Genomic DNA, 144,179 nt, shown 5'->3' on the forward strand with positions numbered 1-144,179 from the left:
TTCGGAGTTCCGATGAAATCTGAAGCTAGTGAGTTCCCAAAAGGTATCGTGCTATATGGAGGTGGGCATGTATATATAAGGCACATCATCCCCTCTCCGTTGGTCAATATGGGATGTTATAATCCATCCCCTTAAGGGCCCGACGTCCTCGTCGGCACACTCGCACCACACGGCAAAGTGGCTTTGATACCATTTTGTCACATCCTAGACCGGCTCTGCCGTAGCACAATATTATCCCTTTGGACCCCGACCACGCCCTCACGGTTTTGTTTCTGAGAACTCACACGAGAACTTCCTAGTGGATCACTTATCTTAGGAATGCTCTCGCCCGAACTCTCTTGACTTCGGAGTTCCAATGGAATCTGAAGCCAATGAGTTCCCAAAAGGTCTTGTGCTATATGGAGGTGAGCATGTACATATAAGGCACATCACTCCCTCTTCGTTGGTCGATGTGGGATGTTACATCTTTTCCTATACGACACCGCAGTCGGGGTCTACATTTCAATTCATAATAATAAATTATCATTATAAAAAATTAGACATATTCAAAACTTTAAGACATTCATTTACACCAAATAAAATAGACGAATAAAATTATATAAATAATAACATTGTGGTGTAGACCTTAAAAAAGAAAGAAACAAGAAGGTGATGTGTGATATCTTACCAGTGTAATAGTGTACTAGTACATCAGAAAGACAAAGGCTGCAATCAAATCATGTATACAATAATCATCTTGAATTTTCTAATGAAATTCTATTTTGTTTTTCATGTTATGACGATAAGAAAGGGACTTTTTTCTAATGCAAGACAAATACTTCTCTCTCTCTCTCTCTCTCTCAAAGTCGGCTTTCTTTCTTCTCAAATTCATCGTCAACAAATCGACATTCAAGGCCAGTCTCATTTTTTCGCTGCCAACGGCCTGCCCTTCTTTTACATCTCTTGGCCGATTTCTCAGTTGGGCTGTCTGCAATCTTTGATTTCACTTCACACAAGGATCTGTTGGGCAAATCGAAGAGTTTGATGTCTCTAATATTTTATAATTATTATCTAGCTAAGTTTCGGCGTGCCTCACTAAGAGATTGAAGAAGATTGAAATAAAGGCCAATCTATCAGTCTCATCATCTCTGCTATCAGCGAGTTCTTTTAATTATCCATCAAAATTAAATATTAAATAGGTTTGTATGTATTTGTATACGTATGTATGTAACGAGATGACCTATTGGTATGCTATCATCTCTTAATATTAGTATGTACGCTAAGAGATTGTATATATGCATGCTATTGGTATGCTATCATCTCTTAATATTTGTATGTACGTTAAAAAATTGTATATATGCATGCTATCAGTGAGTCTTTTTAATTATCATTTGACGGTTAAATAAAAAATAAATAATACACTTTTAGTGTTTTAATATTCACTCTTAATATTAACTTTAACTGTAATGACTTTAAATTTGTAATCAACAGATGACCGAGGTAACGAGACTCAAAAAATAGTGTACGTAAGGGATAAATAAAGCAAAATTGGTAAAACTATTGAGGGTATAAAGGTAAAACCACACGGGAGGCATTTCCTTCGTTCATGGAGGAGTATTCTCGTCAGAGCTGAGTCATACACAAAAGAAAACATAAAAACCAAAGATACAAGAGAAAGACCTCAAATGAAGCTTCAGCAATGGCGTTAATGGCAACCAGAACAAACCTCTTTAGGCTCCTCACTACAAAAGCACCGATTTTGGGATCTGGGTCTTCCTCTAATGGCCTCAAGAGACCCGTTCGGGCCGACCGGAGAGGTGGAGCCGTGTCAACTTCGTCGTATTCGACCTCTGCGGTGGCGCAGCAGCCTGAGTCCGGGACCATTGGGTCTAGGCCGCCGCACATGGGGCTGGAGATATTGGGTGTGAAAGATTACGAAGATTATAGAAGGTCTTTGTATGGTGAAATCACTCACAAGGCTTTGCTAGTTGATGCTGTTGGTACCCTTGTTGTTCCTTCCCAGCCAATGGCTCAGGTCCTCTCTCTCTCTATCTAACGCTTTACATGCACACAGCCGGCACATATCATTTCTTAATATTTGTATGTATGTAAATTGTAATGAACGTTTGGGTTTCTGGTTTATATATATATGAACTGAATTGTCTGGGTTTCTGGGTTTGTATATCAATGGATTGAAGCTTTTGGTTCTTGTGTCCTTTCTTATTTTTGTTTTTCTATTTTGTGTTTTGGGATAGTTCCATAAATGGTAAAAATCCATGAACATCCTGCTCATATTTCCATTTTGAGATTATATGTAGAGATAATGATGCATCTATTGAATTTCAGGGTTTTGTGTGAGAGAATTAGATTCCTGGGAATTTTCCTTTAAAAGTTATATTTTGGTTTTGGTTTGTAGCGTTTGCAGGTTTTGGGATTTCTTTTTTTTTTTTTTTTTTTTCTCTTTCTCTCTCTCTCTTATCTGTCTATATGGCTGCTGGCATATTGAATATTTTTCTGTTTGCATAGATATATAGGAAGATAGGTGAGAAATACGGAGTGGAGTACTCAGAGACGGAGATTTTGAACAGATACAGAAGAGCTTACGAGCAGCCTTGGGGAAGATCTCGTCTCAGGTCTCTTCCCATCTTGTTTTCAATGTTTCTATTTTCCCTTGTATACTGGGGTACATATGGTTTTCGATAATCCATTTGCTGTCGTTTGAAGTGTAAGTTTTATGTCTTTACTTTTTTTATTCACTGGCCTTTTATCGAAATTTACATCAATTTTTGCCTTTAATACCTATTATTTTGCATTTTGGAAGTTGTCTGGGAAGCTAATTCATAACCTCTGTGTTCTTAAGTTTATTGGTAGAGATTTGATGCTTCATGCAATCAACTTCACTTTGTTTCTCATAACCGAGTATTGACCGGGAAAGATCTAACAATCGGATGGTCTTGTGGTTCCTTGTATTTTGGAAATATATTGAGAGTCCCCTCAAGTCTAGCGTAGAATTTTCCCCCGTCTAGCCATTGTGTTTTCAATGGTAATCGGTCAAGTAGAAGTGAATCCTTTCTTTCTGTTTCTTTTCAGTGTCCCCCTTAATCTCAATTAGTTAATGCAGAAGTTTAGCAGTAATTCTGCCATGTTTGGAGTGAATTCTCTGATTTTCTCTTTTATCTTTAAAGTGAGCATTTTCTCTTTTTTCATTGTAGATATGTAAATGATGGGAGACCCTTCTGGCAATATATAGTCAGTTCTTCCACTGGCTGTTCCGATTCTCAGTACTTTGAAGAACTTTATAACTACTATACGACTGACAAGGTTGGGTGATTTTTAAGTACAATTTTCTGTATAGCAATATAGAGGTGTGAAGTGGGTTATAATATTTTTCTTTGTTTTCTCATAGGCTTGGCACCTCTGTGATCCTGATGCTGAGAAGGTGTTTGAAGCTCTGAGGAAAGCAGGTGTTAAAGTAGCTGTTGTATCAAATTTTGATACCCGATTAAGGCCTCTTTTACATGCTCTACATTGTGAACATTGGTTTGATGCAGTAGCAGTGTCAGCCGAAGTAAGTGAATTGCTTAGAAATTTTCTACAGTAAGTCTTTGCGTCGTTCTTTCTCTCTCTCTCTCTCACACACATACACACACACACACACACACAGAGGGACCACAGACAGACACATTCTAGGATCTTCTGCATTACGTACGGTTCTTGAATCAAGTGATTGGTTGTCCATATAATCCATCGTTCAGAAATTAAGAAGTTTAAGTCCAACAAAGTTGGTCTTTATTTTGTAGTAATAATAAAAAAAAGTGATACTGTACTTGTTGTTTAACTCCCACCCTCCCACACAAAAAGAGAATGCAAAAGCTAAATGGGATTTTCGGGAATTACATACAAAAAGATTTGAACTCTTTTTTCTTCTCCACATAATCCGTTGGTCTGATGAAAAATAACTCTCTTGTTGGTATCATTGTGTCACTGCTGATGTTATGATTATTACTTATTTGAACAGGTTGAAGCAGAGAAGCCAAATCCAACAATATTTCTTAAAGCTTGTGAATTATTGGGAGTAAAACCTGAGGATGCTGTGCATGTAGGTGATGATCGTAGGAATGATATATGGGGTGCTAGAGATGCAGGCTGTGATGCTTGGCTTTGGGGAAGTGATGTTCACTCCTTCAAGGAGGTATATCCCCGTCATGTCTTTGTATGCTAAGGAAATTTTAGGCAAGGGTATTATGCTGTATGATTTAGTCCCTAGATAACTTCATGGAAACATTTAATGGGCATATCGTGGTTGCTCCCAACGCAACCTTTGGATTAGGGAACTTTGCTCTAATTTTTGTGTTTCTCCCTACGGTGTATCATATGATATACAGAAGACTTGGAGTGCCGATCTAGCTATGTTGAGGTGGGTGGTTCCAGCATCTTGCATGGCATTTTTCTGAAAGAAACATAAGGTACTAGGAGGAGGGAAATAAGGGTATAGAGGTCCTGTGCAGATGTAGTGTGATGGCTGTTCTTCGGGGTGGTCGGTTTGAAAGCAAAAGAAGTATCTTTTTACAGCATTAGGGAGAAGGGAAGGAGTTTTTATGAGATAAAGTTCGATTGAAGTCATCCTTGTTGGCTCGGTTTCTTCGGAACTCTGGGGACGGACTAATTTTTTTAGGCATCTGTGCTGCTATTATTAATCAGGGTTGGTTCCATTATCTTGCCACAGTTCAAACGTCTTCGTGCTAACTGTTTGGCTACTTTAGTCAAGTTAGAATACTATCATTAAGAGAGCACCACCTGCAGGACGAATACATGCTTTGTCTGTCTCTAGCATTTGTGTATTGGTTCAACAACAACAACAACGACAACAAAGCCTATTCCACTAAGTGGGGTCGGCTATATGAATCCTATAATGCCATCGCGCTCGGTTTTGTGTCATGTCTTCCGTTAAACCCAAGTAGTCCAAGTCTTTTCCTAGAGTCTCTTTCCAAGTCTTCCTAGGTGTTCCTCTACCCCTTTAGCCCTGAGCCTCTATCTCGTAATCACATCTTCTAAACTTGCAAACCCGCTTAATTTATTATCTAAGAGCCTTGGAAATGTGTGTCAAACTTTCTTGGCGTTCATCGTCGTTGTCGATGTTGAAGTCCTTTTCACCCTTGCTTTTGACATTCTGTTTTTTTTTGCAATCATCGTCTACCATGTATTTTATGCGTATCTTTTCTAGTCATCCAAAAATTGCACGTTATTTCATTTGTGTAAACTAATTACTTATGTGCTGCTAATGCAGGTGGCTCAGAGGGTAGGGGTCCAGGTTTAACATGACGTCGTAGCGACCTGAATGATGCCCGCTCTGTACAGGTTTTTATTTAGCTTCTTCGATGCGGGGCGCTGTGTAATTAGGCTCTTGGTTTAATCTGTATAAGAGAGACGTGAAACCTAAGAGAATTATCATGCTGAAATGTCGATTTCGTACTAATTTAAGGTTAATGAAATGGTAAGTTACAGTTGCATCACATTCTGATAGTATAAGAGAATTATCACGTTCTGATAGTACTAGAGACCTCACACTGATTTCTGAAACTTACAGTACAAGAAACCTAGGCTTATACTTTCGATTGGAGCGCCTCTCGTTTGGCAGGCCTTGGCGGATGAACAGTCTGGGGCTGTGCGCACCCGCGCAGCCCCAGACCCGTCGAAGAAAATTACTGATGTGCTGCTAAATTGATTGTGAGAATTTTCGTTTCTCCTAGAGAGTCTGGGGTTTGTTTGGTTTTTCCGACTGAATGTTCCGTGAATTATTCACTTTCAGAGAGCAAAAATCATATTTTTATTTTATCAGGAAAGAAAAAGAAAATGAAAAAGATGTCATTTAATACTATGCTCTAGTGATATTCTTCTTCATTTGTAAGTGAGAGGTCTTAGGTTTGATTTTCGCCAACGGTGAATTTGAACCAGATTATTACTAGCCCACATCATATACCATCCCCTCCTCCTTCTTAGTATAAATAATATTGTTCGTTAACAAAAAAATAAAAATAAAAAAAACCGGAGTTTTGATGTTAAAAGTCAGAAAAGACGTGCTCATTTAAGCAATGAAGAATATTGATTAAGGTTTATAATCCCGGAATAGGATCCTCTCCTGAGCAAATATGCTCGGGATCCTCATGACCAACCAACAAGGGCCGTTGAATTTTGATCCAACGGCTACAATTATTATAACTTTTAGAGGGGCCCCCTATTTGTAGCCATTAGATCAAAATCCAACGGCCCTTGTTGGTTGGTCATGAGGATCCCGAGCATTTGCTCATAATGCCGCACCTTTGTGTATCCAATATCCCCCACCTGCCCAAGGTAAGACCGAGGAGTTCGAGTTGAAGTCAAGTTTGCTCCACCACATTCCAAAATACCATGGAAGTGGATCATGTAAGCCTTTTATGTATATTCCCATTTCTACCTAGAACGAGGACTTTTGGGAGCTCACTGACTTTGGGTTCCGTAGGAACTCTGAAGTTACTCCGAAGGTCGATCCATAGCACATAAAGCTTTTAACACAGGTTACTACTGGCTTACTATGCACTAAGACATTAAGGAATTAGTAAAAAAGTGCGACCGCCGCCAGGAGAGGATCCTATTCCTATAATCCCCGACTCCCCTTTAAATACCATCTAGCTATAGGTACTAGTATTTGTATTAAGAGTAATTTTTTGGTGTACTCAAACACAGTCACGTGGGCAAGTGGCATGTTACCGCAATGGTGAAAAGGCGTTGAGCCCTTACATGATGGCGTAGATTCAAACTTATCAAAAGCAAATCTAATATCTAATCTAACAAAATCTATCGTCTGAAGAAAATAAAAAATAAAATATAAAAACACGGTCATATAGTTTTATTATTCTACTTCATTGTAACAAATGAGTTAGCTTATTATTAATATACTTTATAAGTCGAACATATATGTATTCTATTGTTGACTTGCATTATAACACACGAGATAGTATACCACATAACTTGTGTTTTTTTGGTATCCATAAAAATTTCACGTGTTAAGAAGACTAGCCATTATTGACTATAGTACTATTTGCATATCTAATCAATTTCTCAATTATCACATTATTATAAGGAATATGCTTGGAAGGTAAAGTGATTAAGAGTATTTATTTATACACAGATAATGTTATGTCATGTTCCTTCTCTCCATACTGCTTGTACAAAACAAAATATATGAATACTTAAGAAAAGTTAAAAGTAATGGTGTTTAATTAAAGTGTTAACCATGTTATTTTGAAAGGAAAGGTTAAACATGATAATTAGTTAGAGTGTCACCAATCACGCTTTCTATTTTATAACAAAGTTTTAACAAAAATTATTTTAGGAGCTATTTAAAAAAGTTTTGCTCAAACCATAGAGTTATAACGACTATGAGTCAATAACTAGTCAATAAATTAAATATATATATATATATATATTTAAAATTGTTTTAGGCCTGATTTAACTAATGAATTATAGAGAGAATAGAGAGGATGCGGCAAGAAAAGAGAAAAAGAGAATTGGGTGAATTCTGAGGTGTGTTTTCTCAACCTCATTGTGATAGTAGTAGGGAAGGTTCTTTACCCCAATAGTATTACAACTCTAATAGTAGAATCCCATAAGAATTTCCTATGATTTACACAACCATATTACTAAACTATTAGGACTGCAACAAAAACAATATTAATTAGCATTAATTATAGAGAGCCACTAGAAGCTCCTTCCTTCCTATGTTTAGGAGATCCTAGATGAATTCCTATCTTAGGAGGTAAGCATGATTGGAGTTGATTTTTTTGAAATCTTCCCTAACTCTAGTTAGAAGCTCATTTAGAGAGCACGTTGAAGATGTTCTTTTGGTTTTTCTTAAATTGGGAAGGAAAAGACGTCTTGTACTAGACATCCTTTTTTCTATCATTGGAAGGAGTCTAATCGTCTACCTATTTTGATCCTAACTCATTACTCCACCTCAATCGCTAAGCTAACTGACCAAAATGACTTATGCATTTAACATCTTTCCACACAGAGAAACAGACTTCCATCTTTTTCAATAATTGATGAAATAATCAACCCTTACGGTGGATTATTACTTGGCTTTGGAAAGGGAGATTGGACAAGATTTGAGCGGGCTCATTTTGTTATTTTAGGTGCCAAAATGTCAACCAAACCACATCAAATTAGAAGCGATTTTCAGCACATCCATTTCCTTTCGTTGCACTCTTGTTTATTTCTAGCAATTTGGGTTGAATCGGTTAAAGGATAATCAAAAGAAAAATAAAGACAAGTATGCAAAAGAAGAAAAATGGCGTGCAAAATTACGAATTTCGTGTAGGCCAAGAGAGTAACTAGTTTCATCATAGACAAGCAAGATTGAATTTGAAACTTTCTAACATATTTCAAAAACCATATTTTTGCTTAATCCCTTTTAACATAACATTAATACAGGAAACAAAACAACCTCTGCTCACACCGAGTATACGCCCGCCCAAAGCTGTGACGCGGCATTCCACAAATCATAAAAATTGCCAAAACTGCAAGACCTCTACAAGTTGTTCCTAGAAAAAGCTCTAAAGTTTCAAACGGGGAGAAAAATACTCCCCTATCACCTGGTTTAACCAGATGAAGGTCCAGCTTGGTGTCTGCTCTTCTTGCAGTAACTCCCAAATCTTTGAGCAACCGCAGCATCGTATGATGTATCCCATACCTGAAAATTCAGTCATATTAAATTAGCAATCGTGATCCACCATAGAAAAACCGCCTTTCAAAATAGTGCAACAACGAACAAGATACAGAAAGATGGCTCACTTCCAGTTTCCCTTTTGAGCCTCCTATGGCCAGCAAAAAGGGGTTATCTTCTGCAAACGAAATAGAAAAGACGGCTCCCTGAAAATATTCAGAGCAGGGTCCAACAATCAATCTCACATTAAACAAAAGAAAAAGAAGAATAACTCGTTGCACTAGAATGATGAACTACAATCAATCACTTACTGCTTTAGGATTCCTGGATGAAATGCACGAAGGTTGGTTGTTTGACAAATCCCAAAGCTTTACCTGTAACAAATGATAGTGGAAACATTACAAAACATTCAAATCTGCCCAGTATACGAGTGTGCAGGTAGTGAGAAACCTTCATACCATTTTATCTGTGGATCCAGTTGCAAGAAGCTGGAAAACAAAAGGCACAGAGGTGAGATTACACAAACTCAGTGATAAAAAAAGTATGCCAAAGTAAGGAGAAAAAGAGAACCGTACATTAGGTGCTGCAGGGTTATATGAGATTGAGCAAACAGCTTTGTCGTGTGCATGAAGAGTAAAACTAGGTTTAGACTCAAAAGTAGGAGCAGATGTGGCAGCCCGAATATCAAACCCTTTGATTGTGCCATCTTCAAGGCTCACCTGGATGGATTTAAAAAATGTTGTGATTGATAAAGGATAATTCTTATAAAGCCAGAGAGCATCTGTATCCACACGTTAACAAATAACATGAATAGGGATTAACAAAAAGCAAATACTACGTGATTAAGTACGAAAAAAAGACTGTCTTAAGAGCCAAAGCGCACACCACAAATGAATGCTCAGTGTGTGGATCCCATGCTAAGCTTTCTACATCAGCTGTGACAGTCCACTTATACCCAGAATGTGATGGCACCCTCCCATCTTTCTGGAATGAATAACAAATGTAAATGCACAAGTCAAAAAAAATTTCAAACAAATAAGTTCCTTAGGTTCGCTTAAGTTCTAGGATAACAAATAAATGCCAACAGAGTAACATTTGTAAAACATTAAATACCAAGACTACTGTATGATCAAAAGAACCACTGAGAAGAACTTGAGGGGCAAAATGATTCCATGCAACTGCCTGAACCTGTAAAAATAGCATGGATAAGGTTAAATTTGAGTTTAAATGGCAAAAGTTGAAAGGAAAAGTCAGCTGAACTCCTTAAAATGAAGATCTCAAGATTGCGTTTGTTCTATAGCACACCATTGAAATTTTGATTTCAGGTGAAAGCATAGAAAATTCTTGCCTTGTCGGTATGGTGCTCCATGGTAATATTACATTTTTCGGTAACCACATCCCAAATCTTAACTTGTTTGTCAGCACTTGCACTAGCAAGTATATTTCTGTTTATAGAAGGAAAAAAACAACAGAGTTTATGGAACCTTCCACTGAAGCAACAACACGTAGTACAAAACTGTAGAAGAGTACAAACCTGTACTCCTTATTCCAAGCAAGACCGAGAACTGAATCTCTGTGACTGTCTTCTTTGTATTTGATTGATACCTAATACAATGCAAGTTTCAGGATTGGTAAAGAAAGTGAAAACGAGTTGCAGGATTATCAAAGCCGAAAGGGTGAAAGAATTGAGCATCAAACCTTCTTTCCTTTCTTTTTCTTCTTCTCAGCAATACCACCCAATATCACACATGGTTGTACTTCATCAATCTGAAAAACAGCAAAAATGTTTAGAAAATACAATAACATTTCCATCAATTACCCACATAAAACTTTGTAATGAGACTAGTGTCCATGAACTACATACGATGTCAAGATCCCATATCTCAATAGATGGTTCATCCATTAAACCAACAGCAATGAAATTCCCTGCCAACATATAAAATTATTGGACATCCGTTAAATATAATGGTAAAGCATAGCCAAAACTAATGATTGAAAAAAAAAAATATATATACAAGTTATGATAAAATTGCATCGCTATAAAGGAAAACAACTATTCACAATACACAAGATAATTGTCATTAAACTTCACTGTAAAAGAGAGCTCACTGTTGCAGAAATTTTGAGAGGAATAAATCTAATTTTAACACGATTGTACTTGCTATCAAAGAAAAAGACAAGTGAAAACAGAAATTAAGTAGAAGAAGATCTTACATTTTTTTTTAAAACAGAAGAAATTATAACTATAAATATAATTCACGTATATGAGTGACCTCCAGATGTTTCAACCAAAATGCATATGTAACACATGAATCGCACCTTTATCTCCACCTTTGAGAGGACAATCAAGCCATGCTGTGCAAAGGGGAAATGATGAAAGGATGACATCATGGTGAACAAAAACATCAGCTTCACCATCTTCTGATTCAACATACAGCCAAATCTGCTCATACATAATTCAATTACGGTCAGTGGAAAATAGACAAAGAAAAATGAAACAGATAACTTCAAAAACTATTACATGCCTCAAGCTGGCTGACTTCATCTTCATTGCGGGCACAAACTATGACTGCATCACTCGGACTAATGGTCATGTCATCACTGTCTTCAGAATCCTCATCCTTTGAGAAAATAAAAATGAAAATGAAAAACCAGGTTACTCTCCTAGCCTTTCAAAAGAAGGAAAGAAAGCAGAAAGAATGACATAATTGAGTAGTAAAAACTTACATCATCCTTCTCCTTCTTTAGATATGGATCCACATCGTTACTTGGGTAGTAAAGGTCCCCAACCCCACTACTAAATACATCAATGCCTGAGGGCAGATATAAGAAGATGCAATGTTAGCTATAAATCGTAATCAACACTCATGAGAGGAAGCATATGGTAAATTTAATCAAATTACAAGTAAGTAATTTCAACAATGCTCAAGTTCAACATTGCATAATACGTCCATTTTAACTGACATGGTAAAACCATATGTACTAACAAAACCTTCTAACTGTAAACTAAAGAAAAAGAAAATTTTACAGGTCTCACAAGGACTCAAGTTTATTGACCAAAAAAATAAAAAACGCTTTCAAGTTTAACTCTGAGCAACCGTTTGATTGACCATCCAACATGTCCACCTTAAGCAACACGGTAACTAAACCCCTCATATGCTCCAAAAATGAAATCAAGAAAATAAAGAACAAAGGGAAATACCATCATCCTCGTCGTCATAATGTTCCATGTCGAGTTCCCTCAATCCATCGGCTATGTCATCAAATTTGATCCCTGGCTCGGTAACTTTGGGAGCTCTTCCGAGTGCTTTTGCTACCTCTAATGCTTGGGAGACTTGATCACCCTGTTTGGGGTTTTCAACATCCATTTCTCCGTCATCGTCCTCGCTTTCAGCATCTCCACTGCAAAATCAGCATCCCATCAAAACCAAACAAGTCAGAGGTCGAAAATCAACACCCGAACCGAACACAGCTTCATGGTCCCAATCCACAAACACATTACACATACATTAAACTGAAAATTCAACCCTTTCCCACTTGCTTCAAGAAATAAACCGCCAACCCTCCACAAAGTTTTTCACTTTTCGGAGAAAAAAAAATTTACAACAATTATTTTTGGTTAAAACAAATTACCAAACCATTAGTTTCAAAGAAAGTGAACGCCATTGGCACAAAATTTGAACTTCCGCCAACAAATCAACAAGTTCAGAAGTTTCACCTTTTCTCCAAGGCGCCGGTTTTAATTAGCTCTTCGATTTCCTCTTTGGTGGGCGGGTCGGCGACGGAGGGGACTGGCTTCGAAACCCCTTTGGGCACCCAAGAAATTGCTGATATCATTTTTTCTTCTTCTTCTCAGAACTGGGTTGGATTTCGATCGCTGTGTTTTGGTGGAGGTTTTGGAGGTTTATGAAATTTGGCGGTGGAGCAAACTCTTTTCAGCTGCCTGGCATTCGACTATGTGAGAAGTAGGGTATGAATTCAAACTTCGTTTTTGTCACTTTTTTATGAGTTAATTCCACATACGCCCAATGATTTTTGGCGCTTATTTCACTTTGATCCTCAAAACTTTTTTTCATCCCGATTTTCTCCCTAAACATTTTAATCATATTCTAATTAAGTACATAGTAACGTTACTAATTTATAAGGGTAGTGCTACCCACACACTCATTTTTACTTCTCACACACCTCTCTTAATTTTTTGCTATTAAATCGAATGAATTGAAAAAGATCAATGAACAATAAATGGTGTGTTAATAGCACTACCCATTTATAATTAGACTAACCTTTCTATGTGCATTGATGCGTACGGAAAAAGTCTAATCATTGGCACAAGTGGCTTGTAACTTGGTATATTCAATTGGAAATTTGAGAGATTTCAATGGATTTTTATAGAGTCTAATTGATTTGTAGATATTTTATGTAAATTTTGATTCAATTCCCTCGAAATCTCATGAGAAGATGTGAGATTTGTTGATGTTTAAATTACACTACAAAATCTCTCAAACTCCCTCTAATTCCTCAACTTTTTCAAATTCTTTAAAATCAAATTCTAATTGAATACATCTGGAATGTTATAAACTTATTTAAAATTCTAATTGAATACACCCGGATTTTTAAGGATTTTAATAAACTATGTTAAAATCCTGATCGACTACACATTGAATTTTAGAAAATTACTTAAAATCATAATTAAATACCCCTAAATTCATTAAAAGAATTAAAATCCCTCAAAATCCTAATTGAATACAACCCTTAAATTGGTTAAGAATTTTTTTCTTTTATCGAAAAAAATTTATATACAAATTAATCACTTTTTTCCATTTACTCAAGTATCTTTTTCCAGTCACTCGTTTTTTCTTAATTTCCACTCTCAAATCTCAGTCGGTTAAAGTGAGTAGTGAGTCTGGATTGTAATTTTGCTCTAACTCTATCTTTGGCTTTAGAAATCCATAATGTGCCATTTCTCCCCCTATTTCTTCTTTTGTTTTCTACTGGTAACACTTTTCCCTTTTCTTTTCCTCCCACATTTTACTCTTAGAAGCGAAATTAAAATGATAAAAAATGGTAGAAGGTGTCTTGTACCTAAAAAAAGGAACAATGACACAAACCAAATCAAATAGTGTAAAGAAAAGAAAACAACCCCAATCGAAAATATATTAAACAACAAAGTCACAAGAAAAGCTAGCATATAAACAAAATAAAGTATGTTACCAATCAACGAAGATAGGTTCACATTTATTTGCAGTAAACATATCCTGGTGTGTTCCTATAACACGAATTGTAGCTACTGAATTTGTCATGGCACAAGTAATCCCAATGCGTTCGGAGTGTGATCGGACCCTATGGACTTCCACAATCGTTGCAAGGTTTAATGTAAGGGTTGTCATGGTGAAGTTTTAGGATTCGAGCCCTTACTTCCTTATGCACCCAAAAACCCAACAAACACTACTGGAACCTCTCTCGGCATTCCATTACACTCAACCATTCCGAGTTGTGACAATTAAGAGAATAGAGAAGTTTGAGCCCTTCATGCTTGGAATCCCACCCGCGGCACAATAAGATGGCATCATACATATACGTTGCTACTTGATGGCCCTTGGAGATTGCACTCTTAAGCCGCTTAATTCTGGCTTCTTCCTTATCGTATCGGAAGAAGTATCGTATCCTCACCTTGTAGAGGGCCTCGAGGTTGTGGCCAGTGGCGAAGCTATGTGAGGGTGACAAGTGACGACCGCCCTTCCCCTCGTTGGAAATCAAGCCTAGGAGCGGTGGTTCTGCCCATCTGGTCTCGTCAAAAGTGATGAAATTCTGTCTGGTTTTCGACCTTTTGGGTTTCCCTGCTCTATTGCAACACAGACTGATTGTGTGCTCTCTTATTTTCCAAAAAAACAAACAACCTACGCCAAAGAAAGGAGGAACGAAGATCTGCATTTTGCAGTTTCTAGAGACTGGAAATTAAGTTCTGGAACTTTGGTTTGGTTCTAATGAAGAAGAAGAGAAAGGAAGAAGAGAGATACCTTCTCTCTCTCCCATCCCACCCCACGTGACCTTTCATAATTACAATTTTTTTTTTTTAAATATTGGCCAATCAATTTGCACCACCTAACCTACTTTGTTTTATTTTTTAATTATTGTCTAATTAATTTGACCACTCTTTCAATATTTTTAAGCCACTTGTTTGACACTGTTATTTATCTTAAAATTCACTATAAATTTATACGAGCTTCAAAAAATAATTTGTAAAATATTACGAACTCGTAATTATTTTGTTCTTTCTCTTACCATCAAATTCAACAAAGTAATAAAGAAAATTTGTCAATATTTTTATATATTATATGTTTTATAATAAATGTTTTTTTTGGATATTATAAGCTATATAATAAATAAACAATTATTTATACGGTATATAATAAATTTATTCAAATTTGTCTAGGCCCTCGCCTAAGTATAAAGTCATGTCTATCACTCAATTAGAGCTTAGCATCTTTTAAAACTTTGCTAATTATACAGTTAAGTAATAGGATGATACAACGAGAAACGGTGCTAAATCATCCTTCAAATAATATTGTTGTTCAAACCCTCCTTTCGACTATTTTGAGTAGTCCAAATCCTCTTTTGAATATTTCGGTTAGTGCAAATTCTCCTACGGGTAGTTCAAATAATCTTCTTGCAAATCTTGGACTTAGACCTCGAATGAATGTTCAAATTTTTTCGGGACCCTAAATTTTTTAAATTTCACCCCTTCTCCCGAGAATTCTTGGCTTCGCCATTGGTTGCGGCATTGGATGCAGCGATGGTTGAAGTTTGAAACTTTGTCAGATGTGCCCCATGATCTAAGCGGGTTGATGGTCTCAAGGTTTGTAATATTGATGTGTTGGTAGATGCGAGGGTCTTCGGCTATTTCCTTAAACTTCTTCGAGGTCATCTTCATTAAAAAGAGGTTCCTTAACGAGAAGGCAGCAACGATGATGAGAATTTTGAGAAGAACATCATCAAAAATAGATTGCATGGAGGAAGATGTGGTGCGGCCTTTCTTTATCATTTTCAACTTATGTGTGTGTGTTTTTTTTTTTTTTTTTTTTTTTGTGGAGGGTGTAAATTGAACTTGTGGTTTTGTAATGAAAAAAAAAACCCACAAGACAACTTAATAGATGGATAATAAGGGTCATTCAAGCGGTGCAACTTCCCATCACAAAAAAGGTCATTCAAATGGTGCAACTTTCCATAACAAAAATATGTAATGATTCAATAATAAAACCATCCAATACCATTACAGAAGTAAATTAATGATAACCGCCCTCTGTATACAACGTATCCTCAATATATACACACACTAAATAAAACAAACCCCACTATTTTTGTAAAGTATTATTATTAAACATTGAGAAATTTATGAGTTGCATCTTACACATATTGAATGAAATGCACACCTTAAGTAGGCTAAGACAAGACATGAAGGTCATGTACACCACATCTACACCGTATGTAAATTTGCTAACTAGTTTGCTAACCAATTCATTTAGAAACAAAGCATGGAAGGCAAAATTTGATATCCAATTTGCACTTTTTTTTTATTTAACTAATATGAGGATGATGCATTTTCAAAGATATGAAATCCTAAAATAATGGTAAGTCTCATCCCTTTTGGCGCCTAGTCTTCAATAGAATCCCAAGGCCAACATGCTAATGGCAACTAGGTTTACAGTTGGAATTTTTTTTTATTTTTGACATGGTACAATACTGGGTATGTTCCAATTTGTGTTTCAGTTCAACTACATAAATTTCACAAAAATTTCCCTATGTGGGGCATACAATGTGCATATGTTGTGCAAGATGCTTGCATAAGGTGTGCATTTCTTACGCATGACATATTATGTACATATGCTATGCATATTATGTGCATTTAATGTTATGTGCATATAACTAGGATGCATAGTACGCATATTTATTATCATAAAATACTTAGTTAATACATTGCACAACAATAAATGTCGTATAATTCCATTATGGTTGATGTTGTTCCTTTCCCTTTGCTAATCGACCATAATCCTCAAAACCCTTATTGCGTTCCTCATCCATTTTGACCTTTTCCTCCCGAAAACGCTGGTATGACTCAATATGGGCCCAATGCTTCTGGAACAATTCAACATTCAAGAATGTGATCCTTTGCTTTGTTGGCTTCACCGCTGAGGTCCACAAACTCTTTTTTCTACCTTCATTACTTGTGGTTCTAATACTCGGTGATGTCCGTCTCATATTCGAGTCTCCCGCAAACCTGATCAATACTTTTTAGTGATGTCTCCCAGTCCACAAAGCTAAATGATGACGTAGGATTTGCCTTTGGAGACCCCAGAAGTGGAGGAGGTTCCATGTTGTACCCCCCGTGAAACTCCGAGTTAAAGCCCTTAGTTTCATGTGAGAACTTGGACATGTTTGTGTTGTCAATTATTTTGGCTATTTGAGAAGTCTAATTTTTTAGGGGGGGATTAATGGTTATTGCAATTATGTGTGAGAAACATATTTATACACAAGTCTACCATGATGAGGGATGAAATCAGTTGGGTAAAGGAGGGAATGTGTTAAAGGTGTTTATGTGGTGAAGATGTGATTCATGTGACCTTCAAAAGTTGTAAGAATCCCAACCATTATTGTTTTGTCCTCCAACTTGAACGATGTATCAAAATGTTGTTACTTCATTTCCAACATAAAGGTTAGTGTGTTATCAAATCTCACACCCTGCTACATCATGTTGTGCATGAGTTGGTCCAGGCATATCTAACTATTTTGTAATGGAGGGGACTATACATTCATAGTTTCAACAAAACATGGGTTCGAAACTTGGAGGTTTTTACATCTTTTTCATTTTTTTTCTTTCTAAACCCATTGTTATGTTTTTAACTCATCATCTAAATGACCTTTTGAAACCCAGAATCCAACACTTTATATATCCTAATAACAATATACAAGCGCAAGTCAAATCATATGGAGATGACAAATGTGCATGTCATGTGCATATCATGTACAATTTCTTTCATATTGAACCAAGACTTGTAATTCACAAACATTTTCAAACAAACACCCATTCCAGAACAAATTCACAAAAATTTGCAAGTTTTTTTGATCAATTATTTGCAAGTTCATAACAAAATTAACAAATATTGAGTATTTTGAAACAAATCCAAAAAGCCAAACCCACCTACACAACTCCATGAATCTTCAAACCCTAAATAAAAGTTAAAACACAAAACTCTAAGATTGAAACCCATAATCTAAAATAACAAAATCCATAAACAAACAAAGATTTCAAGAACACATTTTGAGCCCTCTCTTCCCCATCCCTCTTTTGTTCGACTTCCCATCTCTGCAAATCCAAAAAAACCTAATTGAACAAACAAGTAACTAGTTGCAGAAATGGAGACAATCACCGAGTTAGAGAGAGAAAGAGATGAGACAGAGATGAACCAAATGGTTGTGGAGGTATGGCTACCAAAGCTTCACTGGCCAGAAAGAATGGAACTTTCCGGCCAAAACGCAAAATCTATTACAAAATCACATCTTTAAGAATGGAATATTGATGCAAACGGGAAACTCTCACTTCGAACCTTCACTCTCAACTGCCTTCTCCTCGAAATTAGAGCTTAGAGATCAGAGCTCAACCTAGAAACCTAGAGCTCATAGAGCTCTCTCGGTATGTCTCTTTTCCAAATGACAAAAATGATGAAATGAGCTGAGAGTTTTTAGTATTTTTATGTGGGTATTTTAGTACTTTTAGTTTTGTGCATGGTGTGCATAGCTTGTGTATTATCGATTTGTCCTATTTTTATCCAAAAATTGAGAAATTATCCCATTTTGGATATTTCTGAATAAGAAACCACGTTTTGAGAAACCTATATCCGTAATTTAACGGCGTTGTCTTCCACACATCCAAAGCGCAAAGGCGGGAAAAAAAGCCAGTGCCCCCAAAAAGCAAAAACCCAAATGAGCTGTTGAAAACCGCCATAATTGTAGCAAATCGGCACCTAATTCTGCCGAGCCCGAGAGAAATGGAGAGAATACACACCACTGTGCGTGCTCGGCCGCTCTCAGCTGAAGACGCCAAGACCAGCCCTTGGCGCATTTCCGGCAACTCCATCGCCATCCCCAACCACTCCAAGTTCGAATTCGGTACCCACTCAACCTTCTCTCTCTCCTCTGCTTCTCTGCAATTTTCAATATCCTGGGTTAAATGCAATTTTCTCCTCCAATTTTCATAGATTTGTTTTGTTTGGCTTTACAGATCGAATTTTCGGTGAAGATTGTAAGACGTTCGAGGTCTATGAATCAAAAACCAAAAATATAGTCGCTGCCGCCGTTCGCGGCTTCAATGGTACCTTCAGTATTATCAATTTGAATAATGGCATATTTTTTATTTTTCACTTCAAAATTTAATTTTTCTTTTTTGATTATTCCTTTGTAGGAACTGTGTTTGCATATAGGCAAACTAACAGTGGGAAAACTCACACCATTCGAGGCTCGGCTACTGAGCCGGGGGTGATTCCCCTTGCAGTGCGCAATATGTTCGACATTATTCAAGAGGTACTTCGGTTGGATTGTCAAAAGTGTAATTTGGTACGAATTAGTGGTAACAATGTAAATTGTAAAGTAATAAATTTCTGAAATTTCCCTGATCAAATAAGGTGCTAGTTCTACGCTTAAAATGTTTGATGCAAACTTATACGATTACATATTACGTGCTCTAGAAATTGTCTTATCATTTCAGTTCTTGGCTTCAGAAAACTGTTGTGCACACTTTTGGTAATTTAATGTAATATAATTTACCACTTTTGATAACGTTAATTAAATTTTAGACACTTAGGTATTTAGCATACTTAGATCAATCAAACTGCGATGTGTTATTGTTTTGTAGCTGAGACATGTATCAAGTTATTGTTGGTGCCACTTTATTTTATATTTGGGAACCCTAAAGATGCAGATTAGTCCGTTGAAGGTAAGGGTGGCTGAATTGGTTTTACATTGTTCTAGACTCTGCAAATGGCTAAACTGAATAGGTTACATCTGATACATAGCTTAAGTTTCAGAATGCATGAACCCTAAATAGAGCACTTGAAGTCAATTATTCTTTAAGGTTTTCCAGTCATCTTGCTTCTTTATTTTTGATTCATGAATTTGTCTAAGCAAACTCAGTGTATGCACTTTCTCAAGTTATTTCTTGCTTTTAGGATGTACACCGGGAATTCCTTTTACGAATGTCTTATATGGAGATCTATAATGCGGACATAAACGATTTATGGGCTCCTGAGCATCAAAAGTTGCAAATTCATGAAAGTCTAGAGGTAGTGAAAATACCATATAGTTTAATTATTATGATAGTGTATAAGTACTTAAGAAACTGAAAGTTCTGTTTCCTTTTATGAATGCAGCATGAGATATATGTTGCTTCTCCAGAGCAAGTCCTTGACCTAATGGAGTTCGGAGAGTGTAATTACTTTTTACAGTCATATGTATTCATCTATTTTAAAGTACCATTCAATAGTTATCAAGTTCCCCTATCACTTTGGTACTTCTGTTTGGCATGCAATTAGGAAAGAATGTATGAACTGCATGTACTGTAGTTAATTTTCAAAATCATTCCGTCTCTCGGCCTTTTCTTTTCTTCGAATTCTTTCTCTCTGAACTTCTATCAATTCAATCTTTAGGCCTGTCATTGTATAAGTCTCATACCCTCACACACACACACACACAGAGCCACACATGTAGAGACACTCCTTAAAACACTGCACACTCAGTCCTTCCCTTTCACCTGAAAGAAAGGTGCTATGGGTTGTCCTAGTTTTGGTGTCCACTATCTATTAATATATCAGCCATTTGACAGCATTTTGAAGCTTTTATGTTTTAAAATTTCAGCTCATCGGCATATTGGAGAGGCAAATATGAATCTGTACAGTAGTAGGTCCCACACTATTTTTCGCATGGTATACTTTTACATCCTTACCGTTGTTGGTTGTCATCTAGGTTATACATCTTATGTGGCTAATGGCTATTATTATGCTTTATATAGATAATTGAAAGCCGAGATAACCATGGCGATGAAGATATTGATAATTCTTGTGATGTGGTCCGTGTTTCAGTTCTGGTGTGTTTCTGTCAAAATTAGTACCTTTCCTTTTTAGGAACTTTAACGAAAAGCTCCCGGTACTGTTCACTTTAACGAAAAACCACAGTTTTACACTAAAAAGTCAATCCTGGTACTATTCATTTTACCCTTTATTTTGTCTTTATGGTTAAAACTCAAAGTTTTTAAGCCCTTTTCATTAGTTTTCCTTTCTTTTTTCCTTCCCTCCTATTATGGATCGGATGTTTTCTTTTAATTTTCATAAATTGTTTCTAGAATTTAGTGGACCTAGCTGGTTGAGAACGTGCTGCAAACTGGTGCAGAAGGTGTTCGGCTCAAAGAGGGTTCTCGTATCAATAAAAGCCTTATGACTTTGGGAACTGTCATTAAAAAACTTAGTGAAGGTGCTGAGAGTCAAGGGTAGGTTCTGCATTTGTTGGATGTTAAGTGTATATCTCTATCAATGTTTTAAAAGGCTTGCCTCAGGGTGTCCTGTGAGGCTGGGCTTGAGGGTTGACGCCTCTGTTTTGAGGGAGTGGGCGGAAGGCGCCGCCGGAGCCGCCTCGGTGCACCTCAGGGGATTTTTTTTCTTTTGTTTTTTTTTTTTTAATACTCCCAAACGCAAATTTTGGGTAGGGTTTTAACTACCTCATACCTTTTCCTTGCACTATCATCTCTCTGCCTTGTTTTCTGATTTTTATTTTTTATATAAAGGATGTGTGTGCCATCTACGTGCATTGTTATATGTGTGCTTATTGTGCTTTTCATCCTCTATTTTATATATATAATATATGTATATATATATGTGTATATGTATTTATAATATATGTGTGTGCTCAGGGTGATTATTGATTAATAATCTTCTTCTTTTTTAATATAATATATGTGTATGCTCAGTGTATATATTAAAAAATTTAGGTCTCGTGAGGCTTCGCCTCACACCTAGGCTGGGCTATCCTTTGGGCGCCTTGCCCACGCCTCACGCTTTTAATACATTGATCTCTATACATAGATTGACCTCACTCAATATATGATGCAGGGGACATGTTCCATATCGAGATAGCAAACTGACGCCCATATTGCAACCTGCTTTGGGTGGAAATGCAAACACAGCTATAATATGCAACATCACACTTGCACAGGTAATGTTTCCTATAGTCCTTTTTTAGTGAGAAGCAAACTTTATTAATAATATTCCAAATACAAGGAACAAAGACTCGGTGCGCCTAGGTTCCGCTATCATCGTGATAATTTCATAGAAAAAATGAAACCAAACTATAGCTCTGTCATCTAAATAAAAAAAACTCTACTCATATAATTATTTTACGCCAAATGTTACTTTACGTATTCCCAACAATTCTTTCCTTCATCCCAATTTTTTTATTTCTGTCCAACAAAACTATCAAAATACAGTTCCACAGTATCCTTTCATTTCAACTCCAGAAGTCTTAAATATTTCACAAAGAATCTCTGAGGGTGGCTAAGGAATAATCCAACTAACCCCAGAAAACTGAACCAACCACCACGACATTCCTAAAACAGATGGCAATGGAAGGTCAAGTGAGTTTCAGATCTTCTCCTTTTTTGCACAAAAAGAATGCTAAATGACAGACATTGCTTGGAGGGTTTTAGTGGGGTCAGTTTCAGATAGTATGTATTTGTAACAATACGCATATGTGGATATGTATACTCAATACAGTTGTGGTGGAAATTGTTCCAGGAAGTTAGAGCAAGTTGGGTTATTTCAAAGGGTTTTTTTTTTTTTTGGTCAAGGAAAGGGGAGGAAAGGATTATTTCAAGGGGTTGTTTTGAGCTTCTAAGCACCAAGTTCGAGGCCTTAGGAAAGGGGAGGAAAGCCAAAGGTTTGTGGGGCTGTTTGGTGTTGGCAGTTTTTCGGAACATTTGGTTGGAGCGTAATAGAAGAGTTTTTAGGATTATAATGGAGTGGAGGTAGAAGAAATATGGGGTAGAGTAAGGTACTGGGCAGCCCTTTGGGCATCAGTTTCGAATGAGTTCAGGGATTATTCTCTTTCTCATATAGTGAGGGATATATTAGCAGCCGTAAAATGAATTTGGTTTAGCTTTAGTTACTTGTAAATAGATCTACTTGAGAGATCTTAGCTAGTTTTGCTAGATGGTGGATTTCTTATCCACTTTTTTGTAATTCATGTTATTGTTTTAATAAAATTTTATCGTTTCTTCTTAAAAAAAATGTATGTATGTCTGACAACTTCCTTTCTATGGTCGTTTCTTTGAATCTGTTTTCAGACCAATTGGTACGCATTTTGTGGGATGAATTTTGATTGCATATTTTCACTGCTTCAAGCAGTAACAGTGTAACTGAGGAAAAAAAAATGATATCATGGGCTACAGTACTTTCAATTTAGGTTTGAGAATGAATAAATTTTTTATTGGTAAAAAGGCATTGTGGGGTTGCATGTTTCTTGTGGTAATTTTGGTCGTTTAGATGGAGAGATATAGAAGGATCTTATGACAATTTTGAAGGAGTTGGTTTCACAAGGCTTTCGGACAAAGTTTTGTTTCTGGCTGCCCTTTGAGCATTCGCTTCCTTAGAGTTCAGGGGGAAATCTCTCTCTCTATTTGCTTTGTCTAGACTAAAAAGCGGCTGTACTCTAAAGGCTTTTATGTGTTTTCCCAGATGTTTCTGCTGGGTGTTTTCTATGTTTTAGCTTTCTAAGTTTGGTTTGTTTTCTGCGTTCTGGGTTAGATTTCTTGACCAACCTCCTTGTTGTTTTCTTTAATCTTAAAAAAATTGTTTCGTTACAAGAAAAATGGTCAAAGGGCAGTGTTGATGATTGACAACAAACTATTTAATGCATTAGTAGCTTTCACCTCTGTTGCGTTTGTGTACATTTCTGTAACTGGTGCAGTTGAATTTTTCTTTATAACTTTTCAGTATTACATTTGTGTGTTCTTGGTTTCTCATGCCTTTGTTTTATGTCAGGTTCATGCAGACGAGACTAAAAGCAGTCTCCAATTTGCAAGTCAGAGCATTACGTGTCACAAATTGTGCTCATGTCAATGAGGTTTTCGACTCACTTTATTTGTTGCAATCTTTCTTGGGTTAATTTTAAATGTTCCCTTTCAGATTCTCCCAAGTTTGTATCTGCTGGATGTAGGAATTGTTCTTTTATTTCTATCTGTTTTAATTGTTAGTATTTCAACGTATGTCCTTCCTTGCAGATTCTAACAGATGCTGCTCTTCTCAAGCGTCAAAAGAAAGAAATTGAGGAGCTTCAAGCCAAGCTGCAGGTTGATTTTTCTTTTATATTAATTTTCGCCATTCATGTATGATAATATTATACATATTGGTCGTCTACGTAAAATGAAGGAATTTAAACATTCCGCATGTTTCAGGAATCTCATTCAGAACATTGAGCAGAGGAAATCCTCACTCTGCGAAATACATTATTGCAGGTTTGGAAATATACACTTTATGTTTATTGTAAGTAGTTGAAAGCAAGTGTATTCTGGAATATACTTACTTTCTGTGCAGACTGAGTTAGAGAGGGAGCGTATAGCTTTGGAGTTGGAGGAGGAAAAGAAAGCCCAAGCTGAAAGAGAGAAGATGGTGCAACAGCAAGCTAAGAAAATTGAGAACCTGAGCTCAATGGTGTTGTATTCAAATAGAGATGAGAATTGTGATCGCTTGAAAAAGGTTTGCATCATGATTAATTAATTTTCATGACGGACTTCTTTATAATGAGTTGGTGTTTATATTTATTTATGTTGGTTTCATAATTTTATTGTTCTGAAAATGAGAAATAACTACTTCAAAGTTTGAAATTATATTATCTATAAACACAAAATATGTGCTTGATGTTATAATTTGTCGTTGCCAATGACATAAGATTTAGTTAATCTTCATATACAAAGAGAGGGGGATTAGGATTGGTAACCAAAAATAAATAAATAACCTTTATTATGTACATATGGCCCATGTTTGAAGGGAAATGCTGTGCAAAAGAAGCTAACAATTAAATACTATTGTTTAGAGGAACACAAGTCATGTTTTGTGGCGCATAATCTGGGAAATCTTGCAGCATATAAATAGCTAAATTAGGAGATTTCTGAATAGATTTCCATGTGTTGTAGTGGAACTGAGGTTATGTAACCTTTCTTTGACAAATTTGTTTTAGGCCCTTACCCCGACTAATGTTTGTTCGGGTACTGAGGGTGACAGTATCCCGACCATGTGTACATCTATAAGTTAACTTGTCCCTCCCTGTTTGTCTGTCTGCCTCTCGTTCTCCTTCTCTCTGGTTCTGTAAAGTTTTCCTGTTGGTTGCTGCAGGAGAAGCGGCGTGATACTTGGTGTCCAGGTAAACTTGGACTGGAGACGTTGGCAGAGGTCATACTTTATTCTCGCGAAGTGCTGTATATGGTTATTTATTCTCATTTTACATTTAATTACAAATACCAATTTTTAATACATGCATGAAAGATATATTCTTGCACATGTGACAAAATTTGTTTATTATTCAAATCAATGCAAAGCTTAGCTAAAAGATCTTCACCACCAATGTGCAATCATGGAAAATTCAATTTCCCCAAATAATACAGCCGCGAAAACTTCTTAATTTTGATTGGAAATATGTTTTGGTAAAGGAAAAGGAGATTACTATAGAAACAGAAAACTTCCTCTGTAAGTTTTCTGATTGTATTGAATCGAATAATCAGTTACACAGATGTGAATATATATAGCCTTAGCTGCCTTAGTCTAATTACAAGAATACCCTCAACTATCTTAACTAATTACAGTAACTAACATAACTGATTACATTTAGCTTTATCATACTACTTAACAGTAACTACAGTAGATGACTTGTCATTTGCCCTATTACACCCCCTCAAGCTAAAAGAGGAATCAGTGAGGATTCCAATTGGAAGCTTGGAACAGAGAAAAGAGAACCTGTTCTTGGACAAAGATTTGGTGTGAAGATCAGCCAATTGGTCTTCACTACAAACATATTGAACTTTGATGAGATTTGCAAGAACCAACTCTCGGATATAGTGATAGTCAATCTCAACATGCTTGGTTCGAGCATGAAAAATAGGATTAGAGGCTAAAGAGATTGCAGAAATATTATCACACCATAGGGTAGGTAGAGTAGGAAGAGGGAAATGAAGATCCTTGAGAATTTTGCAAACCCAAGTGAGTTCTGCTGCAGTATGAGCTAAAGAATGATATTCAGCTTCTGTAGAGGAACGAGCAACAGTGCTTTGTTTCTTTGCACTCCAGCTGATGAGATTAGGGCCAAGAAAAACACAATATCCACTGGTAGACCGCCTGTCAAAAGTGCAGCCAGCCCAATCAGCATCAGAGTAAGCTGAAAGGGCGAGGGTACCTTTAGTAAACCATAACCCATGAGACAGAGAACCTTTAAGAAATCTGAGAACCCTTTTTGCTGCTTGAAGGTGTTGTTCTCGTGGAGCATGCATAAACTGACAGATCCGATTAACAGCAAATGCAAGATCCGGGCGAGTCCAAGTGAGATATTGTAGTCCACCAACTATGGAACGATATTCAGTGGGATTGGATAAGAGAGGCCCACTGTGGTCCAGCTTTTGAGACCCGAGAGGAGTGCAACAAGGTTTGGCACCTTCCATATTTGTTTTCTTGAGGAGGTCAAGTAAGTACTTAGTTTGATGAAGAAAGAGGCCATTGGAAGACCTGTTAACTTCCAATCCCAAGAAATAGTGTAAAGGGCCAAGATCTTTCACTGGAAACAGATTACTAAGTTGCTGGATAAAATGTTGACAGAGTTGAGAATCAGGGCCAGTGACTAGGATATCATCCACATAAACAAGAACAATGACTTGTTGAGGACCAGGAAGGACAAACAAGGAAGCATCAGATTGGGATTGGTGAAACCCAAGAGTATGAAGGGCGTGAAACAACTTATCAAACCAAGCTCGAGGAGCTTGTTTAAGACCATATAAGGATTTCTTCAGCTTGCAAACAAAATGGGATGAATTGGAATCAATAAAACCTGGGGGCTGTTGCATGTAAACATCCTCCTTTAAGTCACCATGAAGAAAGGCATTGCTAATGTCTAACTGATTCAAGAACCAATTAAATTGGACAGCAAGTGCAAGAAGAATTCGAATGGTAACTGGTTTTGCAACAGGACTGAAGGTTTCTTGAAAATCAACCCCTTCTTGCTGATGAAATCCTTTTGCCACCAAGCGGGCTTTGTGTTTGTCAAGAGTGCCATCAGGATTTTTCTTAACCCGGAAAACCCATTTACAACCAACTACATTTTGAGAAGGATGAGGAGGAACAAGAGACCATGTTCCTGTGGAGATTAAAGCATTATATTCAGCTTGCATGGCAGCTCTCCAGTGAGCATGCTTTGATGCTTGCAGATAGGTACTAGGAACAAGGTCAAGATCAACAGGGAGTGGATGTTTGGTTGCTGAATAAGCCCGAGACATGTTTATTCCAGCCTTAGATCTTGTAATCATAGGATGTGTATTCACAGAAAGTGGTGGATGACTTGTCTGAAGAGGTACAAGAGAGGAATTACTGAGAGAGACAGAACTGGATGAACTAGAAGGATCCACTGACTGAGTGCATGAAGGAACTGCAGGGGGAGGTGGAGGTGGAGGGGCAGAAGGACATGATGAGTCTGAAGAGGTACTAGGTGTAGGAGAACTTGAGACATAGTGGCGGAAGTGAAGATCCAAGGATGGAGAATAGGCTGAAGAAGAAGTCTCTGAAGTTGAACTGTTACTCAGCAGGGACTTGAATGGATAAGAGTGTTCATCAAACACAACATGTCGAGAGATGTAGATCCTGTTGGTCACGGGATCAAGACACCTATAGCCTTTATGTTGGAGACTATACCCCAAAAACACACAACTTTTGCTTTTAGCATCCAGTTTGCTAGGAATGTAAGGCTTAAGCCAAGGATAACATTGACAGCCAAAAACTTTCAGTTTAGAGTAATCGGGATGTTGCTTGAAGAGAAGTTCCCAAGGAGACTGTGTAAGACCAGAAATAGGAAGCCTATTAATAAGATAGATGGCAGTGGAGAAGGCTTCAACCCAAAACACTTGAGGAACATGAGAGGCAACAAGTAATGTTCGAGCTGTCTCAACAAGATGGCGATGCTTCCTCTCTGCACAACCATTTTGTTCAGGAGTATGTGGACAACTAAATTGATGTAAGATGCCATGTGTTCGAAGAAAAGAAGCAAGGGAGTGACTGGTGAATTCACCCCCTGAATCTGAGCGCAGAATCTTGATTTTATTGCCACTGAAATTTTCTACATAGCTTTTGAAAGTAACAAATGTAGAAAATACATCAGATTTGGACTTCAATGGAAAAAACCAACTATATTTGCTAAAGTCATCAACAAGAAGTAGGTAATACTTGAAACCACTATTAGATGTAACAGAGGCAGGGCCCCATAGATCACAATGCAGAAGTTGGAGACTTTGAGTTGTTGATGAAGAAGCCACTCCAAAAGGAAGCTTGTGGTTCTTGGCAAGTGCACAGTCTGAGCAGAAAAAATCAACACTCTTCTTGCCTTGTAGGGCAAGATTATTAGTAGATATAACCCTTCGAAAAATGGAGGAGGAAGGATGGCCAAGGCGCTTGTGCCATAGTGTGACAGGTGCTTTGATGCTGAGAAGAGCTGAGGGAGATGAATGAAGACTGGTGGAACCTTGGAGAGGATAGAAACCATCCCTAACAGGGCCGTGCAAAAGCATCTTCCCCGAAATGCGATCCTTGACAGTGGATCCATAAGGGTCAAGAGTCAATGAACAGTTATTATCCTTAAGAAACTGATATGCAGATAGGAGATTGTGTTTCATAAAAGGAACATGCAAAACATTGCTCAGTTTAAAGGAATTATGGGGAGTGTGCAGAGATGAGGAACCAATGTGATGAATAGACAATCCTTTACCATCGCCAATGTAGACTTTGTCCTCTCCAGTGTAGGGAGTAGGAGAAGAAATATTGGCTACATCATTGGTGATGTGGGAAGTGGCACCAGAGTCAATTAACCAAGGCTGAGATGGTTTGACTGAATTGTGCGCACACATAGCAGCAAGTTTGGCTGGAGGGATTCGACCACAGATGTCCGGATTCATACGATCAAAACAGTCCAGTGCCTCATGACTTGTAGAACCACAGATCTGACACGGAACTTTGAAGGTGGAAGAACCTTGAAAGTGGCGAGATCCTTGATAATTGCGATTGCCACGATTTGGAGAAAAAGTACCACGAGAATTGTGAAAATTGCGACTGTTGCGATTAGAAGAGAAGGAACCTCGAGATGGCTTACCACGGTTGGAGTTAAACCTAGAAGCAGAGTGAAGAGGTTGATGTTGAGCAGCAAAGGCAGATGGAGTAGGAAGCAGGGGAGGTTGAGAGTGGACAGAAAAAGCTTGAAATGGCTCAGTAGCAGAAGAAGGAATAATAGGCCGACGACGAGCCATAGATAACTCTTTAGTGAGTAAAAGACCATGGAGCTCATCAAGGGAGGTAGAAGATAACCGCAACATAATGGAATCAATAAAGGATTCGAAATCATCAGGCAAGCCATGAAGTGTAGCAGCAATTAGGTCACGATCGGACACTGAGGCACCAGCAGCTTGCAAGGAATCAGCAATTTCCTTGATTTGTTGCAGATAATCAGAGATGGATTGAGAGCCTTTTTGAATGGACTGGAGCCGCGATCGCAATTGGTGAATATGAGCCTCCGAAACACCACCAAAGCGCTGTTCAAGCTTTACCCAGAGCTCGCGAGAAGAAGAAACACCAACTGTGAACGGAATGATTTCTTCGGAGAGGGTAGAATTAAGCCAAATCAAAAGATTTTGATCCTTTTCATACCAATCCTCAAAGGCAGGGTTCATCGAGCGATCTGGCAGGAAGGGCGAAGGACAGATCTCAGTGCCATCAATGATACCAAGAAGTTTGTAGCGGCGGAAAATGGGAGCAAACAGTGCTCGCCATGGCAGATAGTTAGATCGTTTCAGCTTGATCGGCACCATACTGCCAATGTTGTGAATCGTAAGAGAGGTATACGAGTTCAAAGGACTGGGATTAGAGGAAGAATTAGGGTTTTGGATCGAAGGAGAGATGATCGGAGAAGACGATCCAGTGGGTGGTGAGTCAAATTGAGCAGCCATATCTTGAAGAGATCAAGATTCAAGAGATCGAAGACAAAAAAGCAAAGAATCAGAGAGAAACGATCAAGAAACGATCGATTTGTCGAGCGGAAGAGAAGATCAGTGCTGGGAAGCAGAATGGCGTGATACCATATAGAAACAGAAAACTTCCTCTGTAAGTTTTCTGATTGTATTGAATCGAATAATCAGTTACACAGATGTGAATATATATAGCCTTAGCTGCCTTAGTCTAATTACAAGAATACCCTCAACTATCTTAACTAATTACAGTAACTAACATAACTGATTACATTTAGCTTTATCATACTACTTAACAGTAACTACAGTAGATGACTTGTCATTTGCCCTATTAATTACACTAAAGATTGGACAAGATGGGCCACTGAATCTAAGATCTAACCACCCTGATTCAAGTTTGAACATCTAACTACAGCAAAAACATCCTCATATGCATCATTGACACAGAAGATACTGAAGCCTAAAGTGATATTTCCTCCCCTCCAATCGCAGCATAATCTTCTAAAATTCTTTCATAGGAAAAGGGAGAAAGTGTTACCATCTAGAAAATTGATGGCATGGGATGGATATGACCCCAAATAGAGCTAAAAATTAGGATAAGGGAATCTGCATGCAATCTTAAGAAGATGGAACATTACATTTTGTGGAGTTGAGCCTTTTCCCCATATAAGTAGAATTTCAAATACTTCTGTGACATTCTTTAGTCAAAATAAGGTAATACTTTCATACATTGCTATGCATATTTTTCATCTGGATGGATTCCATTGTGCAAACTTGTTAAAGTTTTTTTTGTGTGACTGTTATATTGCCTAATTCTGATAAAGATGAGACACCGGCTGCTCAAAATACTTCTTGCGTGCTTTTGTTGTTTTTCTTGATGTGGTCCCTGAATTTTTCTAAACATATCTATCACATTGGTTGTGCTATAAGTTTCAGCTATTATTAATATTACTTTCCTGCTTTTCAGGTGCCACCCACCATCCAAACAAAGACATCTGCTGCAAACCCATGGGACTGAAGCCTTACATCGGACCACTTCTTCCTTTTGAAGAACTGATGCATGAGATTGAAGTTTCTGACAACGAGTTTTGCAAAGAAGACGAAGACAGTAAAAATATCACGTTGGAGGACTGTTGTCTTCCTGATCAGTGGGCTTTATTACATGTTACTAATAGGAGAAAAGTGCCACCCAGGACGAAAGGCTTACCCTTGGTTTGTACTGTTTCTATTACATTTTGCCATACTGAACTTTAGGCAACCCACATTTTTAATCTCCACTATCTGAACATTAGGCAACCCACAATTTTAATCTCCACTATCTGAACTTTAGGCAACCCACATTTTAATCACCATTATCTGACAGGACAATGAATTAGGAGATCTGCAAGCAGAATATGAAAATTTGCTTATCAAATTTGAAACTCAGGTTCCTATATATAATTGTTTTTCCTCCTCAATGCATCAGCAAATTTTTTTACATTCTATACTAATCTTTACCTCATTTAGAGAACTTCGAGTGAAATACAAATTGATTGCTTGACACGGAAGCTTGCTGAGGCTGATATGTTTTCTGGAGCATGTGTAATGATTACTCCAAGTCTTATCTCAATAAAGGTACCATTAATGGGGAAAATAACGTTAGTTTAAGAGAGCCAGATGCTATTCTTGTGATTAAGCGACTTCAAGAACACGTAGTTCTCCTGTTCTTTATTTTTTTTTAAACGATTTTTTTCTTTTTTAAAGCGATTTTTTTTTCTAGTCTCCTTAATTTTTAATCTTTATGCATGTTAAATTTCTGATAATTCAGTATCTTTTCAATTGTACTTTTTATTCGTTTTGACATTATTATCATTTAATGTCTGTCCTTACATGCAGATTAAGATGCTTGAAACAGTGAAGCCTTCAAGCCAGCAAAATTTACATAATGTAGTTGAGCTGGCAACCGAGCAAAACATTTGTGCTCGGGAGAAGTTTGACGAGGTAATCATAGTTTATGTTAGCCAGTTGTTCTATATAAGCCTGTAATAGATTTTATTCTGTGAGCAGCTTCATCAAATCGTTTAGAGAGCTACTCTTCTGGACGTTTTTAGGATGTTACTATGTTTAAACATTTACGTCAATAATTGCATTGACAGTCAATTGCACAGTTTTTTATTTTATTTTATTTTATATATTTTTAGAGCTAATCTGCTGCAAACTTAAGCTTCAAGCTTATCATCACCACCGACCTGCAATAACGAAAGAAGAAAAAGAAAGTCGTTCACAATACATGTTTCTTAAATGTGGGATTCAGTTTCTATAGAAATTTTTTTATCTAACTTTTCTATTTAGTTTATTTTAAGTAAAGTACTTAAAGCAGCTTTGATATCTCTCTCTCTCTCTCTCTCTCTCTCTCCCTCTCGCCACCACTCAATATGCCTTCATATGTGTATATACTACACACCTCTATGCGCCCTCATGTGTCAAGATGGACTAGCTACAGTTGAAGGACTATATATTGAAAGTATTTTAGGTAAAAGTGCCTTGTGTGTTCTCTCTTGTCAGGCTCACAAGAGCCTGTTTCAAAAAACTTAGCCTTTAAAAATAATCAAATCTTTTGAGCTTTCAGCACAGGGTATTACACATGAAGTCAAATTATTGTATCTGTTTTAAGTTACCGTTTATATATGCACAAGCCTGCCCACTTCCTGTTGTATGGTTTCTTGGTTAGAATGATTCTGAGAACTCATTTCTTTGTTTTAATTGTTTAAATCTGTTATTAAGATGTTCCTTATGTCTCATAATTTTAAAATTGGCATGTATTTTTAATGTACATAGCTCTATGAAGAGCTTCAAGTTGCACGTGAGGAGGCCAGGGTAGCTCGTGATCAACTTACTTGGAACGAATTTGTAACAAAAGTTGATGTATGATCTCCTTCTTTTGTGTTAATTCTTTGACGAGCATTATTATCTATTACTCAAAACTTTAATGGTGTTCGTACTATAGGGTTTGGTTGAATATACATGTTCTCTTTTCAAGTATATGCAGCTAATTTTCAATAGCTTCATCTAGGATGGAAGTTGTGACTTTGTGATCAAGCTTGCAAAGGAGGTCCAAGAATTAATATTGGAAGTTCGAAGCTCAGAAATAGCCATTGAAAGTGCATCTTCAGTTTTGGATGAGGTCTCCAAGAGTTTCTCTGTGCTATTCGATACGTTCCTAGTGAGTATTTTTGAAACATCATCTTATAATGACTTTTCTTATATTCTAATACTTGCCAAAAGAAATAGTTTGTAGATGTCTTAAGATGTTATTTATGAGTTATCTTGATTTATTTTCTGAAGCTGCTGTGGTCTTTATTCTATGAACACTATAATTCTTTCAGACCATCATATGGCCTGATTTCATTGTAACGCAGGATTTTCAAGACCTTAATGTGGGATTTTTCTTTGAAACAAAATAATTATCAGTGACCATGAGAAGTTAAACTCTTATACGATGCAGAAGGTTTCTGGACTTGAGAATGAAAGGTTAGCTCATAACTTTAATCATGTAAGAGATCCTGAAATCTTTTATTTCAGGACCACATTAAAAAACTGTATTAATATCTGGTAACAGTTTTTATACCATCAATCAGTTAATCTTCAGAACCAGATAGAAGAACTGAAACTGCAGATTCAAAATTCCGAGAACTCTTTCAGGGTAAGCTTTTATGTTGGCATTAATTACATTAAAAGCAATATTCTTACCATTATTAGTATCTTTAGTATCTGTGTTAGTAAGTCTTCTTCACTGATTATTATTTCAGGAACTTTTGGAACACCAGGATTTGGAAAAGGGAGAATATATTTCTCATATACAAGTTTTTGAAAAAGAAATATCAGGTTTATCATCCTGTTTTTTGGCCAAGGAAAAGGAAAATCTGCGCAAAGATGTTGAGAAAATAAGAATGAAGTTGAAAGAGACAGAGTTTAAGCTGAAGAATGCCATACAAGAGAAAACCAAACTAGAGGTTTGATACTATGTGCCTTTGGCTCTGGTCATTGATATCATAAAATCACAGGCTCTCACTTTCACCAACATATTCGCCTATTTGCAGGGTGAAAAAGTGTCTGCTGAACGAGAAATAAAACGATTGCACAGTCTGAACTCTCTTCTTGAACATGACATGAATACATGCAAGTCACTTGCTGGTAGAAGGCGTGATTCAGTTAATGATAAGGGTTTGAAGACATTGGGTCCTAAAAGAGCAAAAAACCTTGCCTTCAAACAGACGTTACAGGTGCTGACAATGATGTCTAGTTTCTGTTCCTTTACTATGCATCAAGTTTGTAATGCAATGCAAGTTATTTTATTTTTAAATGTCAATATGCTGAAGTGATGAGAGACTTCTACAAAAAGAAAATAATTGTCAATGCTGACGAGAGAATAACCCAATAGTTAATATTTTGTTGAGGTTTTAAAGGAAAATTTACATGAGTTTACTTGTTATGTTCTCTGGTCGTTAAGTTACTCTTCTTAAGCATTTGTAGTCTCGTTTAAATAAAATATACTGTGTAGCATCGTAGTTTTGTTTTGTATTCAATGATGATAACTCTATTTTTCGTTTTTTCTGTTTTTCAGGAAGAATACAAAAAGATGGAAGTTGATGTTTTTGAAATGGAGACAAAGATTAATGCTCTAGAAGAAGAGTTATCAGCTAGATACAGAGAAAAAGAAGATGCTATGTCCACCAACGAAGCTTTAGCATCTGAATTAGAAAACCTGTCCGAAAAACTGAGCACATCAAGCTTGGAACTCGAAGCATTGCAGGAAGAGCTTTTGGCCCTGGTAAGCTTGTCTTTGTGTCTCTTTCACACTATGTCTTTGTCTACCTTCGTTTGAAAGAATAAATGGCTAGTGTTCTTTATTGTGTGAATTTTTCTCATTGTCTTTGTTATCTTTGTGTATATCCAGAAGCAGAGGTTAGAAGAATCTACATTTGAGCAGCAAAAGATGGAAGGCTCCAATAAAATGTTGCACTGAAAAAAAGGAAGACTTGGCGATGGTAGCCTAATTTTGGGCAGTAATTATTACCTAGATTATAAAATAAAAACATCAATTTTTATTTGAGTTTCTGTGTGTAACTATGTTTCTTGGTGCATAGTTGCTCATTTGATTTGTATCTTTCATTGGCAGCAACTTACAAATTCCCTTTTGGAAATGGAGGAGGAAAGAGCAATACGGTCAGCTAAGGAGAAGGCTTCCATTGAAGCCATAGAAGAAAAATCAAAGTTATACAACATGGAGATTACATCATTATCAAGGGAAATGTCCGAGGTGGCGCTCATCTCCTCTCTTGTCTACACTCCGAAGAGTTTGCTTGCTATTCTTCAATATGGTTTCTACCCAAAACTTTGAATTCGAGAGAGAATTGAGTAAATTTGGCCTTTATGTTTCACTGTTCTCTCCACCCATAGAATTGACCTTGGATTACCCTCAGTTTGATTCTCTGCTGCTGAACTCCTTCGGTGAAGCTTTGGTTGTGGTAACACAAAAGATGTCTTCTTATCTAAATTGCTTGTTTAAACATATCAATTTTCTTTCTCCCATTTGGCTATTAGGAACGATATTTTGACCATATGGTCCAAGTATTCGCAACTATTGTGATTGGTCTCTTCTTGTTGCAGATGCATACAACTGTGATATAGAATGTGCAAAACCACATTATTTCTTACTTGATTATTGGTTGTGATTATGTTAAACTGTTAGGTGAGGAATGAGTTGGAGTCTTGTAGACAAGAATGCAAGTTCCTTATGGGAAGATTAACTTGTTGCGAGGAAACAGCTGGACAGAAGACATTCAGGTTTGTTTCAGTTTTTATTCCCCCCATTTTTCTCCACTTCACTTACGTCTTCTTAGATACCCTCTCTCTCCCTCTCTCCCTCTCTCTGCTACAGCAAAAGGTCTAGTGTTTTTGCAGCTCTCAATGCTTGAACTGAGCTGCTTGGCAGAAGTTTGGTAACAAAATTGTGGCTTTGCCACCGTTTCTCACCATCTTGGTCATTGTCTGGTCTTTGTCACAGATTTTCATGGCCCTTTTTCAGCAAACCTACTTCAATCCTTGAGCAGTTTAGCAAACTCTTCTTTTTATATTTTCAAGTTTCAGCTCACCCTTCTAATAGAAGATAAAGATGGTATATGTCTTCTAAGTTCTAATCTATACTTCGTGAATTGTATGCCTCAACTTTCAGAAACTAGTACACACACTTTATTATCGGATGGTTTCTTCTGCTGCTCTGTTGGGGTTGGGTGTTGTTACCTTGATATAGGTTGTTGCCCTATTCCCTTGAAACTCATGTTCCCCCTTTAAGGTTTGTTATTCCATTTATCCGGCAGGTTTAGGACAAAGTATCTGCTTGCCAAAATATTTCTGCTCTTCTGTGATTTTCTACCTTCAGAAAATGTTAAAAGAATGTCCAAAGATGGGATAGATTTGTTATACGTTTGTCTGGAGTCTGGATAGATTTGTAATACGTTTGTCTGGAGTCTGGACAATGTCACAAGTTAACAGGTAAATATAAAATTACTCTTTTCTTTTTTGCTGGATGTATTGGCACATCTTGAATCTGAATGTCATAGATTTGTAATACTTTTGTCTGGATGTATTAGAAGACCAAAACATTATATTTTGTTATGCTTCTGTTGCAGTGTGGAGAAGTCTTTTGGATTGATCAACTGAATAAGGACGATATTACAGATCATGTTCTGAGCAAACAGTCCCAAGAAGTGAGTTATTTGTTTTAGCTCAAAATATGGTTAGTACACATTTATCAGTGTTTGTTATGCACCTTTTTTAATTTTAAACCATTTAGATGTTGAGCTCAAACTTGGAGACATGCGGAATTCAGAAGGAGCTTAAATGTCTGAGTAAAGAAAGAGAAGGCTTGTTGATTCGACTAAAAGAGTTATCGGAACTTTCAAATGACAGCCAGGTAATATCTCCATTTCTGTTCTTTATGAGCCACTATATAATGTTCAGGAAAAAAAGTATAGTGGTTAGTAGCAAGGGAGAAACTAACATATACAACATCAACAACAACAAAGCCCTTTCCCACTAAGTGGGGTCGGCAAGGGAGAAACTAACATGTATTCCTGAAAATTTATTCAGTTTGTTTGATTCATTGGTTTTTGTCTGCAGAGTCTCAACAACCAGCTCTGGAAGGGGATAAACTAGTGACTCAGATCCAAGAGCAGCAGAAATTTGCAATTGAAGAAGAAAGTCTCAATAAACATTACAATGACTTGGTAGGTGACTGAAACGTTCTTTTTTCTCATCGGCACCTAATTGTTTGAGAGCCGTCTCATATAATGATGAACTTAATACCAGTTGTTGGAGGCTAAGTTTCAAGTCGAGGAACTGACAAGGAGAATATCAAGCATGGAGCTAAAGACTCACAAAGTAAGTGCTTCTATACTTGATTTATTCTGCAACATAGTTCTCATATTTGTAGTCATAAACATAAACAAAAGTTTACATCTGCAGTTTCAACAATTGGGTCTGGTTAACAGTTTAGATATTAAAATCCATTCACTCCAAATGATGTCAAGAAATCTCTTTTTTCGTGGTCCCTGTAATGAGAATCGTGAGATCCCAATTTTAAGGCGACTCTGTGGTGAAAGGGTGGTTAATTAAACACTCTGGTAAACCTTGTTAACAATTAAGGTCCAAATCAAAATTCTGTTAGTCTTCCGTTAGTAAAGGGGTTAAAATCATCGTTTTCAAACAAATAAGTTCATATGATGTACGAGTTGGGGATGGTTCGCATACTAGAGAGTCCGAGGACTTCAAGTTTGACGGCAATTAGGATTAATCACATATCTGTACCAGTTGCAAGTTCATATGCTTCATTCTTCAAACCTAATTTACAGCAGCATTATTCACATATGTAAAGATATGGAAAGACCCCAGCATCTACTCGTTCCTAAAGTAAATGGCATGGTTGATCTAACCTCCGCTGAATGGTAAATCCCTTTGATAATGGCAGCATGTACTAATTGTCGTGTACAATGTAGCCAAATAACATCATCCCAAAACCTCTTACTCTGTTGACTCTCTTCTATTTGATCATACTCTTGTGCGTAAACTTGTCAACCATCTTGTGTTTGTATCTTTGGACCTTCTTCAATATTCCTCGTCTTGCAAAACCCATTGCAAACTATGATTAGGGTGCTCATTTGGAAAGCGTTGTTAAAATGACTGAAAGTGATTTTGCGAAAATGTTTTTGGGTTCGAAAAGCACTACAAGAGCTTTTCTAAGTTTCACTTGCATCTTTATTAAGGATTGGTCTCAAATATTTTTTCCAAAAGCACTTCAAACGATTAGGGCTCAAGCCTCACAATTTGTGAAATTCTAATTTAAAAAATTAGCAAGTCACGAATTCTCTAGTCAGTGCACGACCTACTCTAACTCTTATGCTCGTGGCTTTTGAGTTACATCATTGTTTGAAATGATGATTTTAACCTCCATTTTTAATGGAAGGCTAACAGAATTTTGATTTGGACCTTAATAGCTAACGGTGTTTACCACAACAAATTTTCTAACAGAATTTTGATTCGGACCTTAATGGCTAATGGCGTTCACAAATTTTCATTACGCCATATTAAGAGTAGTCTCAACACAGGGACTGTAAAAAAAAATAATTGCAACCTAAAATATAAAAATGTAGTAGTAATTTTTCATGTGGAGTCGTCGAAAGGGAATTATTATTAGTACTCCAAAAACTCTATTTTGCACTCCAAACTTTCTATAATTAGAAAGAAAAATATATTTATGAGAAGCGTAGAATGAGATTCTTAAAGTGTTAATAATAGTTCTTTTATCGAAATTCACAAATCTAAAACCGCTGTCAGAAGTTGTATCCTTTCAAGAAAAGAAGTAATATTATCTTTCTTTGGTGAGTCCTTAATTTGGCCTACTATACTTTGAACAGGATCAAGTCGAAAACAGCGCAGACAAGGCAAAGCTTCGAACGAGGCTTCGAGGGGCACAAGCAAAGTTAGATGCCTTCAGAAGTAGTTACAAGGACGCTTTGGACGAGTCCGACCACATGAACAGAAAGTATGACGAGGCTACAGTCAAGCTAAAGGACCTGTTAGCTTCAAAAGGAGTAGAGGTCCTCAGCCTTAAGAAGCAGCTTTCTGCTGCAAAGGGGTCTCATGAACAAAAATAAATCCATAGAAAGTTTCTTATGGGTTGCTAATTATATTAGTGGCTTGTTTACTAATCCGTAATCAGAATGAGAGGAATTGAATTGAGGAGAAGTTGGAATTGGATTTCTATTGAAATTGTTTATTTAAATTTTCTAGAATCGAAGTAAAACAAAGTACCGATTCCCTTTAAATGTTTACTAATTCACTAGAAGCGGAATATAATTCAATATGATTACAAAAATACCCTTATTTAAATTTTATAAAATAAAATTGTATATAATAATTAATAAAAAAAAAAGTGAATATTTATTTACTTATATAAAAAATAACTCAACCCCAAACCCATCTTTTATTCCCAAAGAACCCACTCCTCACCGCCACCTCTTGCTATCTCAATCTATTCCATTATGATTTCAAGTTTATCTATTTCAAATCTTGGGCATCTGATGCAAATAAACTCCACTATAACTCCCTCATGGCCTCTCTCTCTTCCTCTTCTTTTCCCCCTCTCTCTCTCTCTCTCTCTCCCCCTCTCTCTCTCTCTAACCCAGTGCATTTGATTTCAAAATTTTCATGGGGAAACATAGAGATATGGCGGAGAGTGGGAGTAGTGGGTTTGGGTTGCGCTGCTGGGCATCAGTGGTTGCAGTGTTGGGGGAGGGAGTGGCATTGGACATTAGCGTTGGACGGGCATGTGGATCTTCTTTGTTAATGCAAAGGGTAGTGCTAGAATTTTAAAAATAAAGTGAGGATATCGTGGTAGAAAATTTGTATTCCGGATTCCCCACAGCAGGCGGAATTGAAATACAATATACCTCATATATCTCAGGACTCCAATTAGTCCAAAAGAAGGAATTGAATTCCAAAATTTTTATGGGTTCCACCACTTTTTCAATTCCTCGTAATTTAGTAAAAGTTGGAGTACTCCGTAATTGGAATTCAATTCCACATTTTGATTCTGATTACGGGTACGTAAACACGTCATAGATTTATCATTAATCAGTGCCTCTTGTGCTTTTTAAAGAATTTCTAGTTACTGTCGATGAATGTAGTATGGTGCCAACTATGGCTCTCAAAGTATGTACCATGATAGTTAGTGTCTAGTGCAAAATTATGAAATGAGTAGACATGGTGATGGTGTCGTGTTTGTTATGTTCGTGTCGTTTTTGTGATAGATTTGATATCTTAATGGACCGTATCTTGTCAAAGTCGTTAAAATAAACGGGTAATATAACCTGACTCGAACTCCACCCGTTAAATTAACAGGTAATATGACCCAACCTATTTTCCATTAAAGAAAATATATTTTACTTCAACAAATAATCAAATAAAAACATCATACTAAATTAGTATATACATATTATCACATCCCGGCCCAGGACAGATCACTTCTCGGGCCCGCTCCACCATCGTAGCACGATATTGCCTGCTTTGGGCTTACCATTCCCTCACGGTTTTGTTTTTGGGAACTCACGAGCAACTTCCCAGTGGGTCACCCATCATGGGATTGCTCTAGCCCTCTTCTCGCTTAACTTCGGAGTTCCTACGGAACCCGAAGCCAGTGAGCTCCCAAAAGGCCTCGTGCTAGGTGGGGATGAGAATATACATATAAGGATCATTCCCCTGGGCGATGTGGGATGTCACACATACTATATTATCACATAAATTTACTTCAAAATATAAAAATACATTTACCTTTTAAGTATTATATATCTCAAAATAAAAGCCTAATGAAATAACATTAGTACATTACTATAAAATATCAAACGTACATAGATATTCAAATTGCAAAATGAAGGAAGTTTATTTTTAAGGTTGCAGAGCCTTCTCAAAAGTCCGAACCCTGCCAATGGGTTGAATGAGGCTCAAAGCTTGCACATTATTTATTTTTACAGCAAAATCCTTCAATTTTCATCAATCACCAAGGAAAATGGAAATGATATTAGAAATTTAGCTTGATACATTGTCTTAAAGAATTAGATTGATGATGTTTTCAGTAAAACTTTTCACATTAGCACTCTCTTTCACATAAACTAAGCTTCATGGTTGTAGGAGTTTGCTGTATGAATTTATCTAGTGGAGATTTGAAGAAGTGCATTTCTTCTATTGGGATTTCGGCAAAGAGGACAACTGTGTTTTCAAGCAAAGAGGACAACTGTGAAGTTTTATTCATCAGTTTTGTCTGCGGAGGCAAAGAGGAAAGGGAAGAAGGAAACCTTGAGGCGTTTAGATGAGTTATGATTATTGATAAGTGTTTTTTTTTTTTTTTTTTCCAAAAAGGGAACAACAGTTGACAAGTTACGGTTATCCATATTTTTTTAAGATTGAGAAGGCTCACGGTGACATTTCAGCCTCTTCTGATCACAATAAAAGTTTAAGTGTAAAGATTAAAAAAGAAATTCCAAAGGAGAAAATAAAGCAAAGTTCAGGTTGGGCCTATCACTAAAATTCAGAAATGTTGCCTTAAACCCTAAACCCTAAACCTCTGATAAGTAGTTGTCTTCTCCAAATAGGAGTGTAAGGTGTAAACACTCTCCCTGCAAATACTCTCCATTTAAACCAAATATTCTGCTCGCATTTGTCTCTGAGAAACTGATAAACCGTGACTGCAAGCTACAAAAATGGTGAGGCCATATGCAGTGAAGGGAAAGAAGCGGAAGAAGAATGCAGATGTATACGACAGGGCAGAGGAAGAAGAAGTAGCAGTAGCAGCAGCAGCAGCAGCTGAACCAGAAGAACCAGAGGCAGAGGAAGCCGATAAGAAACGGATAAAAGGAAATGAATCAGAAGAAAAGGAGGGCAACCCAATTGAGCTCGAGGGTATTCCATTGGCCCCAGCAGAGATTAACCCCAAGAACGGACCTGGTGCTATCTTCATCCTTGAGAAAGCTTCTCTGGAAGTTGCCAAAGTTGGAAAGGTTTGATTTTTCTATGCTATTTGTATAATTTTATGTGTATATTTTTTTTTTTAATTTTGAACTGGTTTTTTTTTATATTTTTTATTGTAGACTTATCAGCTATTGAATTCTGACGACCACTCAAATTTCCTGAGGAAGAACAACAAGGATCCTGCTCTTTACAGGCCTGATATCGTTCATCAGGTTAGCAAACTCTGGCTAATTTCTGCTTCTCTATTGAATTTAATGAAACTTCTCTGCATGAACTTCTGCATTCACCTTTTGCTCTTGGTTTTTTAGTTTTATTTATTTGTAAAGAAGCATAAATTGAATTAATTTGCACTTGTGTGCTGCTATAGAAGTTTGATTTCAGCTCTACTATAAGTTAGAAAACAAATTAGGATCAACTCCAAACCGTACATAGCAGCTGTTTCAAAATTGAACTGGCATTATATTGCTGGCCATTACATGAAATGAAGGTGTGGCCGAACCGTATAAGTTCTATTGCTGGTCATTCTGGTTATGAGGAACCTTTTATACGAAGGTGTGGCAGCAGGGAAGATACACCACCATGGGATGTGGTTTCTCAAAGTGAATAAGGGTGTTTGATGATGGTAGGGACGTAATAGAAGGGTGTATGAAAGTTTGATGGAGGGGAAAAGGAATACTTGTGGCATAGAGTTCAATTTTGGCTTTGGAATTGTCAAGAGTTTAGGAGCAGTTATTTCTTTTCTGTATTTTGTGATGGGATAACTGCTGCTTCCTTGTGCTTTGTTCTGTTATTCTGGAAGCTTCTTTTTCTGTGTTTCTCGTTTTTTAGCTTGTTAGGAGCTCTTTAGTGTACTTGGCTTCTTGTCCTCTGTTTTGGCTTTGATTCCTTCGATCCATGATTCTCTTTCTTATAAGAAAAAAGAAAAAAGTAATTCTAGTTTCTTATGAAAAGTAAATGGAAAATGTGAAAGTGTACAGAAGTAATGAGATCCCAACTATTGTGGTCTGCAGGCTCTCCTTATGGTTTTAGATAGCCCAATTAATAAAGCTGGGAGGTTGCGAAACGTGTATGTGAGAACTGCAGCGGGTGTTCTTATTGAAGTTAAGCCGTATGTTCGTATCCCGAGGACATTTAAGCGGTTCTCTGGTGTGATGTGTAAGTTCATCTATTCCCCTATTCTTATGCAAAATAGCACTGTTATTTGCTTTTAGTGAAGGCCATTTGTCATTTTAATCCTGCCAACCATCTTGCAGTGCAGCTGCTACAAAAACTGAGTATATCTGCTGTTGGTAAGCGTGAGAAACTTATGCGTGTGATAAAGAACCCTGTGACACAGTATTTACCCGTCAACTCTCGTAAAATAGGTGAGTTTATTAATGACTAAAATCCAACCCTTATGCCACACTTTAGCCTTGACCTCACCAACCATTATGTCATCTATTTCGAAAACTGAAGACGTATTCTTGCATTCCAGGCTTCTCATACAGTTCGGAAAAATTGGTTAACATACAGAATTATGTTGCTAGTGCTGAAAACAGTACGGACTTTGTTTTTGTGGTATGCTCAGAACTATTGCTATGGCTTTATATTAGAATATTAACTGTTTGCACTTGTAGCTATTCTAATACTGTCTTTTCAGGTTGGTGCGATGGCTCACGGGAAAGTTGAGACAGACCATAATGAGGATTTCATTTCAGGTATGTCCTTCCTTTTCATCAGTATAATATTTAATTTTTCAGGCATATTTTTCTTCCCCTGTATCGGAGTTAATGGAACCCTTTGTTCAGTTTGACTACGAAGGTTAAAGAGCCACATTTAGGATTTGATCGAAGGATTTAAAATTATGACCAGAATTTGAACATAAAGATACTGCAGATACAATGTATTTGAACATTTGATTGACTAAATATGGCGTAAACTTTTGAATCATAGGTACATTGACATGTTCTAAGTCACCAATTTATTCTCGTTCATCCTGTATCCAAAAAAAATATATATCCATTACTAACATTTCATGCAAGAAATTTAACTATTTATCTAAAATTTGATGATTTGAGATCTCGCTTGAATTCAAGCACATGATTGTTCATTTAGTAGCTTGATGCTTGAATTTGAGCTTCCTGCTAAGAATGATTATCAAGCCAAGCCTGCTTAAGTTTACATGTTAAAACTCTCTTAAGCATTTGCGTGCAATTGATGTTTCTGTTAGGTGAAACGCGGATTATGTATGAAGTAATTGGTTTGTGAAAATCAGTATTATTGTTTGCATATTTCAATGCTTTGGTACGCAAAAGGTCTGTAATCTTCAACTTATCTAATTACTATAGTAATTCTCATGATCAATGTCGTTAGAGTGGAATACATGGGATCCTCTGGTTGACAAGTCTTGCTTCAAGTTTTTGAATAAACCCTAGACCTGAGCTAATTCTGTGAAGTGATACTAACACATGATATTTCAAAATTCTTGCAGTATGTGGTTATCCACTGAGCGCGGCATATTGTATCACAATGATTTGCCAGGCGTTGGCTGGAAAGTGGACTGTTTTGTGAACAATGTTTTAGTGAGAATCTCGATGGTTGCAAGCTCATTGGTTTTGAGGGTTCTTCAAAGTTTTGTGTATCCGGAGTTGTACGATGTCGGTCTATTACTTGGTCAAATTTTGTGAGGGTTGTGGTAGAAAATCTTATACTTTAATCTTTATATTAATTCATATTTGTCGATCATTCTATGACAAAGACCGTCCTTTTTTCCAAGGCAAAGGGCAAAACTCTCGTTGCAGCTTGGCATAATCGCGACTGTTGAGTCTTTTGAATGGAGCACTGATCGCATGAGAGCAGAGCATACTACCGTAGTCGCGACTGTGTCAGCTCTTCGGTTCAAACCATCTAGAGAACAAATTCTCTTGATCTGTAAAAACAAATCTCTACGGGTATCCAAGGCATCGACATTGTGCCACCAATTGTAATAATCCGATAGGCCCTCAATCATAGTACGATGGCATAATCCAAGCGGAATTCTGTTCAACTCGACCGGAAAACCAAAACAGAACTACTTCAAACTTGGACTAGTACAACACTAGGCTGCAGTAATACGAAAATACTCTACACCCCAGAAATATTAAAGCACAAGGTGATTGGATAAATGACCCAAAGAAAATAATTTCAAGGTGTCATTCAAGCACAAAGTAGAATAAAATAAACATCAACGAAAATCCCTTGGTATTCAAACAGAAACAATTAAACATTGACGAAAATCCCTTGGTATTCAAACAGAAACAATTAAACAAAACTGCTATTATCTCGTAATACAAAATGCCATCTGCTCTTAACATCCGTTCATCTAAGATTGATTAGAGCTAGCGGGACCTGCACCAAAACCACCAGCTCCGCGACCAAACCCAGGTCTTCCACCGGGCCCCTGAAAATACAAAGGCAACAAGAAAGATGAGTTAGGAGGTTTTCATATGATGCGCTTTAACACGGACACCTAACAAGGAAAAAACACAGATGCATACTATCTAAACCGACGCTTAACATGTCCACAGTACAAATCTCGATGGTATCAGATAAAAAATGGTTATAAAATTCCTGAGTATAAAATTTTCAGTTGACATAGAAGTGAAATTGACCCCCCTATCCGACAAATGGTAAAACACAAACAGAACCTGGGAGTTTAAATATGAAACAAATTATATGCAACAGAAAAATTACCCCAAAAGAAGGTCTATAATCAGCGGGAGCTCCACCCTTGTCCCCAAAGTCACCCCCAGGGGCACGAGGTCCTCCACGGTACCCATCCCTGTCACCACCGAATCTGCGTTCTCCATCAAAGCGAGATGGGCCACTGTTCACAACATCACCAAACCAAAAATTATATTCCAACCAAACAAAGCATTCAACAAATGGATCATAAAAGGAAGCACAAATCTGTCAGTCCATTGGCAGAATAAAAAACAAAGATATAAATGTGTTGTGATTCGGTTACAATTGACTTCTTCATAGTCCATTAACCAGGTCAACTCGTGAACTTACTAGTTCAACCAGGTCAAAAAAATATACTTCAATAGTCCATTAACCCTACTCGCATTTCATTCAATTCCCGTTTATTGCAGACACTCCAAACCCAATACAAGCAGTGTATCAATCTTGTCAATCAAACTAACAACATCCAATCCGAATTAAACAAACATAACAAATTATCAGCAATACAAAGAAAACCCAAATTTGTATAAGCTTTTAAGAATTAAAACAAACCGAACTTCATAAACAACGAGCAGTGCATCAAAACTTATCAATCAAACTAACAAATTCTGATACAAATTAAACAAACATAACAAATTATCAGCAATACAGAGGAAAACCAAATTTGTATAAGCATTTAGGAAATTAAAACAAACCGAACTTCATAAACAACGAGACGTGCATCAAATCTTGTCAATCAAACTAACAAATTCCGATACGAATTAAAGAAACATAACAAATTATCAGCAAAACAAAGAAACATAAAGTTGTATAAGAATTTAAGGATTAAAACAAGCCGAATAGCATAAAACAACAAGAAGAGCTTGAACAAAACGAATTACCGGGGGCGGTCACCGGATGGGCCCATGGGGCGGCCGGGAGGCTTGGCCTGCTTCTTCAGAGTAGCAGGAACAATCTCCGAAGGGAGATTGAGGTAAGTCCTCAAAAACTCGATACCGTCATTGGTGAGGTACCAGTAGTAGTGCATCCAAGCAAACGTCTCCCTCACATACTCCTTGGACTTGAAGCTCTGCATCAGCTTAATCACCTGCAGATTCGGCACATCGATATCCGGGTGCTTCGCCAAGTTATAGTCCTTCTTCGCGTAGCAAACTCCCTCTTGGAACAGGTACTTCGAGATCTCCCGGCGATTCTTCTCCGAAATGATCTGCAGATACGATACAAGAAATTTAACTTTCTCTTTTATTTTCAGTTTCTCGGGAAACAAACAGAAAATAAGGAGAGGGAAATGGAGGGAGAATTACCATGGTTGCGGTTGCGAAGAGGCGGCTGCGACTGAGGAAGAGGAAGAGACGGCGGCAAACAACTGATCTTTTACGAGGCTGCGCGCTGTGAAGTAAAACCCTAGAGAGAAGCAACTTTGTTTATAGGAGAGGAGAAGGCGGCATTCTCTCTCTTCTTGCGGGGTTCTAAATTACGTTTTCGACCTTCAAAATTAATTCTTGAATTATTCGCAGAAATGTTAAAGGCTAATTTGGTATTGAAGAATTTAAAAAAAAAAAATTGTTTTTGCTGTACTGTGATAATAAATAATTGTAAAATAAAGTTATTAAGTGTTTGGTAATCTATTTTTTTGTAAAAATACTTTTAACAAGAAAAAAAAAAAAAAAAAAACAGTGCCCGAGTGTTTAGTAAACTTTTATACGAAATTGCTATGGATATGTTAGAGCATCTTCAAAGGAGATGTCAAAATGCCCAAATTAGCAATAACAGTAAAAAAAGTGTGACATCCCACATCGCCCAGAGGTGTGATCCTTATATGTGTATTCTCATCTCTACCTAGCACGAGGCTTTTTGGGAGCTCACTGGCTTTGGGTTCCATGGGAACTCCGAAGTTAAGTGATTAGTGCGCGAGAGCATTCCCAGGATGGGTGACCCATCGGGAAGTTCTCGTGTGAGTTCCTAGAAATAAAACCGTGAAGGCGTGATCGGGGTCCAAAACGGACAATATCGTGCTACAGTGGAGCGGGCCCGGGAAGTGGTCCCTCCCGGGCCAGGATGTGACAATTTGGTATCAGAACCTAACCCTGGTTGCGAGTGTGCCGACAAGGACGTCGGGCCCCTAAGGGGGGTGGATTGTGACATCACACATCGCCCAGAGGTGTGATCCTTATATGTGTATTCCCACCTCTACCCAGCACAAGGCATTTTGGGAGCTCACTGACATCGGGTTCCATAGGAACTTCGAAGTTAAGCGAGTAGCGCGCGAGACAATATCGTGAGGGCGTGGTCGGGGCCCAAAGCGGACAATATAGTGGTACGGTGGTGGAGCGAGCCCGGGAAGTGGTTTCCCCCAAGCTGGGATGTGACAAAAAGACAACTACAATGTTTTCCAACGGAGAAGCTAAATATGATGTGGCAACATAGAATAGCAGCTCTCCCCCTTGATGTCAAATTTGAAAGCAGCTTTAAATATTTTTTAATTAAATTTTAAATGTTATTTTATTAATTTTTTTATCAGATCTGCAACTCTCCTTTCTCACTCAAATCAGAGAAGTGCCGCTCGTCCTTCTTCTTCCCTTTTCTCAAAATCAAACCCATAAACTAACCTCACGATCTCAACTTAAAACCCAAATGTAAGGCTTAATTTCGCACCGTTGTTCAAACAAGAGCTCTCAAATCCTCGCTACAATGCCTCAGCTACGATTTGAGGAAGATCGTCGCCGATGGATTGCAATCCCTAGGCTACAATTCCTCCAACTGCAAATCAAAATGGGAGAAGTCGTTGTCTTTCCTTGTCGGTAATTTAAAATCCCACAATTTCTCAACATCCAAACAAATTTTATAAAAAAATGAAATTAAAAGGTTAAAAAAATTTGGTTGTGGCCTTTGGATTTGAGGTGAGTTCGAGTATATCGATGTGATGGTAGAGGGCGACAGGTTGTTTGTAACAACCCGTTCCAAATTCTACGTTTTTATTTTATTTTAAAAGCGTGAATTTACGAAATTTCCCTAGAGGCAAGGATTTTGACTTCTGTTGATCATCGACTTGAGAGATGTGGGACTTATTCTTTTAGCATATCCTCGTAGTACTCATTGGTACGAATGTATAGGTGAAAACCGTTTGCGAGTCCGGATTATAACGATATACTTATGGACGTTTGAAATTGGTTATTTAAATATTTGAATTCCCACCTTCTGGGATTAGTGGACCAATTAAATTAAAGGGACAAAGAACCAATTAGAAGAGAGAAGTGAAGCTTGTAGCCAATCAGAAAGAAAGAAGAAAAGAAAAGAAAAAGAAAAAAAAAAAAAGGGGGGAAAGCTTCCCGTGCACCCATACCCGCACCACCGCGAGTCCATTTTCCAAGGCCGATTCCGGCCAACTCCGGTGGAGTTTTTCGATGCCACCACCACCATCTTGAAGCTCTCATTCCCCTCTACAAAACCCACCCAAGAACCACCTTGATTAACCATGGTATGTGGCGGTTTGAGGCCACGAAAGTTGACGAAAATCAATGGTGCTCCGGCCACCCTTTTCGATTTTCAGGCAAATCGGCAAAGTGATGGCCGATGCCACCACTTGGGCTTTGTAGCCCATCATCCCAGGAGCAAAACCCAACCAACCTTGACCCCGTTGGACCACCGTAGACGACGAATCGACGTCGGGAATTTTTAGGCACCCGCCGGCTTTGTGGGCAAAATTGACCATCTTCCGTCCACTTTTGGACTTCGTGGCAGGTATGAAAGTTGCTCCACTCACTGAGATCTTCATTTCTGTGAAGTTTGAGAATTTTTGGAAATAGTTGGATTTTCCGGCGAGTCGGGGCGGCCGACCGCCATCCGCGGCGGCGCGTACGGCAGCGTGTGGCCAGTGGGCCGCCAATGCTATTTTTAGGCTATGTCAAATGTCTTGAATTCAGTTTTGTCATTTGAATAACGTAGGTTGATAGTTGGAACCTAAATTCGTTACGATACGTTACTTGATAAAAATGTGAATCGACGATCCGACCGTTGGATCGTCACCAAAATTGGATACATTATAATACGTAATATTTAAAGATCATAGGAATTTATGGATCGGGAATCCGATTTACGGATCTTCCTGAATTGGATTTGTAAGTTAGTAAAATAAATGTTCACGGCCACTTGTTTTAGGCAATTGGCGGAGATCTGACCGTTGGATCGTAATGAAATTTTAATATGTTATTCTAGAAATATATTGTGGATCGTTGGGAGTTGCGGATTGGAAATCTGATATGCGGATCTTCTGGGTCAAGTTATACAGGGTTGTAAACCCTACCGTCGATCTTTGATCGACGGTTGACTTGTGGTCAATGGGTCCCAAACTATTTTAGAATGTCGTTGAGGTTGTGTTTTATGTGAATTACGTATTCTTCGGATAAGAGTTCTAAGATGTGATTTGATAATTGGTCACAGGGACCAATCATTCAGGACGCCTCGATGTGTGCGCTAGAGAATCATAGCGTGGACTCCAGGTAAGTGGATCTTTTCCTTTTTATCGTACATATTGTTGAGAGTTCTATCGACACTTTTAAATTGATTAGGTATATTACTTTCATATATAATTATTGTGAATGCTTGAAGTACTATATGAACTATGAATGGCTTGATCCCTGTTTAGGGTACGTAGGCAGTCTAACGAGACGTTAGATGCAGCCATAAAATATTTGAGACAAAAGCTTTGCTTGGGAAATTGAGTAATGCGAAGGAAATTGGTAAAGGCAAGTTTTAGTTTTATGAATTAGTTATCTAAATTAGTGTTAATTGGGTCGTCATGGATAATTATCCCTGAAAATAAGTAGTTTGGGAGTAGGGCGTTATTGATTGTATACTTCTCACTGTATTGTTTATAATTGAAAATGCTACGACATGGTTGAGTATTAGATTGCATCATGGTATATCCATATGTATATTACTTGCATATAATTATTGGGAATGCTTTCAAGTGCAAAGGTGAACTCAAGACACCCAGGTAAGTTCAGGTGAATTTATGGTATTAGTTGAATCGATTGAGTTATAGCATGACTACAGTTATGTGTTAGGCAACTTTGATATTATCGTACTGGTTGCCATGAGTTCCACATGTTATATTGAGATGCATTGAGAGCTCATAAACCTGCACCCCGGTGTTAGTGCTTCCGCCCGTGGCCAGGGCACAGTCCTTCACGTGATGTTCACCTCCCGCACCTTACGCTCACCTTGGATTCAAGGTAGGTGCACAGTCCTGTCGTACAGACCACTTTAGGTGGTTCCGACTCGTAGGTGACCCGCGATTATTCGCCTAGTCTTCACGTGATCGTAGCACTTGAGCGTATTTATTTACACTCAGTCCTGTCGTACAAACCACTTTAGGTGATTCCGACTCGTGTGCAGGTATACTTATTGAGCTATTGGCTAGCTAGGATTGATGAGATATGGATAAGTCGTACAGGTCACTATAGGTGACTCCGACTTATATGCTAGCCAGGATTGATGAGATATGGATAAGTCGTACAGGTCACTATAGGTGACTCCGACTTATATGCTAGCTATGATTGATGGATATGGATAAGTCGTACAGGTCACTATAGGTGACTCCGACTTATATGCTAGCCATGATTGATGGATATGGATAAGTCGTACAGGTCACTATAGGTGACTCCGACTTATATGCTAGCCATGATTGATGAGATATGGATAAGTCGTACAGATCACTATAGGTGACTCCGACTTATATGCTAGCCATGATTGATGAGATATGGATAAGTTGTACATGTCATTTTAGATGACTCTGACTGATATATCACTTTGTATTGATTAGTTCATTTGGCCTACTTATTAATGTATGGTGGAGTTGATGGCAAACCGTGGTTTTGGTCGTTTCTGAGTATGGTTTGGATATATGTATATATGTTGTATTGTTTTATGGAAAACGATACTGGTTTTACATTTAGGGGCATTACTTTTAGAGAGGTAATAACTTTGGGAAGCTTGGTTTTATTGCTTACTCACACCTTCTGTTTGGTGCCCTCCAGGTTTTAGCTGCTGAGTTTGTATCGACAAGAATCTGTGACGAATCTTAGTATTGATGGATATTTCTGAGGGTATGATTCTTACCCACACTATTGTACCTTACTTATGCTCTGACATCGCGTGTGAAATGGGTTCGCTCCCACTCGTAGCGCACTCTGGTACTTAGACACTTTTAGATTCAAATTTATTCACTTTTTATACACGATCACATTTTATGGCTTCGTCACCTTCCAGGTGTCGGCCAGCACAGCTCGATTCAGGGTCTAAGTGGACTTTCTGGGTCGGGGTGTGTCATTGTTGATGGAGAAGAGAAGTAGGTATACAAAGATTCAAAAAATAGAGAACGAAGATGATAGGAGAAGTCTAGAAAGAAGGGGCATAAAATAATAGTTTAATAAAATAAAAAGAAAAGAAAATAGTGTAATAAAATAATATTTAATTTGACATACCGGGTGAAGAGCAAAATTTTGAAAAATGTCAAAATGTCACATAGGCTGTCAAATTCAAATTTTATGTTCAAAATTTGACATCTCCTTTGGAGATACTCTTAAATGACTAAAAATATGGTATTGAATGTGATATAATAATTGCCAAATAGAGTAATGTAGGGGTAGATATTGTAATTTTGTAAAATACGTGGGGTATTTGCCATTTGAAAATTTTATTAAGGGGTGTGCTATCTATGCATCCTATTTTACTGCTCACACACCATTTGTTAATTTTTTTTTCCTTTGATGTTCTTCAATTCATTCGATCCGACGGTCGAAAATTAGAAGGGTGTGTGGACAACACACCCCTTTTATTAAATAGCCATTGTTCATTATACTTTGAAAAAAAGAAAAAGAAAACATTTTTGAAAAGCATGGTAAAGCCTGCTTTTGCTATTCTACTACCATTGACAGTAATTTAAAAAAAAAAACACTTTTTTTGTTCTACCAAACACATTTGATGTTCTAGATTTTTTAAGAAGCCAATTTTTTTTAAAGCACCATAACCCCAAACCAGCCTTTAGTCTTTTAGCCAATTTTCGTTACTACTTTCGTCTAAATTTCACTTTAAAAAAAAATGTGATAATTTGTTAAGCAACACAATCTAAGTTTAAAAGATGGTGATATCATATGCTTCACATGTGCGCAATTTAGGTGAAAACACTAATAAAATTGGCTAAAGGAGCAAATGCTCCATAGTAAATCAAATTCAACATAACTTGATTCACCTTTAGAGTCTCTCCAATGAGCTTTCTAAATGAGCTCCTAACTAGAAAATAAAGATGATTTAAAAAAATAAAAATAAAAATCAACCTCAATCATGCTCCCTATCCACCTCATGACTAGGAATTCATCTTAAGATATCCTAAATACATGGAGGGAGAAATGAGTTCGTAATGGTTCTCTATAATTAATTTAATATTATTTTAAATAAACAAATAATTTTTATTGAGTCATAGTCATTATGACTTTTTAAAGCATGTAGTATGGTTGAAGCAAAACTTTTTAGAGAGCTCTTAAAATAACCTTTTGACAATTTTAGCTAAAACTTTGTTACAAAATAGAGAGCATGATTGAAAATGCTCTAAGTATTTAGCCATTATGGAGAGGGTGAAGAAATCAAAGAAAAAAAAGGGGAAAAGTACTTAGATTTCATTAAGATGACAAAAATAGAAAAGTACCTGAATTACGATCAAATTGGATCCTTGGGCTCTGAATTACAATTTTGTGACGTTTGGTATGGAGCATTGGCCCTTTTAATAATTTCCATTAGTATTTTCTTCTAAAATGCTCACATTTAAAGCACATAATAATTTTTTAAATTGAGGTTGTTTTGCTTAAAATGTATGATCTCGTGCTTCTTAAATACGTAATTTAGAACATTAAATCAAATTTACGACAAAATGTCAGGACTTTTAATTTAGAGATCACAACTTCAATTTCAATTTGCCAAATCATTCAAAGATTATATCTCCTAATTTACTTCTTTATCATTCAAAGATTATATCTCCTAATTTACTTCTTTATTAAAAAGCAAGGCTCAAAAGTTGCATTTCATAAATCACAAGGTCGAAAATGTAATTTGGTAATTCGGTCGAAAATGTAATCTCAATCGTACATACTCATACCATATTTCCATCCGTATGTTTTACAACCGGATCTTTTTGACCCACCCACCAGAAAATCTATAACCCGTTACCGAAACGGCGAGACCGAGAGTGAGCTTTGAATCTCTCTGCTGCGCCTTCACTACCCAAAATCTCTAGTCTCCTCTCTCTCTCTCTCTCTCTCTCTCTCTCTCTCTCTCTCACTCCCCACCAGAATTAGCGGTCACCATGTCCTCTCTGCTGCTGGCTTTAGGTTCTGTTTGCTTACTGAGAAAATACTTGTTTACTATTTTTTAGCGTTTCCAATTAATTACGTTGATTTTAATTTATGAGTTGGTTCAAGTTTTCACATGTGGAAGTGGAATCTGTATATAATTTAGAGTAGTGGGCATTCTGGTGGAATATGAACTTTTTGATTTTTATGGGTCTAAATTTTCTGCATACCACAAATGCGATGTCCCAAATTCCTAATGCAGCAAGCTTGTATTTTTATGTGTTTTTCTTGCTTTTAATTTGTTGTGGTTGGTTCTTTTGATTGTTTGTAATTTCCTCATAATTCGTACCGGACAAATACAGAATTTGGATGGGTTGCTGTCATTACATAGTACTTACACAAATGCAAAATTTGGATGTTACAACAGCTCCAGGGCTTTGAAATCTCCAGCATTACAGGTCCTCTCTCAACCCATTATCCGAATTCATTTCAATAACTAAGTTTTGCCCGTTTTGTTTCATTTCGATTCATGCATATCCCAATCGACAGAAGAGATGTCAAATTGCAATTTTTATATCAACGTTTGGAGGCCTAGTCTGGTATCTGATATTGATCTCAGGCAATTTGCAATTGACATTGTCATTCTCAAGTAACAACCATCCTATTGTTGGATATGTCAATGCAGAAAAACTAGTTAGGAGCTTCAAATACAAATAGTCGTTGAACCTTTTCCTCTTAAGAAAATACAAATAGAATAAAAAATGAATTTCTTTTGATGTTGCTGATAGTTATTCGCGTCCGACATGTTTTATTACTTGGATTCGGTACATATACATGGTCGTATCAAAATTTGGGTGGGGTAAAGATGGATTCTGCTGAGAAGAATGGTCTGCATAGGTTGGCAACTATGTTGCATTGATACTTCAAATTTGGAGAAGGGTGAGTATCAGATACGTGCACCCCCACAATACCTCCCAATACGTAACGGATACTCAATTTGGAGTATCGTTGACTTTATTGTATTGTTGACTATGGGATACGGCTCGGATACGGTTAAGATACTCCCAAGATATGGTCATGGTACATAATCCAAGTTAGGAGTTTGGGTTGTAGTTTGTAAATTCAAGGTGTTTACTCTGTTAATGTTGAAAGATAAACATGTATCTTTCATTCTTTAGCGATATAATTTATATAGTGAATATGAACCTACGAAATATTATTCTAATTGTCGTATCCTTGCCGTATTGTATCTTTGTTTTATAGAGATTTACTGTATCACCGTACCGTATATAGCCACCTGCATCTGTATCCGTATTGGTGCAACATAGGTTGGCCGTGATAGGTTAAAAATTTTAAATAAAATATAAAATCCAATAATAAGAATCTGGTTGCTCTTACCATGTATATATTTTTTTCCTTCAATGTTATGCACATGTTACATTTCAAACTACAAACTGTAGAGTCATTGTGTGTTTACTTCTACAATTGCTAAGGTCAGCATCAGTTATCCTGGTTCCTTTGCATAGGCATGTTCTTTTTGTTTACCCATTGGTGGTTTGCGCATAATGTGGTTTTCTGTCTTTTGTCTCCTAATTCTTCCAAAATCGAGTGTCTCTATCTCTCAGTAAGATTTGAAATTTACATGTTCGAATGAATTTGCTCATGGTCAAAGGGACTGTCCACAATCTTAGTTCTTTGGGTTCCTATTATTGTAGGTTTTAATTATGCTCAAGTGATTCCTGTGATTGGGTTCATTTATGATCCTGAATTTTTGGTGGGCTTTTACTGTAGGGAGTTGTGGATGTAGGTCCTTTAGTTCCAGATAAAATAAGGTAAAAGGAAAGGAAATGAAGTTTTAAAATTATTAACACTTTATGCCACTTTCTTGAATGCTGAAAAATGAACACCGCCTGAGTGGTTGAGCCAATTACTTAGCTGAGTTGCGGTTTTTGTTTATCCAGGTCCAATTAATAAAAGCTGAATAATCAAGTTTTATTTTTTGATATTATCATTACATTTTCCAGCAACTAATCAGAATGGTTAAACCTGTTAATTTTTAGTTTATTGTTTCTATGGCCACTCAAATTCAGAAAGTGTTATTGCTTATGGTTTGTGGAATTCTCTTGTTTCTGTAATTGGTGAAGTTGACCGAACCTAAATTCTAGGATTGTGTTGATGGATTATTATGATCCAAGTGTTCAATAATCTTATGTCTAATTATATTTATAAGACTGCACATGTTTAGAAGTTAAGATTGATTAAGATTGAGCAAGTTTGGTTTAAACTTTTAACTTTTGGTGATTGTAGGTCATGGGCCTCTTAGAATGAGGTGATATCAATGGGTTGCCATTTTTTTTTACTCAATTCTGGTGATCTTTTACTCTAAGTAAAAATATAGTTTTCTCTAAAATCATTTGTTTTTAGATTTATTTTCCACATTCGTAACTCCTTTCTTGTGAACGGTAGGTATACTTCGAAGCTGCAAACAACAGTACAGTTGGGGTTATTTTTCCGGTGGATTATAGAAACTCTGTGGAACTTAGGAGGACTATTAACAGCAGGTAGAATGAAACCTCTACTTCTCATAACCACGTGTTCAGATCTATTTGCTTCCCAAGCTGATGACTACCGGCGAACATGAGAATTGAGACAAGAAGTGTTTTGTTTGATTCTTGTGAGCCAAGGAGAGCTCAAAATGTTTGCCCGGTTACAAGTGCCAATTACCATGATACATCTTAGCAACACAACTAAATTACCTCTCTTGAGTTATGCCCAGGCTATCCTTCCCATGCGATGTAATCTCAAATGTCTATACCATTCCATGAACTACAATGTGACACCTAGAATCACATCCCCTGAGAGAGATTTTAGTGCCAATTTTAATGTGGCACAATCCAACTGGTTGATTACCAAACTAAGCAGAGATGGAAAGGTTGGAGAAGCACGCCAAGTGTTTGATGAAATGCCTGACAAAGATGTGGTGACATGGACGACAGTGATCACAGGGTATATCAAGTGTGGGATGGTTGAGGAGGCTAGGAGGCTGTTTGACAGAGTGGATGCTAAGAAGAATGTGATTACGTGGACTGCGTTGGTTAGTGGGTATATAAGGCTGAAACGAATTAAGGAGGCAGAGAGGTTGTTTTATGAGATGCCGGAGAAGAATGTGGTTTCTTGGAACACCATGATTGATGGGTATGCACGGGATGGCCAGGTGGATAGGGCTTTGGACTTGTTTAAGAGGATGCCAGAGAGGAATGTGGTTTCGTGGAATACAGTTTTAACCGCTTTGGCACAGTGTGGCAGGATTGAAGAGGCAAGGTCACTTTTCAAACTGATGCCCGAAAGGGATATTATTTCCTGGACAGCAATGGTTGCGGGATTTTCAAGAAATGACATGATTGATGAAGCTCGAGAATTTTTTGAGAGGATGCCTAAAAGGAATGTGGTGTCGTGGAATGCAATGATTACGGGCTACACCCAGAGTTTGAGATTGGATGAGGCTCTTGAATTGTTTGAGAGGATGCCAGAGAGGGACATACCTTCATGGAATACAATGATCACTGGTTTTATTCATAATGGGGATTTAAAGAGGGCAGAGGAGTTGTTTGTGAAAATGCCACGGAAGAACGTCATCTCTTGGACTACAATGATCACAGGGTATGTACAAGATGGGGAAAATGAAAAAGCATTGATGACTTTTTCAAACATGCTGGCAGATAATGGAGTGAAACCTAATCAGGGAACTTTTGTGAGTGTGTTAAGTGCTTGTAGTAACTTAGCTAGTTTTAGTGAGGGACAACAAATACATCAGATGATAACTAAAACAGTCCATCAGGAATGTGCATTCTTGGTATCCGCACTCATAAACATGTATTCAAAATGTGGGGAGTTAGTCACTGCTAGGAAGATGTTTGAAGATGGATTGACCATTCATAGGGATGTGATCTCATGGAATGGTATGATCGCAGCCTATGCACATCATGGATGTGGCATTGAGGCGATTAACTTGTTTAATGAAATGCGGAAATTAGGATTCAAACCTGATGATGTTACCTTTGTGGGGCTGCTTTCTGCATGCAGTCATGCTGGTTTGGTGGAGGAGGGGATAAAATATTTTAATGAGCTTCTTACAGATGGGTCAATAGAAGTGAGGGAAGATCATTACACATGCTTGGTTGATCTCTGTGGTCGGGCAGGGAGGCTTAAGGAGGCTTTTGATGTCCTTAAGAAGCTGGGAACTAAGCTATCAGCATCTGTTTGGGGGGCTCTTGCTGCTGGATGCAATGTTCATGGTAACATAGATATCGGGAAGCTGGCTGCCGAGAAGCTTTTAGGGGAGGGGCCAGAGAATCCAGGCAGTTACTTGTTGTTGAGTAACATATATGCTTCATCTGGGAAATGGAGAGAAGCTGCAAAGATGAGAATGAAATTGAAAGAGAAGAGGTTGAAGAAGCAACCTGGGTGCAGTTGGATAGAAGTTGGAAATAAGGTGCATGTGTTTGTGGTTGGCGATGAGTCTCATTGTCAATATAAAGTTATATATTCTTTACTTAGCAATCTTCATGAAAGAATGAAGAAGATTGGGTATGTCCCGTACAATGACTTGATAGTAGATGATTGTTTTTCAGTAACATAAATTAATTTCTCAATTAGCAGACAGTTCAAAAGATACTATTTGAAAAGTGATGTGCAGATTTGATCAGATTGACAGTAGAGGAAGATTTGTTACTGTTGGGTACCCAACTTTTCTTGGGTCCAGGAGATTGGCAGTGGACGAATTGCAAAATGCTTATGGATAATGCACCAGAAGCAGTATTTTTCTTTTTTCTTGGGCAGGATAAAGCATTCAAACTCATCTTTGGCCATCAGATTGGGATTGGACTGGATTAAATGGAATCAAACCCCCCTCAAATAGCTTATTGATGGTTGGTTAAGTTGTTGAAGTTCAATGGTTGGGACACATTGTTTCATCAGTGGCCCCATATAATTAGATTCTGCCCTCATCTTTGAGCTTGCACCCTTCTACCCCTGCCGCCAATCTCTAGCAGCAACCGGAGGTCATCTCTGGCCATCCCAATACCGGCTGCAGCAAGACCATCTCATATCCTCTTATCTCCAGGTAAGTTATCTTGCTTACTTACTAAATTAATCAGCATTATAATTAAACAATAATGACAAAGTAATAGCCTATAGATTAAAGATGCTACTAAACTAGGTCTATATATATTGGCCTTCGATATTCTAGTCTAATGTAATCACCTTCTGTAAATCTAATGATGGTTTATGTTATTTTTCGTACAAGCTTTTAAATGTGTGATGAAGTGCAATTTCTGAGTCCGCTTGTGCCTCTGATTTCATTTAGCTAGAGTCCCTTGAGGTACACGGATTCGTGGAACAGATGTCTGACAAGCTTGATGCTCCACCTCCTGTGTTTGAATCACCGAAATACTTGACTCGCTGTAAGGATTGTGATAAGCTGTTTGGCTTGCTTGAGTCTCAACAAATTCAGTGTACTGTTTTCCCTTGGTTATGTGAGAACCATGTTTTTCTCAGAATGTCAGACACCGAAATGACAAAATAACTAGAAATAAGTGAAGTCAAATTCCCGTAGAGGGTTTGGATTTTGTTGTTGTTATTGACATATTTTTCATTGAGGCGGTTTAAAGGGTTTCTGTGTCTCGTTAATTGGTATATTCTACTTGCTGTCCTGTATTTGTTATGGCAATGAATGTTTATTCTTTTGTTCGAAAACATTACGTATGTCGTACTGGTTTGTTAAGTTATGTATCAATGATTGATGAACTCAATACATTGTTGATCGAATTCAAGGATGCTCATATTGGTTCAGAAAAGAAAACCGAAGTTTTGAGGGACCGCTATCCTATCAATTAGAAAGACTCTTAATTTTGAGGTTGAATAAGGCTTCAACATTGTGAATCTGAGATGTGCGGACGTGCACTCCGGGTTCAGAGTGGATACTATTTACTGAACGTGGGAACAATGTCTACTTTATACAAAACGACGTTCTACTTTAAACTAACCTAAATTACGATGATGGAGTGTCAAACTTTGTTGCATGGGCGAACAAATCTACTTAAATCACCGAGTCTGCAATGAGTAATTTGATTTAGGTATTCATGTCTATAGACCCTGATGTGGGTTTGATTCCCATAGATTTTCTCTCACTTATACTTTGGTTTCTATTCTCCGCTTATTCATCTTTTGTTTTGATTCCAGTCAAATGTAAAACTATTGATTCATTCTATATCATAGCGTTTCGATTTGGATTGAAAAAACAAAGAAATAAAGAAGAATAAAGTAAAACGGTCATATTCACAATATACTGAGATCAATAATACGGTATAAAGTAATTCCCGAGATCCAGTAGAAAAAGAATATAAACAAGCAAAATCATGAAAAACATGTAGTGTCATATTTTGGTTGGTTTAATTACAATGCAAGTAGTGGAATGCTTTGGTGTTTAACCTTTTCTTTTCAATCCATTACGTTTTGGGTCCAAACTTTCTCTTTTAAAAGGTTAAAATTGGAACTTTAGGTGTTGAAAACATTTTGCCCATACAAGAAGGAAAGGACAAAATCCTTGTTATGAACTCTTTCCGATTTCTTTGACTTGAGTTAACCTCAAATGGTGGGAGGGGATTGATTGGATTCTCAGATGCAAAGGCAACTGTAGCAGAAGAGAGATGGCAATGCAATGGGGCGTGACTGTTTGGATGGCAAAGATGGTGTGGTTGGCTCTCACCGGCTGGGTTTCGTCTTGCTTGGCCGTTGCCGATGAAGTCGCCGGCTCCCTTAGAACCGGAGATATTGGCCCTTTTCATGTCGGCTGAATAATTCTGCACCACTCCAAGCACCATAGCTCTCTGGTTTGTTCTCCTCCTCCTCCTCCTCCTCCATCTCTTCGTATCCGTAAATTTTGTTGGTTGCTTGATTTCCACACTACCCATTTGGGATAGCAAGGGAACCTATGTTTGTCAAGTTTTGTCTCGTTGTTTGGCGTGATGGGTTTGTTGGGTAATCTGGGTAATCAGTTTTTTCTGTTACAAACGATATTACTACTGTAAGCTATACTAAGGGGAAGGGGAAGGGGAGGGTTTGAACGCCGGACGCAGTGGGTTGAATAGGAAGGCCCTAATCACTAGAACAATCCACCATTTAAGTTTTAGTTATTTGATGAAATGCAAATAAACACGAACAAGAAATGCACGGGATGATTCTCAGTGTAATTACATGCATATAGACCGAACTTATACAATTGGAGAATCCCGGACTGTAATCCATTTAATGACTAGTTTTAAGAGGTACTTCACAAATTGGAGAAACCACACCCTAGGCAAGAACTCATGCTTATCCCATTTGGAGCCAGCCAATCCACTTTATGATCTGCTTAGGGCCTGATCATAAGATGTGTTGTTTAGGGTTTCCAAGAATGACAAACTCATGGCTTTAGGGTTGCTGTGAATGGTAAACAAGAAAATTACCTCAGTCACCTTTTTCCGGGACGAAATTTGAGGTTTTATGTGGATTGAATTGGATACAAACTGTAGAGTTTTGGTTGGAGAAGAAAGAAGGATTTGTAGAGTTTTGGTTAGATTTGCATCATTAAAAGTCTTAATAACTTCAGAAATTACTTGTTCTTCATTGGTTAAGTCAGGAAAGAATCAAATACCCGTGATTGTTTAGATTGTTTTACCTAAAGCTAAGAATCGAAATCAAACTCAATTCACAGAGTATGTTCAAATTGATTTATGGTGAGTTTCTTGTTGTCTTTAATAGATTACTAAGGGTGTTGTATCCTGCAGACATGATCTCTTTGGAAAGCAGGCTGTTTGTAAGTCTAGTGCCTGTACCCATATACAATAGAAATCCCAAGTACCTAGCTGCCATAGAAATTGAGATTGTAACTGGCCCTTGTTTCTTCTGTTTAGTGAGTCACAACGTGGGTAATGATGAGTTACACAATTAGGTAGCCATCAATTTTGTGTACATTAGCAACCTTATTTGAATCTTATCTACCTTTACCTTGACGATTTGCCCTTTTCTATAGCAACGTTACCATTTTTTTACGACATCAAAGGATGTTAAATAACTTTTTGAATGGTTTGATTGCAAGAGGATCATCAGAACGAAGAAGATAACCTTGATAATCTTTCCGAGCATAAGCCAGGTTGATCAAGATTTTGGGAATGGTTAATAAGGGCAAAGCATTTAGGACAGAGCCCGCAAGTTCATTTATTTTGTGCATGTTATGGTTGCACTTGAGTTCTTTTACATAACTTTACTTTAGTCTTGTGCTGGGCAAGCCTTATATTTTTGAACAATTTTGTTTCTCTTCCTGCTAGTTGTCTGTCTTTACAGAGTTCCTGCTCTACATACTTTGATATCAGCATTAAAATGATAATTGTTTTCTAATGAGATGGCAGATTTGTCATTGAATTTCTCGATCTCTGACAAGTGAACTTAAGAAATGAAACTATTGCAATGTTTTTATAGATTGTTTAAATTTTTATCTTGTAACTTTGAAACCAATGCATGCACTCTTTTTCCTCTTGAAGGGCACGATAATTAGTACATCAGAGCTGCGTCCTTCCCTGTCCTGTCGTACTAGGGAAAGGTCCTCGTCTATTTCCACAACTGTAGATATCGATATTTTGAGAATACACCTTAACAACCAAGGGTTAACGATGGCTCTGATGGGTGGTTCTCTAAATTGATAAAATCCTCAAAGTCACCGTGCCTGTTTGATTCACAAACCTAAAATTTCAACCAACCCAAGCTATCACCTTATTTTTGCACTCCAACACAACAAACAAACATGATGCACCAGAGAGGAATCTCGATTGAGATTTTTGCTAAGAATAGAAGCGAAAAATAGAATCAATATATTCTGAGCAATATTTGTAAGAGAGAATGTGTCTTGGAGCTATTTAGTATGTAACTTTCGTACCCTATACAACTTTATTTAGGGCAGGTTTTCGGCTCCAAATATTAATGTTGATGCAACCCGAATTTCTTGTTATTGGCTCGATTCAGCCTGTATTATATTTTACTGATAGATATAGCTTAGATACTTGATTAACTGATTTCAATTATGCCCCTTCACTTTCCTAATAATAAAGTTGAAATGATCCTGCTGTAACTGGGTCATTTGATCTTTCAATCTGTATAACAGCAACTCCATTTTTCCTGTACAAGTGCAGAAGACGGTGAAAGGGACGGGTGGATGCATGGCCTGGACATCCAGAGCTGCTAAGTTTATATTGTGAATACTGAGTAGATTATTTTTATCAATGGAATTGTGATCCGTTGTTTGATATTAAATACAAAATCATAGTTAGGATTTCCTTTGTACTTGAGAGTTGTATTGGGGTTTGTTCTTGGTACTGGAAAGTTGTAATTTTCTCATATTTTTTTTGGAAATCACTTGGATTGTTGGGTGCTATGCTTTAAAACCTTGTACAGAAAAATTTCCTAAGCTCAGACTCGGACCATAGTTTTATGCTAATTTGGTCCCTGGGCAACATTTTTCTTCCTTCTTGTTTTGTCCGGCCTTAAATTGTGGGACTTAATGGCTGCTTCATTAAAGTCGAGTCTTTTTTCCTTCTTCCCAGCATCTAATATGCAATGCCCAGATGATTGATGTGAGTTATCTTAGATGAATCTATCCACTTTAATTAGCCTTGCCCACCACTTACCCTTGTAATTTGGCCCCGTGGAGGCATGTTTAGGCCCTGGCCCTTGCCTTGCACGGACAGTTGGACCGTGGAAATGCTTTAAGCCCAAAACAGAAAGAAACACACGCATGATACCATTAACCACACAGTAGCATTTCCAGAACCCCAAACGCACAGGAGCGTACTTTTTCTCAGTTGAGTTCAAGTCTCTGAGACTGGTGTCGGTAGAGAGAGCGAGAGAGAGAGAGAGATGGACGTGGAGGTAGAGCCGGCGAATGGGGAAAGCAACGGGGAGATTCTGGGGCCTTGCTTGACCAGCCACATAGACGAAGGTAGCGCAGAGAGCCACAGATACTACCTCTCACGGAGGACGGTGCTGGAGATGCTGAGGGACAGAGGCTATTCTGTTCCCGCCTCCGAAATCGACCTCTCTCTCCAAGACTTCCGCTTCCTCCACGGTCCCACTCCCGATATCGAGCGCCTCCGCTTCTCCGCCACTCATTGCACCGACCCTTCTGACAGGGTAACCAATTCATGCTTTTTTTCCCTTATATTTGTTTTATTTTATTTACCGGAAAATTGAAGAGAATCAGAGAAAGAGGAATTTCTGGTACTTGTATTATGTGTCGGATATCGAAATCTTTGTACTTACGAATTTGGAAATTTTGAGGTTTTGGGTTTAAGATTTTAGCAATATGCGTCTTGTTCCACAAATTATATGGTATGTTTTTTTGGTGACTTATGAATTTTGTCCGTCTCTGTTTGTGAACACAATAAAAGCAAATGTTCATGCAAATCGTACTTTGCATGTCATATAAGTGCTTTATCCATTGACAGAGAATCAAAGAAACAAGACTTTCGGGTTCCGGGCAGTTTTCTTTTTCTTCATTCTTGCACTTGGATTAATTTCGTGTCAAGTTTCGAAATCTATACGTTTACGAATGTGGCAATTTTAAGGTTTGAGCTACCATTGGGTGTAGCAATATGTGTAGGATTGCAAATACGTCTCAGATTTTTTGTCTGTGGTCCTAAAAGAAGAAGCAAGTCTGATTCAGTGCTTGTGACTTCTTCCGTGCGATGACCTTTGTCTGCTTTTGATAAATCTCAATACAACCTATGCATGCATGCTTAGTTGTAACCAGATTCTTAGCAGGCCACCGATGGTGTAATTTCATTTCAAGATTACAGTAGATGATATAAGATTAAGGATTTTACAAAAGTCGTGTGAAAATAAAAGATGTGGGATTTTCCTTTGAAGGATATGAAATTACTTGATATTAGAATTGAGGGTTTACAACTAGTCAGAGGTTTACGATTAGACCTGTATAATGTGTTTTAGCATTGTTTTGTTTGCCAAGCAGTTCACGCACGTTGTTTGCAGTGTTTATTTCATATTTAGAAGCTTGTTTGATTTTGATGTCTGTATATCGTGTAGAAAAGTAATTTCTTTTTTCTTTTGGATGTTTGACCCCCCCGTAAACTTCAGAATCTTTTTTTTGGTATTCTTCTTCATGTTCTTCTGTCCCTATTTATGCTTTATCCCTAAACTGCTTGTTCATTTGGACAGATCTTCTGATTTGTCTTTAGAATTGCATCTTAAGCGATGGTTACGAGTTACAACTTCCCTGATTGACTTCATATGGACAAAGTCATATGGAGTTAATAGTTTTTCGTATTCTATAATGCTTCATGTGGATGTATTAGTGTACCGTCATGCTTTGGTATCAATCTGTAGTGTCATATTCTAATATAAATTAAGTGATGTGGCCAATTACATACTAGACATACCTCGGAACTGCTGGAGGGTCCTCCTTACAGCTTATAGGGGATGTGGAGGGAGAGTCCATGTTAGATACGTCATTAGTGATGTGCATGCAGACTTTATCCAGACCAGATATGACTGCTTAACCTCGGCTGCTTCCACACTTCCACTTACAATTTGGTCAATGTGATTTTCACCCACTTACCATCGAATTGAAATGTTAATTTTATGCATGGATGCTAGACAAAGGCATAAACAGTGGCACTGATATATTTGCTATGCTCTTCACTTGAAATTTGGTGTGTGTGATTGTAGTAATAACTTATGGGCAATTGGTATTTATGATTAGTTTTTGAATTGCAGATGCTGGTCATTTACTGTGGCCCAGGTATTGTGAAGGTTAATGTGATTCGTGGGCTACACTCTCAGATTGCTAATAAGGACACTTTGACGGGGCTCATATTAATTACCCAAAACCAAGTAACAAACCAAGCTCTAAAAACTCTGGAACTTTATCCGTTTAAAACTGAAATATTCCAGGTTTGTTTCCAAATGTCAATTATGTTTTGCATTTCATTCTTTTACACATAACAAGTCCTACAAGACGATTACATTTGACTACGTTTCTGATTTTCTAGACTAGCTTTATGGATGGATTATGATTGGAGAGGGCATTACTATTGATGAACTAATTGCTGTTTAAGCCTTTAAGAATCAAAATGCATTGATAAAGTTTCTTTATAATCTAGGCATAAAAAAATAGTGGGAAGTGCGATTTAGGGAGGTCAACTGCAAGTTCAGAAAAATTGAAATGTTATATATGCATTTTAAGGAAATTGAAAATACTGTAATGATGGACTTTGCAATGATGAAGTGCAAACAGAACCTTTTAGATTTTGACTCTGTGGATTGCTTTTTAATATGAATGTTTTTATTTTTGTATCCTTAAAGACCTCAATTAATTCCTTGGTTAATTTTTTATGAAGGTACTTCCAGTTGTGTTTTTGTTGGTTCTTTAGGTGCTTTCAGAAAGCATTTCACAATATGATTTTTTACAGCATTTATACTGAAACACTTACTGATAACTGTAAAGTGTTTCTTCCTAATAGTTTAATGGTTCGTTCACTTAGAAGTTCTTCTCACTCCTCTGATTTTCTATATCTTTCTTTGTTTGGCAGATTACCGACTTGCTTGTTAACATCACAAAGCATGTCTTGAAGCCAAAGCATCGGGTGCTGACAGACAAAGAGAAAGGAAAACTCCTAAAGAAGTACAACATAGAAGAAAAGCAGGTTACTTTATTAACTCAATTTAAGAAAAACCAGACTCTGATTTTCTTTCTCTGGAGATCCTTCATATTTTTCTTAATTACTGAATAATCTTGAATATATTTGAATTACTTATCTGACTTTGCTGTGGTATGCCCTCTGTCGTTTGAAATTTCTTCTGATATGGTGTTGGAAAAGAGTGTTACGAATTTTATGTGCGAGTGGTTGTCAGGGATCGTTTGGAGAGTGAATTGGGTTGGACCCCATTTATATGCTTTGTCATCAGTATTAAACCCATGTTATTGGAAGTGCTTTGGTATAATCATAAATGACTACATTGAAACTTTATTATATGTACGGACGAAAACTCACTACGTGTAAGGACATTCAAGCGCTCATTGTATTTTAATGGCCACATACTGAAGGAATTCCCTGATTTTATTGTTGCCCAATATGTGATTCTCTAATTTTTTTGCTCTATTTGGGAACTTCAGCTGAGATCACATATTGAAATTGCAACTGATAAGACTTTGTGCCTATAGACCTCTACTATGCAGAGCAAACGCAAAGAATGAACTGGCCTTATTGACCCCAATCTAGAAAACCCTGACTGTCCAACCTAGTGATTCATGGATCTCTCTTCTTTTGGTCCTATAGACATACGTCAGAGGTCTTTTGCCTATAATCCCTCTCTCTCTCTCTCTCTCACATTTACTGTTGGAGACTGTCCCAGTAAGAAGCGCCTCCATTTGTATTGGAAGTGCTTTGGTGTGTTCGTCTATCAAATGTTGCATTTTATTTTATTAAACCGTATATTACCATTACATTTCACGCAGATGGGTTGGCTTCTGATTGGTAACTAAACTCTAATGTTCGCGCTGTTTTAATTTCATCAACTGTTCTTCCTGCAGCTTCCCCGACTGTCACGAAAAGATGCAATTTCACGGTACTATGGACTTGAGAAGGGGCAGGTACTGAAAGTTACTTACACTGGTGATATTACCGAGTCTCATGTTACATACCGTTGCATCTGGTGATGCAGTCTTCTGGGTGCAGTTTCGAGGAATGGCACCTTTCTAGTTTCTAGTGTCTAGTTTATGTGATCTGGTGTATCTGCAAACCTTGATGAGTAAAATCCTTTTATTTTGTGTCCTGTTTGTGTTATGAAAAAGGTTCATTTCTCGTTTCGGCCTTAGCTAATGAACGGTTGATTCGTGATTCTGGTAGCTTTTAGCCTTTTACTGCTCTAATTCTTTGTTCTCTAGCGAGTTTTATTCAGTGACGGCTTGTTCGAGCGTTCTGTTATTTTTAAGTTATAAATGGTTTCGCGTACAGAGCACAGACGCTCGAACATCCGTCACTGAACAAAGCAATTGATTGTGTAGTGAATTCCTCAAATTGGGACTTACCAAGATCAATATGATATATGGTTTGTAAATTTATTGGCAGTCGATGGCATTTGTAGCTTGAAAAATGACAATTTCAAACATATTCAAAATATCATTTAAATAGACACAAATACCCTTAAGATTTAAACTTAATAAATTAAAAGACCAAAACCTTATTAGATGAAGAATTCTCACGACAAAATCTAAAACTGGTGCTTTCTCTTATACCAGTCTTTCTGCTGCTAGTAACCGAATGAGTTTTCCTTTGGAAATCCAGTAGTTGACAGGGAAGATGCAACAATACATCAAGCAGTGGTAAAGATAATCAGGAATAGATTAAGAAGTTGATGAAGGAGGCATTATACCAGAGTGATCAAATAAAAATAAATTGACTTTTACTTGTCTCAAATTTAAAGGATTGTACAACCAATATAAACAATAAAATGATAGAAAGAAAATTTTATTCGTTAAACTGTAAATTTAAAAGGGTTCTACAGAGTAGGATGAAGTTGAACGGGATTCTTACAAGTTTGCTTATAATGGTCATTTGAACCACATTTTGAACACTTTTGAGTTGATTTTTCTTCTCCATGTGATGGGATCCTTTTTTCTTTGCACCTACCATATATTCTGTGTAATTGTCATTTCACCCACATCATCAGTTACTATTCAATCTGTTTGATCACCAATTGGCCATATAGCTTATGCATACGCAATGATCAAGGAGTTTGTAGCATAATAATGAGAACACATAGGATAACATGAAATTTGTCGGTTTCTACATGTAGCACAAGCAAGTGAGCAAGGTTGGTCAACATCAAATTGCCTGCATGTGCAACTCTTTTTCTCTAAATTCACAACTTCAATATATGAAATGAGTAAGATGCGATGGGTGATACCTGCATATTCACACACACATACACACATATATATATATATATATATATATATATTACTCAAACAAAAGAAGAACTAAAGAACCCAAAAAAAAAAAAAAATCCGTATAAAAAACTACAAAAAGCAATTTGCGCAAAATTACGTTGAAGTTTACATTAGATATAGGATTTTTTTGTTTTATTTTGTTTTATTTTGTCAAACCCTTGTTTTTAACTTTAGTTTCTTACGTTGCAAACATATAGATATTTCCAAGAACTTGAGGACAAATCAAAATGTGCCAAAATTGAATAGACAAATTAAAATAAATTCTAGTTAAGTGAATGAAGTAAAATACCTGGAATGATAATCCTTGTTTGTTATTTTCTCGCACCAGCTTGTCTACCCAATTTGTCAAATGTGTATTCATTTTGGCTGCCTTGGTTTGACGCTCATAAAACCACTTATGGAGAATATTCATTCTTAAATACTCAAGAAATTGTGTGATAGGTAGTTTTCGAGCATCTCTAGTGATTGCATCGAGACATTCAGCAATATTTGTTGTCATGATGTTGTACGTCTTTCCATCAAAGTACGCATGAGTCCGTTTTTCATATCCAACTGAATTAAGATAATCACCCACCTTAGAGTCGACTTTATATATTTTTGTCATGAGACGATGAAATTTAGGAACTCTGTATGCCTTAGTAGCTGTAAAATATAGTTTATGTGCTCTCTCATGCTAAAAATTGTGCCTAATGTTTTGACTTATATGAATTATGCATGCACCATGATGGGCATTGGGAAAAAGAGTTGACAGAGTAGTCCAAATGCTTTCATGTTTATTAGAAACGAACACCAAGTCATCAATTTCGCCATTTGCTCCCGTACTTTTGTGAAAAACCAATTCCATGATGCGTCATTCTCTGAATCTCCAACTCCGAATGCTAGAGGATATATTTGTTTAAGGAAGTATTATTGGCACTCAAAAAATCTCATTCTATACTCCTCACAAGTGTATTTTTCTTTCTAAATATAGAAAGTTCGGAGTGTAGAATGAGAATTTTGAAGTGCCAATAACAATTCCCTTTATTTATTGTCGTCCATGGATGTGGCAACAAACAGATGCCAAGATATTTACCCTTTAAAAACATCCCATCAACCGCTATTACCAGCCTAATAGCACTTCTAAAACCTCTTATGTATGGTCCAAGTGAAATGAAACAATACAAAAAATGATTATTCTCATCCGTTTCAATATGTGTTATCGTACCTGGATTTTTGGCTTCTAACATAGCAAAATGAGATGGAAGTAACGTGTAAGATTCCTCTGGTAATCCCTTAACCAACTCTATTGCATGTTCCTTAGCTCTCCAAGCCTTCACATAACTTAGACTCACACCCATGTCCTTCCGCATATCTTCTATGATGTCACGTGGTCTATGTACTTGTAATACACCCTCGTACTTAAACTTTATGCATTGACCAATAAGAGAACTACTTTCTTGTCGATGATGACAATTGATAACGTCTAATGAGCATGAGTGCATATTAACATATTTCCTGACCTTGAAATATGATGATTTTCGTAATTTAGAAGCACATAGTTTCCACTTGCATTCATCGCCAACACAACCAACTCCAAACCTTTTTTTGTTTGATATCTTCACTTTGAATTCATAATTGTTCTTCATAGCATCAATACCCAACCTTTTTTTTTTAATTTTTAATTTTTAATTTTTTAATTTTGAAATCCTCTTTAGTCTCGTACAATTGACCTATAACTATATCTCCATCTAAATTGCATAGTTCCGCCATGTCTGATTCATGTACAATATTTTTACCCTTGTGAACATCTGATCGGTTAGAGTTGGGTTCATCGGATTGCACATTACTAGATATTTTTCTGAAATACAAGCAAAACAATAAGCAAAGAAGAAAGTGACATACACATTGAAAAAATTAATTTAATATTGTCTAGATTATTGATACAATTAATTGACAATTTGCATACTAAAATAAAAAAAAATAAAAACACAAAAAAAAAAAATATATATTTATATCGTAAAGTAAACCCTAAATTTTCTAAATGATCTAAATGAATTTCAATGACTGATTGGCAAATGGTTTAGCAATGTCAATCTTCCATTGACAAAAGAAACCTAATTTTTCTAATATATATTTTTGCACTTTCTAAGAACACAATCGTCTCTCTATTCATTACCAGTCAATGATAACCTTCAAAACAGAATTCGGACACGGACAACACCCTTAATAATGCAAAGGTGTGGAAAATTAAATATGAAGCACATATAGTCCAAAGGAAAATTGAGATAAATAACGTTACATAGATTGATAGCTCATTCTTCGATAAACATTCAATCGAAGGAAGAAACTACAAAAACAAAGAGGAGACGTAGACGACGAAAAATGCAAGAAGTTAACCATCTACACTCACCTTCGTTTCTCCACCAACAGTTGATGCCTTCACTAGGTCTCCACCATTTTTAGGTTTTTCCATGAGAAATCTTCATCTAATAGGGTTTTGGTTTTTTAATTTATTAGGTTTAAAGTTTAAGGATATTTGTGTCTGTTTAAGTGATATTTTTTGTTAAACAAAAGTGATATTTTGGATATATTTGTGTTATAAACTTCTTATTTAAATGTGATTGTGTAAATCTTATATTAGATTTGATTCTAGTTATTCTTCCCTATTAAGACTCGTATTCTTTGGAGAAGAATGATTTCTTCCTTACCTTATTACTACAAACACATATCTCTCTCTCTCTCTCTCTCTCTCTCTCTCCCTCTATCTCTCTTTATATTTTCTCTATGCTACCGGCTCCCTCTCCCCTGTCAGATAAATATAGGCCACAACACGTTATTAGCATGTTCCTACCACTGTGCTTAGGAATCTGACGTGGAAGTTTTCTGCATCAAACTAGTTCATCAATATCATCACGCAATCATGTTCTTTCAAAACAACGGTTTTTATCTAGACATTTTTGCATCCTTGATAGCCTGAATACTCACCATAATGCATGACCCAACTTTACGTTTTTCGAGTTTTAGATTCTACTTAAATTGTCTATGCATTATATCCATAATTGTTGAATTATGTGAAATTGATATTGCCATGAATTGCATCAATTATATTTCTATGAATTAAATTATTTAATTGAATATACATTGAATTAATTTGGAAATTTAAAAAAAAAAAAATTAGGGTTTGTCGAAATTCAAAACCTGAGCTCATATGAGCCTTCTTGAGCAGTGATGCACCAGAGAAAAACCCACAATGTTCCATCTGAGAAGACGATGCTGTTTTGGCATCGAACCCACGAACCCAGCTGCCGCTTGCAATCGGCCACAGCGTTACCACTGTCTCTCTGGGACATCACGACCTGCAGTCGTGTTTTTGGGACCCAACCATCATCGGAGACGATTGGTTTCTCAAAAAATTTGATAACCATTGGTGAATTTTTGAAGGATTCTTCGAATCTTCATGGTTTCTTAGACCCCCCCAACGTTGAAACTTAGGTTTCTGTCCAAAATTAGGGTTCCAATTGAACCCCCTTGCATTGCCGTGCTGTGACCGACTGAGGGAAGTCGCCTGAAACGACGTCAGAGATTTTTCCGGTTTGAATCCCACACCCAGTGCCGCTGGGGTGTTTTGGGTTTCTCGAACCGAGCCCTAGTGGGCCTCAGACCCTTTGGCCTGCATTGCACATCACCTTTTTTGGGCTGCTGGTTGTCTTTGCTACCATGGCCCAAATCTAACCAGCCCATTAGGCTGAACTGGACTCTCGGCCCGCAAATGACACTAGCCCAATTGGGCTTTAGTGTCCTTGTGTCCCCATCGTAGTTGAATCCAGCTCTCGTAGGGCTCATCGGGTTCCTTGCATCGAGCCGCATCTGCTCCCAGCTAGCAGCTGGTAATTCGGTGCATCTGGCCTGCGACGCATTGGATTGCATCCTTTGGGAACACCTGCGCTACAAAACAGCGAATCCGTGCCTCTTACGGTCCCTCTTTGTCTTGGGCCTATAGCCTAGCCGAGCCCAACCCAGCCCAATTCTTTGGCCTAAGCCACACAATCCTATTTACTTAGCCCACCCTGTGGGCTTTGGCCTATTATTTTGAACCCCCAAGTTTAAATGCCTATATTTTTTTAGGCCTTATGGGTTTTATAATTTTTCACCCACACTTTAATTTTCGGCCCAAAGTCCAAATAATTAATTCGATTCTAATTCTAGACCTGAAGATCTATTTGCATATTTTTGTATATATATATATATATTTATGCTTGTCAGCAGGAACATATGAACCTAAAGTTCATAATTCATTCGAAACTTGAAGTTTCTAAGAAACATGCTTTGTTTGAAAACCTAAAGTTTTCCTTAAAAACATCACCCATGAAAATCCAAAGTTTTTTCATGTAAATTTAAACCAATAAATGTCTATTAGAAACTGAATATTCTACTCCTATGTGAATGAATTGATTTTTTCTCCATTACACTAACCACATTCTTGTCCATTTATTTTGTGATAGGGACATATCGAATTTGAACAAACTCAACTTCACCACTTTAGAGTTCTCTGGAAGAAACTACCTCAAGTGGGTCCAAGATGTGAAGCTCCACCTCACTGCAAAGAATTTGTGTCCCGTCATCGAAGATGAGACAGATAACCTGATTAGTGAAGCTGAGAAAGCGTCTGCCATGATCTTTATTCGAAGACACATTCATGATGCATTGTAAACCGAGTACCTTGCTGAGGAAGATCCACAAGCACTTTGTGTTACTTTGGCTAATCGTTTTGATCACCAAAGGGACACCTTCTTGCCTGAAGCAAGACATGAATGGTAGCATCTGTGCTCTTAAGAATTTAAGTCTGTGAATGAATATAATTATGAAGTTTGTTGAAATCGATCACTTCTCAAGTTTTGTAACGAGAACTTGATCGAAGATCTCCTGGAGAAGACCTATTCGACCTTCTCTACTACTAATATTGTCCTGTAACAATAATATAGGGCTTATAAGTTCACTAAGTTTTCAGATTTGATCTATGTTTTGCCTTTCGCTGACCTTGTTTTTTGGTTTAAGTTTGAGCAATTTTCCTTTACGTTTGGATTATTTGTTGGTGATTTGTTTTTAGATATTAAGTTTTTAATTAATTACTACCCTTGAATACTTAAATTATTTTGAATGGATATTTGTTTTTAGAACTTTTATGCATGTGACCGATTCAAATTAATTTTTATTTCTAGGTATGACTAGTGGGAAAGTTAGTTATCTGGCAGATAATGCAACCACGCACATCATTTTACGTGAACGCATATATTTTACTAACTTCATACCTAAGAATGCACCTCTGACAACCCTCTCAGGACCATCCAACCTGATTGAATGACACGGTAAGGCATGTATACTGTTGTCTAATGGTACAATTTTGACCATTGATGAGGCACTCTATTCTCCACATTCCAGAAGAACGTTGTTGAGTTTCAAGGACATTAGAGATAATAATTACCATGCTGAAACCTATGTAGAAAAGAAAGTTGAATTTCTATGCATCACTTCCTACGAACATGGCCATAAGTGTATTCTAGAGAAGATGAAGTGTATCTTGAGTGGTCTGTATACTATGACTATACGCCATATAGAAAGCCACTATGTGGCTGACCCTACCTCCAGGACCGCGCACGAAATTACACTTTGGCATGATCGTTTGGGACACCCTAGACGAACAGTGATGCGCCATATCCTCAAATCATTACACGGGGCATTCACTAACCTGAAGTTTAGGTTCGATTCAAGTAATTGCATGTCAAACCTGCTCAATGGAAAAACTTATTATTAAGCCTTCTTATGACAAGATTTATTCAAATCCTTATATTTTTCTACAAATGATTCAGGGGGACATTTGTGGACTGATTCACCCTCATGGGAACCATTTAGATATTTTATGGTTTTGGTTGACACCTCTACACGTTGGTCACACGTGTGCTTGTTGTCCACAAGGAACGCTGCATTCTCCAAACTGTTGGCTTAGGTTATTAAGCTCAGGGCTCACCACGCTAATTATCCAATCAAATTTATTCGATTGGATAATGCAAATTTATTCAATTGGATACTGCTAGAGAATTCACATCTAAAACTTTTTTTGATGACTATTGCATGTCGGTTGGGGTTGAAGTTGAACATCCAGTACCTCATGTTCATACCCAGAACGGCCTAGCAGAGGTATTCATTAAGCACTTACAAATGATTACTCGATCGTTGGTTATACGTACCAAGCTCCTGATCACTGCTTGGGGCCATGCAATATTGCACACAGCCATGTTGGTCCGCCTAAGGCCTGTTGTGACCCAACCATATAGCGCATTTCAGTTGGTTGCTACATACAAACCTGACATATCACATTTGCACGTTTTTTATTGTTTGGTCTATGTGTCGATTTCACAACCTTTACGTACAAGAATGGGGCCTCATTGAAGGAATGATCGAAATCTATGTCAGATATAATTCTCCTTTGATCATTCGTTACTTAAAACCTTTGACAGATGGTCTGTTTACCGCTCGTTTCACAAATTGTCACTTCTATGAGACAATCTTTCTGTCGTTAGGGGGAGATAAAAATGTCAACGTTCCTGAAAAATGACGTGAATTATCATGGACGACTCCCACTTTATCTCATTTAGATTCCTGTACCGCTCAGTCTGAAACTGAAGTGCAATGCTTATTAGATCTTCAGAGTGAAGCTCAGAGCATGCCATATGCTTTTACTGATCTAGCACGAGTGACAATGAATCTAACTGTCACCTACTCATTCTATCCAACTCATGAGGAAATTCTAGATTACAGAAGCGTTTTTGAAGAAACACATCCACTTCTTGAGAATTGAGAGATTTCGGTCCACTATGTTAGCTTGGATGATGTTTGGTGTAGAAATGAGATGATCATCGACGATGCATTATCATATGTAGTAGCTACTGCGATCATGTTGAGTGATGACATTGAACCTCGTTTCGTTGATGAATGTCGACGTAGAACTGATTGGTCAAATTGGAAACAAGTAATCCAAGTAAAACTTGATTCACTTGTGAAACATAAGGTGTTTCGACCTGTAGCTCCTACTCCTTCAACTCGATTCACTTGTGAAACATAAGGTGCTTTGACCTGTAGCTCCTACTCCTCCATATGTGAAGCTCATTGGCTACAAGTGGGTTTTCATTCGAAAGCGTAATGAGAATAACAAAATTGTGCATTACAAAGATCGACTTGTTGCACAAGGCTTCTCACAACGCCCCGGTATTGACTATAACGAAACTTATTCACCTGTTATGAATGTGATTACTTTTCGCTACCTTATCAGTTTGGTAGTTTTTGAAAAACTGAGTATGCAGCTGATGGACATAGTAACTGCGTATCTCTATGGGGATCTTGATACGGAAATTTATATGAAAGTTCCTGAAAAACTTACATTGATTGGATCAAATATTTCTAAACCTCAGAACACGCTCTCAATTTGGCTGAGGCATTTATTCTACGGTTTGCAACAATTCGGAAGAATGTGGTATAACCGGTTGAGTGATTATTTAACTAGTCAGGGATACGTGAACAATGAACTATGCCTTTGTGTGTTCATTAAGGAGTCACACTCTGGTTTTGCGATTGTTGCAGTTTATGACGATGACATGAACCTTATCGAAACTTCCGAAGAGCTCGAGAGAACTGCTGTGCACCTAAAGTTGGAGTTTGAGGTGAAAGATTTAGGAAAGACTCGATAGTGTCTCGGTCTCGAGATAGAGCACCGTTCGGATTGAATCTTAGTACATCAATCGAACTACATCCAGAAGGTGTTGCATCACTTTAATGAAGATAAAGTGAAGCCTTCGAGTACTCCTATGGTCATTCGATCGCTAGATGCAAAACAAGATCGCTTCAGTCCTAAGGGGGATGATGAAGAGATTTTGGAGCCTGAAGTTTTTTATCTAAGTGCGATATGCGCTTTATTGTACTTAGCTTAATGCACTAGACTCGACATCTCATTCCCTGTTAATCTTTTGGTAAGATACAATAATGCACTAACACACAGACATTGGATTGGTGTTAAAGACATTTTCCGCTACCTTAAGGATACCATGGATCTGGACTTGTTCTATCCCTATGGATCCTCGAGTGATGGTGCACCCTCTTATCTTGAGTCGATTCTCGCCTTGTTGGTTATGCCGACGTAAGATTATTAACTGATCCTCACAAGGTGTGCTCTCAAACGGGTTATGTCTTTACTGTTATAGGCATCACAATCTCTTGGAGGTCAACTAAATAGACTTAGTTACCATTTCGTCTAACCATTCTAAAATTCTCGCCCTACATGAAACAACTCAGGAATACTTTTGGTTGAGAGCAGTTGTGGGCCATATTTGAAGCTCTTATGATCTTTACCCCGTCGTTGACATCCCGACAATGATCTATGAAGATAACGCAACATGCATTGAACAACTCAAGAAGGGTTACATCAAAGGAGACAACACCAAACACATTGCGCCGAAGTTCTTCTTCTCACATCAATAGCAAGAGCATTAAAAGATTGAAGGCTTGCAAATCCGTTCACAAGACAATCTGACTGACCTCTTCACCAAATCACTATCGAAGACAACGTCTTAGAAGCTTATTCAAGGAATTGGTATGCATAAACTTTCTGAGTTGTAACATTATTAGTTTTCTTTGGAATTATGTCAAACTTAGGGGGAGTATCTTGAAGTATACTTGCTTGATCTTAATATTCTCTTTTCCCTACAATTATAAGCATTTTTCCCACTAGATTTTTGCTACCTAATGAGGTTTTGACGAGGCACCAACCTTGGGTTGATCATATCCTTAATGACGTCCCCTAGACGTTTCATTTGACTTTGCATTACTCACGCATTTTTCCTGAGGCTATGGATTTTGTCCTTACTCGGGTTTTTACCATAGCCATAGGGTTTTTTGTGAGACTTGGTTCCATATGCAAGTTCCTACATTATTTGAGACTAACGTGTTCCCAAAATCAGTGCCGACGAGTCGACTTCCTCAACTCTACATGATCCAGAGTCTACTTGAGTATTTACACACTCAAGGGGGAGTGTATAAACTACTTATTTAAGTGTGATTGTGTAAATCCTAGATTAGATTTTATTCTAATTATTCTTCCCTATTAGGACTTGTATTCCTTGGAGGAGAAGAATTTTTTTCTTCCTTTATTACTATAAATAAAGGCATTGGATAGGGGAATAACACATCCTTTACACAATCCTACAAACAAACATCTCTCTCTCTCTCTCTCTCTCTCTATCTCTCTCTCTCTCTATATATATATATATATATATATATATATATATATATTCTCTATGCCACCGGCCCCTTCTCCCCTATTGGATAAATATAGGCCACAACAATTTAAAAGTTTTTATAAAAAATGACATTTTTGAAGTTAGGGGCTAATATTTGACTATATTTGATAAATACTCGTCGGCCAAATTTGGCCTGAATGAAAGCTTTTGGTGTATTTTAAATGCGTCTTGAGAACTCAAATTATCAGTTTAAAATCCTTATTTGAAAATTGAATTGTCATAAAATGACAATTTTGTCTATATCATACAATTAATCTCAATCTATTGAAGGAACCCTCACCAACTTTCATCTACTTGAGATACATATTCATTATTACCACCACCACATACATTTATAAATGTCCTAATATTTTACCACACGATCATGCATGTGATAACTTGCTCTTTTACATCTGATTTTTTTTTAATTTAGTTTGGATTTTTTTAATTAAATTTTAGAATTCTAATTATGAAGGGGTATTTTGGAGATTATGAATGATTCACTTTTTTGTTTTATATATAGAGAGATTAATTAAAGTTACTCACCCATGTTTTGGAAAAAAAGGTTGGAGTGCCTTAGAGCAACTTTAGCGTGGGCTAGTGCTCTGGGGAAGGGGGATGAAATAGGGCCAGATAGCCCGGCCTTGAAGCTCCAGCGTGGGTAGCCCGAGGGAGAGTGGAGGCCCAAGCTCCGGGCCTATGAGGAATTGCTAGCTCGAGAGCCTAAGTGGATCTGACGCCAGGGCTGACATAATCCTGGCGTTAGCCTAATTTTATAATTTTTTAAGACCAAAAGATGGCCAGAGTGATAGGAGCATATTTAGGTGACTTACTTAGCTTGTTTTCGTGCATTTATATTGTTAATTCCTAGTTGTTTTAGTAGTTTAAGCCATTTTCGTGTGTTTTTAGGTTCATATGGCTAAGGAAGCAAAAAGATGCATTTTGGAGCAAAATTGGACTTGGAATGGATAGCTTATGTTTGGAGCAAAAGGAATGGACGAAATTAAAGACTCCAAGTTTCAGCAATATCAAGGGCTCCTACCTATTCTAGGTCACAAAACTTGCAACCTTAAGCAATGCCGTGTGTTTCCTTGTGTCTCCCTTCCTTGCACGGCAAGGAAGGGCTTTGTTCCCTATTTTAAACACTTAAACACTTTCCTTTCTCATACCTATTTCAGCCATAACTCACATACACTTTTATATTCCTAAATCCTTGCCTAAATTCAGAAATAAAAGACATTCCCTTTCTTTCCAACCTAGCCACACCCTTTAATCATTCACCCTAGCTGTTTTTCCACTCTCTCCCATTCTTTAAATCAGCCACATGCACATTCACCCCTTTCTCCACACCTTGCCGTGCACATGCATTCCCCTTTGCAATTCCAGCTTTCCACCAACCAACCTAGCTGTCATTCCACATGCATTCACTCTTAATCATTCAACCATGCAGCCACACATTCATTCTCCACCTTTGTGCCGTGCTTCCCCCTTCATTCCAGCCATTCCACATGCATTTCCAACCTAGCAGCACCCCTTTAATCATTCACCCTAGCTGTCACACCCATGCTCTCCCATTAATTAATTCAAGTCCATATCTGATTACCCTAGGGTTTTTAGTGCCTATATATACTCATATTAACCCCTAGATCAGATTACCATCTCTCATACACATTCATTCATTCCATAAATTCGTCCAAACCTCCCCACACCCTTGCAGCAGCCACCAAACACTTTTCTCCTCCATTGCAGCCACTCCAACCATTCCTCATCCCTCCAAAACACTACCCTACCATCACACATCCATTCCTCCATACAAATACCACCCCAAAACCTATCCTTAGACCTTGTGCAGCAACAAAGAAAGGAGAAGAGGGCCTAAACGTTCATACAATTCAAGTTTGAGTTGTTGGAATTTTTAGGTGTTTTCCTTTCCTCGATTTCAATGGTTAAAATTACTTATCTTTGTCTTGTACGTATGAGGAACTAAACCCCCCTTTGCTAGGGGGGGGATTCGAAATACATGTTTATGCTTGCGATATGATTTGATTACTTCTAATTGCGTTTCATAAGTTGTGAATTCAATTTACTTATCTATGTGAATTACATTGATTTGTGTGTGTTGGTTGAGAGTGCACGCTTAATTATCATGCATAAATTGGATGCTAGGATATAAGGAAATTTTACCTAATCGTTATGGAATTATATTCACAAGTAGTAAAGGTTGATGATCTCAATCGCGTTAAGTAAATTCTTGGCATAAGTTTCATGCAATCATAGTAACAAGTGCTTCGTCAATGCTTATGGTTTTCATAAAACTTAATGATTCTTGCTTGTATCTCTATTATGCAATCATGTAGGGGACTTGTGGGGAATGTTTTGGGTTGTCGTATGCAATCATCCAATTCAATAACGTTAGGAAAATCTGAGGGTTAATTAGTGCAATTCACGGTTAATCTGGGGCGTTGAGAATTCATGGTTTATTGAAAAGCAATTGGAAATCGTTTTATATGCAAGTATAACATGTGTGGAGATGAACCCCTTAGCTAGCTTCCCATCCATTCAATTCCATCAAATTCATATTTACATTCTGCTTTAAATTGCAATCTGTGCATTTAGTTTAATTTCGTCAAAACCTCAATCCCCCTTTACTTTATTGTCCAATTTAGTTAGAAAGTGTCTTAGTTTGTGTTTATAAGTGTTTTGATTCAATTTGTTACACAAATTCGTCCAAATTCACCAAAGTGCTCAAAACTGCCCATAAAGTGTTTTTAAGGCAGTTTTGAGTGTTTTGGGTGCTGTTTGAGTCTTTTGGTTTGTTTTAGTGTTTTAAGTGTTTAGTTTTGCATTCTTTAAGTCTAGTTTAGTGTTTTAAACTTTATTTTACGTTTTTGAGTCAGTTTCCAAGTGATTTTGTAATCCCTCCTAATCCCCGGTTAAGAACGATCCCTACTTATATCTATACTACAATTGTCAAAAAGAGGGTTTAATTTGTGTGCGTATAAATCTCGCATCACAGAGCTCGTCGGAAAATCCCCTGAAAGTGACGGCCTGAGTTGGAGTTCTTTGTTTTCGTCGATTTCGAAGTGGATTCAAGCATGCAAGCTCAAACCCGTGGTTTAAGGGTCGTGCGAAATCGTCATATGCCTTCAACTCAACCAAACCAATGGGATTTGGCTGGGTTTGGCTTGGGAATCCTACAAACTTTGATGGGAAAACAGAGTAAGGAAATTTGTCTTTCAAATGCACTGAAAAGTGCATGCATCCTAAGAATATTTACCAAAAACTCGAGGGAAATTTTGAGAGTGAGAAATCTAGGCTTACCGTGGTCGAAGGAGTGAAAGTTTCGCCAACATTCATCGAGCTACACAACCGAGTTTTCGTTTTCCATTGGGTTTTCCCATGGTCAAGGGTTAAGAGTGAGTTGCACAGACCCTTGGAAAAATTTGAGTGAATTTTGGGGAGTTTTGGCGACGTTTGGAGATGGTGTGGTGGTTATTTGGCTTGCACCAAGGGGAAGATAGTGAGGAGAGCTACAAGAGAGAAAGTTGAGTGAAGAAAGAGAGAGAGAGTTTAATGGGTAGAGAGAGAAAGGGAGAGATGTGAGGGAGAACGATGAGATGTGGTGTGTGTGTAAAAGAGAGAGAGAGAGAGAGAGAGAGAGAGAGCCAGCTGAGTAAGGGGAGAAGGAAAGAGTGATGGGGAGTTATAATGTCTGATGGAATTGATGTCACAAGAGTGTGGGTTTTAAAACCCATTAAAATATATGTTTAATGCAACTTGCACATTAAAGCCATCATAATTATTTTGTATTATTTTATAAATTAAAAAAAAATTAATATTTTATTGTCTAGTGTTAGGGTTATTGATATGAACCGGTGGAGATGCAAAAGACGATTACTGTTCATTAAGGGCAATTACTATTCACTAGATGGATAGCATAGTGTATTGCTTGGGGGGAGAGTTCTAACGCTGGAACTGCTCTTAATAAATTGGGAAATGACAATTAATTCCAAAGAAGGTGATAATTGACAATTTGATGCTGAAGTTGGTTTAATCTAGTTTGCTAGATTCATTACAAGAATTTGATTATGACTCCAGGCCATTCAAACTCCTCTTTAACACAATTTATTTTCAATTTAATTTCATTTTAAAATGCTAGAAGCGCTTTAAGAAAAAATGTTTTTCGGTTCCATAAACACTTAATGTGCTTCTTGCAATCTGTTTCTTGTAGGAAGTAGTTCAAGTGCATTTTCAGGTTTCCCTTGCATTTTCACTAAGAATTGGTCACAAAAACAATTCAACAAAAAATATTTAATTATTTTAAAAACACTTACAAACGAGTTTTTAGGACTCGTTTGGATGTGCTTTTAAAATGACTGAAAGCTCTTTTAGAGAAAATGTTTTTTGGCTCCAAAAGCATCTGAAATGCTTTCTGTAAGAAACATCAGTTATGTGCTTGTTCAAGGAAGCACTTTAAGTGTTTTTTCAGAATTTACTTGCATTTTTACTAATGATTGGTTCCAAAAATATTTTTACCAAAAACGCTTTCAGTGTTTTAAAAACACATTCAAACGAGTTGTAAGAGCTCGTGCGAAAAAAAAAAAAAAAAAAAGAGCAACTTTGGGATTTAAAAATTGAAAAGCAAACAAGTAAACGTTTCAATGTAATTCAGATCAAATAATTCCCCAACTAACGAGCCAACAATGCACTGAGTCGACTCAGCAATCCCTCCGCACAATGGCCGACCCCTCTCTAATCGAAACGACGTCGAAGAGCAGCAGCGCCGGCGGTGGCGGTTCAGACGCATCTCGAATCGGCGACGTAAAGCAATGGCTCACTCAAGAGTTCTCCCAAGCCGGAAAAGAAGTGCCCGATTTCGAATATACCCCTCGTTCGGTGGCGTATTTACACAACCTTGCCACTCTCTCCCAAGCCCAAACTCAAGCTTCCAAGATCCTCGCTTCCGATTTCCGCCTCAAAGCCTCCGAATACCGAGCCCAAGGTATCTGCTGTTTCAATTTTCTTCGTGTGTGTGTCTGTGTATGTTGTTTAATTTGTGTATTTGTATGTGTTTTTCTACTCAAAATTTGAATTTTTGTGTTTGTGTGGGTGTTAGCTGCGAGGATCAGAGAGATATTGGAGAGTGTGGGTTTGGCACAGGAGGGTTTGGGTTCGAACGTGGTGTCTTCAGCTCAGGTTTTAGCCAATGTAGCCAATTTGTTGAATATAAGAGACACTGAGCTCAGCAGGTGTGTATTTTCGAATCCCGGGTTTTACATTGTGCTTCGAATACTGACTCGTTGTGCTTAAATAATGAAAAGAAATGTCGGTTTTACATTGTTGTTTGAGTTCTTAAATGACATATGAAATGTGGGTTGTACGTTGTTTTTTGAATGCTGAACTGACATAAGAGATTTGCGTTTCAGTTTTCTTGTGGCGATGGGGGATATATCGTTGAGGAAGACGGGTGTGGAGGAGAAGAGGGCTAAAGCGCAAAAAGAGTCTAATGTTCTTCTTGATTATACTCGAAAGGCGATATCGAGGTTAACTTATTTGAAAAGGTATGATCTTGTTGGATATGTTCCAAGAACTGTAAAGTTAAGAGTATGGATTTTAATATGTGGGATATTGGTTTTTCTGAGTGTCTTAAGTTTTCAAACTTTGGTAGAACACTTGCCCAACTAGAAGATGATGCAGGCCAGTGTGAGGAGCATGTTGAGCATTGGAAGAACAACTTGGCGCTGATGCTTGGCAAGGAGAAACAATACAATCAAGAGACTGTCCGTTTCAAGGTATTTATTTTCGGTTCCTGCATTTTCTTTTTGTTGGTGTCAAAGTTTGGTTAATGACTAGTAGCAAATGAATTCAGAGAGAATGAATGAGTCCTAAAATGTATTTTGATGCAAAACACTCCCATAACTGGTAGATGAAATTAGTGAGAAAGCATTATTTTAAGAGGTCAAAGAACCGGTGATAGCTTTTTTCCATGCAGATGATGCCATTGGAACTATGTTTTTAGGGCTGAATCTAGTAATGACATCATCCTGTTAACTTGATTGAATGGAGAGCTAAATGCTGTTATACCCACTAGTTGTCTCTTTCTCTCTCTCTCTCTTTCTCTGTGGACCTGTGGTGGTGTTATGTTGGTTCTAAATGTTGTAATTTACTTTATTTGGAAGGAATATATGCTCTTATGCACTCAAATCATTTTTTTTTTTTTTTTTTTTTTTTTTTTTTTTAAATGGCGAGATAAAATGAAATGGGTAAGTCTCTGGAACAGACTGCGTAGATGGTGCTGTTACCATTTGTGTTTTGGTGTGTGAATAGTAGGAGGTGGTTGTACGAAGGTGAGGATAAGGAATCTTTGTTTAAGACACTCATATAACAAATTGCATTATCTGCATGTTCCAGTTCATCTGGGTGGATATTTCTTGAGCGTCAGTATGTAAGAGTATAGAACAAATTGCATTATCTGGAGAGTATCTTGTTATACATCCAAACTGAAGCTATAAATTTTGGCACCATTTCAGTGAGGTGGTGCCTATATATATAATATTCATGCATCCATGAGTTTTTTGGGTGGTGCTAGTGGAGGAAGAGATGCTATACAAATGCAGAATTGCCTCCTATGAGGTCAAAGAAAATTTGGATTTGGAAAAAGAAGATATATATTTAATGGTGTATAGAAATGTGATACGAATTCCAGTATCTTATAAAATTATGAATTTTTTAACTGTGGAAATTGTTAAGCTCAAGTTGCAAGAAGTTGAATAACAAATTAGGGCTTGTTTGGAAGTGCTTTTAAAATGACTGAAAACGCTTTTGGTGAAAGAAGTCACTAGAAGAATGCATTTTCTCATCCAAATTTTTTGCTTTTTATAAAATATGGGCTTTGAAAACCCAATTTTCTTTATTTATTCCAAATAAGAGTTGTGCTGTAAACTTATTGGACAGGATACTCTTAATCGCGTGGGCTACACACCAGAGATTAGCCACGGGGTGCTGGTTGAATTGGCTGAGCGCCGAAAGGAATTAGAGAAGAAGACAAAGCCCGTCCTTGATACTTTGAGAAGCTACCAAGACTTGCCTCCGGTAGTTTTCTACTTTGGTTAATTTTGTATCACAGTTTCTTCAGGTCCTAGAAAGATTGGGAGGTTGATGAGATACGTATGTGTGCAGGATAAAGCTTTGGCTGCTTTAGCAATTGAGGACAAGAAAAGGCAATATGCTGCTGCGGAGAAGTATCTCGAAGATGTATTGCATTCAGCTCTAGCCACTTCAGAGTAATGCACCAGTAAACTTATTGTTGTATGATTGTAAAAAATATATAGTTGTTGGACTGGTAAACGGGTCAATGTTTTTTTTTTTTTTCTTTGACAAACAATAGGATAATCTACACTAATTCATCTAAACTACGGGAAGGGGGTTTCAAATATGAGACCTCTGAGTGCAAACGAGTCAATGCTTCTGTGTCGATCCGATGATTGTTGCACTAGTGATCGACGATTGTTGCACTAGTTGTGGTCTCATTATTTCCGCTTCTCTTATTTTTGATATGTTTAACACTCCAATTTAAGTTTGATGGAAATTGTCTTTTATAGGGTTTGTTTGTATTTTTTCATATTTACATAAAAAATGTCTTAACTAATTTCATATTACATATTGATCCATAAGTAAACAGTCATATAATAAATATTGTTTACAATATTTTTCAATATTAGCATATTAGGATGGGTTAAATTAAACTTAGTATCTTGGGTATGAATGAATGCGCTTTTTTTATTTTTTATTTTTTATTTTTTCAAGATTAAAGCAATTTTCTTTGACCTACTCCAACCCTTAGTAAAACTCAAATTTTAGATTATAAATCTATTTCTCCAACCGTTGGGTCAAATATGAGTTTTCACCCTAAACTTATTTTTGAGGCAAATTTAGCTCAAGATTCTTTTTGGGTTAGTGAGGTGGCCCACCATATATTTGTATTTTTTTAGTTTTATAATTATAAATTCATTGAATTCAATAGTTAAGATCTAATATGATCAAATCTAATGGTAAAAAAAGAAGAAGATCTAACAGTTCAAATTTAAATCTAACAACTAAAATAAGTAGAAAAAAAATTCTTCCATGTGTTTCATATTCTTTTATAATGTTCCACAAGTTCTATAATGTCGGTTTAGTGATTTTTCAGAATCTAAATGTTCATGAAATTAAATTAGGATGGGCTACATAATCTTTTTGTTTTGGTTTTTTTTTTTAAGTTACTTTTAGAAAAAAATTATTCTAAATACATTTTTTAATAATCTACGCTAAAAATTTAAGCCAAAAGGGTTGGAGTATAAAAATTGTTTCTGGGTTAAACCTAAATTTTCTAGGTTAAAAATTTTAAAGTTTTAACTCAAAGGTTGGAGATGGTCTAATATTCTAACCACGCAGGCTGTATGTTAAAAAAAAATGGTCGTTAGTCTTTCCACTAGTGGCCGAGCGTTAGTAAGTAGGTCCCAATCACTATTCTTAGCTCATTTTCTGGGTTAAATTTGGCCGAGTTGAAAACTTAAATTTTGGGTTTTAACCCAACCATTGAATTGGTCTTAAAAATGTGGACTTATGTAATGGGTTCATGATGGTGTTCTAGTCTAATAATACAAGGTCGTGTGTAAGTTTATTTTTCCATATGAGATTTGATTATTGTGCTGGAGGCTAGTCAACTCGTTCCATGCAAGTTCTCTGAGAAATAATGTATGCACAACATACGATCAAATTTAGTGGCAGAGATTAAAATGATGTGCGGAGCAAGTGGGAAGCAAATGTGGAGGATGACCTTGCTCGATTTTGAACATTGAGGAGCAAAATGGTAACTTTTGAAAACGTCGGAAATGTTAAAACCTATAATAGATAAATCAAATTTCAAATAAATACAATGCAATCTTTCTACACAAAGTAATATCGATGAACAAATATTTTTTAATTATCAAAAGTTCATCTACTTCAAAAAACTTATACAACTGAAAATAAGAGTACGCATAATAAACATACAAACCGAAGAACAAACGGACAACAACCGAATATAATTTTATAAACTGAAAAGAAAAATTGTCATGATAGTTACAAGCTATATTATCATGAAAATTTTCCAAAATCACATTCTTTGTCTCCCAAATTGCATATATTCAAACCAGAGACATCAAACTACATACAATCAAAATCTAACATCTTTATCTACCCAATACTAGCCTAAAACCATGCTCAAAATCAACTTAGAAAATCTATAATCACAACAAAACCTTATTCTATTAGGTGAGGTCGACTGTATGAGTTTCAAAACATTATTGCTCTCATTTTTGCGCAAGTTTTCTGTTAGCTCCAACTTAGAAAATCTGCCAGCACAAATTTCCTTCCAGATACAGCAAAATCCGAAATTCACCATAAAAAACTCCGAAATTCACCATAAAAATATATGTAACATATTTTTTTGTATTATTTTTTCAATTTTTCATTTTTCTTAATTTAAAATAAGGAGACGAAGTTAAGTTTGTAATGATGTAAAAGTTGGTATGTTCCTCATATATCTGCCAGATGATGATAATGATATAGCAGTTTGGTTGGTTGAATTTGAACCCTAAGGAAAACTAATGAAAAGGGCTTGAAAACTTTGAGTTTTAACGATAAGGACAAAATAAAGGGTAAAGTGAATGGAGGAGGATTCTTCCCCTCCTAATCTTTCTCCTATTCCCTCCCCTCCTATTTGAACGGTTATGGTTAAGCCACGTCAATATCTTATATTGAAATTTTTTTTTATAGAGATAATAAGACAAAAAACAATGTGTGAGAGGAGGGGAGGGAAGGGGATGAGAATAGGACGGGAGAGAATCCTACTCCAAAGTGAATAGTACCATGATTGACTTTTTAGTGTAAAAATGTGATTTTTCGTTAAAGTGAATAGTATCATGAACTTTTCTTTAAAGTTCCCATTAATTTACTCATTTGGATGGGTCACCATTTACTCAGAGAAAATGTGTTTGGTGGCAAAGTAAGAATTCAATTCAATGGCCTCTTCAGCAGCTAGTAAATGCATTGTACAAGTTCCCTGCTTGCATTGGCCTTATATGCCCTAATGCAAATTCCATTTAGTATTTTTCATTTGAAAATCATGTGGTTGCAGTGTTTAAAAAACGCTCCCCAAAGTGGGCCAAGGGGGCTTCAGAGGTGGGGTGGCGGTGAAATAGCCCCTGTCCAGTGGTAGTAGGCTAAAACTTGCGTAGACGCGGTCAAGATGAGCCTAAGGCGTTCAATTGAGCGTAATTTTTTTTTTAATTTTTTAAAATGGCCCGTATCTGAAAGTTTTAGTTGCATACGTTGCACTTTGAGTTTGAAGAAGATGAATACCACGATGACGACGTTTGGAGTGCATTCTCTTGCTGATTTTTCTTCTTTTTATTTTCTCTTTAAACTGACCCATTAATAGGTGTTCCCCAACTATCCAGCATAATCTCCAACAACCCAGCATATTCCTTAAATTAATCTCCCAAGATATATTTTTCTATTGGATTTTATTTTTAATGTTATTCTATAGATTTTTAAGCAGAGGAGCTCGCGTATTCACTATAGTCGTACCTCAGCTTTGTTCCAGCAAAACTTAAATTGTAGACCGTCGGCCGGAAACTCTACTTGTAAGTAAGCAGGCAAGTCTGCGTAGTCATAGCAAGTGTAAGTCTCAGCTTACGGATTGCCTTGGGCTTTTAGCTGTTGGGTTGTTTGCCGGGCGGCTTACTTACAAAAGCAGATGACCCGCATAACCACTTCAGGAGTCATCCTTGGCACTCGGAGGCATTTTAGGCATAAGGTGTAGGTGAAATTGCGCCTCAGAAGCCATATCCTTCTGAGTCGCGGCCTTGACTCCGTAGGTTGGTTAACTTGTATTACAACAATTTAAAATCAAGCCACTTCATGAAGATTTGCACGTCGAGGACAGACCATCTTGTCATGAGAATTCTTTCATGGGCAGGGGTCCTACACTTAGCATCTCTTCCGGTCAGAGACCCAGGATCCCGCATAATTGAATCTTTCAGTTGGCTAAGTCTATTCCAGGGGAATGACTATTGTGGCCAATTCTGGGAGTCGTCCGGCACGGGTAGTCACTGCATTCAAGGGAAACTGAGTAGTCGTACCCCCATCCACGTCTGGATGTTCCAGATTAGTTTATCCTCTCGCACTAAAAAGCTTACCCAGATGGGTGTTGGGGAATTAATTTACCTTATCGCGCTGGATAGCTAACCCAGATAGGTGTTAGGGAATTAGTTTACCCTCTTGCGCTGGAGAGCTAACCTAATGGGTGTCGGGGAATTAGTTTACCCTCTCGTGCTGGAGAGCTAACGTGACCCAGATGGGTGTTAGGGAATTAGTTTGCCCTATCAAGTTGGAGAGCTAACCCAGATGGGTGTCAAGGAATTAGTTTACCTTCTCGATCTGGAAAGCTTACCCAAATAGGGTTTTGAGTAGATGTTGTAGGCAGCAGTTGAGCCAGGTTTGTAAATAACTTCTTGGATCTTCATTGAGAATAAAGAAATGCATCAACTATGCTGGAAGGTAGAAACTGCATAACAACTAGGATAATCCTTGGCCTGTGAGATCTTGTTCGTCGAACTGCTTGAGACTTCAAACTTATTGGGAAGGGTCTAAACAGAGTTCGGGAGGTGACAGACCAAGGTTCTCTGACCTGGCAAAGATGCCATTAATCCTCATCGTCTTCAATGGGGGTTTAATGTCAACTTCTGCTGCTTGCATAGGCCGTGTAGTTGGCTTGTTGAGGTATTCGTCGCACCGGCCTTCCTTCGTCAGCTCCTCGAGGTACTGCTTCCATTTCAAGCAACCGTTGGTAATGTGACCCGGCTCTTGGTGGAGTGCGCAATACTTTGTCTGATCCATCTTGGTAAGATCACCCTTCACAGGTAGTGGCAGTTCGAACCATGGTTCATTCTTGAGTTTACGGAGAATCTAGCCAATCAGAACTGTGAACTTGGTGAACGCCTTAGGTATTGCGTCATCTCTGTTTAGGGAACGGTCTATGTGCTTATTTTTTACTCATTCACGCAGAACTGTTTGGCCTCATCCCACAGTGTGTGCTTCTATACCAAAGCGTAAGAGTTTGATAGGGTCATGTTCTTGCCCATGATCAATTTTTTGAAAGGTGGGTGATCTATTAGGAGCCTTTTTCGAAAAGCTAAGCATGCGATGCTTCGCATCTGACTTGAACCTCTTAACGTATGTGCGTAGTGACTTTTTTGGGTCATTCTTCATGTTGAAGAGGTGATCATACTTCTTCTTGATTGAACGGTAGGGCGAATACTCCTTAGGGAAAACCAAGAAAAATTCGTTGAAGTTCCTGATTGAGTATGGCGGCATGGTGTGGAACCAGTCTTGTGCCTCGCCTTAGAGCGTCGTGGCAAAGATTATGAGCGCGTCGTTGTTGACATGGAGGGTCATGGAACTTTGGTAATATATCAAATGCTTATCCAAATCTTCATCTCCCTTTAATAAGGTGAAATGTGGTAGCTTGAACTTCTGTGGTGGCTTGGTCTGCTCGATCTTGTCTGAAAATGGTGACCTGCTCAGGTTGGCCACGTCTCTACGGAAGACATCATCGGTAGTGTCAATGCGCTAGAATCCAAAAAGCTATCCTGCTACGAGCCTTTGTACTTCCTCCTGGATTTGGGCCTGGTGGGGCAATAGAGCCTCCAGTTGCCCCCGGTGTTGACCTACCGGTCCATATTGCTCTTCTGCATGTCCTGCTGGTCTATGCCGCGGTTGTGGTGCACATGGTTCACCTTGTGCTGCTAGCCGTCATTCTGGGCGGAGGCTGCCAGTGGAACTTGAGTTGGACTACTCACGTGCTTTTCTCTAGGCGTCATGCGGCTGCCTACTCCGTTGCCTTGTAGGAAGATCTCATTGTGGGCCTAGGCTCGTGTGGAGGTTTTTCCCGGAATATCGTCGGAGTATGGACCCAACCTCGAATGCACACTGACTCATGAACCTAGTCGGGAATGAACATTTCTCTGTGCATTTAGGCAGGAGAAGACGTTTCCCAGATGGCCCAAACAAGAGTGCACACTACTCGAACGCACGATTCGTGGCAGGCTGAGTGATTCTTTGCTGGGACGTCGCTGGAATGAGTCACGTTCTTCAGCCTTTGTCCTGCTTCGGGACACCTTGTCTGGGGCATGCTGCATCTTGATGCGTTCGAGGAGTTGGTTCACCAAGGTGGTTTACTACGCGAGGACATTTGTCAAATTGGCAATCTGCTGGGGTAGGTGGTGTTCGCCATTTGGATTGAAAGGGTCTGGATGATGGGCGTCTCCATGTGTGGTGGAAGTATAGTGGACTGCGGGTACAAAACTTGAGCCCAAAGCGGGCATTCATGCAGAAAAGTGGGGTGTAAGTAATCTTGAATCGATCGTGGGACTTGTGGTCTGAATCTGGATTGCTTGAGGTGGCCTTAGAATAGATTGGGCCGCAGGCCGGGTCGTAGGGCGCGTTGGACCTACGCCTGCTCATCTTGGGACTGCATGGCCGTTGGGCTGCCACATCTTAGCCTACTGGCTGGGTAGCTTGGGCTTGGGCCCATTAAGTTGCTTGGCTGGTAGTAGCTGCCATGTTATGGGCTTGGGTTTGGGTCTGTTGCTATGGTGGGTTGGGCCTCATGCCTTGGGCCTGCTATGGTAGCTGCCAAGTTCTGGGCCTCTTGCCAATGGGCTTGGAAATGGACCTGGGTCTCCTGCCTAGGGTTTGGTAGAGTGCGGCACTGCAAAGGTAATGACGGTGGCAATGGTGTCGTGGCTGCTGGGTCACAATGATGATGGTTGTGGCGCGACTCTGTTGTGGTAAAACTCCTCTTGCCATCGTGTTGAGCCTTAAAGACCTCTGTCGTGGGGCTATGTCCTCGTCTCCACTCTCCAGTCTAAATCCTTGCACATAGGAGGTTTCGTTTGTCGTAGTTTCTGAATTTCCTACCATTGTATCTTTTCTCCAAGGATTGATCAAGAAACTTTTCTAGGAAAAATTAATTGATATTATGTGTGAGAAATTCAACGTAATAGAAAATTCAAGAAACAAATGTGAGAGGCTTCTTTGAGTGTTCTGAATCAGCTCTCAATGAAAGCACCAATTTGTCGATGCAAATTTCCGCCGTCTTCAGTCTTAACGAAAATGCACCTACAAAACAATCAACACCTTTGATCAGAGACGCGCCCACGAGGTGGGGGGGTTAGGTCAACAAATCTCCGATGCCTAAGTTAGTTTCTCTGAGAGAGTAAAGTGTTTAGGTCTTTTTTAGGGTTGCGAAAGCTCTACAAATTTGGTAGAATATGGGGTATTTATAGGACTAGGGCCGACCATATAATGTTTAATGGAAAGATATTCTCTAAATATTCCCAAGATATTAAATAGGAAATAATATCTTGTGATAATGGTGTAATTATCCCTAATTGATTTAAATTAGGATTACTTACTTGATTGGAGTCAATCTTCAATTAGGATTGTATTAAAGATAAGATTTGGGTAATTAATCCTTATCATTAATTCCTTGCCAAGGGCACATGAGCTGTGGGCAGTTGTATTCAGCTGCTGAGACCTCCAAGGGTATGAGCTGCGCGTGGGAGCATCTGAGAAGCCTGCCCATTTATTGAGGGCAATCTTGTCTTTCTTGAATAAAGGTCCACATGTCGTCTCTAGAATATTTGGGATTATTTTAGGCTCCACAACGTGGCACAACATGAACAGTCGAGAATTTTGGCAAAAATCTAGGACAATAATGACATGCAAACGATAAGACGAAGAAAACGTTCAAAAATTTAAAAATATATTTGTGAATAGTAATCGCCACTGCCTTGCCCTTCCTCCTTCCAAATTGGTGGACTTATACAAGGGAAATTACTATTTAGAGTGAAAAGTAACGGCAATTTTATTGCCCTTGCCCTCCAATTGCTATTGCCTTCCACCAACTGGTGAAGATGCTCCTAAGGTTCCGCCATAAAATCAACTGGCAAGGTCTCTCATCTCATCAATGTGTGATTCATTCTCAACAATTTGTATATAATTGATCTATGATCTATGTTATCACTATGGATCTTGCAAATGTTGAATACTTCCTCAAAACAAACTTTGTGAACTATGGCAAGGTACTATGAAGGATTTAGGATTCGAATCTTGGGGGGGGGGGGGGGTCCTAGTGTTGTATACAAAATTTTAAAATAAGAATAGAGCATGAAGTGCGTAATTTTTTTATTCATTTTCAGTTTATTCACTGAGGCATTTCGTCGAACACTTGGTGGGCTTGTTGTCTTTAGCCAAAGTAAGTTACGTACACATCAACATATATCAACATATGTTGAAGCAATATGATGAGTAATATAGAAAGAATGTGTCGAGTTCTGTCGACGCAATTGATCAAGATATGCCTAACATGTATTACATCAAACATTTCATCGGCACAAAAAAGACCCGTACCAAACATTCGAAGGGTCATCGAAAGACCTTTACATGTATATTTTCCGGACACCAAGTGGTACTCGGACCACATAGGCCCCTATTTCCATCCACATTTGGCAAGGCATATATAATGTCATATAATACTAATTTCATTAAGAAGTTCGTGTTAATCATCATACGTAATTATTTAATCATCAAAATTGGAATTTCTTAGCTGTTGTACAGGTCAATACTACTACAACGTTTTGTCAGATCTTTTGGGTACGAAGTCTTCACATTGGGCTTCTATTGGTTGCTTCTGCTGATATGATCTCAAAGTGTGTCCAACTATGTAGGAGAAGTTAAGCAAGGTTACTTGTAGTGACTCTACACTTATAGATTATCTTTCAACCCATCTATCAGGAAAAAAAAGATCTTAATTAATTTTGGCTCAAGCTAAGTTCATGGAAGAAGCACTCGCTATATCGAGATGTAAGAGCAGGATGCAGGGTTGAAGGCTTTCTTTGGGACATACAGTAATCACATGCATCTACTTACACAATTCCATTTTTCCATTTTTTTTTCTGCTGATGACTCCTGTACTAGTATGCAGCTATACTATCAGAAATTATTATTTGCATGACCAACGATTACTTGTTAGGCAAATAGTCTTTACTCGACAGAATAGTTATGTTTGTCGATCAAAATGGTTAATATTTTGGTTTCTTTTGAACTTTTTACTAGACTAAATCGTTTAACGGGCCAAACTATGGTTGGGTAAAGCTTTGGCCCCAAGGGAAACTTTGGTATGTAAAATGACACCCTTACCACGACGAACCATCCAAGTTTCATCGCACAAAGGTATACTTTAGGGTTTAGGCTTTTATTTCGTCGGGCAAAAGTGAGAGACATGGATGACATATCTAATTCCTTCGATGATTTTCCTAGTCTACAAAATTAATTTCAACGATCTAACTATCAAACTTGTTTGTATATACTCCGATATCACATACACCAAAAATAAAAAAAGAACAGATATTCGAGGATTAGGTAATGGGAAAAAATCATTCGATTGTTAGAAACAGAAAAACATGATTTAATGGTCATTTTGGCTGAAACTTTGTGATTTTGTACAACTACACTCCTCAACCCTACTACCACAGGGTGGTAACTTCAATGAAAGGAATCAATAATCATTACATATTTAAATAATACTACAACCAAGTGGGGATACAAGGTATGATGTGTAAGTCCCACATCTTAGGAGTATAACAATAATCTACTATTTAACAAGTTACTATGGCTACTAACAATATCGAGGCCTTTTATTCGATATACAATTAATTATATAGAAAATCTTGGACTAAATGTTTATAGGGTATCTGATTAAGGAGAAGTTTTTAGAGAGTGCCATAATACAATTGGATGGAAAATTTATTTTCCAAGATTCCAATCAATGGTACTATACCACACTGTGCTCCCAGCAAACTGAAAATCTCTCCTAATTAAGGTTTTTTGGAAAGGCTTGCACATAAAGTCCCCTATCAATATGGAGGGTGATCTTGGTCCGGTAATGAGCCACTTTGTTCTCATCACTCAGGTTGAATATGTAGCTCCTTAAAAGCACTGCACAAATGATCTTTGCCTGCCGATAAGCGAAGTCTTTCCCTATACAATTTCTTGGTTCTGCCTGTGTATGTAAGCCACAAATTAAAACTCATCACAAATATAATTTAGTATTCTCAATTTTGTATCCTTAAATTGTTCATATGTTTATTCAAATGGGCATGTGTTGTATGTGATCAACTTGCTCTTTCTTACATTGAAGGCAAGGAATTTGAAAGGGCTTTCTTGCTGGAAAAGACCATTTTCATTGAGCCATCTCTATGGCCAAAATTCTTCTGCATTATCTTCCTCATAAATATTTCATCATGCCTGTAGCATAAGCATCATATCTGACAAAACTCCCTTTCTTGACACTAAATCCATCTAGCCATGTATCATCAGCTAAACAAACCCAAGCATCATGTGCATCACAAATTAACTTGTTAATCAGAAAATAATAATTTAAGCACAATTCAAATTTAGAAAAAAAAAAAAAAAAAAAAAAAAAACCAGCTGGGAAGTGTCCTTGGCTCGAGCACACAGCTTCCCGAGGAGTTGGCACTTTTGGTTGGTTATCGGGCTCTGACTTGCTGAGATGCTGCAAGAGGAAGACAAAGTTAGTTCTGAAAGGTGCCTTTGTGGGGCCTTAGGTGTATCCTTGAGGCTCACAATCAAAACTAAATAAGTGCTTAGGCGTGCCATTGCCATCTCAGTATGGCAGATGGAGAACAAGTTTGTTTAAGCCGATCACTTGCACCCCAAGTTATTCTGACTCCTTTTTATCAAATGATTGTCATAGATGGGTTAAGTCTACATTAAGTTCTTTTTTATGCCTTGAGATCAAGGACTTGTAGTTGGTTCTCTTGTATGCTTAAAGGGTGGAGGTCTAAATTTGATCAAGTCATCAGTTTAATTCATATTTAGTTTTCTTATGATAGTAAAACCAATAAGTGAACCAGATCTGAGAACTGATGGAACTTTGGTTCATCAAAAGACTGGAAATGACTTGAATATATACTGGGGAATACATCATAACACCAGATCTATTAACTTAAAGACAAAATAAAGAAAGTTGGGCAAGATTTCACCTTGTCGGGCAAGGTTTAAACGTCTTGCAGTCTCTTCTCTTTGTAGTTACAGGGGGTTAAGTACTAAAGCAAGATGAGTGGTGACCAAGTTTACACAAGAGAATCGATAGTACAACATTTAGAAAATGTAGCAGAGCTTTTACACTAGACAAAAGATGTTTTTTTAAAGGGAACCTAAGGCTAAAAGGGTATAGAATATGGACAAAGCACAACTTTCTGGGTATTTGGTTGATTGAGAGGCAAGTTGTACGTTTGTTTGTTTGATTAGTTGAGTGTTCTTGTCTCTAGGCCATCTTCCTCATTTTATAGGCAAATTAACACGATTGTACTATTTCTGCTCTTGCCCAAAAACAACTAAAAGGTAGTAAGTCATCAACATTTTTACATGTTTTGCCATTCAGAAAGTGCTTTTGGGCCGAGGTTAGGTGGATTTCCATCGGTTGTCACTTCTCTTGTAAGCACCTAGCCTTTGCATTAAATGGGGAGCCATCATATTGTCTCAAGATGGGTACCTAGGCTTGACTCTGGGTATCGGGCAAAATCTTATTTATTGAGCTCTTTTGGGCTTTCTTTCCTTGAAGTCCAAAGTTAAATATTAACCTAAACAATGCCCCCTTCAATTGTTGTTAAGCTTGCAATCCGAGGTGCTAATCATGCTTGAACAACCGCTTCTCAGTAACCACCGTCGTACGTCTTTACTCAGAACTTGTGCCTTTTTAATGCAACCATTTGTGAACTGGGCCCTTTATACTAACCCACGATCTCTTGTAACTAATCAATTGCTTATTACATAATCTTTTCCTAATCCCTTTAAGCAATTTCAAACCTTTAAATCCTCAAAACTTCCCAGAATTCCCAAAAAATCTTTTTTGTTTTCGGCTTCCTCTTTCCTTCTGACTTGAATTCTTCTTATCCCTTTTCCTTTCAATCTCAATCAATAGCCCCAAAAACCACCCAAACTCGATCAATCACTCAACCTTGATCATCTTATGAATCTGGTGAAGGTATTACCACCTTGCACCGTTTGCTCAACGCCCTTCATCGCCTTCGGGCAGGTCTGTACTCTGAACTTTTCTTTAAAGAAGGGGGGTGCACTTACTAGGACCTATATGCACTTCTCAAGTTCTAATTGCAGTAGAGACCAATATGCCCAAGGCCAATTGATTTACTCCGAACCTATTCCCGGCTAAGTCGGGTATTTCCTCATCTAAGTGGTCAAACCACCGCTGCGACTTTCCTCTAATGAATGATGAGTCCTGGGTTAAGTGGATAAATAAGCTTGAGTCTACCTTTGAAAGGAAATGGATGAACAATGGCATCTATGAACTGATAATGCTCTCAAAGACCACTGTGGTCACTAAGCCCGAGTTATTGACCACTGTTCTTCATTTCTGGAACTTGGGCACCAACACTTTTGACTTCAAGGTAGGCCCCATGTCTCCAACTATCCTGGATATGGCGCAAGTCTTCAGGCTAAGACCATTGGGCAGAATTATGGATGTGACTCATGACTGGGCTCTTCCTTCTCTTTCGACCGTTGAGAGTTCGGGTACTTCAGCTTACCCATTTCAACTGGAATATAACTACAAATTTCAAAAATTATGGGACATCTTTCAAAGGTTTCATCCCTTTTGTGAAGAAGAACTTTGGTGCATGTTTCTCTAATGTTAACTTAGATCAAAAGCACATGTACTTGCTTCCATACTGGCTCAACAAGCATGTCTTCCCCAACAAATCCAAGGGAATGAAGGTTGAATGAATCCCTTTAGTAGAAGCTCTTCATAATTTTGACGATGTCGCTACGGGCCCGTTCCTTCTTTCCCATCTTTACCATCTCCTTTTTGAGATGAATCGAGGTGAACCATTTGAGACCAACCTTAATGGACCAATCTGGATGGTCCAATTATGGCTACAGTGGTACTTCCCAGAATTTAGGGCAACTAACTTAGAGTTCCCAGAAGGTGTGGCCCCTACCCAAATTCTAGCCTAAGCTCTTCCCACTAACCATTCCACGTTTGCCTGCTTTTATTTCTTCAGAGTTTGCATGACTCGGGCAGACTTGGAGTGGGGAGCGTCTGTTTTTAGAAGGTATCCGTGGTTTTCTGATCAAGCCTTCCAAGATGCCTTTGGAGAAGATGCTAATCCTTTTTGCAGAGAGAAATTTATTAGCTGCATTCAACCATGGGACTTAGCCTGGGGAGTTCGCAGTGATCATTACGAATGCGGGTTGAAGGTTTATCATCCAAACTTTTGCAGTAGGCAATTAGGCTTTAGGTAAGCTGTTCCAATGCCATTCTTTGACTTTGTTCACTGTGGTACCTTTTATCGCTTCCATTCCTCTCAAGAAATCACTTTTCGAGCTGCTCGACGTAGCCTTAAGGTTATAAGCAAGGTTGTTCGAAAGCCTTTAGCTCTTAACCTTGAGTGTTCTTCGATTTTCTCTACTTGGTGGAAGGCTAAATGGATCAAGAAGTATGGAAGAGACTTGAGGGAAATTCATGACCGTTTCTTTAGCCAACTTTCTTTCATATCTTATTCTAGCTAGGGTGAGCTTGAGAATTGGAAGGAAACGATCAATCAAAAGAACCAGCTTCTTTTGATAGGTATTTCTTATTCCTTTAATTTGTATTTTATTTCTAACCTCAAGACTCTGTCCTCTTTTTGCCTTTGTTCATTTCTTAGACTTGCAGCTCAAGGGAATGTTAAGATAACAAGCATTGGTTCAGATGAAGAAGCTGTCGACGTTCTGATTTTTTAGAAAGCTGCAGTTGAAGCTAAGAGGCGAGAGGCTGAAGAAGGTGGAGACACCTCTGAGTTATTTGGAGATTCAGAGCTTGAGGAAGAGTCTGAGGTGAGAACTCAAGTATCTAGTTGGGCGATGGCAATAGTGGTGGAAACTTCTGAATCAGAGCTCGAGAAACAACCTGAGCCTGATCGAGCAACTCCTATTAGGATGAGAACAAGAGCTTAAACTTCCAAGATTTCAAAAACTTCCACTGTTTCCATTGTTGCTTCACCTGTAGCAGGAATGAAGAAACAAACAGCTTCTAGTTAGTGAATCATATGTCTAACTTCCGCCCTGACTTGTGTTCTATATGTTAGGGCTAATAACTTTGTTTTCTTTGAATATAGGACCCTGAGCAACCAAGAAACCCATAACTGTTTCACTGGATGAACCATTGGGTGTAGAAATGCAACGGAGGGCCAGAGATCATCAAAATGCTGCCCTTAAAGAGTTAAAGGTATAGCCTGTGATGCGAGATTTATACGCACACAAACTAAACCCTATTTGTGACAATTGTAGTAATGATGTAAGTAGGGATCGTTCTAACCGGGGATTAACTAAGGATGCTAAATACTTGACTCAAATAAATAAAACTAACTTTTAAAACACTAAGACAAACTAAAAGACTCAAAACAAGTTTAAAAGACTCCAAATACTTAAAAACATAAAATAAGACAAATCAAATGATTAAGACTTAACAAAATAAGGGGGGGTGATTGTGGTTGGACGAGATTAAATTAAACGGACAGATTATAATTTAAAACAGATAGTAAAGATGAATGTGATGAAAAGATGGATGATGAAATAGCTAAGGGGTTCTTCTCCACACATGTTACATTTGCATACAAGATTGATTTTCGGTTGGTCTTTCGATAAATTATGAAACTCAATGCTCCAAGTTAATTAGGTCCGCTTAAATTAACTTTCAGATTTCCCTAGATTCGTTGGATTGAATGGAATACGCATTACAACCAAATTATTCTTAATCAAAGTCCCTAACTATGGAATACGCATGATAGAGACATTCAACAAAGATCATTAAGTTCAACGGAAATCATAAACATCGACGAGGCATTCGTTACTATGGAATACGCATGAAACTTATGCCAAGAATTCGTTTAACGCGATTGTTTATAAGCAACCTCCACTACTTGTGAATATAAGTTCGTAACTATTAGGTGAAACTCACTTATATTCTAGCGTCATATTCATTCAAACGGTTAAACAAATTGAATCCACAACTTATGAAATTCCAACCAAAAGTAATCAATTCATATTGCAAGCATAAACATGTATTTTGAATCACCCCTAGCTAAAGGGGGGGTTTAGTTCCTCATAACTTTGAAATCAAAGAAACACCTAAACATTCCAACAACTCAAACTTGAATTGTGTGAACGTTTAGGCACTCTTCTCTTCCATTACAAAACAAAGAAAATTGAATTTAAACATTGAAATCAAAGAAACACCTAAACATTCCAACAACTCAAACTTGAATTGTATGAACGTTTAGGCACTCTTCTCTTCCTCGTTGTTGTAGCACAAGGTCTAAGGTGAGTTTTTGGGGGATGAGGAGTGGTTGGAGTGGTTGGAATGAAGAGAAAATATGCAGAAAATGAAGGGATATGCACGGCAAGAATGGAGGATTTTGTGTTGTGTGTTGTGTATGAAAAATGAGATGTCTTGGTAATGGGAATGCAAGGGCTTTTATAGGAGAAATGAAGGTGCAAATGGCTGTTTGTTTAAGCATGCATGTGCTGAAATGTGGTGGAAAACAACTAGGAAAGCTGGAAAGGGGAATGAATTCCACGGCAAAGGGGATTTTTGGGTGTAAATGCATGTGTTTGTGGAGATGTAAAGCAAAGGATGTGCTGGAAATGCATTTGAAGGCATGTGAAAGCTGGAAATGGGAGGTAGGCCACGACATGGAGTGTGGGACGAGCTGATTTGTGGTGCAATGATGAAGAATGCATGTGGAATGGATGCAATGATGAAGGAATAATCTGGAAATGCAAGGTGGAAAGCTGGAAGTGTGAGTGAAGGCCACGGCAAGGGTGTTTTCTTGATGGTTTTGGGGTTGTGATGCATGTGAATGCATGTGAATGATAGCTAGGGTGTGTGATGATGAGTGTATGTGGAATAAAGAATGAATGGTGGCTGAATTGAAGGAGTGTAATGGCTGAAAATGGGATGGATTTGCAAGGGCCACGGCAAAGGATGTTTTGATGGTGCATGTGACATTGTTTTGTGACATAGAATGGATAGGGTGAATGATTATGTGGCTGCATGTTTGAATTATTAAAGTGCATGTGGGTTGAAATGTAAAGGGAAGGCAAGGTGAATGAATAATGAATGCATGTGTTGATGAAATTGCATTTGGAAAGGTTGGAAAGTGGAAGGGAAAGGCACGGCAAAGAAGAATGTTTAGTGCTTGAAATGCATGTGAGTGCATGTGTGTGTGAATGGTGGAAATCTGAAAATGGCATAAAACAACTAGGCTAAGGGAAAGGCACGGCAAATAGATGTTTGTTGGTGTAAATGTGCAATGGTTGCAATGATGAAATGGATGGGAGTGCATGTGGATGAATTGAATGAATGCAAAGTGAATGAATAATGAAATGGGAAAGCATGTGCAAGGTGTGGATGATTGTTTTGCATGGCTTTGATGGATTGTTTGATTGGGCTAGAGGTTTTGCATGGCTCAAAGGATTGTTTGATTGGGCTAGGCCCTTTGTTCTATGTCCAAAGTGCATACAAGGCTTTCAAATTCGTCCAACACTTTGGCTCCAAGCATATGCTATCCATTCCAAGCCCAATTTTGCTCCAAAATGCTCCAAAATGCATCTTTTTGCTTCCTTAGCCATATGAACCTAAAAACACACGAAAATGGCTTAAACTACTAAAACAACTATGAATTAACAACATAGATGCACGAAAACAAGCTAAGTAAGTCGCCTAAATATGCTCCTATCAAATTCCCCCACACTTAGCTTTTGCTAGTCCTCGAGCAAAACAAAACAAAAGAAACCAAAAACAAAACGACACTGAACAAGTAAAACACAACCTAAACCTTCCAACAATCGTCTCAGGGATTTCCAATGCACATGACAAGTTAAAAATCATTATTTCCACAGATTTTAGCCATCTTTACACTTAAGTACATTCTTACTTATAGTCACCACATACTAGTTCACAATTAAGCATTTAAAACCATGATTTGAATGTAGTAACATGCCTTAGAGAATTTGCTCAATTCCTTACAAGATATGCACTCAATTTTCACTCAGACTTTCTGACTACACACCCTAAACTAGTTACATGTGAGAAGATTGATGTAAACATGAAAACGAATACTCACATATATGTATCATAAAGAAAGCAATTTCTGGAGTTAATAAGCATGTTTAGGTATGATCTCATGAATGGAATGCTACTACTTAGATGCGAGAACCAGTGACACCATAAGCTCATACCAAGTTCAAACTCCACAAATTGAAACACATAACACTCAAGATAGAAGTTGAGGGTTGTAATGGGGCTAAGGGTAATGGTTTAACAAAGAAAGGTAAAGTAAAACAAAGGTTCTTAAAGCAATAGTGAGCAAAGTATTGAATTAGGCACTTAGAATTCCCTTTAGAACGCAGAAGTTAACTTTGATCACCCAAGGGGGAATCACACAAAACTTAGGGCCATATTCAACTTTTGGGACCCTTTCTTCAACCATCAACGCTCGTGAGTTCATTCTTACTTATTTTCACTCCTTTTTTTTTTTTTTTTTTTTTTTTTTTTTTTTTTTTTTTTTTTTTTTTCTTCTTCTTCTTTTTCTTTTGAATCTCAAAACATACATATAAACGTAAGAACAAACTTTTACTCCCCCACACTCATTTTCTTGCATAATGTAACTCAAAAGGAATTCATTTAAGTCATGCTCACTATACTTTAAGAACAAGGGTATAGGAAAGTCCTACTCTAGGCTAGGTAAGGGGTGATGTGGTTAGCAAAGAAATTAGGCTAAACGAGGCTCAACGGGGTTAAAACTAATATATACGAAATATGGGAAGTAAGGCTATTTGGCTATGGTGGCACTACACAACTTCATCTTGATATATGTTATGCAAATCAATGTCATGCTTTGAATGAAACGGATATAAGTTCTAGCATTTAGTTCTATCATGATACAATTGCATTCTAAGTAGCAACCAAGCAAGGAATAATGAGATCATGCAACAACTTTAGAAAACAAAGAATCACAGAAAATAACTCTCCAAAGAAGGTAATGGCTCGAGTTTCACAGGGTTGTAGCGTTTGTTTGAGTTCCTTCCTTCAAGCATGTTACAAAAACGAATTTTTCTTTTATGATTGCATGTGAAGTCATACATTATAACCATAACCAAGCATATACCAAGAGTAAATCAAACTTTTCTCTATGTTAATAACTCTTTTTAACCGTCATGCAATTACAAACCAAATCCTTATCATTGTGTTGGAAGGTACCCTAAGACACAAACACACAAAAACGACTCAAAACACTCTTTTTAGGCTTTTTAAAACATGTTTTTCAAATTTTTATGTGATTTTCGGAGTTATAAAAAGAAAACATACTAAAACACTCTAAAACAACTTAAAAACACCTTAAAACAGCAAGGAACAACATTTGAAGTTATGGGTGATAAAATCCCACGAATTTGCATCAAATATACTTAGTTACCCCCCCCACACTTAAATCAAACATTGTCCTCAATGATTCAAGCTTAAAACACACCAAACAAAAGTAAACACATAAACAGCAACTAAACATACTAAACATGGCAGAATGTAATTAACAAAGAGAAGAGTTTAAGGACGCAAATCTGGTTTTGGAGTGTAAATTCCCTCTTCTTCTTGGTGATTGCATTGAGGCTTTGATCTTTGTGATTCCACAGGCTTACTCTTGAACTGGTTTCCGCCCATCGTTGATTTTCCTTTGTGCTACTCTTGAACTGGGCAGCAGGATTCAATTGGTCTTCCCCGAAGGTCTGAGCTTACCCCTTTGGTCTGTTTCTTTGTTCAATCTTTCCAATTCGTATTGAAAAGGGTTGGAGGATAACTCAGCCTATGTTTGTCTCCACATGCTTCAATGTATCATTTTCTCTTGCCTTACTTGCTCCGTTGAAGATGACTACTCGAGAGCAACGCTAGGTAAGCAATCAGGAATGGATCTGCTGATTGCTTCTTTCACTTTGCCATGCGAGTAAGAACAAGGACAAAGAAAAGGACAGGGAAAGAGCATGATATGAGATACTTTTGCTTTAGACCTTGATGATATGAGATACCTTTGCTTTTGAAGAAACGGCGAATGAAGCAGCACATGTATTTGTTGTGGTTGTCTCCACATGCTTCGATCGACCGTTACCTTCTGCCTCATTTGTACTCCAGGTTTCTGGTATCTTCTTTGGGGGAGAAAAAATTGAGTATTTCAAGAGGCTTTGCTGGGAGTGCGCCCTCAGAGGTGAGAGAGAGTTGGGCATTTTTCTTCAGGTTTGCCTTGCTAAAAAAAAACGAAGGTCGACATATATAGAGATAATATCAAGTGGTGGTATTGTTCTTTTACCCTTGTCGACAAACGTTTTGATCCTGCAAATCTAGCTTTTTGAAATAGTGGCGCCTCTTCGATTTCTGAACGACGCCCCTTTGCTTTCTGAACGACACGTAGTAGTGTGGATGCGGCTCCTTTTGACAAAGCTGCACGCGTTTTCTGAAAAGCAGAGAAAGCGTCGCCGAACTTTGCGCTTGTCGGCTAAAGATGTGTAGTTGCGATGATGGCCTCCACGTGTTGTTTGAAAAGAAGAAATCTTTTGACAAGGTTGAACGCGTCTTCTGAAAAGCCGAGAAAGCGTCGCCAAAATTACGCCGGAAATTCCGGCTTTTTGAATTGGTGGACGCGTCGCCTTGGCTTCTTATAGATGTATCGATCACCGCCAACAAACACATTCTGAAGATTTCCCATTCTTGAAAATTGACTCCGGCCCTTTGAGAATTAACTCCATCCATCCCATCTCTTTGAACACTTTTGAAAAATGGCAAACCCATCGAACCTTAGCTTAGAATTGAGTCTCAGCAGTGAAACGGGCGCGCCGCGTCAAGGTAACGTATGGCGCCCTTCTTTCTTATCTTCTAACGGTCCTCTTTCAGGTGAAGACTCCGTGATGCAGGACGCCACAACAGCTACAATAGTAGCTAGGAACCTCCTTACTCCAAAAGATAGTAGGCTGCTGTCAGGACGGTCCGATGAGTTGGCCATTCAAGAGTCCCTCGCACTTAGTGTTCAGTGTGCGAGTTCTGTGTCCAACATGGGCCAACGCCTGCTTGCCCGCTCCCGTCAGGTGGAATCATTGATGGCAGAGGTGGAAAGTCTCAAGCAGGAGATCAAGCAGCTGAAGTATGAGAATAGAAGTTTGCACGTGCTTGCAAACAACTATTCGTCGGGCATGAAGAGGAAGCTTGATGAGCTGCAAGAATCCGAAGGTCGAATTCAAAGTGACCATCAAAGGCTTGCGGCTTATCTCCAGAGGCACCTTTTCCTGGGTCATCCAGCGTTTGGCCAAGTATTGAGGCCTGGAATGCTCTAGCTCCGATGCCTTCTGCTCCGATGCCTTCTGCCCCTATGCCTCCCGCTTCTATGCCTTCTGCTTCGACGCCTCGTAGTGGGGCTTCAAGTAAACGCCCTTTGTGAAGGCTCCATCTTTCTTTGTTTAGCAGTGCCTATCAATAAACCAAACATTTTCTCAATGTTACAATCATAGACTCACACAATTAATAAACAAACAAACAATAACAACTAAACAACCTAACAAGGCAGAAACGAAATAGCAACAAAGAGAAGAGTTTTTAGGAATCTGGAATTGGAGTGCTTTCTAAGTCTTCCTTTGTTGAATGCATGGGTTGCCTCCCAAGTAGCGCTTTCTTTTACGTCTTGCAGCCGGACGGTACCTCCGTTTAAGCTTGACTAGGTTCCACGGCATGGAGGGGTACCTCCTCCACGACATGCTCCTCAAACGTCTCGTAATAGGGCTTCAATCGATGCCCATTCACTTTGAATTCTTGCTGCGTCCTTGAACTTTTGATTTGTACTGCACCATGAGGGAAAACATTAGTGACAATAAAAGGACCAACCCATTTGGAACGCAACTTACCCGGAAACAACCGAAGGCGAGAATTGAACAACAACACTTTCTGCCTAATAGAGAACGTCTTGGCACGAATCATCTTGTCATGGAATGCCTTCGTTTTCTCCTTGTAAATCCGGGCATTCTCATATGCTTCATTTCGGATTTCATCAAGCTCACACAATTGAAGCTTCCTATGTAAACCTGCGGCATCAAGGTCCATATTGAATGTTTTGACGGCCCAATGTGCACGATGCTCTAATTCGACGGGAAGATGGCATGGTTTCCCATAGATGAGCCGAAAAGGTGACATCCCAATGGGGGTTTTGTAGGCAGTGCGATACGCCCACAATGCATCGTTTAAGCGCAAACTCCAATCCTTCCTTGTAGACCCCACGGTCTTCTCAAGAATCTGCTTGATTTCCCTATTCAAAACCTCGGCTTGCCCGCTCGTTTGAGGATGATAAGGTGTGGCCACCTTATGCATGACATTGTATTTCTTGAGCAACGCCTCGATGGTTCGATTGCAAAAATGGGAACCTCCATCACTGATTAGCACTCGTGGCATTCCAAACCTTGCAAAAATGTTAGTTTTCACAAAATCTGCAACCACTCGAGAATCATTAGTTCGGGTGGCTTTTGCTTCCACCCATTTCGACACATAGTCCACAGCAAGCAATATATACAGAAACCCATGTGACGAAGGAAAGGGACCCATAAAATCAATACCCCAAACGTCAAGGATTTCAACACTAAAAATGGGGGTTTGCGGCATTTGTTGTTTAGGACCAATATTGCCCGTTCTTTGGCATCTATCACAAGACATGCAAAATGTTCTAGCATCCCTAAAGATGGTAGGCCAATAGAAACCACATTCTAACACCTTAAGTGCTGTTCTTTGAGTGCCAAAGTGTCCCCCACAAGCATAAGTGTGACAAAAGGTTAGAATAGCATTAAACTCAGAATCGTGCACACACCTACGTATAACTTGGTCAGGGCAATATTTCCACAAATACGGGTCATCCCACACATAAAACCGTGCCTCTTTCTTCAATTTATCACATTGGTGTTTAAGTAATTCACTAGGAACATGTTTAGACACTAAATAATTCACCAAATCAGCAAACCAGGGTTCACTTACCTTGACGGACATCAGTTGCTCATCTGGGAATGTCTCTATGATAGGCACGGCATCCTCCTCATGCACCATACGACTCAAGTGGTCAGCCACCACGTTTTCACTTCCTTCTTGTCCCGGATTTCGATATCGAATTCTTGGAGAAGAAGCATCCAACGAATGAGTCGTGGTTTGGCCTCTTTCTTGGTGAACAAATACTTCAATGCTGCATGGTCAGTATAAATAATAACTTTAGTACCAAGCAAATAAGAACGGAATTTATCTAAAGCAAATACAACAGCAAGAAGTTCTTTTTCAGTGGTAGAATAATTCAATTGTGCATCATTTAAAGTCCGAGAGGCATAATAGATAACATGCGGCCTCTTTTCCTTCCTTTGCCCCAAAACAGCTCCTAATGCGTAATCGGAAGCATCGCACATAAGCTCAAAAGGAAGGCTCCAATCCGGTGGAACTATGATAGGGGCCGAAGTTAGCATTTCTTTGAGGTGATTGAACGCCTTCTCACACTCCTCGTTGAAGTCAAATGCCACATCTTTCTGGAGGAGACGGCAAAGAGGGTTTGAGATCTTGGAGAAGTCCTTGATAAATCGCCTATAAAATCCTGCATGACCAAGAAACGAACGAACCTCTCGAACCGAAGTAGGAGAGGGTAAGTAGCGCACAAGATCTATTTTCGATTTATCCACTTCAATTCCTCTTTCAGAAACAATATGCCCTAGAACTATGCCTTGTCTAACCATAAAGTGACATTTTTCCCAATTAAGCACAAGGTTAGTTTCTACACATCGTTTCAAAATTATTGTGAGATTTTCCAAACAACCATCAAATGAATCACCAAACACACTGAAATCATCCATAAATACCTCAATAATCTTTTCCACAAAATCTGAAAAGATACTTACCATACACCTTTGAAACGTGGCCGGAGCATTGCATAAACCAAAAGGCATGCGACGATAAGCAAAAGTACCAAAGGGGCACGTGAAAGTTGTCTTTTCTTGGTCATCCGGCGCTATGACAATCTGATTATATCCAAAATAACCATCAAGGAAACAATAAAAAGAATGACCGGCTAACCTTTCAAGCATTTGATCAATGAACGGTAAAGGGAAGTGATCCTTCCTTGTGGTGGTGTTGAGCTTCCTATAATCAATGCACACACGCCAACCTGTTTGGATACGGGTTGGCACAAGCTCATTCTCGGCATTCTTCACCACTGTCACTCCGGACTTCTTTGGAACACATTGCACCGGTGACACCCAACGACTATCAGAGATCGGATAAATCACTCCACAATCAAGAAGTTTGATAATCTCATTTTTTACAACTTCCATCATTGGAGGGTTGAGACGGCGCTGAGCCTCTCGAGTTGGTTTAGCCCCCTCCTCTAGAAGTATGAGATGCATGCACGTAGTCGGGCTAATTCCCTTAATATCGGCCAAAGTCCACCCAATGGCCGTCTTGTGCTCTTTCAACACTCGGATCAACTTCTCCTCCTCTATGGCGGTGAGTGATGAGGAGACAATGACGGGCAATGTCTCGTTGTCTCCCAGATAGACGTACTTTAAATGATCGGGCAACGGTTTAAGCTCAAGTACAGGTGCCTGAATCACTGAGGGTAACAACTTATTAGTGGAAACTGAAATTGAAATTGGGTTAGAAGGCTTACCATGGTGTTGAGGTAGTGACTCAAGGGCAGCCACTATCTCGGCCTCCTCCACACTTCTAGGCACGGCAAAACCAGATTTTTGCCCAATTCCTTGTGAAATTGTTGTTTCAAGTGTATCCCTCTCCAAACAATCGAGAAAATCCTGCGCCAAATCATCAATTATATCAATAGAAAAGCAAGAATGATCGTCCTTAGGAAATTTAATACTTTCAGAAAGATTGAAATCAATGACTTCCCCATCAAATTCCATCGTTAAAGTTCCTTTAAACACATCTATCTTGGTGCGGGCTGTTTTCATGAAGGGCCTCCCTAATAGAATCGGCAATGGGGTGGAATGGGGTGAATCCTCCATGTCAAGCACGTAGAAATCCGCTGGAAAAATCAAGTTACCAACCTGTACCAAAACATCTTCCAAAACACCCTTTGGATATGCATTAGAACGATCGGCTAATTGAATTATCACACCATCATTTTTAAGCTCACCTAAGTTCATAGATGCATAAATAGAGTATGGCATAACATTAATCGAAGCCCCTAAGTCTAACATGCATTGTTCAAACTTAGTATTACCCATAACGCACGGAATTGTAAAACTACCCGGATCTTTGCATTTAGGGGGTAATTTCCTTTGTAACACAGCAGAGACATTTTCACTTACTTGAACCACCTCTTTGTTTGAAATCCTTCTCCTTGTTGTACAAAGTTCTTTTAAAAACTTAGCATACCTCGGGACTTGCTTAATCGCATCAAGGAGCGGAATATTAACTTGAACTTTCCGAAAGGTCTCTAGAATGTCCTTTTCAGCTTCTTCCTTCTTTGATTGCCTAAACCTGCCAGGAAAGGGCACATTTAGTGGAATAGAACTAGAAAAAGTTGAATTGGGACTTACCTTGGTGGTTTGGAATGGTTTAGGAGGACTAGATGAATTCGGCAAGGTTTGGTCATCCTTGGTCGTGGGCTTTGCTCCCCGTGCTTCTTTTTGCAGCAACTTGTCCTCCTCGTCTTGACGTGATTTGGATGTATTTGAGTCCGTTCCAACCTATTTACCACTTCTCAACATGATGGCCTTAGCGGTTTCAAATCCTCCATTCGGGTTCATAACGGTTGAACTAGGCAATGTGCCTTGTTCTCTAATTTGCCCCATAAACTCGGCAATTTGACCCATTTGCTTCTCCAAATTATCCACCCGTTTGTCTTGGATTTGTCTCTCCTTATTTTGAGTTTGTACTTCCTGCGTCAAAGTAGTAAGTAACTTAACAACTTGATCTTTATCCAAAGACATACCTGAGGTTGTTGGGGCAGATTGCACTTGGTTTTGATTGGGGATGAATGGCTTTGTATAAAAGCCCGGTGGTTGCTGCCTAAATCCTCCTTGTTGTTGGGGTTGTTGAGGATCCCGCCATTTGAAATTTGGATGGTCCCTCCAACCCTGATTGTAGGTATTAGAGTATGGATCATGGCGTGGTTGATTTTGGTTCCCAAAACCCACGGCATTGGCAGATTCCCAACCTCCATTCTCTATTAACTGAGGGCACGTCTCCGATGGATGCCCTTGCATTGAACACACGCCACACACTTGGTTTTCTTGTGGTTTTGACCCCTTGACAACCTGAGACACGAGAGAAGTAAGATTAGCCAATTGTGACTGAATATCAGAAATTGCACTTACCTCATTCACACTTTGTTGTCGTGGCCCCTCTCTTTGTCCAACACCTTCATATTGTTGAGCGTTGTGTGCTCGGTTGGCAATTAGAGCTTTGGCATCCATTAGATTCTTGTCCACTAATGCACCACCCGCCGAAGCATCTAGCATTTGACGTTCCATGGGAAGGAGTCCCTCGTAGAAATATTGAATGAGCAGCTCCTCCTTCATTTGGTGCTGTGGGCATGAAGCAACAAGTGATTTAAAACGTTCATAATAAGATGGGAACGACTCACCTTGATTTTGTTGAATGCCACTAATTCGTTTCCTCAAGAGAATGATCTTTGCAGTGGGAAAGAATTTCTCTAAAAATGCACGTTTCATACTTTCCCAAGAATTGACAGTTCCAGGAGACAATTCAAACAACCAATCTTTGGCCTTGTCCATAAGTGAGAATGGAAAGGCCTTCATCTTCAAAATACTCCCATCAACGTTGATGGGTGTCATACATGAGCAAACTACCTCAAATTCCTTAAGATGTTTGTTAGGATCTTCCATGGACAACCCATGGAATTTAGGAATATGATGTAATAAACTAGACTTAAGTTCAAATTCTTCTGTCTTACCTTCAGCTGCCGTAGGGTATTGTATGCATAAAGGAGCGGCATTGCCCATACCTGAGGCAGAGAGCTCCTTGATGGTTCGATTGTCCACTGCCATGGTTGGTACTTCTTCTTTAAATTCAGGTTCGGGACTAGGAGGATTAGATGCTTGTGATTTCTTTTTCCTTCTCAAAGTCCTCTCGAAATCACCGTCAAAGTCGGAGATATGCTCACGAACAGGTTGTGAGCTACGGGTCATAAACTAGTACCTACACACAAGAGTAAACAAGATAAGTAATCAACTTAATAGACTTGGCAAAAAAAATCAAAACACATACACACGGTGCAAAAAAAAAATTAAAACAAAACAGAAACTAAACAATTTAAACAAGACTCAAGATAAGGGATTAGCAAATTTGCCAATCCCCGGCAACAGCGCCAAAATTTGATGCGAGATTTATACGCACACAAACTAAACCCTATTTGTGACAATTGTAGTAATGATGTAAGTAGGGATCGTTCTAACCGGGGATTAACTAGGGATGCTAAATACTTGACTCAAATAAATAAAACTAACTTTTAAAACACTAAGACAAACTAAAAGACTCAAAACAAGTTTAAAAGACTCCAAATACTCAAAAACATAAATTAAGACAAATCAAATGATTAAGACTTAACAAAATAAGGGGGGGGTGATTGTGGTTGGACGAGATTAAATTAAACGGACAGATTATAATTTAAAACAGATAGTAAAGATGAATGTGATGAAAAGATGGATGATGAAATAGCTAAGGGGTTCTTCTCCACACATGTTACATTTGCATACAAGATTGATTTTCGGTTGGTCTTTCGATAAATTATGAAACTCAATGCTCCAAGTTAATTAGGTCCGCTTAAATTAACTTTCAGATTTCCCTAGATTCGTTGGATTGAATGGAATACGCATTACAACCAAATTATTCTTAATCAAAGTCCCTAACTATGGAATACGCATGATAGAGACATTCAACAAAGATCATTAAGTTCAACGGAAATCATAAACATCGACGAGGCATTCGTTACTATGGAATACGCATGAAACTTATGCCAAGAATTCGTTTAACGCGATTGTTTATAAGCAACCTCCACTACTTGTGAATATAAGTTCGTAACTATTAGGTGAAACTCACTTATATTCTAGCGTCATATTCATTCAAACGGTTAAACAAATTGAATCCACAACTTATGAAATTCCAACCAAAAGTAATCAATTCATATTGCAAGCATAAACATGTATTTTGAATCACCCCCTAGCTAAAAGGGGTTTAGTTCCTCATAACTTTGAAATCAAAGAAACACCTAAACATTCCAACAACTCAAACTTGAATTGTGTGAACGTTTAGGCACTCTTCTCTTCCATTACAAAACAAAGAAAATTGAATTTAAACATTGAAATCAAAGAAACACCTAAACATTCCAACAACTCAAACTTGAATTGTATGAACGTTTAGGCACTCTTCTCTTCCTCGTTGTTGTAGCACAAGGTCTAAGGTGAGTTTTTGGGGGATGAGGAGTGGTTGGAGTGGTTGGAATGAAGAGAAAATATGCAGAAAATGAAGGGATATGCACGGCAAGAATGGAGGATTTTGTGTTGTGTGTTGTGTATGAAAAATGAGATGTCTTGGTAATGGGAATGCAAGGGCTTTTATAGGAGAAATAGAGGTGCAAATGGCTGTTTGTTTAAGCATGCATGTGCTGAAATGTGGTGGAAAACAGCTAGGAAAGCTGGAAAGGGGAATGAATTCCACGGCAAAGGGGATTTTTGGGTGTAAATGCATGTGTTTGTGGAGATGTAAAGCAAAGGATGTGCTGGAAATGCATTTGAAGGCATGTGAAAGCTGGAAATGGGAGGTAGGCCACGGCATGGAGTGTGGAATGAGCTGATTTGTGGTGCAATGATGAAGAATGCATGTGGAATGGATGCAATGATGAAGGAATAATCTGGAAATGCAAGGTGGAAAGCTGGAAGTGTGAGTGAAGGCCACGACAAGGGTGTTTTCTTGATGGTTTTGGGGTTGTGATGCATGTGAATGCATGTGAATGATAGCTAGGGTGTGTGATGATGAGTGTATGTGGAATAAAGAATGAATGGTGGCTGAATTGAAGGAGTGTAATGGCTGAAAATGGGATGGATTTGCAAGGGCCACGGCAAAGGATGTTTTGATGGTGCATGTGACATTGTTTTGTGACATAGAATGGATAGGGTGAATGATTATGTGGCTGCATGTTTGAATTATTAAAGTGCATGTGGGTTGAAATATAAAGGGAATGCAAGGTGAATGAATAATGAATGCATGTGTTGATGAAATTGCATTTGGAAAGGTTGGAAAGTGGAAGGGAAAGGCACGGCAAAGAAGAATGTTTAGTGCTTGAAATGCATGTGAGTGCATGTGTGTGTGAATGGTGGAAATCTGAAAATGGCATAAAACAACTAGGCTAAGGGAAAGGCACGGCAAAGAGATGTTTGTTGGTGTAAATGTGCAATGGTTGCAATGATGAAATGGATGGGAGTGCATGTGGATGAATTGAATGAATGCAAAGTGAATGAATAATGAAATGGGAAAGCATGTGCAAGGTGTGGATGATTGTTTTGCATGGCTTTGATGGATTGTTTGATTGGGCTAGAGGTTTTGCATGGCTCAAAGGATTGTTTGATTGGGCTAGGCCCTTTGTTCTATGTCCAAAGTGCATACAAGGCTTTCAAATTCGTCCAACACTTTGGCTCCAAGCATATGCTATCCATTCCAAGCCCAATTTTGCTCCAAAATGCTCCAAAATGCATCTTTTTGCTTCCTTAGCCATATGAACCTAAAAACACACGAAAATGGCTTAAACTACTAAAACAACTATGAATTAACAACATAGATGCACGAAAACAAGCTAAGTAAGTCGCCTAAATATGCTCCTATCAGCCTGCCATTTCTTTGAATTTTTCCTCTCCCTCTTCTCTTTTTAATAACTCTTTGCCCGACTGTCTGCAATAGGAGATTCGGGTAGAAAAGATCTCACCACCCGATGCTTCTTTTCCTTCATCCCGATTAAAGCAACCTTTCTATTTCGAGCAAAATCCATTTCTTTGGAGGTGACTCCTATTTCTCAGTTTGATCATTTAACTAGGAAGATGATGCACTATATGGAGGATGATAGTAACTCAGTAAGTGCCTACTTCTAATACTTTCATACTAAGAATCCATTTTCTTTTTATTCATCATCTTCTATTCTTTCCAGCCTTCTCGAGCACAAGAATTCCATTAAACACCAATTTCTACCTTTGGGGAGCCCATAGTGTCCCTGAGATTCCTGTGGTTTCAAAGATAACTAACCTACAGGCTTCTTGGGCAGATCCTACTGATGTACCCGAAGCCTCTGAAGTGCCTGTTTCCCAACCTTAGATTCCCCTTCAGGTATATCATTACTTAGACCTTTTGCTTTTCTTCTTCATAAGTTAATCACTGACTTTTATCTCTACTTCTGTTATTGGTAAGTCTCTGTTAAAGGTTTGAGCACTATCTCTCTTCACTTAGTAAGTCATGACAGTCTTCCCCAGCACTTAGGAGAAGTAACTCCCCCTCCACCTCTTTCCAAGGCTCCGGGCTTAACTCAGGTAGATTTACCTTGTCTTCTTTTGACTGGTAAATTTTTTTTTTAACACGTCTGTCTTGGTTGCAACAGGGTTCTGGAAAAGGTTTGAGCAAATCTTCAACGCGCATAGTGCGCAAGGGAGACCTTCCTCATCCTTCTTCGATTTTTGGTATCACATGAATCTCTGTCCTTAAGCATGTGAGTAAGCGAGCCAAGACTTTTGCAACATCTACTTTCATTCCTGCTCCTACTCCTCTAGCTGAGGTTGCCCTCACTATTACGGTTGGAGGTGCGAGGGAGGCACATTCCGCTTCATCAGCGTCATCCTTGCCTGACCTGGTAAAGAAGTTCGGACAAATCAGAACTAAACTACAGTCACTTTCCACATCTTTTGAGTCTCATTCTTTTCAAAATGCTCGTCAAATCTTCAAAGATTGGATGAAAGGGGACTTCACATCTTCTTTCAGCCTTAAGACCCTCAATGACTTAGAGAAGGCCCTTATTGAGCTTTACCAAGCTTAGTTGTTATCCCAGGCTCAGTACAAATCTTTTCTAAGTTTCTTCGAGAATTTGCGAGCACTAAGGGATCATCATCAAAAGGCGGAGTGGGTATCAAATCGAGTGAAATGCTTTCAGGAAAAACATGTGAAGAGTATAGCCGCACTTCAGCAGTTGGTGGAAGAAGGGTCAGTGATGGAAGAAAGGATTGCAGTGGTTGATTCTAAAATCCAGCGCTTGGAAGAGCAGTTGTCTTCACTCAAAGTTGAGAAAGTGACCCTCACCAACCACCTTTCCCAAAAAGTAGAAGAGATGGAGAAGATTTCCCAAGAGGTTGAGGATTCCAAAACCTAACTTGTGAATAGCAACATGTATTTAGGAAAACCAAGCCGAATTTTCACTATCATGCAAACTTACTTCTCTAGAATAGTTGCTCTAGCCGAAGATGTAAAGTTTTATGTAAACTATGGGTTCTATGGATAAGAGTTCTGATACATGACTGAATAATTGGTCTAGGTGAGGATCGTTCGTGACGTCTCAATATTCGTGCTTGGGAGTTGCAGCACGAACCTAAGGTGAGTGGGTCTTTTCCCTTTTATCGTATAAATATATATATAAGATTGACATCTCTGCAAACATTTAAAAATTGAATATTTCATATAATTTATGTGAATGCTTTGGAGGACTAGTACAACCTACGAATAGCTTGATCCCTGTTTAGGGTATGTAGGCAGTCTAATGAGATGTTAGATGTAGCCATATAATAAATGAGACTAAATAATTGAGACAATAGCCTTGTTTGGGGAGTTGAGCAATGTGAGGGACATTGGTGGAAAATGTGAGATTTAACCTTATGATTTGGTGGTTAAATGTTGGTTATAAATCAATGTGTGAAGAATCAAGAAATTAAAGTAAGGAAACGTAAGTAATGATAGTTAATTAAACTAGTGTCTAGTTGCCTTATCACCGATAATTATTCCCAAAAATAAATAGTTTGGAAGTGGGGCGTTATAGATTATGCATTTCACGCCATGTTGTATATATATTTGGAAACACTATGTTATGGTTAAGTATTAGATTGCATCATGGCATATCCATATGTATATTATCTGCACATAATTATTGTGAATGCTTTGAAGTGTAAAGGTGAACGCATGACACACAGGTAAGTTCAGGTGAGTTTATGGTATTAGTTGAAATGATGGAGTTATGACATGACTACATTTATGTTTTAGGCAACTCCGACATTGTCGTACAGGTTGCAATAATAGGCAACTCCAACCTTGTCGTATAGGTTGCCCATGAGTCGTACATTTTATATTAGATGCAGTTAGAGCTCATAAACTTGCATCCTGGTGTTAGTGCTCCAGCCCGTGGCCAGGGCACAGTCTTCACGTGATGTTCACCTTCTGCACCTTACGCCCACCTTGGATCCAAGGGAGGTGCACAGTCCTGTCGTACAGACCACAATAGGTGGTTCCAACTCATAGGTGACCCGCGATTATTCGCACAGTCTTCACGTGATCGTAGTACTTGAGCGTATTTATTTACACCAATCCTGTCGTACAGACCACTTTAGGTGGTTCCAACTCGTGTGCAGGTATACTTATTGAGCTATTGGCTAGCATGTTGATGAGCTATTGGCTAGAATGTTGATGAGCTATTGGCTAACATGTTATTGAGCTATTGGCTAGCATGTTGATGAGCTATTGTCCAGCATGTTATTGAGCTATTGGCTAACATGTTGATGAGCTATTGGCTAATATGTTGTTGAGCTATTGATTCAGCCGTACAGGTAACATGAGGTGACTCCGGTTAGCATATTGATGAGTTATTGGCTAGCATGTTATTGAGCTATTAGCTAGTATGTTGTTGAGTTATTAATTTAGCTGTACATGTCACGTGAAGTGACTCCGGCTAGCATGTTGATGAGCTATTAGTTCAGCCGTACAGGCCACAATAGGTGGATCCGGCTGACATACCATTTCATATTGATTTATTTCACTTGGGTTACTTATTCTTGTTGAGATATTTGACACGGCATAGCTGTGAGACTGTTATTTTGGTTATGGTTTTGAGTTATAGTCATGCCTGTTATTTTTTGGGAAATTATACAGGTGTTACGACGAGGGGTTACTGACTTTGGTAATTGAAATTGATTTGAAAAGTTTTGTTTCGCTCACTCACATTTTCTATTTTTGCACCCCTCCAGGTTCTATCAGCAGAGTTTCATATCGACGAGGATTTATGGCACTTTTCAATACAGATGTCTTCTTATAATGGTATAATCATTATCTTACCTTACTATACTCTACCTATGCTCTGTATCATGCGTGAAATGGGTCCAGACCCACTCATCACGCATTTGTGCACTTAAGTACTTTTAGGTTTTAATTTATTCACATTTTATACACTAGCACACTTTATGGCTTCGTCACCTTCCAGGTGTCGGCTAGCACAGCTTGATTCGAGGTCCTAGTGGACATTCCGGGTTGGGGTGTGTCATTTTGTGTATTTGCACTTTGACCCAAAAATTTATATTTTTACGTAAAGGCCTAAAATCACTAAAGGAAAAATTGTTTTGCTCCTTTAATGAAGTGTTTGCATTTGTTGAAATTTTTGGGTTCTAGTTGTAATTACATGAAGTAGTGGACTTTTTTGTTTTTACAAAGTGACCTCAAAAGTTTGTGTTTTGCAATATAGCCCAAAAGTTGAGGTTATTGCATTTTGGCCCAAATTAGTTGAGAACAAAATAGTTTTGTATCTTTAAATGAGAATTTGGTTTTCATTTCATTTAGCTCCATCTAAATCAATTCTATGGATACAAAAACCAAATGACAATATTACATTCAAGTTTAATTAGTTAAAGCGTTAATTAATTAAAGAAATGGTGATTATGAACCTAAGCCTACGATAATTAAGCTATGTGAAAGGCTGTCTCTCAAATTGTTTGAACCATGGGAATGTGTAAATTAGATTTTGGTTGTAATTTGATATGATCAAATGTTGTAAAAGAGCATAAGCTCTTCTTTACTTTGAAGTACTAATTTCTTGTTTTATTTGATATGCATGAAATTGGAGTAGTAGGGTCCAACGCCCAATAAGAAAACACACCTTAATGTGATTAAACGAGTAACTAAAATCAATCACCATTACTAGACCGAGATCCATCACTAGGCTCGTGTTGGATCGAATCAAAGGTTCATAGTCATCCTAAGGCCCTAAGGCAACTATATAGTCCATCAATGAATGCAAAGCTTATGTTAGTAGTACCATATTTTCTTGCTTTAAAAACTGTTTAACAAGCATAGTGGGAGTATCATATAGTACTAAATCAATCACATGGACCAATAGTTGTAATAGGACCAAATTGTTTTAATAAGATTAAAAAGCATGCTTATATGTGATGAGACCTAAAACCCTCAACAAAACCATTATTAAGTTGACAAACGTGAGAGTGATTTGAACACTTTTTCATGGCCTTCCACCGTGGTAAGCTTTGATCGTTAATGACTCGTACACCAACTTCACCCTATCATGTGGGAGTTCAAAGTGCGTGCTTACACTCAGGATGAGTCCTATACGCATACATGATGTTGTGAAGGTAGGCAACGAGAATGATCAACATCATATCATTGTGAGGTTGTTCTTGAACCCCTACTTGAACTTGCATGGTGAGAATGACTTAACTAAGTGCAATGAAGCCAACATCATAACATTGTGAGGCATCATTCTCTAAAGGCCAAATAAGATGGGTACTTACATGAGATGTAAATGAGTAAGCGTACTCTCTCATTATTATTGTTGCTAGCCAACATCATACCATTGTGAGGTGGGCTTGGTAATAGTGAGTCTCTCTTACCCTACTAAGAGTTTCCTCCAAAACTCTCGAATTCCAATGAGGGATATGGAATTTGCCAAAAATAGTGGGTGGTGCTATTTGATTTAAAGACCGAGCTCAAATATCTTAAAATCAATCAATTTATATTCGTTATGTATTTATTTACGGATATCCAAAACTTGACAAAGAAAAGTCGAAGGCTTTAGTTTCCAGACTTGGTACCACAATCCCATAGATTGTCTTGAATGGATTGTATATGTACCTAAGTAGTCTCATTCTCACAATCTTCCTATTGATAATGTATCATTGGAAGAACATGTTAGATAAGTATATAATAAAGAGGACAACACTTTTAGTGTCATGATTCTTCACTTACAAATCATTGTATGAAGAAATAAGAGTTGCTTTGAACAACCCTTAGTTAACGTAAACACTAGTGCTTGTTTCTTTGTTAAATGAACAAGGAACTTGAGAAGTAAGCACAAAGGCATGAACACTTTATGTGCCATGATTCTTCACTTGCAAATTGTTGTACGAAGAAATGAGAGTTGCCTTGAACAATTCTTGAAAGTTTGTAATTATGTTTAGAACATAATGGTTGATTAACAAAAATAGTCCATCAACATGGAAACCCAGGACACAGGTTAGTGTGCCTATCGTGAATCTGACTATCGCCCACTCATTATATCCAATGCATGAGAAAATTTTAAATTATGTAAGCAACCTAGAAGAAACGAATCCATTATGATAGTTTCCATGATATTTAGAATATATATGAGATGATAATCAATGATGCATTAGCACATGCAGTAGCTACTAAGATCATGCTGAGCAATGACATTGAACCTCGTTCCGTTGATGAATGTCAACATGGAATCGATCGGTCAAACTGAAAATAAGCAATCCAAGTCGAACTTAATTCACTTGCAAAACGCAATGTGTTTGGGCCTGTAGTTTCTACACTGCCACATGTGAAGCCCATTGGCTATAAGTGGGTTTTGTAAGGAAGCGTAATGAGAGGAATGAAATGGTACGATATAAAGCATGTCTTATGGTGTAAGGCTTATCTCAATGCCCTAGAATTAATTATGATGAAATGTATTCGCTCGTAATGGATATGATTATATCCTGCTACCTTATTAGTTTTGTAGTTTCCTAAGAACTGGATATGCAGCTTATGGACGTGGTAACTATGTATCTTTATAGGGATCTTGATACAAAAATCTATATGAAAGTTCTTGAAGGACTTACATTGACTAGATCAAATAATCTAGACCATGGAACACCTTCTCCATTCGACTAAGGTGTTCACTCTGCAGATTGAAGCAATCTGGGCGGATGTGGTATAACCGTATGAGTCAGCATTTAATTATTCAGGGATATGTGCATGAACAATGAACTATGCCTTTACATGTTTATTAAGAAGTCACATTCCGAATTTGTGATTGTTGCAGTATATGTCGATGACACAAATCTCATTCAGACTTCTGAAGAGCTTGAGAAAACTGTTGCACACCTAAAGTCAGAAATGAGATGAAAGATCTTGGGAAAACTCAATATTAACTCAGCCTGGAGATCAAGCATAGTTCGGATGGAATCCTAGTACATCAGTCGAACAACACTCATAAGGTGTTGCATCATTTTAATTAGGATAAAAGCGAAGCCTTCGAGTACTACTATGACCATTCGATCATTAGATGCTAAAAGAGATCATTTCCGTCCTAAGGAGCATGAAGAAAGATTTTGGGATCCAAAGTTCCATATTTAAGTGTGATAGATGCTTTATTGTACTTAGCTTAGTGCATTAAACCCGACATTTCCTTCGCTGTCAATCTTTTGGCAAGATACAGCAATATGCCCATACTCAGACAGTGGACAGCTGTTAAAGACATCTTTCAATTCTCAAGTCAATTCCCACCTTGTTTTATCCCCATCAATACTCAAGAAGTGCCGTAGCCCCCCTTAATTCTCAAGTCGATTCCCGTTTTGTTGGTTATGCTGATGCAAGGTACTTATTTGACCCGCACAAGGCATACTTTCAAATGGGTTATGTCTTTACCATTGGAGGCACCACAATATCTTGGAGGTCAACCAAACAGACCTTAGTTGCTACTTCTTTGAACCATGTTGAGATACTCACCCTACATGAAACTACTCGGGAATGTTTTTGGTTGAGAGCAGTTGTGGGACATATTCGAAACACTTGTGAACTTTCTTCCATCGTTGACGTCCCTACAACGATCTATAAAGACAACGTATCATGTATCGAACATCTCAAGAAGGGATATGATAATTGCTCAAAAGTGCAAGTCTAATGCGCTTTGATTATACCCATTACATGTTTTTCTCTAGTAATTTATCAAATTTGTGCTTTATCATGTATAACTGGTCAAATAGGTTTTATATCTAATTTGTTTTAATTTTGACTTATGTTATATTAATTTTAATGTGCAAGACTATGAGAATGATGCAAGGCAATTAAAGGATGAGGCACAAGACAATCAATTGGTGATAAACTCTATGTCGGTTACGAAAAGGAAATAAAGAAAGGAGAAGGCAAAGAAGAAGAAAAAGAAACGGCAACCATTACCATTTCAATATGGCATTAAGGCTTATCATTGATCATTATTCAAGGATTTAAAACAAAGGTTGGATGCGGCTGCAGCACAACCATTCCCATTTTTATGTTTTCCATTAGTTTTGCTCTTTCATAATTTTAAGAGTTTCTTATTTTTCTATTTTGTTATATGGAGAACTAATCTCTCTAGCTAAGGCTAGGAGGAAAACCTTTAACTACTATGTGATTTTATTAGTTTGATTCGAATTGTAGTATCAACAATAAACTCTTGTTATTGGTTTGTTCAAATTAATATCTAGTTTTTCTTTATTTGTCGATTGATGAATGTTAATTAAAATTCATAGGTTCGCTCATGTTTTTCCCGGTGTGTGACGGTGCATAACACCATCGTGGCGGCACGTGGTGGCGCATGGCCGGAACGTAGCAGCATATGGCGGCATGTGCAAGACATGTGCCCTACCCTCAAATTTTTTGGTGTTCTAAATCATGTGGCACCCTTTGTTTGTGCAAATTCATTACCTAAATGGTAGTTTTGGAAACCCCTTCAGGACATAACAAGAATAAGGAGAACACCAGTGGTGACGAGTGGGCTTGGTAATGAGGCTTTCATCCTTTGGATTTATGGTGATGGTTCATTTACTGCAATTTTATCTTTGTTGTAATAATTGCATGATCGCACTTTTTATTATGCATAGCACTGCACTTTTATGTGTTTACTATTGTGTGAAACTTCTAGATACTCTGATGTGAAGTGATAATAACGGGAATTAATCCCAAGATAATTTGTGTCCCTAGTGGGGAGGTTGATAAGTGAACCCTGTAGCATCTTTGGATTTATTAATGATGAATGTTTTTGTTCAAATTCTTGCACATCATAAATATCTTACGATGGGGCCATATGGTTAATTTAATGTCAGCCAGCACATCACGGCCTCGTAACTTGTGTTATTGGGGTTAGGGTGTAAAAAAATTTCATTGTGCTGGGAAAACCGGCCTGGTATATCAAGTGTCATTATATAATTGGGGTGATATTTCCTTTCCAACTTTCCAACCAATTATATTAGAGTAATGCTAAGGAGACTAAATTTGTAGACTAAATTTTCAAAACTAAAGGACATGGAAGTTGATAATTGTTTATTACTTAAGCGTTGATAAACATGCTCATTTCTATTGGTGACACATCGTTTAGTTTGCAAATTTAGTCTACAAATTTAGTCTTCCTAGCATTATCCATTATATTATGGCACTTAGTACACTGGGTTGTGTTCCCAACAAATAGAAAAATTTCTCCTAATTGAGGTTTATTGGGAAGGCTTGCACATAAAGTCCCTTATCAATGGATTGTAGCTTCTTAAAAGCACCTCCCTATAAATACCTCATATCCCCTATCAATTAAACCATAAACACTCGCTCTTTTTTGAGAAACTTTCTTAGGCATAGGAGATCCATTGGCTAACCCCCCCCTCCCCTACCCCTACACCTGGTGGCATATGAGGGTTTGACCTTGATCAAATGTGTTATTTTGTTTTGTAGGTACAATTTCATCAAGACTGAAGACGGCAAAATTTTGCTACCACATCAATAAATGGAGATGACCTATATATTCAGAAACTAGAATAAATATTATAGCACAACAATTGGAGATGGCCTTTTAGAGAAATTTTTCGTAGTGCTCGGAAAATGGGTAGTACACCACGTGTCATTATATAAGTGAAGGGAAGTTTTAATTTTTAAGTTGTTAAATTTTTAACACAAGTATCGCATCACTTGTATAGTGACATATGGTATACCATCCTATATTCTGGGCATACTAAAAAATCTCTTAATTTCAGCATACTATTCTAGTGAGGTGTCACACTCTAATTGGTAAGACCCCTTAATTTAACCACTTTTGTTTTGTTAGGGTAAAAATGAAAATTTAAAGAAAATTTTACTTGAACTTATATAAACTCTTTCTACACTCAACTTACTCCCTACACCATATTATTATGAATTAAAGAATTAATATCTCTTTGAACCCAAATTTACTGCCTAAACTACTCTTACAAACCTAATTCAAAATAAAAATTTATTTGTACACCCATTCAAAATGTAAATTCATCAAATTTGTTTTCTCCAAAATACACTTTAATTCTTTGTTTGAAACCTCAACCTGCCCAGATGTCTGTGGATGATAAGGTGTAGCCACACGATGTTTAATCCCATATTTGGCTAGAAAAGCATCAAACTATTTATTAATAAAATGCTTCCCCCCCCCCCCCCCATCACTAAGAATTATACGTGGAATTCCAAAACGCAAAAATATCACCCCCTGGAGGAATTTTAGGACCATTGATCCTTGATTAGTTGGTGCTGCAATGGCTTTGATTCATTTAGAAACATATTCCACAGCAACTAAAATATACTAATTCCCATGAGATGATGGGAATGGCCCCATGAAATCAATACCCCAAACATCAAATAACTCAACAATTAGAATACTTTGTTGGGGCATCTCATTCCTTTTGGATTGGTTGCCGACTCTTTGACACCTGTCACAAGCTTTGCACCAATTATTTGCATCTTTAAATAATGTAGGCCAAAACAACCCACTTTACAGAATTTTCTCTGCTGTCCTTTTCTGTCCAAAATGTCCCCCATATGCATAATGATGAGCAAAACATAAAACACTTTCTTGTTCAACCTCAGGAATGCACCTGCGAATAATTTGGTTTGGACAATACTTATATAAGTATGGTTCATCCCATAAATAATGCTTTACATCAGACAAAAACTTCTTTTTCTGCTGAAATGAAAAATCAGGATGCACCACACCCTTAGGCAAATACTTAACAATATTAGCAAACCAAGGCGTATTAATTTGGACATCAAGGAACTGTTCATCTAGGAAACTTTCACTCAATGGCAGTGAATCTTTTTGTGCAGCTGCTAGAATAATTAATCTAGATAAATGGTCAGGCACTACATTTTCACTACCCTTTTTATCTTTAATCTCTAGGTCGAATTCTTGAAGTAAAAGAACCCAACGAATCAATCTTGGCTTTGCATCCTTCTTAGACAACAAGTGTTAGAGTGTAGCGTGGTCTGTATAAATAATAACTTTTGCCCTAACCAAATAAGAATGAAACTTTTCTAAAGCAAACGCAACTGCCAATAGTTCTTTTTTAGTGGTAGCATGGTTCAACTGTGCATCGTTTAAAGTTTTGATGGCATAATAAATTACATGCAGAAGTTTGTCTTTTCATTGTCCAAACACTGGTCCAACTGCATAATTTGATGCATCACACATCAATTCAAATGGTAAACTTCAATCTGGTGCAGCAAGGATGGGTGCTGAAGTTAGGAGTGACTTCAACTTGTTAAATGCTTATAAGCAAGCCTTATCAAAATTAAATGGTGCATCCTTATCCAATAAATTGCATAAAGGTCGGCTAATCTTGGAGATATCCTTGATGAACTGATGGTAAAATCCTTTATGTCCCAAAAACGATCTAACACCTTTTACTGATGTAGGGGGTGGTAACTTTGCAGTCACATCAATTTTAACTTTGTCAACTTCAATGCCTTTGCTAGAACTTGAATAACCCAAAACAATGCCTTGTTTCACCATGAAATGACACTTTTCCCAATTCAGCACTAAATTTGTTTCTTGACATCTCTCAAGAACTAATGATAAATTATGTAAGCACTAATCAAATTAATCCCCAAACACAGAAAAATCATCCATGAAAACTTCCACAATTTTTTCAACCAAGCCAGAAAAAATACTTATCATACAACATTGAAAAGTAGCTGGTGCATTGCATAACCCAAATGGCATCTTCCGATAAGCAAATGTCCCAAACGGACATGTAAAAGCTGTCTTTTCTTGATCCTCTGGTACAAATGGGATCTGATTGTACCCAAAATAACCATCCAAGAAAGAATAGAAAGCCCTTCCAGCCAATCTTTCCAACATTTGGTCAATAAACGGTAGCGGAAAATGGTCTTTTCTTGTGCCTGCATTTGGCTTCCTATAATGCATACACATCTGCCACCCTGTAATTAAACTCGTAGAAACAAGCTCATTGTTGTCATTTTTAACCACTGTAATGCATGTACGTTTAGGAACAACCTGCGTAGGACTCACCCATTTACTGTCTGAAATAAATTAAATCATATATGCATTAAGTAACTTCATAACCTCTGTTCTAACAACCTTTTTTATAATTGGCTTAAGGCGGCATTGAGCATCAACTGTTGCCTTCACGTCGTTTTCCATTAAAATTCTGTGCATACAAATTGCTGCACCAATATCCTTGATGTCGGCAATTGTCCATCCCAATGTATCTTGATATTTTCTTAAAATACGAAGCAATTTATATTCTTCTGTTTGAGTTAAATCTATTGCAACAATAACTGGCAGCGTCTCTACAGCACCCAAATGTGCATATTTTAAGTGATTTGACAAAGGCTTCGGCTCCAATTTTGGTGGCTGTTGTCTAGACAATTTAAGGGGCTGTTTAGGCTCCCCTAAATTCTCATAAACATTTCTCCACCTTGGCAAATGTGTTGGCAAGCTATCCAATGCATAAATGTACTCAAAAACCCCTTAATCTACATAATTTGTCCCAATTTCCCCTTGTAAAACGTGCAGTAACTGATCTGTATTTGAACTGACATAAAAATTATCTTGAACCATATTGTCTAACACATCAATGTGCATACATTCTTGCTGTTCAACAAGACGTTTTGCTGCCTCAAACAAATTAAATACAATAGATTGGTCTTGAATTTGTAAAGTTAATGTTCTAACTTCCACGTCAATTAAAGTCTTAGTCGTTGCCATAAACGGCCTCCCCAAAAGGATACGCATTTGAAGGTCTTCATCCATGTCTAAAACCACAAAATCTGCCGGTAGATAAAAATTATCAACCTTAATAATTAGATCTTCAATAACACCTCTTAGATAAGTGATTAAGCGATCAGTTAGCTGGAGAATAATTAATGTAGGCTTTAAGTCTCCTTGTCCTAATCTCTAAAAAACAGAAAAAGGCATCAAATTAATACTTGAACCCAAATCAATTAAAGCACTTTTAAAATCAGAATTCCCAATAGTACAAGAAATATTAAAACTCCCAGGATCTTTTTTCATATGTGGCAGTTTGTGTAGTAATGCTGCACTGCATTGCTCTTTCAACACAACTGTCCAAATCTGCAAGTTTCTTCTTGCTGCTGCAAACCTCTTTCAAAAATTTAGCATATGATGGAATTTTCTTGATTGCGTCTAACAATGGAATGTTGATCTGAACCTTGGATAATGTTTGCATAAAATCTTTGAGTTGCTGATCTCTTGCTTTAGGAGTTACACTTTCTAGATAGGGTAGTGGAGGGTCATAAACACACTAAGAAACCTGTTTTGGGATAGTTTCTATACTGGGCAGATTTTGTTTTTCTACAAAATTTGCAAGTTCTGCTGCTAGTATTGTAGATTCTGCAGAAATTTGCACAGCTGGCAGATTCCTGCAGTTTTTATGATTGTCATAACTTTTTCCACATCGTAAAGTCCAAACAACATTGCAGTCTTCACGTCCTCTTGGATTAGGCACTATTTGACTAGGAAATTTGTCTTTTCTCTGTCTGAAATCTATGCAGCTAGTTGCCCAAATTGTTGCTCCAAATTTTTAATTAATGCTTCAACATTTTGAATTCTTTGATTGTTACCACAAGTTGATCATCCAAAGATGGTTTGGATGGTAGAAAAGGTTTTTCTACATGCTGAAATGGTTTTGAATTAGTCTGATTATCACCCCATTTGAAATTAGGATGATCCTTCCATCCTGGATTGTAATGAGTTGCATATGCATCATTCCTAGGCCTTTGATAACTATTCATCATATTAACATGTTGTTCAACTAGCTCCGGGTAAGACTCTTTATGCAGGCAGCCCATGATGTCATGCGTAGCCAAGCTGCAGATAGTGCAAACTGTTGCTGCAAGCGGCTATTGCTGTGTAGAATTTGCTATCTGTTGTAAAATAATGTCAAACTTTGCATCAATTTTCTTCTCCATTTTCTCCATTTGTGCAGACATATTAGGAGAACCTACTAATAACTCAAAAATGTCCCTTTTGTGGGAATGTTCTGTTGCCCACTGTTGAGATTCTATAGCCATCTGTTATGTTTCTTTTAAGTGCAAAAATAAGGATAGTATAGTGGCACAAGTAAGGGTGTCAAACCACAGGGACTGATTAGAACTCTACAAATTACTAGCTTTATGTAAACCCTAACTAAACAATGAAAATGTAAACTGAATTTAGATTTTTCAATTGAAAACTAAAATAACTTTAAAATGCAAGAAAGATAAAAATAAATGATAAGTTGATTCAGAAATAATGGGATGGAACTAGGGATACCGATTTCACCGTTCCAAGCCAATTCCATGAAAATTAAGTCAAAACACATTCAACTCTTCAACTTCAACTAAGGTTCGTTTTACTCATTTATGATCATCCATTTGATGTGTGGTTTTGATCAAGTGCTCCTAATCTGCAACCTAGTTGTGATGTTCAACTTAGATTGCCAAATAAGAATCCATTAAGAACAAAAAACTTCCAAGAACCAAAGAAATCACATAACAGGATGTATGCATAGCAGTTTCTTCATTCATTCACATGTCTACCAAGATTAAGCATGATGTGTACTATAACCTTGATCAAATAATTCATAAGTAGGCCTAATGGTGATCAAACATTAAGATTAACAAACAAATTATACTATAAAATCAGTAAATGAAACAAGAACACAAATTGGTAATTTGAATACTTTAACTTAATAACATAGAGTATGTTTGCAAGGCTACATCGAATTCTCCAGCTATGAACTTAATTACACAACATGATTACAAAATATATAAATATCAAGAACAACATAAGTGATATTAAAGTTCATAGAAGAAACCCCCTTGAAGCAATTATGATGTTGAACTTCTCCAAGAACAGCGCGGTTGTGTGGTTTCTACGGATGGTGAATGGAGAAAGGATTTTGTTTCAGGAAGAAAGGCCAAAGAAAGAGAAAAGAAAGAGAGCTATGGGTGTCCCCAAGGCGAAGCTTCTGTAAAAGTAGCTGAGACTCTCAGTTTTATAAGGTTAAAAAGACTGTTATAGAATGTCAAGACATCCAAGTAATGGAGCATTTATTTCAGACGTTTTTTGCTGTTATTGGTCTCTTAAAAGGCCATATTCATCTCCATATTCAATTGTACACTTTGAATCTCTCTCTACATCAGAATCCTTATTCAATTCTCCACTTTCAGCACCATTTCGCCTTATTTACCCTCAAATGACTCTAAAATACAATTAAACGCACATTAACACAAAAGAGAGTAAAACGCAACTAATTTAACTCAAAAATATCACAAAGAGACTAGGAATGGATGGTATAAAATGTATGAAATATATGAGTTATCACCATCATATCAAATAATTCAAATGCTTCTCTTGCAAATTTATTTGACAACGAACCCCCAGCTGATGCATTAACATGACTTTTAGATGTAGGATTAAGCCCATCAAAGAAAATATTCATTTGTGATCTGAATCAATATTAGCATGTGGACACTTTATGTACATCTCTGTATATCTCTCTCTCGCTTCATGAAACTCTTCGTTTGGCTTTTGAGTGAATGTCATAATCTCCCACCTGTAATTCAATGTTTTGGATGCTGGTTAATATTTGTTTAGGAATTTTTTATGTAATTGTTGCCAAGTAGTAATGCTATTAGCCGGTAGAGTGAACAACCAAGTTTTTGCCTTATCCTTCAATGTAAAAGGAAAAAGATGTAACTTAATAGCCTCAACATAAAAACCCCTAATCAAAATGTTTTTGTAGCCCATAATGAATTTTGCAATATGTATGTTCGCATCCTCATTAGGCAACCCATGAAACGTTAGTAAAATTTCAAGCATATGGTGCTTTATCTCAAACAAATCACCCTCCTCTTGTTCAGGATACACAATGCAATTAGGAATGTCATTGGCACGGGCAACCAATGACTCTCTGAGTGGCCTGCCTGCTTCAGGAAATTGCAACACCATTGTGATTTTGCTGTCCACAAAACCAGCAAACAATTCATGCAGAAACGTGCCTTGCAGTGAATAATCCCAAGGTAAATTATTTTCCTGTAACCGATGTTGCAATGTGCTCTCCAGTTCTGGATCAAACATGCAATCTACTCAGTATTTGATATGGTCTGGACCATGCAGTTTGCAAAATCTGCAATACAACAAAAATAACAAAATAAACTGAAATAATTTTTTTTTTTTTTATGAAAAAATAAGAAATCAGAAAAAGTTTAAACAAAAATTATCTAAAATAATCCCCGGCAGCAACGTCAATTTCTTGATAGCAATTTTACCTTCTATGCAAATAGGATAAAAATCACATGAAATACTTGCAAGAATATAAGGATATTGTAGCATAGATGCTCATGCAAGGTCGTTCTCCTCAAGGATTATTTTAATAATTTAGGTAGAAACAATTCCTAATTAAATACTTAGATTTAAATATTGAGAAAAGAGATTTTTGAACTTGGGTAATATTAAAAACGAATTTTATTTAAAAACCAATATGATAAAAGAAAAGAGTTTTAAATACCAATTTATAAAAGCACTACGGTTTCACCGTCAATATACATATATATATATAAAGGAAATTGTTATTGACATTCTAAAAATCTCATTTTGCATTCCAAACTTTCTATAATTATAAAGAAAAATACACATCTGAGGAGTGTAAAATGAAATTTATGAAGTGCAATGCATCTGAAATTTTAGATGATCATAGTCTGTATATTATAATTGGTACCTGCTTTTGTAACTTGGCAGCTGTGACAAAGTCCCTTTTCTTTTTTTGGGAAGAACAAAGTCCTTTTTCTTTGGTGTGCGGCCTAGGCCCGAAAAGTTGTTAGTACTTTAACTCTAATTCCAGGCTTTTCAGAGAAAAAAAAAAAAAAAAAAAAAAAACTGATAAATGGTAAACAGTACAAACTGACAATACAGTGGGGAAAGATAGTACTAGTATTTGAGTTTAAGAAATAAAGTTGGTCTTCCAAAAAAAAAAAAAATGAAATAAAGTTCTTAGTACTTTAACTCTAATTCGAAGGCCCGAAAAGTTGTTGAGTTGTAGAAATAGTCAGTATTCAGTTTAAGAAATAGTGATAGTACTAGTATTCAGTTTCAATAGTATTAGTATTTAGTTTCAGAAATAGTGATAATATCTATTTTCAGTTTAAGAAATAGTCAGTGTTAAGTTTAAAAAATAATGATAATAGTAGTGTTCAATTTAAGAAATAGTGACAATACACATGTTCAATTCTAAAAATAGTGTTTAGGTTAAAAATTAGTGATAGCATCAATACTCAGTTTAAAAAATAGTGATAGTACCCTTATTCAATTTAAAAAATAGTTAGTATTTAGTTTAAGAAATAATGATAGTACAAGTTTTCAAATTAATAAATAGTCAGCATTCAGTTCTAGAAATAGCCAATGTTTAGTTTAAGAAATAGTGACAATACATGTGTTCAATTCTAAAAATAGTCAGTGTTCAACTTAAGAAATAGTCAGTATTCAGTTTAAGAAATAGTAATAATTAATATTAGTATTAAGTTTAAGAAATAGTGATAATACCAGTGTTCAATATATAAAATAGTGAGTACTCAGTTTAAGAAATAGTGATAATACCCATGTTCAATTTACGAAATAGTGAATGTTCAATTTAAGAAATAGTGATAGTACCAGTGCTCATTTTAAGAAATAATGATAGTGTCAGTGTTCAGTTTAAGAAATAATAATAGTACTAGTGTTCTATTTAATAAATAGTATCGATACTTCTATCCAATTCGAGAAATAATTAGTGTTTAATGTTTATAATTGATAATTTTGTTTGCTTGGGGAAATATTGTAGCTATTTGATCTTTCTATTTTTTTTTTTTTTTTTTTTTTTACTTAAAGACGTAAAGTATCAAATTGTTAGTACGATGTCAATACATTTTTTGTTGATTTATTTTTAGATTGTTGCTGGGACAGAACAAAGCCACAAACAACACTGCTGGTAAAGCCAGATAACAAGGAGAAGGTGGTGATGTTGAAAACACCCGAGCTGGTGAAAATATTGAAGCTTTACGGGCAAATCTACTAGATCATTGTTTTATCCGTCAAGAGTCGAGATCCCACTGGAAAATCTACAAAGACTCACAAACTGAAAATGAAACTAGGATAATTTCCAATGGAAGTGGCTCATGCATTCTAGGAAAGTGGGTCCTAAGTGGTAAGCAAAATTAAGGGTGGAAATTGATCAACAAAAGAATATGAACCACTTAATTACAAATAAGAAATAAACTAATAAAATAATATATATATATATATATATGTATGTATGTATGTATGTACGTATGTATATACATATATAAATAATAAAAGAAATTGGGGAAGCAAATTGATCCCATTTTCTTTAAACGTGCAAAATGGTTTGAGGAGGTGGCCACTCTCCTTCACCCATGTTGAGTTTTACCTCCTTTTCAGGAGGAAGGGGGGACGACAAGAAGAAAACAAGAAAAAAAAAGAAAAAAAAGAAAAAGAAAGCAAAACCTGAAGAGAGAACGAACGGCCAAAAGAAAAAAGAAATAAATAAAGAACTGATTGACATAATGGCATACTTGTAAATAAAGAGAAGTTTATTTCTAACATAATTGGTCGACAGAATAGCATTGTTGTTAGGGGCAAAGGTGGAAAAAAAATCATTTCGTTTTGGGCTTTTAGTTCAGCCCATGTATGTTAAATGTTTGTGAGTCTGATATAGATTAGTTTTGTCCTAATGATTAAATATAAAACCCTTTTGGTTAAATAATAGTATAGGGTGATTTTTTTATTAAATTAAACTTAGCTCAAGCCTTTTTCATTAAAACTTCCATAAATAATTGTTTTTCTTTCCCCTACTTAATAGTAATAATTGTTTTTTTTTAATTATTATAATTTTTTTGTGATTTTCAGATAAGGAGATTCGCAAAAGCTGCAAGAGTAAGTTTTTCTCCTCCGCCTTTGATCGATCTATCTAGCTAAAACTTGTGGATTCAATCAATTTATCCAACGATTTTTTTTTTTCATATTTCAAACTTTTTAAATTTCTTTATGCTGTGATTTTAGGGGAGCGAGAAATTAATCAAGATTTCCCCGTAATAGAGAGAAAAAAAGAAATCAATCACGATGTGCGTGCCTAAATGGCAGTCCTGGTAATTATTATACACACACGCCCAGTTTCTTTTTTTGGGTTAGTGTTAGGGTTACGGTTACGGTTTAGAGTTAAGGATGAAGGTTTAGGGGTTAGCAACCTAGCTAGGCTATTATCTATATAAACATACTTGTCTTTACAGTCAACCTACATGCTCGCGCACACGCACCTAAAGTTAACCTAGCATCCCCATTTCCACTTGTGCCTACCTGCTGCGTATGGCGAAGATAGAATATGAATATGCATGTCTCTTATTATTGTCTGTCATTTTATCATCACCTTTTCTTTATAGGTAAGGAGCAACCAGAGGATTCTATGAATCTCAATTCTGATTACGATAGTACTGATGAATGTGTCGCCAGCGATGAGATTTGTGTTTTTTGTGACTACGTTGGTCAGCACTCCTCTCATGAGTGCCCCAATTATCAGAAGCCCAGAGACTCTTGTGGAAGAAAGTTAATTTTGCAGCATTTGTGGTAAAAATGACCACCTGGTTGCGTGGTGCCCATTGGCTCGATCGTGCCCTCCTGGCACAAAAGTTGAACCTGGTGCTGAATGGATACTGATGACGTCGATGAGACAGGCACCTGGGGCCCCATAGGAGTAGCCTCAGTAAGGGGTGTAGGAGGCGCATTGGTCACGCTCCGACGACGAGTGATCAAATGCGACATCTATACACTTAATTTGCGTCGGCTTCGAGTTTGGCGTCACTGCCTTGCGAACGAGAGGGAGAAAGATGAGTCTTAAAAATCAAATTCGGATTCAATATATGGGAAAGAGGGAAAGAGGGAAAGAAAAAGGGAAAAAGGGAAGAAGGAAAGAGGTTTATACGGGAGGGAAAGAGGGAAAGAAAGAGGGAAAATCAAGTGGTCTATTAATTATATTAAGTGGTCTATTAGATTAAGAGGGAAAGAGGGAAAGAGGGAAAGAAAAAGGGAAAAAGGGAAGAAGGGCTCACACAATCATCCATGTGGTGACAAATGCTTCATGTCCGGTTACAGTTGTCAAGGGCTCACACAATCATCCAAACCATAAAAGCTCAAAGAAGCTATCTTTCAAATGATAACTGGTACTTTGAATTATAATGTGTTGAAATTAAAGGAATCAGGCCTTGGGTATATTGTGGGTTTTCCATTTTTTTTTTCTTTTTCTAATTAGAGTGGTATTATCCGCATATAATATTAAGTGGTCTATAAGAAAGAGGGAAAAAGGGAAAGAAAGAGGGAAAATCAAGTGGTCTATTAATTATATTAAGTGGTCTATTAGATTAAGAGGGAAAGAGGGAAAGAGGGAAAGAAAAAGGGAAAAAGGGAAGAAGGAAAGAGGTTTATACGGGAGGGAAAGAGGGAAAGAAAGAGGGAAAATCAAGTGCTTCATGTCCGGTTACAGTTGTCAAGGGCTCACACAATCATCCAAACCATATATAACTCGATTAATTAGCTTTCTAAATATAATTTTCCTGGGAAATCAAATCAAGCATCAGACAAGAGGATCATCAAACAGCCAAACCAACACAAAAATGTAAACGAAGAAACCAGAAACAAAATCGCATTGCTGCTAATTCAAATTAGATAAAAAAAAATACCAACATAATCCAACACTTAAACAAAAATAAACCTTTAATTTTTCTTAATCTACGAAGCACTTGTCATCCTTTCAAAGCTTGAATCTTTGCCCTACTTCTCTGAGGAAACACATTGTTCGAAATTAGTTTCAACGATCCCATACGCCAAATAAATAAAACTAGGGGTGCTAAACACTTGACTCAAATAAATAAAACAAGGGGTGCTAAACACTTGACTCAAATAAATAAAACTAATCTTGAGGCTTGAACTGGGCTGGAGGATTCCGACACATTGCAGGCAAGCACGAGGTGGAGGTGATGACCTGTTTCTTTGTTCAATCTTTCCAATTCGTATTGAAGAGGGTTAGAGGATACTAATTAGAAAGATTGAGGCTTTGATCTTGGTGATTCCACAGGCTTACTCTTGAACTGGGCTGTAGGATTCTTTTGGTCTCCCCCGAATGTCTGAGCTTACTCCTTTTATCTGTTTCTTTGTTCAATCTCTCCAATTCATATTGAAGAGGGTTAGAGGATAACTCAGCATATGCAGTTATTGCTTGTCTCCACATGCTTCAATGTATCATTTTCACTTGCCTTACTTGTTCCCCTTTGCAGAAGTGGTCCCTTCTCTGGAAGTGTATCAACCGTTGAAGATGACTACTCGAGAGCAACGCTAGGTAAGCAATCAGGGAATAGATTCCAGGTAGTCGGTTCCAGATCGGAAGACTGACTCCAAGTGCCGGTTGATTGCTTCTTTCACTTTGCCATGCAAGTAATAACAAGGACAAAGGAAAAGACACGGAAAGAGCGTGATATGAGATACCTTTGCTTTCGCCCTTGATGATATGAGATACTTTTGCTTTTGAAGAGGCAGCGAATGAATCAGCACATTGGGGAAGAAGAAAAATTGAGTATTTCGAGAGGCTTTGCTGGGAGTGCGCCCTCAGAGGTGAGGAAGAGTTGGGCATTTTCTTCAGGTCTGCCTTGCCATAAAAGATGAAGGTCGACATATATAGGGATTTCCCAATAGCAAGCGGTGGTACCGTTCTTTTACCATTGTCGACAAAAGTTTTGATCCAATAAATCCGGCTTTTTGAACTTCAAATAGTGATGACTCTTCGATCTTTGAATAAGCGGCCCTTCGATTTCTGAACAAACGCCTCTTTGATTTCTCGAGCCCAGAGCCAAACGGCTCTCTTCTGTCCATTCCCATCCCCTGTGAGACATCTCTCAATACTCTCATTTCAAACCTCCACGCGTCTTCAACTTTGTCAAAGATCTGAAAAGCCGAGATTGTGTCTGAAGAGTGTTGACGAAATTTACGCAGGAAAATCTGGCTTTTAAGATTTGAAGAGTGGTGTCTCTTCAATTTGAATCGGTGGTTGTGTCGCAAAGTCTTTATAGAGGTGATCGATCACCTCTAACATGCACACTTTGAAGATTGCCCATCCGTGAAAATCGTCTCCGGCCCTTTGAGATTTTACTCCATCCAACCCTTCTCTTTTAACATCTTTGAAAATGGCTAACCCATCTAACATTTGCTTAGATTTGAGTCTCAGCAGTGATCCGGTTGCGCCACGTCAAGGTAATGTATGGTGCCCGTCTTTCTTATCTTCTAATGGCCCTCTTACAGGTGAAGACTCCGTGATGACGGATGCAACAACAGCTACGATAGTAGCTAGGAACCTCCTTACTCCCAAAGATAGTAGGCTGCTTTCAGGACGGTCCGATGAGTTGGCCGTTCAAGAGTCCCTCGCTCTCAGTGTTCAGTGTGCGGGCTCTGTGTCCAACATGGGCCAACGCCTGCTTGCTCAATCCCGTCAAGTGGAATCATTGATGGCAGAGGTGGAAAATCTTAAGCAAGAGATCAAACAGCTTAAGTACGAGAATAGAAGTTTGCATGTGCTTGCAAATAACTATTCGACGGGTATGAAGAGGAAGCTTGATGAGCTGCAAGAATCTGAAGGTCGAATTCAAAGTGACCGTCAAAGGCTTGCGGCTTATCTCCAGAGGCACCTTTTTCCTGGGTCATCTAGCGTTCCACCTAGTATTGAGGCCTCGAATGCTCTATCTTCGATGCCTCCCACTCCGATGCCTCCTGCTCCGATGCCTTCCGCTCCGATGCCTTTTGCTTCTAGAGTTTTGCCACGTAGTGGGGCTTCACGTAAACAATCTTTGTGAAGGCTCCATCATTCTGCCATGTTTTATTTTTTATTTTTTAATTTTTTAATTTTTTTATTTTTTATGAACATGTAATTTCTCGGAGATCAATGAACATGCTTTGTTTTATTTGTACCCGTTTTGCTTATAAGTACAAAATAAATAAATTAAAATCTACTCAGTAAATACATATATGAAAACAATGAATTGATTCGATCGTCAATTTAAAACATTTACACAAGTGGATACCACAAAAGAAAAAGGCAATGCAAGAACCCCAAAAGAAAAGCAAAAGGCCAAAACCAAAAAAAAAAAAAAGAAAAGGGACTTTGCGTGACGTAGGTACATTTACGTCGCGCAAATCTGTTTTGCGCGACGCAGTTGTACATACGTCGCGCAAAGTCTTTTTTTTTTTTTTTTTTTTTAAAAAAAAAAACCGTTTTGCTTATAAGTACAAAATAAATAAATTAAAATTTACATTGTAAATACATATACCATTGAATTTGATAGGAAATGCATTGTACGAAACTAATTTCAACGATCCAACCGTCAAACTTGTTTGTATATACTTGGAGATCTTATACGTCAAAAATCGCAAAAAACAAACATGCACAGATTAAGTAACGGGACAAACCTTTTCGACGGCTCTAAGTGTTAGTGAATCTAATGTTTTGATGGGATACGCATTGTACGAAACTAGTTTCAACAATCCAACCATCAAACTTGTTCGTATATGCTTTGAGATCGCATACGCCAAAAATTGTAAAAAACAAACGTGCAAAGATCAAACAACGGGACAAACCTTTTCGACGGCTATAAACGAAAAATCACGATTTAACGGTTATATTAACTCCGATTTTGATGATTTTTTACAACTACACTCCTTGATCTTGTATGAATGCAAGAAACTCATTTGATCGTCGATTTCAAATATTTACACAAGTGGATACCACAAAATCTTATGTTATACTTGATGAAAGCATAAATATACTCCAAGTGTTAGTGAATCTAATGTTTTGACGGGATACGCATTGTACGAAACTAGTTTCAACGATCCAACCGTCAAACTTGTTTGTATATGCTTTGAGATCGCATACGCCAAAAATCGCAAAAAAAAGAAAAACTTGTAGAGATCAAATAATGGGACAAAACTTTTCGACGGTTATAAACGAAAAATCACGATTTAACGGTTATTTTAACTCCGATTTTGATGATTTTTTACAGCTACACTATTTAACCCTATATGAATATAATGAACTGATTTGATCGTCAATTTAAAATATTTACACAAGTGGATACCTCAAAAGAAAAAGGCAATGCAAGAACCCTAAAAGAAAAGGAAAAGGGCAAAAAAAACAAAAAAATTAATAAAAAGGGACTTTGCGCGACGTAGTACAAAATATATAAATTAAAATCTACTTACTAAATACATATACCATTGAATTTGATGGGGGTACGAAATTAGATTCAATGATTCAACCGTCAAACTTGTTTGTATATACTTTGAGATCGCATACGCAAAAAATCGCAAAAAAAAAACATTCAGAGATCAAGTAACGGGACAAAAAATTTCATCAGTTATAACCAAAAATCACAATTTAATGGTTATTTTAACTTCGATTTTTATGATTTTTTTACAGGTACACTCCTTAAGCCTACGTCACGCAAAGTTGGCAAAAAAAGGGTAAAGTATTCTTTGTTTGGTGCCAAGATCTTGCGCGACGCATAAAACGTCGCGCAAAAGGCATTTGCGCGACGGAACTTTGCGCGACTAAGGCTAACGTTGAGCAAAATACCTTTGCGCGGCGCAGGAGCTAATGCGTCGTGTAAAGCTGTTTTGCGCGACGCCAATCTTTGTTGCGCAAAGTTTCATCGCGCAAAGTCCTTTTGCGCGACGTTTTGTGTTTTTAGTCGCGCAAACATACTTTGCGCAACGAAATATTATGCGTCGCACAAAATTCGGTCGCGCAAACATGTTTTTCTACTAGTGTACTTACATGTGCTCCATTGAGTCGCAATATTGCAACATAAAACCTGATCATCATACATTTGCTCAGTTAAAGGACTTCTCGGGTGAAGGATCTTCTAGCTGTCATAGAACTAGAAAATGTTGGCGACGGCAATAATGGTCAATGGTCAGGATGATGATAATGAGAAGCCAAATACAGAATTCCAACGGTTTCGTTATTCATTTTTTGTGGCCAATCTAGCTCCACATGCAAGTGAATTTCTTATTTTAACTCATGGTATTATCATGCTTTTGTGCTCTCTCTCTCTCTCTCTCTCTCCCCCTCCCTCCCTCCCTCCCTCTCTGGTTGGTGATTAAATATCTCTTGTATACAGATTTACTGCTTTATATTTTATTGTCTACGGGCACATAGGATTAGGATAACTTAAAAAAAAAAAAAAAATCGCAAACTAGTGCGTTATCCGAAAGATTTGGTTTGAACTTTGAAGCTATAGGTAAAGGACGCTGGCACATTATGTTTTGGGAAAAAAGGTTGAGTTGGGTGATGCATACATTTTCTAGTTGTGTATGTTGCCATTTTTTTTGGTTGTTGGTTAACTGGCTAGAATTTAATGGCAGAAAAAGCAAGGGGAATAATTGTGGGCTGTGTACCTGTGAATTTTGGTATACTATCGTACATTCTTAGTTTTTCCTTAATATGAAAGTGTTGAAAATAGCGATATGCTTAGGTCTCATTTGTCTCAAGAGCATATAATAATGATTTAGATTTGAGTATCAAAACACGAGCTAGCCCTACGTTAGTTGTTGTAAGTGTTTTACTGTACTATTAGTTTGGTCTGTTATATTTGGTGGACTGTTGGTCAACAGTGTCACAAGGTCATATATATGTGTGGGTGATTGATTTTGGTGGTGGTTGATCATATTTGTAGTGGAAAGAAAGAAAAATATGCTGTACATCTAATATGCAATCAATCTTCTGTAGGTTACTGAAATTGATCTCCATCGTCATTTCCGTGATTTATTACCAGATGTTAGAATTGGAGATGTTATAGCAGTAATGGTGCACAACCATGAAGATAAATATTATGAGTATCTGGAATTCAGGACACGAGATGCAACATTATCGGCTATGGAGAAGGGACATCATACTATTATCTGCGACAAGAAAATCAAGGTACAGAGTCTGGTTGGAGATTATAGATGACGGGTCTAGCTTCTTCTTTATAATCATAGTATGCCGGGAGCTAATATAATTAACTTTTGAGTGAAGCAAACGCATACTCATTGTAATTGACAGAGTTTATACTCCGTGGCTAGCAGTAGCATGCTCAGACCGTCATTATATTTTTTTCGAATGATGTTGTACGTGGAAATCACATTGTACTTGATCTGATCGGTCCAATTTAATTCTCTTTTTTCTTTCTTTCTGTTGCAGTATTACCCTACGTCATTAGTGAAGCAAGATCTGGTTCTTTTTTCCCCATGAAGTTCAGGAGCAGCAGAAGCTTATATTGGCGCCACTAGGTCGCAATAAGTATTTGAGACGACCTCTAGTTTTAAGTTAATTTCCTTGTATTGTAGTTTTTAAATGGTTAAATTGTCATGAAAAGCACAGGTCCACCTACATAATAAGCAACAAAGTGCCAGTGGCCAGTGAAAAATTTGATAGGCCGTTACTGGAGAGATCTACCAAGTTTTCTATGTTGAGCTCATTACGGCTTTCATATTTTTCTTCCTTACTATTATCTACTTCATTTATATCTGGACGATCGCCCCTTACTTCTTCAAAGGACAATGTTAGGGTATTCGATAAACATCGTTCTGCGACTAGTTCTAGATGACAAACCTAAGGAAACAGAGTGATATATATGGAATTTATTGAGAAATAGTAGAGGAACAAATTGGCTCTCTGATTTGGTTGTAGAAAAAATTTCAAGAAGAACAAATTATCTAACAAAGCTTGTTAACCCGATCTATGTTAAAACCTTTTAAAGCTCTAAATTTTACCTCTGGCTTTTCAATTATAGGTAAAGAAAACTTCTCATCAAACTCTACCCTTCCCTGCTTAACTGGTCAGCTAGGGGTGAGGAAGTTAAATTTTCTTGTCAAAAAAAATAATTTAGTAACAAATTATCTCCAACGGACTTGGCAAATACCCAGAGACTTGGGACCTTGAGCGCTCCATGGCCAGAGGCTCCCCCACTCAACTCCGCAAATAATTTATTTATTTATTTATTTATTTTTGGTAATAATAACGTGTCTTGTCTTTTTTCCACCACCTCCTTCATTTAGTAATGTTAAAATCGATTGAGTCTGTTGGAGTGCAAAATTGTGATGAAGTTGACTAAATCAATCCAAATTTTATCCAAGTAGCCGTCGGCCGTTCTGTTCCATCATTTCATGCATGAAATGTTCCTCCCTAGTCCCTATACGTTGAGGAAGGAGAGTCGCACCTCTCTGAAATGCTAATTATTCCTTAGCGTTTCACACTTTTAATTTTAGTCCACCTAGGTTAACAAACTTGTATTGTATTTGTGGAGGGTGTTGGAGATGTCACCTGAAAAAGAGTAATGTTAGAGAAATTAAATATGTAGATTAAATTAGCGAACCAAATGAGATGTCACTATTAGAAAATGAGCACGTTTATCAATGATTAAGTAATAATTCAATTATCAACTTCTATATCATTTAGTTTACAAAATTTAATCTTCCTATCATTAGCCCGTAAAAAATGTCTAATTAGTATTTCATAGCTTATGTGTGGTTATTTGACATTAGAAAAAGGACTTGGTCTGCCTTGAAGTTTGACCTGAAACTACATTGACCGAAATAGAAGGGAAAGCGTTGCTCTCCGATCCATTCCTCCTAATTCACCAACTCACAGGAAAGATTAACTCAGACTCAAGTGTTGCTGAGAAAAAGGAAGCATTGGGTTTGGGCAAAGAAGGAATTAAATGGCAGGAGGTGAGGAAGTGGAAGTCAAACCAATTGACAAGGAAGCCTTCAATTTGGGGTTCATTGGAGCTGGTAAATTGGCAGCAAGTGTTGCCATCGGATTGGTCAACCAGGGGATTGTACCACCTTCTCGAATTTTCACTGCTCACCGGAATCCGGAAAGCCGGCTGGATTTTACATCTGTTGGAATTCAGGTTTATCAGAACAATCATCAGGTACATACATGTTTCTTAGTTGGTATGCTTCGGTGTCTCTGGATGATGGATTTAGGCTAAATTATATAGAAATGCTTTGCACAACGGAATCATTTGAAAATCCTTTATTTAGTTAATCTGTAATGCTCATGTAGTATAAATTAGTAATTTCGTAACAACGTAATTCAATTTTTATACACTTTGTAAAAAAGCATGTATGTAGCTCTAAGCCTCTAACCCAAAAGGAAAATGATTTCATGTGGAAGTGCCCTTCTTTTTAAACCTGCAACTTTTCTATTTGAGATACAATCATGGTGGTTTTGCTGCACTTCTTGCTATACGAATATGTTTTACGGGTTATGCATCCTAATATTTACAGATGTTACCTCTCTGTTAGTATTTATCGTTAATCCTGTATTGCTGCATTGCTCCAAGTATAAATTAGCCTTCAGTTGCTGAACAAAACAAATTCTTTGCTCATTTGTTAGGAAACTTGGATTCCTTAATTAGCTTTTGTATTGCTTCCATCTCATTATACTGCTCTTATAGTTCCCTCTCTCTTTTTCTTTTTCGTTAATATCTTGGGCAGGTGGCTGAAGAGTGTGATGTAATCATTTTCTCAGTGAAACCTCAAATACGTACGCCTTCCTTTGCTCGGTTTCCTTTTCCAGTACATATATGAATATAAGATATCCACCATGTTCTACTCTGTAATAGTTTTTCCTTGCACTCATCTCTTCCAAGCAATGACGTCACTCTCCTGAAATAATTTTGACTGCATTCTGAGTAATGCTCTGTTGAACACTGTTGAACATTGATAGTCTTTATTAACTTTTGAAATTGCTAGGTAGATCCGTTCCACACATTAAGTGGATTTTAGAAGGAGAGGAGGAGGAGGGAGAGGCTGGGTAGGGGGTGGTGAGAGGGTTTGAAACGACCTTGGAAAAGTACCCTATGCTCTATTGAACTATAATTGAAATCAAATGATGAGAAACCTCTTGACCAAATATCATATTTACCCTAAATAATTGAATATCATAGAAGTGAAATTGGTTTGTTTTGTCCTTTTGATCATATATTGGATTGTTGGATATGCAGTTAAGGAAGTAATCCTGGACTTACGGCCTCTACTTTCACAAAATAAACTTCTTGTGTCGCTTGCTGTGGGACACAAACTGAAAGCTCTACAGGTTTGTATACTGCTATATGAAATTGGCAGCTTGTTACATCAATGCCTTGGTATTACAATCTCAGTAGCATTAAATTGTGAATCGTGATGTCCCAACTTCTAAATCAATTCATTAGAAAGGTGATATTCTTTAAGCTTATATCCTCCCACTCTAGCTTCACACTTTTTGCCCATCATTGAGTCTCAACTGCAGGATAGCCTCAAAGCACTTGCGATATTTAGAAACTTCGATATGCTTATAATTTATCAGTCCCACGTGGCCTGACTGCTTGGTATACAGTTTGTAATGGAATATCTCCTAGCAACTTAGTAATGTAAAAGCATAAGTAATTTATTTATAGTTTATGAAGGTTAAGAGTTAGTTTTTGTTGGATCGTAAAGAAGCATGGACCTGAAAAATAACATACATTTGAGCGGTTTAAAAGCTCTCTTGGGTACCCTTCCCTTACAAGCTGGTTTTTAAGGACAAGTTTATGCATCGGCTCTTAACTGGATCTGCTAGATTGCTCCTCTTTACTCAGTAGTAATCAATTGTGCTTATTATCTAATTGTGATTCAGCCTGGATCATTAGGTAGTTCATAAACACTGGAATTTTTTAGCTACAATATACCTGTTATACTGTTACAATTTTATTTTTTGAACTGATGATGTTAAAAATTGAGAGAACCGCAACCGATGTACAAATCGGAAGGCCTTTTTTGTTGACCAATCTTCCAAAATCAATCTTTATGACTTAATAAACTTTAGAAACAAATCTATTTTG

General features: G+C 37.6%; 9 protein-coding genes and 1 pseudogene across 13 annotated transcripts in view; 8 read left to right on the forward strand and 2 right to left on the reverse strand.

The window, feature by feature from the left end:
• The first annotated feature begins 1,628 nt into the window (after positions 1 to 1,628).
• Positions 1,629 to 5,483, forward strand: LOC137744128 (uncharacterized). The gene is made up of 6 exons (XM_068483992.1): positions 1,629 to 2,014; positions 2,506 to 2,612; positions 3,192 to 3,300; positions 3,386 to 3,547; positions 3,998 to 4,171; positions 5,267 to 5,483. The coding sequence occupies exons 1-6, from the start codon at positions 1,679 to 1,681 to the stop codon at positions 5,294 to 5,296; spliced, it is 918 nt and encodes a 305-aa protein (XP_068340093.1). The 5' UTR covers positions 1,629 to 1,678; the 3' UTR covers positions 5,297 to 5,483.
• Positions 5,484 to 8,344: 2,861 nt separating this feature from the next.
• LOC137745347 (uncharacterized) lies at positions 8,345 to 12,629 on the reverse strand. The gene is made up of 16 exons (XM_068485291.1): positions 12,399 to 12,629; positions 11,883 to 12,082; positions 11,408 to 11,493; positions 11,206 to 11,301; positions 11,000 to 11,123; positions 10,545 to 10,606; positions 10,379 to 10,447; positions 10,215 to 10,285; positions 10,029 to 10,125; positions 9,794 to 9,868; positions 9,566 to 9,664; positions 9,256 to 9,399; positions 9,139 to 9,168; positions 8,992 to 9,054; positions 8,809 to 8,886; positions 8,345 to 8,707 (listed from the first exon to the last, which is right to left on the reverse strand). Exons 1-16 carry the CDS (start codon positions 12,515 to 12,517, stop codon positions 8,615 to 8,617), a joined length of 1,506 nt encoding a protein of 501 aa, XP_068341392.1. The 5' UTR covers positions 12,518 to 12,629; the 3' UTR covers positions 8,345 to 8,614.
• A 6,094-nt stretch (positions 12,630 to 18,723) lies between these two features.
• Positions 18,724 to 39,172, forward strand: LOC137744453 (kinesin-like protein KIN-7O; annotated as a pseudogene).
• Positions 39,173 to 41,619: 2,447 nt separating this feature from the next.
• LOC137745369 (uncharacterized) lies at positions 41,620 to 44,765 on the forward strand. The gene is made up of 7 exons (XM_068485316.1): positions 41,620 to 42,070; positions 42,161 to 42,253; positions 43,052 to 43,196; positions 43,295 to 43,405; positions 43,516 to 43,598; positions 43,681 to 43,738; positions 44,512 to 44,765. The coding sequence occupies exons 1-7, from the start codon at positions 41,774 to 41,776 to the stop codon at positions 44,589 to 44,591; spliced, it is 867 nt and encodes a 288-aa protein (XP_068341417.1). The 5' UTR covers positions 41,620 to 41,773; the 3' UTR covers positions 44,592 to 44,765.
• A 392-nt stretch (positions 44,766 to 45,157) lies between these two features.
• Positions 45,158 to 47,207, reverse strand: LOC137745370 (small ribosomal subunit protein eS10z-like). Its single transcript, XM_068485317.1, has 4 exons — positions 47,048 to 47,207; positions 46,625 to 46,950; positions 45,753 to 45,885; positions 45,158 to 45,459 (listed from the first exon to the last, which is right to left on the reverse strand). The coding sequence occupies exons 1-4, from the start codon at positions 47,048 to 47,050 to the stop codon at positions 45,382 to 45,384; spliced, it is 540 nt and encodes a 179-aa protein (XP_068341418.1). The 5' UTR covers positions 47,051 to 47,207; the 3' UTR covers positions 45,158 to 45,381.
• Positions 47,208 to 53,982: 6,775 nt separating this feature from the next.
• LOC137745418 (pentatricopeptide repeat-containing protein At2g35030, mitochondrial) lies at positions 53,983 to 59,949 on the forward strand. 3 transcript variants are annotated; one of them, XM_068485376.1, is made up of 4 exons: positions 53,983 to 54,127; positions 54,451 to 54,546; positions 56,555 to 59,210; positions 59,394 to 59,949. In XM_068485376.1, exon 3 carries the CDS (start codon positions 56,784 to 56,786, stop codon positions 58,725 to 58,727), a length of 1,944 nt encoding a protein of 647 aa, XP_068341477.1. In that variant the 5' UTR covers positions 53,983 to 54,127; positions 54,451 to 54,546; positions 56,555 to 56,783; the 3' UTR covers positions 58,728 to 59,210; positions 59,394 to 59,949. The 3 variants fall into 3 exon arrangements, with proteins under 3 accessions (XP_068341477.1, XP_068341478.1, XP_068341479.1); XM_068485377.1 differs by having other exon boundaries at positions 59,454 to 59,949; XM_068485378.1 differs by having other exon boundaries at positions 59,458 to 59,949.
• A 731-nt stretch (positions 59,950 to 60,680) lies between these two features.
• On the forward strand, positions 60,681 to 63,552 carry LOC137746031 (uncharacterized). Of its 2 annotated transcripts, none has more exons than XM_068486078.1 (2): positions 60,681 to 60,978; positions 63,285 to 63,552. In XM_068486078.1, exon 1 carries the CDS (start codon positions 60,796 to 60,798, stop codon positions 60,940 to 60,942), a length of 147 nt encoding a protein of 48 aa, XP_068342179.1. In that variant the 5' UTR covers positions 60,681 to 60,795; the 3' UTR covers positions 60,943 to 60,978; positions 63,285 to 63,552. The 2 variants fall into 2 exon arrangements, with proteins under 2 accessions (XP_068342179.1, XP_068342178.1); XM_068486077.1 differs by having other exon boundaries at positions 63,313 to 63,552.
• Positions 63,553 to 63,986: 434 nt separating this feature from the next.
• Positions 63,987 to 67,968, forward strand: LOC137745720 (DNA-directed RNA polymerase V subunit 5A-like). 2 transcript variants are annotated; one of them, XM_068485723.1, is made up of 4 exons: positions 63,987 to 64,309; positions 65,912 to 66,028; positions 66,727 to 66,840; positions 67,728 to 67,968. In XM_068485723.1, exons 1-4 carry the CDS (start codon positions 64,037 to 64,039, stop codon positions 67,851 to 67,853), a joined length of 630 nt encoding a protein of 209 aa, XP_068341824.1. In that variant the 5' UTR covers positions 63,987 to 64,036; the 3' UTR covers positions 67,854 to 67,968. The 2 variants fall into 2 exon arrangements, with proteins under 2 accessions (XP_068341824.1, XP_068341823.1); XM_068485722.1 differs by having other exon boundaries at positions 63,991 to 64,309; positions 65,912 to 66,088.
• A 15,154-nt stretch (positions 67,969 to 83,122) lies between these two features.
• Positions 83,123 to 86,049, forward strand: LOC137745734 (AUGMIN subunit 1-like). The gene is made up of 6 exons (XM_068485736.1): positions 83,123 to 83,453; positions 83,568 to 83,700; positions 83,878 to 84,012; positions 84,120 to 84,243; positions 85,406 to 85,543; positions 85,631 to 86,049. The coding sequence occupies exons 1-6, from the start codon at positions 83,189 to 83,191 to the stop codon at positions 85,736 to 85,738; spliced, it is 903 nt and encodes a 300-aa protein (XP_068341837.1). The 5' UTR covers positions 83,123 to 83,188; the 3' UTR covers positions 85,739 to 86,049.
• A 55,821-nt stretch (positions 86,050 to 141,870) lies between these two features.
• The window catches only part of LOC137745010 (pyrroline-5-carboxylate reductase-like), a 4,450-nt gene continuing 2,141 nt past the window's right edge, over positions 141,871 to 144,179 (forward strand). The window contains exons 1-3 of the mRNA XM_068484857.1: positions 141,871 to 142,247; positions 142,816 to 142,864; positions 143,325 to 143,416. Of these exons, the coding sequence (XP_068340958.1) occupies positions 142,032 to 142,247; positions 142,816 to 142,864; positions 143,325 to 143,416 (357 nt within the window). The 5' untranslated portion in view covers positions 141,871 to 142,031. The remainder of the gene's footprint in view (positions 142,248 to 142,815; positions 142,865 to 143,324; positions 143,417 to 144,179) is intronic.

Source organism: Pyrus communis, chromosome 9 (assembly GCF_963583255.1).
Source record: "Pyrus communis chromosome 9, drPyrComm1.1, whole genome shotgun sequence".
Lineage (NCBI taxonomy): Eukaryota > Viridiplantae > Streptophyta > Magnoliopsida > Rosales > Rosaceae > Pyrus > Pyrus communis.

Bases quoted from the DNA above. Each gene is read 5' to 3' on its own strand.
- LOC137744128 (XM_068483992.1), top strand. From the start codon at position 1,679: ATGGCGTTAATGGCAACCAGAACAAACCTCTTTAGGCTCCTCACTACA. The intron at 2,613-3,191 runs GTCTCTTCCCAT...TTTTCATTGTAG, and splicing joins TGGGGAAGATCTCGTCTCAG to ATATGTAAATGATGGGAGAC. The intron at 3,548-3,997 runs GTAAGTGAATTG...TTATTTGAACAG, and splicing joins CAGTAGCAGTGTCAGCCGAA to GTTGAAGCAGAGAAGCCAAA.
- LOC137745370 (XM_068485317.1), bottom strand. The intron at 45,886-46,624 runs GTAATTCGTTTT...TGTTGTGAACAG, and splicing joins CCATCCGGTGACCGCCCCCG to TGGCCCATCTCGCTTTGATG. The intron at 45,460-45,752 runs GTAATTTTTCTG...TTGTATTTTCAG, and splicing joins ATTATAGACCTTCTTTTGGG to GGGCCCGGTGGAAGACCTGG.
- LOC137745734 (XM_068485736.1), top strand. From the start codon at position 83,189: ATGGCCGACCCCTCTCTAATCGAAACGACGTCGAAGAGCAGCAGCGCC. The intron at 83,454-83,567 runs GTATCTGCTGTT...TGTGGGTGTTAG, and splicing joins CTCCGAATACCGAGCCCAAG to CTGCGAGGATCAGAGAGATA. The intron at 84,013-84,119 runs GTATGATCTTGT...AAACTTTGGTAG, and splicing joins AGGTTAACTTATTTGAAAAG to AACACTTGCCCAACTAGAAG.
- LOC137745418 (XM_068485376.1), top strand. From the start codon at position 56,784: ATGTTTGCCCGGTTACAAGTGCCAATTACCATGATACATCTTAGCAAC.
- LOC137745369 (XM_068485316.1), top strand. From the start codon at position 41,774: ATGGTGAGGCCATATGCAGTGAAGGGAAAGAAGCGGAAGAAGAATGCA. The intron at 42,071-42,160 runs GTTTGATTTTTC...TTTTTATTGTAG, and splicing joins AAGTTGCCAAAGTTGGAAAG to ACTTATCAGCTATTGAATTC. The intron at 43,739-44,511 runs GTATGTCCTTCC...AAATTCTTGCAG, and splicing joins TAATGAGGATTTCATTTCAG to TATGTGGTTATCCACTGAGC.
- LOC137745347 (XM_068485291.1), bottom strand. From the start codon at position 12,517: ATGATATCAGCAATTTCTTGGGTGCCCAAAGGGGTTTCGAAGCCAGTC. The intron at 10,286-10,378 runs GTTTGATGCTCA...GCATTGTATTAG, and splicing joins AGAAAAAGAAAGGAAAGAAG to GTATCAATCAAATACAAAGA. The intron at 9,169-9,255 runs GTACGGTTCTCT...TTTGTTTTCCAG, and splicing joins ATAACCCTGCAGCACCTAAT to CTTCTTGCAACTGGATCCAC.
- LOC137745720 (XM_068485722.1), top strand. From the start codon at position 64,037: ATGGACGTGGAGGTAGAGCCGGCGAATGGGGAAAGCAACGGGGAGATT. The intron at 64,310-65,911 runs GTAACCAATTCA...TTTGAATTGCAG, and splicing joins GCACCGACCCTTCTGACAGG to ATGCTGGTCATTTACTGTGG. The intron at 66,089-66,726 runs GTTTGTTTCCAA...TTTGTTTGGCAG, and splicing joins TTAAAACTGAAATATTCCAG to ATTACCGACTTGCTTGTTAA.
- LOC137746031 (XM_068486078.1), top strand. From the start codon at position 60,796: ATGGCAATGCAATGGGGCGTGACTGTTTGGATGGCAAAGATGGTGTGG.